Source organism: Salmo trutta, chromosome 8, assembly GCF_901001165.1.
Source record: "Salmo trutta chromosome 8, fSalTru1.1, whole genome shotgun sequence".
Classification (NCBI taxonomy): Eukaryota; Metazoa; Chordata; class Actinopteri; order Salmoniformes; family Salmonidae; genus Salmo; species Salmo trutta.
Window position 1 is genome coordinate 22,650,497 of NC_042964.1, and position 144,179 is coordinate 22,794,675.

At 41.6% G+C, this 144,179-nt stretch overlaps 5 protein-coding genes and 1 long non-coding RNA gene across 17 annotated transcripts; 5 read left to right on the forward strand and 1 right to left on the reverse strand.

Annotated features, from left to right (window-relative positions):
• Positions 1-17,394: 17,394 nt before the first annotated feature.
• On the forward strand, positions 17,395-53,474 carry LOC115198509 (protein NDRG2). Of its 4 annotated transcripts, none has more exons than XM_029760475.1 (16): positions 17,395-17,487; positions 44,917-45,010; positions 45,706-45,747; positions 45,982-46,087; positions 46,433-46,553; positions 47,233-47,295; positions 47,484-47,544; positions 47,828-47,914; positions 48,645-48,701; positions 48,909-49,012; positions 49,111-49,149; positions 49,276-49,327; positions 49,445-49,492; positions 49,610-49,645; positions 49,882-49,933; positions 50,076-53,474. In XM_029760475.1, the coding sequence occupies exons 2-16, from the start codon at positions 44,936-44,938 to the stop codon at positions 50,237-50,239; spliced, it is 1,107 nt and encodes a 368-aa protein (XP_029616335.1). In that variant the 5' UTR covers positions 17,395-17,487; positions 44,917-44,935; the 3' UTR covers positions 50,240-53,474. The 4 variants fall into 4 exon arrangements, with proteins under 4 accessions (XP_029616335.1, XP_029616332.1, XP_029616334.1 ...); XM_029760472.1 differs by lacking the exon at positions 17,395-17,487 and adding an exon at positions 17,494-17,927; XM_029760474.1 differs by lacking the exon at positions 17,395-17,487 and adding an exon at positions 19,229-19,310.
• A 3,701-nt stretch (positions 53,475-57,175) lies between these two features.
• On the forward strand, positions 57,176-67,809 carry si:cabz01007807.1 (uncharacterized). Of its 2 annotated transcripts, none has more exons than XM_029760476.1 (37): positions 57,176-57,548; positions 57,766-57,834; positions 58,509-58,574; positions 59,202-59,264; positions 59,367-59,420; positions 59,585-60,556; positions 60,660-60,725; positions 60,846-60,902; positions 61,079-61,132; positions 61,243-61,302; positions 61,478-61,513; positions 61,635-61,706; positions 61,810-61,860; positions 61,935-61,994; positions 62,083-62,139; positions 62,218-62,313; positions 62,401-62,451; positions 62,549-62,614; positions 62,709-62,810; positions 62,953-63,015; positions 63,119-63,184; positions 63,281-63,337; positions 63,456-63,515; positions 63,611-63,670; positions 63,809-63,910; positions 63,993-64,043; positions 64,167-64,229; positions 64,340-64,438; positions 64,528-64,587; positions 64,757-64,822; positions 64,920-65,024; positions 65,110-65,157; positions 65,277-65,357; positions 65,827-65,898; positions 66,022-66,061; positions 66,186-66,243; positions 66,388-67,809. In XM_029760476.1, exons 1-37 carry the CDS (start codon positions 57,546-57,548, stop codon positions 67,136-67,138), a joined length of 3,957 nt encoding a protein of 1,318 aa, XP_029616336.1. In that variant the 5' UTR covers positions 57,176-57,545; the 3' UTR covers positions 67,139-67,809. The 2 variants fall into 2 exon arrangements, with proteins under 2 accessions (XP_029616336.1, XP_029616338.1); XM_029760478.1 differs by having other exon boundaries at positions 63,812-63,910.
• Positions 58,946-75,752, reverse strand: LOC115198513 (uncharacterized). Its single transcript, XR_003879247.1, has 3 exons — positions 75,643-75,752; positions 65,790-65,871; positions 58,946-58,984 (listed from the first exon to the last, which is right to left on the reverse strand). It is a non-coding gene; the product is annotated as an uncharacterized LOC115198513 (long non-coding RNA).
• On the forward strand, positions 73,819-88,485 carry apold1b (apolipoprotein L domain containing 1b). Of its 4 annotated transcripts, none has more exons than XM_029760482.1 (25): positions 73,819-74,148; positions 74,419-74,584; positions 74,940-75,002; positions 76,502-76,558; positions 81,369-81,446; positions 81,582-81,641; positions 81,733-81,795; positions 81,910-81,984; positions 82,176-82,250; positions 82,357-82,428; positions 82,530-82,595; positions 82,734-82,799; positions 83,257-83,328; positions 83,432-83,503; positions 83,597-83,674; positions 83,797-83,862; positions 84,183-84,266; positions 84,372-84,455; positions 84,914-84,967; positions 85,112-85,219; positions 85,572-85,611; positions 85,709-85,760; positions 86,057-86,471; positions 87,103-87,300; positions 87,828-88,485. In XM_029760482.1, exons 3-25 carry the CDS (start codon positions 74,943-74,945, stop codon positions 88,101-88,103), a joined length of 2,271 nt encoding a protein of 756 aa, XP_029616342.1. In that variant the 5' UTR covers positions 73,819-74,148; positions 74,419-74,584; positions 74,940-74,942; the 3' UTR covers positions 88,104-88,485. The 4 variants fall into 4 exon arrangements, with proteins under 4 accessions (XP_029616342.1, XP_029616339.1, XP_029616340.1 ...); XM_029760479.1 differs by having other exon boundaries at positions 74,419-74,482; XM_029760480.1 differs by having other exon boundaries at positions 74,419-74,482; positions 83,435-83,503.
• A 25,901-nt stretch (positions 88,486-114,386) lies between these two features.
• On the forward strand, positions 114,387-121,284 carry LOC115198514 (mRNA decay activator protein ZFP36L3). Its single transcript, XM_029760483.1, has 7 exons — positions 114,387-114,522; positions 115,368-116,197; positions 116,631-116,822; positions 117,777-117,875; positions 118,225-118,351; positions 118,603-118,800; positions 119,143-121,284. Exons 2-7 carry the CDS (start codon positions 115,370-115,372, stop codon positions 119,184-119,186), a joined length of 1,488 nt encoding a protein of 495 aa, XP_029616343.1. The 5' UTR covers positions 114,387-114,522; positions 115,368-115,369; the 3' UTR covers positions 119,187-121,284.
• Positions 121,285-131,686: 10,402 nt separating this feature from the next.
• Positions 131,687-138,866, forward strand: LOC115198515 (serine/threonine-protein kinase PLK4). Of its 5 annotated transcripts, none has more exons than XM_029760484.1 (10): positions 131,687-132,756; positions 134,541-134,693; positions 134,907-135,009; positions 135,203-135,306; positions 135,386-135,469; positions 135,869-135,930; positions 136,062-136,136; positions 136,785-136,839; positions 137,233-137,421; positions 137,544-138,866. In XM_029760484.1, exons 2-10 carry the CDS (start codon positions 134,568-134,570, stop codon positions 138,417-138,419), a joined length of 1,674 nt encoding a protein of 557 aa, XP_029616344.1. In that variant the 5' UTR covers positions 131,687-132,756; positions 134,541-134,567; the 3' UTR covers positions 138,420-138,866. The 5 variants fall into 5 exon arrangements, with proteins under 5 accessions (XP_029616344.1, XP_029616345.1, XP_029616346.1 ...); XM_029760485.1 differs by having other exon boundaries at positions 134,545-134,693; XM_029760486.1 differs by having other exon boundaries at positions 134,549-134,693.
• Positions 138,867-144,179: the final 5,313 nt, after the last annotated feature.

The following is a 144,179-nucleotide window of genomic DNA, read 5'->3' on the forward strand; positions in this document are numbered from 1 at the left end:
ACATTTATCAGTTAGCTAGCTAGCTAGTCAGCTAACAAGCGATTAGTATTAGCGGCTAACCCAATTTATTTTAGCCAGACAAACTAGCTGTTTGCAGGCAGTAAGATAAACAAACTAATAGTTTATAATTATAGAACGTTTATGGATTTGTATTAAGAAGCTAAATGGAAAGCAGTATCGTTGTCATCAGCATATTGTTGCATCTGCTGAATTGACCATGCAGACTGAAGAAGGAATGGTCAAGCGACAACAAATGATCTCGTGGTCGACCAATGACAACTGTGCTCCTAGAGTGACAGGGGGCGGGCTTGGTGAGAGAGATGACTCAAGTAGCAGAGTAAACTATAAAAACTGAGTTGCGTATCACATTTAACAAACAAAACATTGAAATACAAATATATAAGGTGAAGTAAAAACACAAACTGGTCTGTGCATCAATACCGGCATATAGTAAAATACGGTAAACCGCCCAGCCCTTACACACAGACACTCTACTTCATGCAAACACAAACACACACATTGGGTGCTAAGCATGGTGCTGTATTGTATGGCTGCCGTCTTGAGAGCTCCAACACCAACTTTGCTATTTTGTGCTTCTTTTGGCGTTTATCTGAAAATAATTGGACTAAATGTAACCGGTATCATTGGTTATGATCAACAAAAATTGGCAGTACTAACCTCAATTTCGGCTTTGACTTTGACTCATCGCCCTGGGCTCTTTATGTACCTCCAATTCAATCTTCGGGCTACCTATTATGAAACGCAGATGAAGACGAGGCAAGAGATCAGGTGGCCTGTTGAGATTAAGGCGAAGGGAAAACCGGCCACCACTTCCCTCCATTCTATTGGCGAATGTACAGTCACTTGATAACACGATGGATGACCTCCGATCGCGGATTTGCTATCAACGGGACTCTTGTAACTGCAATATTCTAATATTCTGAAACATGGCTTTTGGACAAGATATCCCTCATAGCTATCCAGCTCTATGAATTTTCCATTTACCGAGCGGACAGGACTCGGATTCATGGAAATCCAGAGGGGGAGGGGTATGTCTCTTCATCAACAACAACAACAGAGGGTGTGCAAACTAGGAATACCTGATGGTCAAACGTAGACCCTTCTACCTCACGAGAGAGTGTTCATCTGTTATTGTGACTGTTGTATATATTCCACCTCAGGACAACAACAACAACAAACTGACACTTAACGAACTGTACAAGGTTATAAACAAGCAGGAAACCATGCACCCGGAGGCTGCTTTTCTTGTTGCCGGCGATTTGAATTCCACGTCACTAAGACACGATGGCCAACTTTTATCAAAGTCCGCCTTTGCCACAAGGGGCTAGGCTGTAACACAACAATATGTGGAAAAACTCAAGGGATGTGAATTTTGTACTGTGTATTCGGAAAGTATTCAGACCCCTTGACAATTTTTTCACATTTTGTTACGTTACAGCCTTATTCTGAAATGTATTAAATGAAAAACAATCCTTATCAATCTACACAAAATACCCCATAATGACAAGCGAAAACAGTTTTTTTTTACATTTTTGCTCATTTATAAAAAAACAACAGAAATAACTTACTTACATAAGTATTCAGACTCTGCTATCAGACTCGAAATTGAGCTCAGGAGCATCCTGTTTCCATTGATCATCCTTGAGATGTTTTTACAACTTGATTGTAGTCCATCTGTGGTCAATTTAATTGATTGGACATGATTTGGAAAGGCACACCTGTCTATATAAGGTCTCACAGTTGACAATGCATGTCAGAGCAAAAACCAAGCCATGAGGTCGAAGGAATTGTCCGGAGAGCTCCGAGACAGGATTTTGTCGAGGCACAGATCTGGGGAAGGATACCAAAAAATGTTGGCAGCATTGAAGGTTCCCAAGAACACAGTGGCCTCCATCATTCTTAAGTGGAAGAAGTTTGAACCCACCAAGACTCTTCCTAGAGTTGGCTGCCCGGTCAAACTGAGCAATCGAGGGAGAAGGGAGCCTTAGTCAGGGAGGTGACCAAGAACTCGATGGTCACTCTGACAGAGCTCCGGAGTTCCTCTGTGGAGATGGGAGAAACTTCCAGAAGGACAACCATCTCTGCAGCACTCCCCCAATCAGGCCTTTATGGTAGAGTGGCCAGACGGAAGCATCACTTCTGTAAAAGGCACATTACAGCCCTAAAGGCACCTAAAGGACTCTCAGACCATGAGAAACAAGATTCTCTGGTCTGATAAACCCAAGATTGAACTATTTGGACTGAATACCATAACTGGAGGACACCTGGCACCATCCCTACGGGGGAAACATGTGGTGGCAGCATCTTGCATCTTGCAGCATCTTGCTGTGGGGATGTTTTTCAGCGGCATTGACTAGGAGACTAGTCAGGATTGAGGAAAAGAGGAACAGATCAAAGTACAGAGAGATCCTTGATGAAAACCTGATCCAGAGCGCTCAGGAACTCAGACTAGGGTGACGGTTCACCTTCCAACAGGACAATGACTCTAAGCACACAGCCAAGACAATGCAGGAGTGGCTTTGGGACAAGTCTCTGGATGTCCTTGAGTGGCCCAGCCAGAGCCCGGACTTGAACCCGATCGAACATCTCTGGAGAGACCTGAAAAAGCTGTGCAGCGCCGCTTGTAGCGTCATACCCAAGAAGACTCAAGGCTGTAGTCACTGCCAAAGGTGCTTCATCAGAGTTCTGAGTAAATGGTCTGATATTTCCGTTTTTGTTTCTAATAAATTTCTAAAAAACAAATGTTTTTGCTTTGTCATCATGGTGTATTATGTGTAGATTGATGAGGGAAAATAATTATTTAATACATTTTAGAGTAAGGCTGTAACATAACAAAATGTGGAAAAAGTTAAGTTGTCTGAGTACTTTCCCGAATGCACTGTTTATAATATATTTATAATTATCACATAACTCTAATGGAATGTCAGCCCCTGCATCTCTGTGTATGTGTGGTTAGAGTGGTTACATTTCTTAGTTGCTGTTGTTGAAACAAATCTATGTCACACTTATAAAACAAACCTATTTTTTTATTAGTTTAGAGCAGTGGTTCCAAAACCTTTTTTAGTCCCGTACCCCTTCAAACATTCAACCTCCAGCTGCATACCCCCTCTAGCACCAGGGTCAGCGCACTCTCAAATGTTGTTTTTTGCCGTCATCGTAAGCCTGCCACACACACACTATACGATACATTTATTAAACATAAGAATGACTATGAGTTTTTGTCACAACCCGGCTCGTGGGAAGTGACAAAGAGCTCTTATTGGACCAGGGCACAAATAATAATATAATAATAATCGATCATTTTGCTCTTTATTTAACCATCTTACATATAAAACCTCATTTGTTCATCGAAAATTGTGAATAACTCAGCACAGGTTAATGAGAAGATGGTTCTTCAAAGGATGCACATAACTCTGCAATGTTGGGTTGTATTTTTTTTTTTACCTTTATTTATCTAGGCAAGTCGGTTAAGAACAAATTCTTATTTACAATGATGGCCTAGGAAATTAACTGCCATGTTCAGGGGCAGAACAACAGATTTTTTTTCTTGTGTCATGCCCTGATCTGGTTCACCTGTTCTTGTGATTGTCTCCACCCTCCAGGTGTCGCTTATTTTCCCAAGTGCATTTATCCCTGTGTTTCCTGTCTCTCTGTGCCAGTTTGTCTTGTCTGTTTCAAGTCAACCAGTGTGTTTTTCCTGTGCTCCTGCTCATGCTTTTGCTATTCTCTCTTTTGCTAGTCCTCGCTTGCCTGTTTTCTAAGACTCCGTACCTGTCTGCCTGCCTGCCATTCTGTACCTCCTGGACTCTGATCTGGTTTTGAACTTTTGCCTATCCACGACTATTCTCTTGCCTATCCCTTTTGGAACTAATAAATATCAAACACTCAAACCATCTGCCTCCCGTGTCTGCATCTGGGTCTGGCCCTGAGCCCTTATACCTTGTCAGTTCGGGGATTCGATATAGCAACTTTTCGGTTACTGGCCCAACACTCTAACCACTAGGCTACCTGCCACCCCGATTGGAGAGTGGTCTTAAATCATTTTCCGCACACACTCTGTGCCTGTATTTCGTTTTCAGGGCTGAGAATCCGCTCTCACATCGGTACGTGGTTGCAAAGGGCATCAGTGTATTAACAGCGCGATTTGCCAAGGCAGGCTACTCTGAGTGCGGACCAATCCGGAAATATGGCAGTGGCTTCTGATTATATAAAATTTGCACAGAACCGCTTGTTGCAATTTCGATGAGGCTCTCTTGTTTAGATATCGGTAAGTGGACTGGTGGCAGGGCATGAAAGGGATAATGAATCCCGTTGTTTGTGTCATCTGTTTCAGGAAAGTACCTAGGTAATTGCGCACCCAACTCACTCAGATGCTTCGCTATATCACATTTGACATTGTCCGTAAGCTTGAGTTCATTTGCACACAAAAAAATCATACAATAATGCAAAGACCTGTGTGTTGTCCTTGTTAATGCAGAGAGAGAAAAGCTCCAACTTCTTAATCATAGCCTCAATTTTGTCCCGCACATTGAATATAGTTGTGGAGAGTCCCTGTAATCCTAGATTCAGATCATTCAGGTGAGGAAAAACATCACCCAGCTAGGCCAGTCGTGTGAGAAACTCGTCATCATGCAAGCGGTCAGACAAGTGAAAATGATGATCAGTAAAGTGAACTTTAAGCTTGTCTCTCAATTCAAAATAACGTGTCAATACTTTGCCCCTTGATAACCGATAAGAGGTCATACAATATGTTTTTTAGTGATTCCTAAGTTGTTGATTTAAAGAATATTTTTGATTGCAAATATGCAGAGGGAGTTGAATAGTGAACACACAGAAGGCTGTATAAAACACCTGTCTCCGGATTACATCTTCAAACTAAGGGCAAAAATGGCATCCGTGACAGAGAGGGAGAAGTGTCTATCAATGTCTATCAATGTAAGATAGTCTAGCTAGCTACATTTTCAGATATTACACGTTTCTAATTTTGTCAGAAAGTTGTTTTCATTTCATTTCAAGTTAAAGCGTACAGTTAGGTAGCTCGCTAACGTTACGTGTATGATCTGTGTAGTACAATTATTATACAATTATTATCTCAGAGCAATTTGTATTGCTAGTTATAGCCTAATGTTAGCTAGCTAACATTGAACCTGGTTGGTTAGCCACCTGCAGATTCATGCAAGGTAGTAACGTTATAAGTTGGGAGTATGGTTCATTGTTTAGCTAGGTAGCTACATGTCTAAACAAAAGACTCCACTATGCAAGTAACCATTTCAATATAATGTTCATGATGTCACTGCAACAACTGTCGATAGACATAGCTGGTAAATTCGCTATAACTGACAAATTTACGAACGCTCAACCCTCATTGAATATGGCCGGTGTCAGTAAACGTCAACAAAAAAGCGTAATTAAATTGTTTCCAGCAGCCCAGTTACAGTTACCAACGCTCTGAATAACATAAAACAGCCTAACCAGCTCTGCTAGGGCGAGTAACATGGTCAGAATGAGCTGTTTTCTCATGTGTCTGTAAGTAGCTAGCAAGCTAGCCAACTTAGCCAGTTAGCTTGGGAGCTTGACTACCGTTATTAGGTAAGAACGCTCGGATCAACCCTACTCCTCGGCCAGAGCATCCAGTGTGCACTCTGAACACTCCAAGACCGAAACGCTCTAAATTTACGAACGGACAATCTATCAACACTCTCTGGCGCTCGAGATTGAATTTACGAATACACCCGTAGTATAAACCAGCCTTTAGTCTTGCAATCTTTGGTTGTTTAGTGCATGGCCTCACATGTGAATCGTTAAAGAGGGGCTAAGGCTTAAGAGGGTGTGAACGATGCTGAATAGGGTGTACACAAAGAAGAGCTCTCCAGTAGGTTTACCAAAACATTCAAGGGCCATTTCCTCAAAAGTGAGGTTACAAGTTTATCAACTTTCAAAGCAGAATTACTTTCCCATTGTTCCTCAACTGTAGTGTATGATATACCATTTTCTAGCTCTGAGTCTTTACTTATATCCAATGTAAAAAACACGATTGCAAATTTAGCTACATAAGACCGAATCGAGCCGGTCGATCATATTTGTTGGTCTGTGGTGTGTAATGAGGAGGAACCAGACTCTGCACTTGACACATTTATGAAATTACTTGTCCCAGTTACTAATAAGTATTCACCCATTAGGAAGTTGACTGTAAAAACTGTTAAATCCCTGTGGATTGATGAGGCAAAAGGAATGGCAAATAAGTTTGGCTGCACAACCGATTGGCAAACATGCTGCAAATTGAAAAATCATGTTACTATTCTGAATAAAAATGAGAATAAACTACACTAGGAAACAAAGATAAATTAAATAAAGAATGATAGTAAGAAGCTTAAATGAAATTTTGGGTAAAAAGGCAAACTCAGCTCCATTATTCATTGAATCAGATGGCTCATTTATCACAAAACTCACTGATATTGCCAACTACTTTAATTATTTTTTCATTGGCAAGATTAGCAAACTTAGGCATGACATGCCAGCAACAAATGCTGGCACGTCCAAGTATCGAAGTATAACATAGCATTGTAATTTTGAATTCTGTAAATTGAGTGTGGAAGAAGTGAAAAAATGATTGTTGTCTATCAACAATGACAAGCCACCAGGGTTTGACAACTTGGATGGAAAATTACTGAGGATAATAGCGGACGATATTGCCACATCTTCAATCTAACCCTACTAGAAAGTATGTGACCTCAGGCCTGGAAGGAAGCAAAAGTAATTTTGGTACCCAAGAATAGTAAGCCCCCTTTACTGGATCAAATAGCCAACCAATCAGCCTGTAAACCAACCTTTAGTAAAGTTTTAGAAAAAAATGTGTTTGACCAGATACAATGCTATTTTACTATAAAGAAATTGACAACAGATTTTCAGCATGCTTGTAGGGAAGGACATTCAAAAACCACAGCACTTACACACGACTGATGATTGGCTGCGAGAAATTGATGATAAATAGATTGTGGGACCTATTTTGTTAGATTTTAGTGAGGCTTTTGACATTATTGATCATAGTCTGCTGATGGAAAAACGTATGTGTTATGGCTTTACACCCCTTGCTATATTGTGCATAAAGAGTTACCTGTATAACAGAACACAGAGGGTGTTCTTTAATGGAAGCCTCTCCAACATAATCCAGTTAGAATCAGGAATTCCCCAGGGCAGCTGTCTAGGCCCCTTACTTTTTTCAATCTTTATTAATGACATGTCACTGGCCTTGAGTAAAGCCAGTGTGACTATGTATGCAGATGACTCAACACTATACATGTCAGCTACTACAGTGAGTGAAGTCACTGCAACACTTAACAAAGACCTGCAGTTAGTTTCAGATTGGGTGGCAAGGAATAAGTTAGTGCTAAATATTCCAAAACTAAAAGTATTGTATTTGAGACAAACCATTTACTAAAGTATGAACCGCAGCTAAATCTTGTAATAAAAAATGTGGAAATTGAGCAAGTTGAGTTGACTTAGAGTAACCCTGGATGGAGTAACCCTGGATTGTACACTGTTATGGTCAAAACATGTTGATACAACAGTAGCTAAGATAGGGGGGAAGTCTGTCCATAATAAAGCGCTACTCTGACTTTTTAACAACACTATCAACAAGGCAGGTCCTACAGACCCTAGTTTTGTCGCACCTGGACTACTGTTCAGTCATGTGGTCAGGTGCCACAAAGAGGGACCTCAGAAAATCACAATAGGCTCAGAACAGGGCAGCACGGCTGGCCCTTAAATGTACACAGAGAGCTAACATTGATAATATGCATGCAAATCTCTCATGCCTCAAAGTGGAGGAGAGATTGACATCATCATTACTTGTTTTTGTAAGAAGTGTTGACATGCTGAATGCGCCGAGATGTCTGTTTAAACTACTAGCACCAGCTTGGACAGCCATGCATACCCCACAAGACATGCCACCAAAGGTCTCTTCACAATCCCCAAGTCAAGAACAGACTATGGGAGGTGCACAGTACAACACAGAGCCATGGCTACATGGAACTATATTCCACATCAGGTAACTGATACAAGCAGTAGAATTTGATTTTTTTTTTTAAGATACAAAAACACTTTATGGAAAAGCGGCAACTGTGAAGAGACACACACAGGCACAGACACACATACTGTAAACATGACAACACACACACTCTAAACACAAGTGCACATGGATGTTGTATGGTAAATATGTGGTGGCCTGAGGGAACACACTGAATGTGTTGGGTAAGGTGTTATGAAATTTAATGTCATGTAGTATTTTAAACTGTATGTAACTGTCTTATGTTGCTGTACCCCAGGAAGAGTAGCTGCTGCCTGGCAGGCACTAATGGGGATCCATAATAAATACAAATACAAATGGGATGTTGAATGGTTTGAAAGATGTAGGCTGCATATACTGTAACTTCCCTTTTCCATGTGGTCTACACTTCACGGTTGATCATGTTAACTGCCTGCAAATTCTAATGCATGGACATGACTTATGGATATCAAATTGAACCCTTTCAACCAAATCATTGCTGCTTGAGGCTGATAAGACCAGTTACCGTTTTTTTACAATTGCTAGGACCCATTTTTCAGTACTTATGTAACTTTTTCAAAACTCTTCACACAGTGAGCACAACAGCAGTCTATGTGGGCTAAACTGTGGATCATTTTTCATTGCTTTGGCACAAAATGCATTCAATGACTACATCTTTCAAATTTCATGAATTCTTTTCTCACTCAGACACAACCACCACCAAACTCTATATACCTACAGGCCAATTTACACATGTTTACATACTCTTTTCAAAACTGTTAAACTTAAGTTCAAAACCTAACATAACACAACATTTAATAAGACAGCAATTTGCTACATTTCTACAGGCATACCGTATTGAAATATATTCCAAACCTAAAAAAGGAAACACTATCAAAACAATTAGACCAACCACAGCTGCTTCCCATTGTAGCTAAACATCTATCCAGGTGTTAGTCTTTCAATTTCATTACCATCTATACAAAAGGGGATATCTTAGGAATAATGCTGTACTGTAATGTAAACATGGACCCAGCCAGAGATAGAGAAGTGGCTGACAAAGGAAGAAGATTGCCAGGGATGAACCAGGCATGCCAAAAGATTATTTCCTAGATGTATTGCCCAAGATGACATAAGATGTCATATGGATAAGAACCTGTGGCCAAATGCAGAAGACAGGGTTGACTAGCAATGCTACGGTATCTGCTGCTCCAGTTTCAACTGTTCTGCCTGCGGCTATGGAACCCTGACCTGTTCACCGGACGTGCTACCTGTCCCAGACCTGCTGTTTTCAACTCTCTAGAGACAGCAGGAGCGGTAGAGATACTCTGAATGATCGGCTATGAAAAGCCAACTGACATTTACTCTTGAGGTGCTGACTTGTTGCACCCTCGACAACTGTGATTATTATTATTTGGCCATGCTGGTCATTTATGAACATCTTGGCCACGTTCTGTTATAATCTCCACCCGGCACAGCCAGAAGAGGACTGGCCACCCCTCATAGCCTGGTTCCTCTCTAGGTTTCTTCCTAGGTTTTGGCCTTTCTAGGGAGTTTTTCCTGGCCACCGTGCTTCTACACCTGCATTGCTTCCTGTTTGGGGTTTTAGGCTGGGTTTCTGTACAGCACTTTGAGATATCAGCTGATGTAAGAAGGGCTATATAAATACATTTGATTTTATTTAGATGGTGTATATAGAAATTCTTGTATTTTGGAATCACTCAAAGCCAAAAAATGACATAAAACATATTGAAGCATATTGCATCATCTCTGATTCATTCCTGTAACATACTGCAGTGAATTCTAAACAGTAGAGAGGTGTCATTCTTGTTTTTGTAAAGACATTGAAGTGTTTTGTGTCACGCCCTGACCGTAGAGATCCTTATTATTCTCTATGTTTGGTTAGGTCAGGGTGTGACTCGGGTGGGGAAGTCTATGTTTTCTGTTTCTTTGTTTTTGGGCCGAGTGTGGTTCCCAATCAGAGGCAGCTGTCTATCGTTGTCTCTGATTGGGAATCATACTTAGGCAGCCTGTTTTCCACCTGTGTTGTTGGGAGGTTATTTTCTGTTTAGTGTCTGTGCCTGACAGAACTGTTCGCTTTACTTTGTTGCTTTTGGTTATTCTTGTTTGAGTGTTTCTTGAATAAAGTATCATGAACACTTACCACGCTGCGCCTTGGTCCACTTCTCCTTCTAACGACGAGCATTACAGAACCTCCCACCTAAAACGGACCAAGCAGCATGGCCAGGAGGAGTGGACATGGAAGGAGATCCTGGACGGCAAAGGGCCCTGGACGCAGATTGGGGAGTATCGCCGTCCAAGGGAGGAGATAGAGGCAGTAAAGGAGGAACGGCGACGCTACGAGGAATTAGCACGGCAACAACGGAAGCCCGAGAGGCAGCTCCCCCCCAAAAATGTTTTTGGGGGGGGGGCACACGGGGAGATTGGCGGAGTCAGGGTTTAGACCTGAGCCAACTCCCCGTGCTTACCGTGGGGAGCGTGTGACCAGTCAGGCACCGTGTTATGCGGTGATGCGCACTGTATCTCCAGTGCGCATTCATAGCCCGGTGCGCTCTGTGCCTGCGCCCCGCATTTGCTGTGCTAGAGTGGGCATTCAGCCAGGACGGATTGTGCCGGCTCAGCACTCCTGGTCTCCGCTGCGTCTCTTCAGCCCAGGATATCCTGCGCCAGCTCTACGCACGGTATCCCCAGTTCAGCAGCACATCCCAGTGCGGCCTGTGCCAGCTCCCTGCACTTGCCGTGCGACAGGGGGTATTCAGCCAGGACGCGTTGTGCTGCTCGATGCTCCAGACCTCCAGTCCGCCTCCACGGCCCAGGGTATCCTGCGCCGGCTCTACGCACGGTATCCCCAGTTCAGCAGCACATCCCAGTGCGGCCTGTGCCAGCTCCCTGCACTTGCCGTGCGACAGGGGGTATTCAGCCAGGACGCGTTGTGCTGCTCGATGCTCCAGACCTCCAGTCCGCCTCCACGGCCCAGGGTATCCTGCGCCGGCTCTACGCACTATGCATCCAGTGCGCCTTCACAGCCTAGTGCGTCCTGTGCCAGCTCTCCACACTTACCGAGCTAAAGTGGGTATCCAACCAGGATGTGTTGTGCCTGCTCCACGCACCCAGCCTCCAGTGATGATCCATGGTCCGAAGCCTCCAGTGATGATCCATGGCCCGGAGCCTGTAGTGATGATCCATGGCACGAAGCCTCCAGTGATAATCCATGGCCCCGAGCCTCCAGTAATAATCCATGGCAAGAAGCCTCCAGTGATGATCCATGGCCCGGAGCCTGTAGGGATGATCCATGGCACAAAGCCTCCAGTGATAATCCATGGCCCGGAGCCTCCAGTGATAATCCATGGCCCGAAGCCTCCAGCGTTGATCCATGGCCCGGAGCCTCCAGCGACGATCCATGGCACGAAGCCTCCAGCGACGATCCATAGCACGGAGCCTGTAGCGATGATCCATGGCACGGAGCCTGCAGCGACAGCCCCCGGTCTGGAGCCTGCAGCGACGGCCCCCGGTCCGGAGCCTCCAGCGACGGCGACGATCTACGGTCCGGGTTCTCCGGCGACGATCCAGGGTCTGGAGCCTCCGGCGACGGTCCACGGTCCGGTTCCACGAAAGTGGGGGGAGCCCCAAGCGGAGGGGGATCTGCATCCCACACCAGAGCCTCCACCAAGAGGAGATGCCCACCCGGACCCTCCCCTATAGGTTCAGGTTTGTGGCCAGAGTCCGCACCTTTGGGGGGGGGGGGGGGGGGGGGTACTGTCACGCCCGGACCGTAGAGATCCTTATTATTCTCTGTTTGGTTAGGTCAGGGTGTGACTCGGGTGGGGAAGTCTATGTTTTCTATTTCTTTGTTTCTGGGCCAAGTGTGGTTCCCAGTCTCTGATTGGGAATCATACTTAGGCAGCCTGTTTTCCACCTGTGTTGTTGGGAGGTTCTTTTCTGTTAAGTGTCTGTGCCTGACGGAACTGTTCGCTTTCGTTTGTTGCTTTTGGTTATTCTTGTTTGAGTGTTTCTTGAATAAAGTATCATGAACACTTACCATGCGCCTTGGTCCACTTCTTATAATGACAAGCATTACAGTTTTGATAGTTTTAGTGCATTTTGGATGTGAAATTAACTGAGGGACGGAACCTACACGGTTACATTGATGCTGTTGACCCGGAGCATTGGTTGCTGCGGAAAAGGAGGAGGTCAAAAGGGGGGTGAGTGTAACCGATGTGAAGTGGCTAGTTAGTTAGCGGTGGTGCGCGCTAATAGCGTTTCAATCAGTGACGTCACTCGCTTTGAGACTTGAAGTAGGGTTTCCCCTTGAAGTAGGGTTTCCCCGCGGCTTTTGTGGCGCGATGGGTAACGATGCTTCGGTGGGTGTCAGTTGTTGATGTGTGCAAGGGTCCCTGGTTCGAGCCCAGGTTGGGGCGAAGAGAGGGACGGAACCTACACTGTTACATTGATGCTGTTGACCCGGATCATTGGTTGCTGTGGAAAAGGAGGAGGTCAAAGGGGGGGTGAGTGTAACCGATGTGAAATGGCTAGTTAGTTAGCGGTGGTGCGCGCTAATAGCATTTCAATCAGTGCTTTGGGATTGTTTGTCATATGTCCTTGTTTTCCCGTGTGCTGACGCTGTTCCTGTCTTGTTCTATGTCCGTTCCTGAATAAATGTTTGACTCCCCGTACCTGCTTCTCCTGTCCGGCGTCGGTCCATACAGAATCCCGAAGCCGTCCCACGAAGCATCGGGGAGTACTAGTGTTCCGGTTGGTGGTGACGTTGGTTCTGGGTCACCGCCGATGGAACCGGGGATGCCTAGCCAGCTCATCAGGCTTCCACACCCTAGCTGGCTCGAGAGGTTTCCATGCCCCGGTTGGCTCGGAAGGCGACCATCCCACATCAGGCCTCAGTCGGATCGTCAGGTCCTGTTCGCCCACCTGGCTCGTCAGACTGTCACGTCTCCGTTCGCTCATCGGGCTACCACGTCGCAGCGGGATCGACAGGCATTCATGCCTCAGCCTGGTCGTCAGGCTCTCATGCCTCAGCCGGCTCGCCAGGCTCCCACACCCCTGCCGGTTCGTCGGGAGTTTACCCCCAGCCGGCTTTCCCGGTGCCCATTTCTTGGCCGGCTCGCCAAGGTGGGACGCCGGGTGGCACACCTAGGGGGGGGGGGTACTGTCACGCTTGCCCCCGCTCTTTAGGGTGGCAATCTGTAATAGTGATGGGCCGTTCGCTCGAGGGCGCCAGACTCCCCAACATTACGTACTCAAGCCACCTTCAGTACGCACACCTGCCTTTCCCCGTCACTCGCGTCAGCGCTCATTGGACTCACGTCCAATGATAATTACCTTCCCTATATCTGTCTGTTTCCTAGCTCTGTTCCCTGCTTCGGGATTGTTTGTCATATGTTCTTGTTTTCCCGTGTGCTGATGCTGTGCCTGTCGTGTTCTATGTCCGCACCTGAATAAATGTTTGACTCCCCGTACCTGCTTCTCCTGTCCGGCGTTGGTCTTTACAGTCTTGCTTTCCAACCGGGTATCCCTTGACATCCTTCCCGAAATCCTTTGCCTTTCTTTCTCTGTTTTACTTAAGGTGTGTATCCTTTGGCACATCCCCAAATAGCACGCTGCTTTTCCCCTCAACATATCTGCATCTGTAATAGTGATGGGCCGTTCGCGAACGAGTCGGCTCTAAGACCCGGCTCTTGTAAGTGAACATTAGGAGCCGGCCCGCATATCAGAAGAGCCCGAATCTGACATGGTTGTCATAGGAAGAAGTGGACCAAAGTGCACCGTGTGTGTCGTTCCACATTTTATTTACTCTGTGAAACTATGCAATACATAAATAAACTGAATAGACAAAACAACAAACCGTGACGCAGAGGAGAAACAAACACTACTCAAAAAGAATCACCCACAAAACCCAGGAAGAAACTGCCCTACTTAAGTATGATCTCCAATTAGAGACAACGAGGACCAGCTGCCTCTAATTGGAGATCATCCCAAACAAACCAACATAGAAATACAAAAACTAGAACCTAAGAACATAGAAATAGAACACATAGAATAAACCCCCCTATCACGTCCTGACCTACTCTACCATAGAAAATAACAGCTTACCATGGTCAGGACGTGACCGAATCTATTTATAAAACTATTTAAAAAATTAAGATATGAATATTCAAAAGATTTAAATTAATAGAATTAACTAATTCAAAGAACAAAAAATAAATAAAATAATTTAGGCCTAAACGTTCAAGCGCACACACATTCGTTCTGACTGTCTGCTCAGACTAACAGCCTCACCTGTTGTTCCTGTCAATCAGACACGCAGTGTCAACCAATGAACCAAAGATGCATGAGGGAGTGTCACCTCCTGACCAGTAAAGGGGGTTATTTGTTATTGTAGTTTGGTCAGAACGTGACAGGGGGGTGTTTGTTTTATGTGGTTCGGGGTTTGTTGGGATGTGTGTTTATGTAGAGGGTTGTTTGTTTAGAGTATTCTGGGGTTGTTGGTTATGTTCTATGTATTTTAGTTCTATGCTCTGTCTATGTTGTGCATTTCTTTGTGTTGGCCTGGTATGGCTCTCAATCAGGAACAGCTGTACATCGTTGTTGCTGATTGGGAGTCATACTTAGGTAGCCCTGTTTTCACATGTCCCTTGTGGGAAGTTGTTTTTGCACGGCTAGGGTTAGCCTGCAAAACTGTTTAGCTGTCATTCGTTTTCTTGTTTTTGTTACGTGTTCAAATTTATTAAAATAAACGTTAAAATGAGCACTCAACCCGCTGCGCCTTGGTCTACTCCCTTTGACGGCTGTTACAGGGAGGGCTGAGCCAACTCACTCACAGTCACACACTTAGCAGCCGAGGAGAGAGAGGAAGGACAGCTGTGAAAACAACAACTGGAAAATGAGTCAGAAGCACAGTAGTATTTGGATGCATTTTAACAATGTAGACAATGTTAGAGCACAGTGTAGAATTTGCCAAAACAAAATCTCATATAAAACCAGTTCTACGCACAACCTACACCGGCATATGCGAACTGTGCACCCAACTGTGAAGCTAGCTGTAGCGGAGCTTTGAGAAACTAGCGGGCCTGCTAGTGATAGTGGTGGAGCCAGCACCTCCACACGTGGAGATGTATCCACTTAGTCAAGTAGGCCTACTCCGCGACCCACAGCAACGCAGTCTTCTATGGACCAGTTTATGCCAATGTCTGTAGCAAAACAAGGCCAAATTGATATTGCATTGGCTAAAATGATTGCCACCGATTTGCAGACATTTTTGATCGTGGAGGACAGAGGTTTTAGAAATGATAGCAATAGTTTAAATCCAACGTACACAATTCCAAGAAGGAAAACCCTTTCAAAATCACTTATTCCATAACTGTACGAGAGCACACAGTTTTCAGTGTGGAGTCCAAAAAGCTACTGCTGTTTGCCTTACCACTGACTGCTGGACATCAAGGTTAACCACTTCTTACATGTCAGTTACAGGTACTTCATTGAAGATTTTTCGATGTCTAGCTGTCTCCTGGACTGCTTTGAGTTCAGCGACAGACACACCTCAGAGAACTTGGCAGAGGAACTGTTGAGAGTGGCCAGAGAATGGCAAGTAGATGGAAAAGTGGTCTGTTGTGTTGGCGACAATGCAGCTAACATAACCAAAGCCATGAAAATGTTAAAATGAACCCATCATCCATGTCTTGCCCACACAATCAACCTGATTGTAAGAGATGCCCACTGTGGACAAAGTGAAAGCAGCTGTGGAATACTTCCACAGGAGCACAGTAGGTGCTGAAAAACTAAAGTCTACACAACGCCAGATGAGGATGACTGAGCTGAGGCCTAAACAAGACTGCACTGTGGAATTCAACATTTTATTTGTTGAAGCGGTTTCTTGAGTCAAAGGATGCCATCATCTCTACCCTGACCATTGTCAATGCACCTGTTGATGCTCTGACCCAAGAGGAATGGGAGGTGTGTGGAGGAGGTGTGCAGAGTCCTGGAACCCTTTGAGCAGGTCACTGTGGAGATCAGTGGAGAGAGGTACAGTAAGCAGTTATTACTACATCATTATTTAATCCAGTATTATATATGTATATGAGCAGTAGATGAGAATGTAGTATCAGTAGACAAAACATGAACCTGAACTAATAAGTTACTGTTCTGTCTTTTCAGCTATGTGAACAGCCTCAAAAATGATACTCATGGTTTAAGGGTCTGCTGCGAATCACAGCCAGCCGCCAGAGAGAAGCAAATGTAACCACAGGACATGTGACAGAGTTGATGGACACCCTATGTTCATCAATGGACAGAAAGTTCCACAGAATGGAATATAATCACGTGCTATCAGAAACCGCTGCACTTGACCCCAGGTTTAAGAAGTTAGCCTTCAGTGATGCCAGAGCAATTGATGAGGCTCTTCAAAGAATAACCTCAGCAGCAGGGAGGGACAGCCCCAGCAGTCAGCTAGCTCAGGCACCAGGGTAACAGGAAGACGAGGGATCAGATGGAGCAGAAGCACCAGCAGTAGTGCCACAAACATCTGCTGTTTGGATGCTGTTTGACGGCTCGTTCGAGAGGAGAGCAACTGGGGATGCAGAACAAAGGAATCCCTCAGCAGATGCCATAATGGAGGTCCGATCCTATTTGGAGGAGCCCCTCCTCTGAGCTGGTGGAAGAACAAGGCCTCTGTCTACCCACGGCTTACTAAAGTCATAACAGGGAGACTCTGCATTGTGGCCACATCCGTTCCCTCTGAGAGGGTCTTCTTGAAAACGGGACAAATAATTACTGAGAGAAGAAATTGCATCAGCCCCTCGAAAGTGAGGCAGCTTGCATTTCTGAATGCAAATCTCTCATAAAAGCAAAATATGGTCAGCATTGCTGTGTGCTGCTGGTTATAACATGGCAATAAAGAAGAGAGAGAAAAGAGGGACCAGTTTAATGTTTTAAGTGGGATGCTGCAGTTTTGCACATTGTTATTTATTTTTCTTTGATATGGTGCAATATTCTATTATTATGTTGTTCAGATTGTATTAATTTTGAATTGTTACATTTATGTGCACTTTGCTTATATACATTAAAAAAGTTATACTTTAAATACACATGTGTAATAGCATCCTTCTTTTTTACATTTATTTCAATTTGTGGGATGGTGCAGTTTTGGAAATTGTTATTTATTTTTCTTTGATATGGTGCAATATTCTATTATGCTGTTCAGATTGCATTAAAGAGCCGTTTGGGAGCCAAAAGAGCCGGCTCTGTTTGTTGAGCTAAGACGAACGAGCCGGCTCACTGAAAAGATCCGAAATGCCCATCACTAACCAGAACCTTGGAATGCGTTCGCGTTCCGTTCCACAAGTAATTTCAACGACGGGTGCCTACCATAACCGAGAGAGGGGGAGCCGAGGGTGAGACGAAGAGTTTTCGCCAATATCACATCGCCATTTAGTCGTTAGATAACCGTTGTAGTTATCAGTTTAGGATACAGTCTTGCAGTTTGAAGCTTTTATTTAAATATATTCTAAATATTGGCAGCCTAACTGATATGTCTGATAACAAACATAGCTGTCCTCCCCTAAAATCATAGTAAAGTAACTTGTCGCTTGATTGACGGGTCCATATTTTTTGTAGGATTTTAAGTCCTACTGGAGAAAGGACTGTAAAAAAAACACGATCAGCGAAAAATAAACGCGGATGAAAGTGAAATATCAAGAAAGACTGTCGGGAGCTTCCGACGAGGTGCAAGTGTGAAAAATAAGAAATAACTAAAGAAGAGACAGGAGTTGTGTCATTTGCATATATTTTTAAATAAGTCATTATTTTGTCTGAGCATTTTTGTTGACTTAGGGTAAGTAGCCTATTTTATTACATGTAATAGATGTTAATAACATTGTCTGTTGGTGTATTTTTTTCTCATGTTATTTTAGGCAAGTATTTTGTCTTAATGTTCAAATAACATATCAGCAATCGTGCAGCAATGCAAGTAAAAAACAACCCATTTAGGACAAGATTGGACAAAGCGAGAACGTCATGCAACTTATTCACCAAATTCAGATGTAGATGCATTTTTTCAATTCTGCAAAAGCGTACATGGTGAGAATGTTACAGTTTGTTATGATAATTTGAGTTGTGACCCCAATCTTTACCCAGCTGAGTCGAACCATGCACTTGTCTAGTCTACTAAACATTGCAGTGTCTGGTCAAATCAAAGTTAATTTGTCGTTTACACAGATTAGCAGATGTTAAAGTAAGTGCAGCGAAATGCTTATGTTTCAAGCTCCATCTGTGCAGTAAGTGTCTAACAGTGCAATACTAATACACAAATAATCCCCCCCAAAGCATAAGTAGTTTAAAAAACAAGAAAGAAATGGTTTAGCAGACGCTCTCTATCATCACTAACAATGGGAGAGGCATAAAAAAATCATATTTTCACGACGGTTAATAGGTTAAAGCCATTTTGTGGTGTGTGTAAGAGAGTGTGTTCCTGTGGTGCTGCAATTCATGGTCTTTGTTCATAGTTTTCACTCCCCAGACAGAACAGAAAACCCGATAAAACCAGACAGAAACCACGGGAAGCTTGTTTCCGAATACTGACATTGATTGAATTACACAAAATAAACATGAACTTGAACTCTGAAGGGACATTAGACTACTATATGCCCCCGCCCGCCTTAACCCCTTCCTCATATTCCAACCAGACGCTCTTGTTTTTTTAATTTCAAAATGTTGGCCAAAATGTAAATCTATAGGCTTGTAACGGTGTTCAAGTCATATTGATATAGCTTATGCGTTTGAATTGGTGTGTGTCTCGGGCTGGGGGATGGGGATCGACCCTAGGCTGCGAGGCTGTTGGTGCGTGCGCGCCACGGGGGAAATGTGTGTCAATGTCAAACGGAGGTGTGTCGCACAGCTCGCGCTGCATGTCGACTCATCGACGTTCATGTTGTTTTCGGTACATTTCAAACATCTCAGATATGTAGGCTACAGCAAATAGCTTACCGCACACACAACACACACACCTAGTTGTAAACATATTTATCATATAAATATTGAGTTATTGTCATTCCAAGCAGTTGGTGGGTGGGGTGCTGAAGGTCCATATTTTAAGTAGGTTGTGTAGGTCTACCCTGCTATTATTGGACGCTGAGGCATTGGGAATCTCTACCAAGCCCACAACTGATATCTCCAGTTACCACTAATGGGGAATGTGTCTATTCTTATGCTGATCATGGTATTTGGAATGGTGTTGTGTTGACTGTGTTATTGTATGTGTCTCCTTGAGTATCTTCACTATGTAAGGGTGCAGTGTGTCTCCTTTTGCTTTGCTGAATGTGGCAGTGAGTTGACCCGGTTGTCACTGAACAGTGTAGTATTCCGCAATGGTACCCTATTCGCTACATGGTCGAAAATAATGCACTGTCGCTTCTTTAGCTCTATTGTTGACTGTGTCAGTGAGTTGACTGTGTGTGTCAGTATACAGCCTGTCCCTCTTTTAGTTGTGTTGGCTGTGCTATTGAGTTGATTATGTTCTTTTAGCAGTGTGGACTGTGTCATCGAGTTGACTGTGTTGTCATTGTACAATATGCCCCTCCTTTAGCTGTTTCTTTTAGCTGTGTTGACTGTGATAGTGAGTTGATTGTGTTCTTATAGCTGTGTTGACTGTGTCAGTGAGTTGACTATAGCTGTGTTGACTGTGTTTGTGTGGTTGCTGTCAGTGAGCTGTCAGTATCCATGTACAATATGTCCCTCCTTTAGCTGTGTTGACTGTATCAATGCAGTTTTACAGTATGTTACTCCAGCTGTGTTGTTGACTGTATGAGTGCAGTTTTACAGTGTCTCTCCAGCTGTGTTGTTGACTATATAAATGCAGTTCTACAATATGTCTTTCTTGCTGTGTTGTTGACTGTATGAATGCAGTTCGACAGTATGTCTCTCTAGCTGTGTTGTTGACTGTATCAGTGAGTTGTCAGTCTCTATCCATGTACAGTACAGCATGTCTCTTTTAGCTGTGGCTCAGGGCCAGACACAGATAGGCCAGGCAAAACAATACTCTGTCTGTTCCCACACCGCCCTCACACACACACACACATCACTGCTCAGCACAACCATATTTATAACCATCAAAACCCTCTGTGCTTCCCTCCCTCATTCATGTTTCTATCGCTGGGTCTATTTAGCTATGGGTGGTAGGGTGGTAGCTTATGGTGTTTCGGTGGGGAGCCCTCAGATATGTGTGTGTGTGTGAGGGGCAGAGTGTGGGGGTGTGTGGAAGTGCTGTAAGATATGCATTGTTTTTTTAGTGTGTGGGTGGATCCATTTTAGATCCCCAAATGTATAAATCATCTCTTTCACAACTCATACTGACTCATGTTTTGCAACCCAGTCTCAACAAGCGATTTATTCCATTTTCAAATCAAAGGTTATTTGTCACATGCACAGGATACAGCAGGTGTAAAAAGTACAGTGAAATGCTTACTTGCAAGCTCTTTCCCAACAATGCAATATTCAATATCAAAGTTAAGAAAATAAGATAAAATACAAACACACAACAAATAAAAACACACGAGAATGTATGCTATATACAGGGTCACTACCAGTACCGTATTAATTTGCAGGGATACTTAGAAAATACCATCAAAATGTAACTATGATGATTTAATTTTTTAATATAATTTAATTATTATTAAAAAAATATATCCAATTGGTAGTTACAGTCTTGTCCCATTGCTGCAATATTCGGACTCGGGACAGGCAAAGGTCGAGAGCCATGTATCCTCCGAAACACAATCAGCCAAGCCGCACTGCTTTTTGACACAACGCCCGCTTAACCCAGAAGCCAGTCACACCAATCACTAGTGCGCGATAGTACAAGAACATCCCTGACGGCCAAACACTCCCCTAATCCAGACAACGACACTGGGCCAATTGTGTGCCGCCCCATGGGTCTCCTGGTCGCGGCCGGCTGCGCCTGGACTCGAACCAGGATCTCTAGTGGCACAGCTAGCACTGCAATGCAGTGCCTTAGACCACTGCACCACTCAGGAGGCCCAAATATGGTGATTTACAATACAGCATAGGCTACTGTAATAACATCCATCAGTTACTGTATCTGTTATGGCTATTCAGTCAGGCCACACAATATGTTGTTGTGTACATGCATATCTCCTTTTCATTTTCATTAGTTGTTAATTTAGAGGCTTTACTGGCAATTGGTGTCCATGACTACACACATACACACAGACACACATACACAAGCTGGCATGTGCACACACTGGCGCACACGTCTGCTTGAATTAACAACGTGAATGTAGATTTTTTCCATCCAGAACAACACAACAACAACTCAGTACTCCAACGCTTTGAACTAACGCATTTTCAAATATATCTGGAAGTAAAATGGGTTTTGTTGGTACATCTGCTAGTCAACAGACAGTAATGCAAAGTGACTTTGGGAAAGGGAGACTCCATCTTAATCAGAAAACAGTAATATGTTCCACATTTGGTCTTGGAAACAAGGTTAATGTCTTAGTACTCACTATTTGCTACTCTTTAATGCTATCTGGTTTAGATGTCCAGATTTACTCTCTTTTTATTGTCTCTGCATGTCACCTGTATGGTGGATGCCCTATACTCCTGTAACAAACAGGGAATTGAACCCAGGTCTTCTGCCCACCACAAGACTGTGTTAGCCCACTAAGCTAAAGCCCCATCCTCCCAAAGGGGATCAAAAGGATAAAGTCAAGTCTAATTTCTTTCCCATCAGCCCTGTCATAGGCTACTGTACTAGCAGTCCATAATCACAGCTCTCTGTAATTGAATGCTTTTCCTGTACAGTCAACAGTAGTGGTGCAACTTCAACATTTCAACATCTTCAAATCACCTACACTTAGTCTAATACAGTGACAACTGAAAGATACCAAAAGCGATTTAATCCAATCAACGTAAGCTACATATGATTTGACCATGGTTCTGATTTCTCTCTCTCTCTCTCTCTCTCTCTCTCTCTCTGTGTGTGTGTGTGTGTGTGTGTGTGTGTGTGTGTGTGTGTGTGTGTGTGTGTGTGTGTGTGTGTGTGTGCACTACCGGTCACATGGTTTTCTACTTACACGCGCACACACACTAGAGGTCGACCGATTAGGATTTTTCAATGCCGATACCGATTATTGGAGGACCAAAAAAAACGATACCGATTAATCAGACGATTTTTTAAATGTATTTATTTGTTTGTAATAATGACAATTACAACAATAGTGAATGAACACTTTTATTTTAACATAATATAATACATCAATAAAATCAATTTAGCCTCAAATAAATAAGGAAACATGTTTAATTTGGTTTAAATAGTGCAAAAACAAAGTGTTGTAGTAGAAAGTAAAAGTGCAATATGTGCCATGTAAAAATGCTAACGTTTAAGTTCCTTGCTCAGAAGATGAGAACATATGAAAGCTAGTGGTTCCTTTTAACATGAGTCTTCAATATTCCCAGGCAAGAAGTTTTAGGTTGTAGTTATTATAGGAATTATAGGACTATTTCTCTCTATACCATTTGTATTTCATATACCTTTGACTATTGGATGTTCTTATAGGCACTATAGTATTGCCAGTGTAAAACTATAGCTTCCGTCCCTCTCCTCGCCCCTACCTGGGCTCGAACCAGGAACACATTGAAAATAGCCACCCTCGAAGCATTGTTACCCATCGCTCCACAAAAGCCGTGGCCCTTGCAGAGCAAGGGGAACAACTACTTCAAGGTCTCAGAGCGAGTGACGTCACCGATTGAAACGCTATTAGCGCGCACCTCGCTAACTAGCTAGCCATTTCACATCGGTTACACCAGCCTAATCTCGGGAGTTGATAGGCTTGAAGTCATAAACAGCTCAATGCTCAAGAGCTGGTGGCAAACGCACAAAAGTGCTGTTTGAATGAATGCTTACGAGCCTGCTGCTGCCTACCACCGCTCAGTCAGACTGCTCTATCAAATATCAAATCATAGACTTAATACGAGCCTTAGGTCATTAATATGGTCAAATCCGGAAACTATCATTTCGAAAACAAAACGTTTATTCTTTCAGTGAAATACGGAACCGCTCCATATTTTGTCTAACGGGTGGCATCCCTAAGTCTAAATATTGCTGTTACATTGCACAACCTTCAATGTTATGTCATAATTATGTACAATTCTGGAAAATTAATTATGGTCTTTGTTAGGAATAAATGGTCTTCACACAGTTCGCAACGAGACATGCGGCCCAAACTGCTGCATATTCCCTGACTGCTTGCACGGAACGCAAGAGAAGTGACACAATTTCCCTAGTTAAATGAAATTCATGTTAGCAGGCAATATTAACTAAATATGCAGGTTTAAAAATATATACTTGTGTATTGATTTTAAGAAAGGCGTTGATGTTTATGGTTAGGTACACATTGGTGCAACGACAGTGCTTTTTTTTGCGAATGTGCTTTTGGTAAATCATCACCCATTTGGCGAAGTAGGCTGTGATTCGATGAGAAATTAACAGGCACCGCATTGATTATATGCAACGCAAGACAAGCTAGATACACTAGTAATATCATCAACCATGTGTAGTTAACTAGTGATTATGTTAAGATTGATTGTTTTTTATAAGATAAGTTTAATGTTAGCTTGCAACTTACCTTGGCTTCTTGCTGCACTCGCGTAACAGGTAGTCAGCCTGCCACGCAGTCTCCTCGTGGAATGCAATGTAATCGGCCACAATCGGTGTCCAAAAATGCCAATTACTGATTGTTATGAAAGCTTGAAATCGGCCCTAATTATTCAGCCATTCCGATTGATCGGTCGACCTCTAACACACACACACACACACACACACATACACTACCGGTCAAACATTTTCTTTATTTTTACCATTTTCTACATTGTAGAATAATAGTGAAGACATCAAAACTATGAAATAACACATATGGAATCATATTGGAATCATGTAGTAACCAAAAAAGTGTTGAACAAATCAAAATATATTTTATATTTGAGATTCTTCAAAAAGCCACCCTTTGCCTTGATGACAGTTTTGCAGACTCTTGTCATTCTCTCAACCAGCTTCACTTGGAATGCTTTTCCAACAGTCTTGAAGGAGTTCTCGCATATGCTGAGCACTTGTTGGATGCTTTTCCTTCACTCTGCGGTCTGACTCATCCCAAACCATCTCAATTTGGTTAATGTCGGGGGATTGTGGAGGCCAGGTCATATGATTCAGCACTCCATCACTCTCCTTCTTGGTTAAATAGCCCTTACACAGCATGGAGGTGTGTTGGGTCATTGTCCTGTTGAAAAACAAATGATAGTCCCACTAAGACCAAACCAGATGGGATGGCGTATCGCTGCAGAATGCTGTGGTTAAGTGTGCCTTGAATTCTAAATAAATCACAGACAGTGTCAACAGCAAAGCACCCCTACACCATAACACCTCCGCCTCCATGCTTCACGGTGGGAAATACACATGCGGAGATCATCCGTTCACCCACACCACGTCTCACAAAAACACAGCAGTTGGAATCAGACCAAAGGACACATTTCCACCGGTCTAATGTCCATTGCTCGTGTTTCTTGGCCCAAGCAAGTCTCTTCTTCTTATTGGTGTCCTTTAGTAGTTTCTTTGCAGCAATTCAACCATGAAGGCCTGATTCACACAGACTCCTCTGTACATTTGATGTTGAGATGTGTCTGTTACTTGAACTCTGTGAAGCATTTATTTGGACTGCAATTTCTGAGGCTGGTAACTCTAATGAACTTATCCTCTGCAGCAGAAGTAACTCTGGGTCTTCTATTCCTGTGGTGGTACTCATGAGAGCCAGTTTCATCACAGTGCCTGGTGGTTTTTGCAACTGCACCTTGAAGAAACTTTCAAAGTTCTTGAAATGTTCCGTATTGACTGAGCTTCATTTCTTAAAGTAATGATTGACTGTCATTTCTCTTTGCTTATTTGAGCTGTTCTTGCCATAATATGGACTTGGACTTATCAAACAAGGCTATGTTCTTTACACCCCCCCCCCCCCCCCCCCCCCCCCCCACACACACACACACACACACACACCTTGTTACAATACAACTGATTGGCTCAAACCCATTGAGAAGGAAAGAAATTCCACAAGTTAACTTTTAACAAGGCACACCTGTTAATTGAAATGCATTCCAGGTGACTACCTCATGAAGCTGGTTGAGAGAATGCCAAGAGTGTGCAAAGCTGTCATCAAGGCAAAGGGTGTCTATTTGAAGAATCTCAAATATGAAATATATTTTGTTTTGTGTAACACTTTTTTGGTAACTACATGATTCCATATGTGTTATTTCATAGTTGTGATGTCTTCACTATTATTCTACAATGTAGAATGCCTTCTACATCTAGCTACATATGGAACTTCCATCCTCTCAGGCCAGGGCCACAATGTAGGAATTTATGGTTGGATTAGAATCGCTGTTCTAATCATTGGCCAGTACAGAGAATTAAGTAAAACCACAAGTCCAAATCCCTATCTCCATCCATGGCTAATCTAGGCATGGGACAATTTTAGCTAGCTAGCCACCGGAGGACAACAACAGAACGAGATGCAACAATTCAAGTTGTTTCTGTCAATGACGTATTGTTCTCGATGTGATGTGATTGAAGCCAAATCCAAACTGGCTTCCCTTGACACTTTTTTTTGGTGTGCAAGGACCATTCACAGTTGAGCGCACTGACTCACTAGCTCAACGCTGACTGGCTATTATTTTATACATTTTTTATCAAGGTAGGCCAAATGCTTGCTGGCTTCCCTTGCATTCAGTGCTACGGGCAGCAGCAATGTCAAACTCTTTTTGATCAGACAGCATCAAATAGGTGGCCTACACATACGGAGACAGAAGGGTGCTGTTTCGCTCGCTCGGATGCTTTCTCCGGTGAGATTCATTCAGCCTCTTGCAAATTGAAGACAAATTATGAAATACAGAGAGACGAAAGATACATTATTTAATAGTTTTTTTTCTTTATTTCTTGGTACATTTTTGGGGGAAGCCTGGCTTCCCTTAGCATCCATGAATACACACCACTGCCAGTCAATAACTAACAAGACCTGGCAGTACTGTAGATAACAGATAACCCATTGCAGTTGAGCATTTCTGAAATGTTGTTGTGATGCCACTGTCTGATGTAAGATTCAGTTGATTGGTAGATAACTGATTGAAGTTGTGGTTTACACTACAGGTGCATGGTTGATATTGGACTTGGTGTCTTTGACTTCGTCACTAATAACCGAATAACATTATACAACTCTGATGTGCATTTGATTTGTAGAGATGTTTAAGGTATGATTCATATTGTTTTATTGTTTTAGATTCAAGTTTGCCATTCACACAGCAGGTAGGCGTTGGATTAATGTTGGCTTTGCTGACCTCCTCGTTGAAAACTGAATGCAGCCAAGACATCTTGTAGCTCCACGGTGGCCTCCTACAGTTACTGGTCATATCTTGATCAGCTCTTGCCTAGCGATATCCCCTAGCTTGAAGGCCAAATTTGTGTGTGTGCGTTGGGCGTAGGTGTGTGTGTGTGTGTGTGCAAGTGTTTGAGTGTGTATTATTGTAGCACAGTGGTTAGCCCTGATTTTAATCACTGTAAACTACTGAGTGATATTCATGAACAGGTGCACCATTATGGTCTCAGAAAAAAAACAGGAAAAAAACTGTGTAAAGAGTTAAGAGAAAAAGTTGGGAGTGAGAGGGGAGAGGAAAGAAAAACAACTAGGAGAGCTTTGGCACCTCTTGTTATCTCCATGGTGGCTCGAGTTGCTCATTATTTTCCTTTAGAAATGTTATCCTTTCTTTCTCTCGGTCTCTGCTTTTTCGCTCTCTGTTTGCCTTTTCTCAAAGGTATACTAGGGCCCTATAAAATCTGCGTTGAGGAAAACGTGGACGGACTCACGGAATCCAGACATTAAAACGGAGTTTAACAATATTAAAAAATGTGTACTAAATAGTAGGGAATCAATTAAATGTATTGAAAATGAATGATCTGTTCATGTCTTATGATAAACTTGGGCAAATGTATTAGTATGCATCAGTGATTCGTATTTCCTGCAACTTTCTGAAGAGCCAACAAGAATTCCCTCTCTGTGTATGTGCGGTGCGCTAACGGCTACCACTTTGTGTAGCTATTAGCGAAGATGCTAATGAAAAGAATTCTGTTAGATGGAAAGGCTTTTTTTTACCATCACATGTGTGCAAAAAACACGACCAAACAACAGCCTTGCTAGGTGTACACAGGAATTAAAGGTTAACTAAACCCCAAAAATGTCAATTAAAAAAAAAATCCCAGACCTCAAAAGTGGTCTCCTGATGTGGTTTAAGCATTGTTTTGGACTTAGAACATCCAATTGAGTTGTCTTTCTATTAAGAAAGTGTGATTCTGAGAGTGAGAAACCTGGAAAAAACCCAGGGGAAACCAAAACCTAGAAAACAAAACGGAGAAAAAGGAATTTGGGAAAAACTTAATCAGGCAAAAAAATATTTAAAAAAATGTTATAGGGCCCTAGGCATACTTGTTCAAAACCAAACCGATTTTTTACTGACACACATTCACACACAGAGATAAGCTTATTCATACACACACAGTATTGGGAACAACAACAACAACACATCAGTTGCTCATTTGACTAACTACTCAAAACATGAATAAGACACCAGATCTTCTACTTCTACTATACATCATAGTTACAACAGCAAAAACAACCACAAAACAACAACATATAGATGCAGTGCAGAGCCTCGTATTGCAGTGCTTCCATGTATCATGTTCAGTTTCCTTGTGCAATGTTGTTTTAAGCACAGCACATAGCTATTGTTATGAACCCAATAACTAGCCTATGGATGTTGTTGCACTCGCTTTGTCACATTCTGAATGAATGTATGCATTTATGTGAGAAATCAGTGTATGCGCCCACCAATTGTCATACTTGAGTAAAAGTAAAGATACCTTAATAGAAAATGACTCAATTTAAAGTGAAAGTCACCCAGAAAAATACTACTTCAGCAAAAGTCTGAAAGTATTTGGTTTAAAATATACTTACTGTAAGAATCAAAATATAATATAAATAAATATAATTGCTAATACACTATATATACAAAAGTATGTAGACACCCCTTCAAATTTGAGGATTCGGCTATTTCAGCCACACCCGTTGCTGACAGGTGTATAAAATCGAGCACACTGCCATGCAATCTCCATAGACAAACACTGGCAGTCGAATGGCCTTACTGAGAGCTCAGTAACTTTCAACGTGGCACCGTTATAGGATGCCACCTTTCTAAACAAGTCAATTTGTCAAATTTCTGCCCCGCTAGAGCTGGCCTGGTCAACTGTAAGTGCTGTTATTGTGAAGTGGAAACTTCTAGGATTACCATGTGCAATGCCAAGCACCGGCTGGAGTGGTGTAAAGCTCGCCGCCTTTGGACTCTGGAGCAGTGCAAACACGTTTTCTGGAGTGATGAATCACGCTTCACCATCTGGCATTCCGACGGACTCATCTGGGTTTGGTGGATGCCAGGATAACGCTACCTGCCCCAATGCATAGTGCCAACTGTAAAGTTTGGTAGAGGAGGGATAATTGTCTGGGGCTGTTTTTCATTGTTCAGGCTAGGCCCCTTAGTTCCATTGAAGGAAAATCTTAATGCTGCAGCATACGACATTCTAGACAATTCTGTGCTTCCAACTTTGTGGCAACAGTTTGGGGAAGGCCCTTTCCTGTTTCGGCATGACATGCCCCAGTGCACAAAGTGAGGTCCATGCAGAAATGGTTTGTTGCGATCGGTGTGAAAGAACTTGACTGGACTGCACGGAGCCCTAACCTCAACCCCATCGAACACCTTTTGGGATGATTTGGAACGCTGATTGCGAGCCAGGCCTAATCGCCCAACATCAGTGCCCGGCCTCACTAATGCTCTTGTGGCTGAATGGAAGCAAGTTCCCGCAGCAATGTTCCAACGTAGTGGAAAGCCTTACCAGAAGAGTGGAGGCTGTTATAGCAGCAAAGTGGGGACCAATTCCATATTAATGCCAATGATTTTGGAATGAGATGTGCGAAGAGCACATACTTTTGGTATGGCTTAAGAGTGTGAACGATGCTAAATGGGCATAAACAAAGTTCACTAAACTACCTAACCTATTCCATAACACCTCCCCCAACAAGAAAATAAAATAATAAACATCACAGTCACATATCTTTTTTTCTGAATTTCTATAAAACTTCCTTACCTGAAGAGACAATATGTCCAACATAAACACTAAAGCTGCAGTTACACAACCTGACTACAGAAACCCTCTACTCTGAGATAAGGTCATTCTCAAAACCGTAAACCAGTCAAAACCCCAAACCATCAAATTCACTGCTCTGCGCTCAGGTAATTTCTTCCTGCCAAAAGTATCTGACTTGATCAAACCAAGGGATAGCCTGTAATCCCTCTGGTTTAAAACTGAGAGAACAAGTCCATTCACTCGTCCTATGGTCACAAGCACTAAGCACCATCTGATGTAGCCAGCGATGTGAGACTTGGAACAATCATCACCTGCGACAAGTGAACATCGACCACGACTGCAGCAAACTCACTAGGGACACAATACACGTTCCCCAACGCCTTTTTCCTCCAGCCCTGTGCACTCAACAAAATCGCTGGATCTGGCTCAGGGATGGGCAACTCCAGTCCTCGGGGGGCCTGATTGGTGGCACAGTTTTGCCTCAACTCCAGCTAACACACCTGACTCCAATAATCAAGTGATAATGATCTTCAGTTTAGAATGGAATACGTTAAATCAACTCTGTTTGCTAGGGATTGAGGAAAAGTGTGACACCACTCCGGCTCCCGAAGACTGTAGTTTCCCAACCCTGGCAACCCTGATCTGGATTTTCCACCAAATTGACTTCTTCAAGCTCCCGATTCTCATCACAAGACACATCTGTGTCACCCGCAAAACCCAGACCGGGCATCTCCCAGGGAATCCTCACTAACCTCAACTCATGACTGGGAAGAATCTCCTCCCTTCTATAGCTCAATTAGAAATGTGTCAGCTAAATCAAAACTTGACACCCAAACAACAATGGCGCTGGAGTGGGTGGCTAACTTCTGGACATCAGAACAGCGATTACTCACCTCGAACTGGAAGAAACTTCGACGCAAAGGATATACTGCTTTACCGGGAACAGGCCCAAATCCCTGTCATTTGCATGAAGAAAAGATGGAGAAAAAGGGGGCAGAGGGCGGGCTGCCTTCTGAGTATTCGTAGGCGAGTGAGTAAACTCCCACTGTCATCTATTCTATTGGCCAACGTGCAATCATTGGAAAATAAAATCGATGACCTACGATCAAGATTATCCTACCAACGGGACATTAAAAACTGTAATATCTTATCTTTCACTGAGTCGTGGCTGAACGACGACATGGATAATATAGAGCTGGTGGGATTTTCCATGCACCGGCAGAACAGAGAAGCTATGTCTGGTAAGACAAGGGGTGGGGGCGAGTGTCTATTTGTCAATACCAGCTGGTGCGCGATGTCTAATATTAAAGAAGTCTCGAGGTATTGCTCACCTGAGGTAGAGTACCTTATGATAAGCTGTAGACCACACTATCTACAGTTGAAGTCGGAAGTTTACATATACTGAGGTTGGAGCCATTAAAACTCGTTTTTCAACCACTCCACAAATTTCTTGTAAACAAACTATAGTTTTGGCAAGTCGGTTAGGACATCTACTTTGTGCATGACACAAGCATTTTTCCAACAATTGTTTATAGACAGATTATTTCACTATAATTCACTGTAACACAATTCCAGTGGGTCAGAAGTTTACATACACTAAGTTGACTGTCCCTTTAAACAGCTTGGATAATTCCAGAAAAAGATGTCATGGTTTTAGGAGCTTCTGATAGGTTAATTGACATAATTTGAGTCAATTGGAGGTGTACCTGTGGATGTATTTCAAGGCCTACCTTCAAACTCAGTGCCTCTTTGCTTGACATCATGGGAAAATAAAAATAAATCAGCCAAGACCTCAGAAAAACAATTGTAGACCTCCACAAGTCTGGTTCATCCTTGGAGGCAATTTCGAAAAGCCTGAAGGTACCACGTTCATCTGTACAAACAATAGTACGCTAGTATAAACACCATGGGACCACGCAGTCATACCGCTCAGGAAGGAGACGCGTTCTGTCTCCTAGAGATTAATGTACTTTGGTGTGAAAAGTGCAAATCAATCCCAGAACACCATGTGAAGATGCTGGAGGAAACCTATACAAAGCCACTGTAGCCACTGTAAAACGAGTCCTATATCGACATAACCTGAAAGGCTGCTCAGCAAGGAAGAAGCCACTGCTCAAAAACCGCCATAAAAAGACAGACTACGGTTTGCAACTGCACATGGGGACAAAGATCATACTTTTTAGAGAAATGTCCTCTGGTCTGATAAAACAAGAATATAACTATTTACCCATAATGACCATTGTTATGTTAAGAAGAAAAAGGGGGATGCTTACAAGCCGAAGAACAGCATCCCAACCATGAAGCACAGGGGTGGCAGAATCATGTTGTGGGGGTGCTTTGCTGCAGAAGGGACTGGTGCACTTCACAAACTAGATGGCATCACGAGGAATGAAAATTACATGGATATATTGAAGCAACATCTCAAGACATCAGTCAGGAAGTTAAAGCTTGGTCGCAAATGGGTCTTCCAAGTGGACAATGACCCCAAGCATACTTCCAAAGTTGTGGCAAAATGGCTTAAGGACAACAAAGTCAAGGTATTGGAGTGGCCATCACAAAGCCCTGACCTCAATCCTATAGAAAATGTGTGGGCAGAACTGAAAATGCGTGTGCGAGCAAGGAGGCCTACAAATCTGACTCAGTTACACCAGCTCTGTCAGGAGGAATTGGCCAAAATTCACCCAACTTATTGTGGGAAGCTTGTGGAACACTAACTGAAACATTTGACCCAAATTAAACAATTTAAAGGCAATGCTACCAAATACTAATTGAGTGTATGTAAACTTCTGACCCACTGGGAATGTGATGAAAGAAATAAAAGCTGAAATAAATCATTCTCTCTACTATTATTCTGACATTTCACATTCTTAAAATAAAGTGGTGATCCTAACTGACCTAAAACAGGGAATTTTTACAAGGATTAAATGTCAGGAATTGTGAAAAACTGAGTTTAAATGTATTTGGCTAAGGTGTATGTAAACTTCTGACTTCAACTGTACCAAGAGAGTTTTCATCTATATTATTCGTTGCTGTCTGTTTACCACCACAAATCGATGCTGGCACTAAGACCGCATTCAACCAACTCTATAAGGCCATAAGCAAACAAGACAATGCTCATCCAGAAGCGGCGCTACTAGTGGCCGGGGACTTTAATGCAGGCGAACATAAATCCGTTTTACCTCATTTCTACCAGCATGTCACAAAAACTCTAGACCACCTTAACTCCACACATAGAGATGCATACAAAGCTCTCCCCTGCCCTCCATTTGGCAAATCTGATCATAATTATATTCTCCTGATTCCTGTTTACAAGCAAAAACTAAAGCAGGAAGTTCTTGCTCAAAACGGAAGTGACTTGCTCAATACGGAAGTAGTCAGATGACGCGGATGCTACGCTACAGGACTGTTTTGCTAGCACAGACTGGAATATGTTCCGGGATTCATCCAATGGCATTAAGTAGTATACCACCTCAGTCATCGGCTTCATCAATAAGTGCATCGACGACGTCGTCCCCAAAGTGACCGTATGTACATATCCCAAGCAGAAGCGATGGATTAGAGGCAACATCCACATCGAGCTAAAAGCTAGAGCTGCCTCTTTCAAGGAGCGGGACAGTAATCCGGACACTTCTAAGAAATCCCGCTATGCCCTCAGACGAACAATCAAACAAGCAAAGCGTCAATACAGGATTAAGATTGAATCCTACTACACCGGCTCTGACGCTCGTCGGATGTGGCAGGGCTTGAAAACTTTTACAGGATACAAAGGGAAACCCAGAAGCAAGAAGCCCAGCTACGCGAGCCTACCAGACAAGCAAAATGACTTTTATGCTCGCTTCGAGGCAAGCAACACTGAAGCATGAACAAAAGCACCAGCTGTTCTGGACGACTGTGTGATAATGCTCTTGGTAGCCGATGTGAGCAAGATCTTTAAATAGGTCAACATTCACAAAGCCGCGGGACCAGATGGATTACCAGGACGTATACTCAAAGCATGCTCGGACCAACTGGTAAGTGTTTTCATTGACATTTTCAACCTCTCCCTGACCGAGTCTGTAATACCTACATGTTTCAAGCAGACCACCATAGTTCCTGTGCCCAAGGAAGTGAAGGTAACCTGCCTAAATGATTACCGCCCCGTAGCACTCACGTCGGTAGACATGAAGTGCTTTGAAATGCTGGTCATGGCTCACATCAACAGCATCCTCCCGGATACCCTAGACCCACTCCAATTTGCATACCGCCCCAACAGATCCACAGATGATGCAATTTCAATCGCACTCCACACTGCCCTTTCCCACCTGGACAAAAGGAACACCAATGTGAGAAGGCTGTTCAGTGACTACAGGTCAGCTGTCAACACCATAGTGCCCACGTAGCTCATCACTAAGCTAAGGACCCTGGGACTAAACACTTCCCTCTTCAACTGGATCCTGGATTTCCTGACGTGCTGCCCGCAGTTGGTAAGGGTAGGCAACAACATGTCTGCCACAGTGATCCTCAACACTGGGGCCCCTCAGGGGTGTGTACTTAGTCCCCTCCTGTATATGTATTTGATACACGCCTGTGGGGCCAAACACAACTCCAACACCATCATTCAGTTTGCTAACGACACAACAGTGGTAAGCCTGATTACCAACAACATTGAGACAGACTATAAGGAGGAGGTCAGAGACCTGGAAGTGTGGTGCCAGGACAACAACCTCTCCCTCAATGTGAGCTAGACAAAGGAGCTGATGGTGGACTACAGCAAAAGGTGGGGCGAACAGGCCCCCATTAACATCTATGGGGCTGCAGTGGAGCGGGTCGATAGTTTCAAGTTCCTTAGTGTCCACATCACCAACAAACTATCATGGTCCAAACACACCAAGACAGTCGTGAAGAGGGCACAACAACACCTTTTCCCCCTCGGGAGACTGCAAAGATTTGGCATGGGTCCCCAGATCCTCCAGTCACCCAGGTCATAGACTGTTTTCTCTGCTACCGCACAGCAAGCGGTGCCGGAGCGCCAAGTCTAGGACCAAAAGGCTCCTTAACAGCTTCTACCCCCAAGAGATAAGACTGCTGAACATTTAATCAAATGGCCATCGGACTGTTTACATTGAACCCCCCCCCCCCCCCCCCTCCCCATTTGTTTTGTACACTGCTGCTACTCGCTGTTTATTGTTATCTGTGCATAGGCACTTCACTCCTACCTACATGTACAAATTACCTCGACTAACCTGTACGCCCTCACATTGACTCGGTACCAGTACCCCCTGTATATAGTCTCGTTATTGTTATTTTATTGTGTTACTTTTTATACTTTTTTAACTTTAGTTTATATGGTAACTCTTCTTGAACTGCACTGTTGGTTAAGTGCTTGTAAGTAAACATTTCACGGTAAGGTCTACACTTGTTATATTCGGCGCATGTGACAAATAAAGTTCGATTTGATCTGCTGAGAAACCACAACCTCCTCTACTTTGGCCAAGAATGTGTCAGTTAAAGAAACCAATGAAACACTGACAACCCCTGATTCTAACAGATCACTTGGGGGAACCAAATCCTTTATCAGACCACCAACTGCTGTGTCACTCAACCCAACAAAAAATGTCTCCCCTACATTGACACATGAATCATCCTCAACCTGCAGAGGGCACACTACATCACATATCTCTGCCCAGAATGTCTCAGCTAGAGACACACAAGAATCACCTCCCTCAATATGGAAAACCATTTCCTGGGAACCACTGTCTAGTTTGGCAAAGAATGTTTCCTTCCAAATTCCCACACAAATCGTCCTCCTCCATATCTGGTTTTCCATCAGAACTCTTCTGAACATCAGTAACTTCACAAACTGGGGAAACCTCAAAACTCTCCTTGAGAGACTGCCCCCTGACACACCTGACTTTTCACTGTGGTTACACAAATCTGATCTCTTGGGGAAACTAGCTCATCACTCCGATCACTGGAGGAACCTGGTTTAGTGACAAGACTGTCTAACTGACTGGAAACAAACTTTCTCCCCTCTATTCAGCGCTTCATTCCTCTGCTGTTTCAAGAGTGCTATTTCCTGTTCTAGCCTCACCATTTACAGCAAGCATTCTTCCTCCTGACTGCTATCCACCCGAACCGGCGGCAAGAACTCACTCCACTTCTCCAATAATAACACTGTAACATCTAACTTGTTCAACTCTTCTGCCATTTTAACCTCCAGCATTTCTGCCACCTGGCATAACTGCCACCTGGCATAACTGATCCATAACTGATCCTGTTAGCTTCAGAAAACTACAAACCATAGCCACAGTTAGCCACTAGCTCACCAACCAATACATAATCGTCCTCAAAGCCCCAGAGATAACCACTATCAACAGGCAACAGCATGCCATGCACAAATGCTACAAATGATAGCCACAGTTAGACAATAGCCTTGCGCTAACACAAACGCATGCACCAAAGCTATAAACCATAGCAACCGTTAGCCACTCGCCTAGCGTTAACACAAACACAGTCCTCCAGACTCCAAACTGGGAAATATAATCATGCACACAGCACTAACAAAAGCTACCAAAACCATAGTGTCACGGTTGTCGTCGGTAAAGGAGGACCAAAACGCAGCAGGTACGTGTAGGCTCATCTTGACTTTTATTAACTTTCAAAATGAACGTACAAAAATAACAAAACACGACCGATCAACAAAAAAACAGTCTGGTAAGGCACAAGGCGAAACACAGAACAATCACCCACGAATCACAAACACACCCCAATATATGGGACTCTCAATCAAAGGCAAAGAGAAAACACCTGCCTTCAATTGAGAGTCCCAACCCCAATTAATCACCCATAGACATACACTCACTAGACTCCACATAGACATACATAAACCTAGACCATAAACCAAAACCCCGGAAATACTAAATCAAACACCCTATAAACAAACACACCACCCTGAACCACATAAAACAAATACCCTCTGCCACGTCATGACCAAACTACAATACTAATTAACCCTTATACTGGCCAGGACGTGACACATAGCCAAAACCGTCAACAAAAATTGTTACAGCCCACGAGCAAATCACCTCATCAGCCCTACAATAGCTAACTACCAGCTGCAAACAATTGGCTACCTTCACGAGTGTGGTCAAACCAAACATTTCTGTTGGCCAAAGCCATCAGCTATCTTGCTAACTTGCACCTTGAAACTCACACTAGCGCTGCTGCAAATCTCACCTAACATACTAGCTCGACACAAACTCGTGCTACAAACTTTCTCAGCAAATGCACAACCACACTACCGAACCACACCACTTCACAACCATCTACAACCACAAATGCTAATATCTGTTAACATTTATGACGGACGAGCTCCTATACAGTATGTTACGAACCCAATAACTAGCCTACGTATTTTGTTGCCCTCGCATTGTCTAGGGGTCCTAGGCCTAGTTACAGAGTCTGTAACCTGAATGAATGTGTGCATGTATGTGAGAAATCAGATTCTGCGCCAAAGGTGTTGAATGTACTGTGCCCAGAGAGACTGCAACCTTACCTTGGTCCATGGCCAGCTCAGTCTCTCTTGACCTCTTGGTTGGCCAGTCTAAGTAAGTTATTATTTGTTCAGATTGTGACCAAACATAAATATGTACAAAAAGGAAACTACAAACAGGCAAGCCCAAACTAAAGATTTGAAACAAAACCAACCCATGAGGGCCACCAAACCAACTCTGCACCTGATGTGCTTATCAACCAGGCTCAGCACTTGGACAAGGTTGCTGATGCCACTTAGGGGAATGGAGTGTGGAACTAGTAGTGAGCTGTAGTGTGCTGCCTAAACTACCTAACCTATTCCATAAGACTATGTCTAAATAAATATGGTGCAGATCAGGTGTGGTACCACAAGAGTATTAGAGCATGATGCTGCTAGGCTCCAGGGTACTCTTGCAATTTAACCCCTCAGCACCTCATGTAATGACTTACAATGTCTCTACATAGAGCGTTCATAATGCATCTATAAGCATCTGAACGGACTTCATACACATGACATAACAGCTGCTTAAGCTACTCAACCCCTGAATACTTAGCCATTCGCCATGTCTCATGTTGAATACCCGTGAACACACACACACACACATGCACACACACCCACCACAACACATAGTTTAATATTTATCATCTCAACCTTTCAGCCTACATTCCAGATTTAGACTCCACTTAGTGTGTGTGTGTGTGTGTGTGTGTGTGTGTGTGTGTGTGTGTGTGTGTGTGTGTGTGTGTGTGTGTGTGTGTGTGTGTGTGTGTGTGTGTGTGTGTGTGTGTGTGTGTGTTTGTCTGGTGCTTGGGAAATAGAGAGAGAGGGGCCAAATGAGAGAGGGGAGCTCCGGCCAACATGGTTGTTTACCCTGTTTCCCTTTTCACTGGAAGCTTGCTGTTGGATGGAGAGAGATAGTCTGAGAGAGATGAAAAGGAAAAGAGAGGGAGTGAATGAGAGAGAAACGGAATAAAGATTGAACGAGATGTGAATAGTAGGGGCAGAGTAATAGAAAGAGATTGACAAGAGACAGAGAAAAGTGAAGAGAGAGCGTGAGAGAGAGAGAGACAGAGAGGAAAACCAACAAAGAAAAACAGACAAAGGTCGTGAAGAGAGGAGAGAGAAAGACAGAAGTAGAGGGCAAAAGAGAGACCTATACAGACAGAGATAAAACAGAGACAGAAGTAGAGAGACGAAACCGAGAGAGCTATAAAAGAAAGAGATAAATTATTGAGAGAAAGAGGGAAAACGAGAAATATATCAATGTGAACTGATAGTTATTCAGCTCATGTCTGACTGCAGGTGTGTTAGAGACGGATTGGCCTCTCAGAGGGGAACCGCAGGGTGAGTAGGCCACACACACACACACACAGTAGTGTCAGCACTCAGCACAGGAACACAGTAACACTGGACACACCTCAATGAGCAGCAGGATGTGAGCTATAGATCCTGAATATCCTGAAGCCACCCAGAAATAAGACATATGGAGAAAGTCATGTCCGACTCCGCATCCCACAGGGATTCACTTACTGTAACAGTGCTTTTTCATAGAAATAAGATTTATTTTCTATTTTATCGCTTTAGGCAGACAACCCTGTAAGGATAGTGCAAGCTTTTAGAGCAGGTGCCCTTAACTCAGGTCCTTGAGGGGCCTGTAGAGTCCAGAGGTTTTCATGATGCTCTGTTGACTATGGCCTATAGTTGGCGGTGTGTATGTTGCTGACTATAGACTAGGTGTCTAGAGTGGAGTGGAGTAGACTCTGGTCAGTCAGTCAATGATTGATCAATGAAGGGTGAACAGAGAACCAACAGAGACCAGAGAGGCACTAAGCATATATAAAAGGCACTGACCTGTATTAGCCTTGCATCAGAGAAGGATTTTTTCATCTGTGTCCTGAGAAAGATGCGTATCTGTGTAGAGAATAGCGGCCAGAAGGATGTTTCCTCAGATAACTTGCTAATCCTTTAGCTATGCTTCTGTGTTTGTTATCAAATCCACTCATGATCCTCTTCTATTCACCTAGCCAATAGAGAGAGCAGGGCTTGTGTTAAAAAAAAGCTAAAAAAAATATATATATATATATATATACACAAAAAGTGACCTATTCTATTCTGTGTGAGAAATAAATATTCCAAACATAGTCTGGGACAGTTGTGGTATGCGATAGATGCCAAATTAATACAACCACTTGCATCCCAAAAACTTTTTTAAGCAATGAGGCTCACGCAACAGATCAGAACATTTAGCTTAAAATGTGATAAACTATTTGGCTATTTTTTCACATTATAAGCGCAGCAATGCGCACACGGCAGTAGGCTATAAGCACGAATGTTCCATTAGAGGGAAAACACCATTTTTAAAAGTGACTGCAAATGCGATTATGAATGTAATGCTTTTATTATAAAGGTGCATTTTTATGGTGAAAATGATCTTCCCCAAAATTGTAACTCACGCGATGCTTATGCATGTTAGGCTTTGGGCTAGGCTACATGAGGTGTGCTACTATGATTCGAAAAAGTTGCAAAAAAAGGCATTGTTTCTTGCCTTACGCTGGGCATCATTCACAAGTGATAATATATAATTCACAAGTGATAGGCTAATATTGTTACCCATCAGACTATTCTTGATTTAATCTTGTCTTTTCATATACTAAATAGTATATGTGTGAAATTTGTTTTGATTTAGAATGAACCATTTTGATGCACCTGTCTCGAAACGGGCAGGGGGAAAAATACATGTTATCTATGCACTTAAATAGCAAATGGAGGACACTTTTCCCGTAGTTCATTTTCATGCAAGCCAGGAAGGCTATACTCCTGTTGTAAAGATAAGCAATGTGCTTATTATTAGGAAAGTTGAGAAATAAATATAGTAGGCCTAGCCTATAGAAAGCTGATGGGATCCTCCTCTTTTTAGCAGAGGTCATCACTCTGTTTTCTCGCGCAATTGCATAGCCTATAGAAATATTGCGCAACATGAGCTCATGGGCTCTCATGAAGTGTTTGATTAGATTTTCGATTACATTTGCATTGACATCAGAGTGATTAGAGGGACAATAGAGTGCTGAGTTCCAGGCAGTTAGCAAGTTTACTAATGACCAGCAGCAGCATCAGAGCTTGGAGAACCCTAATTACCGTGACTAAAACGGTCATGTGGAATTTGACTGCCTTCATGACTGATGACCGCCGGTGTGGCGGTCATACTGTCACTGCAACAGCGATAGTCAAGGGTGATATGGAAACATGACAGCGTACACCAAAATTGTATCTACAGTGTTCAGAATGTTGCACCCTCCTAAAAACAACCATACCTCCTACCTAAGCCTCATGATTTTCAACCAAACATATTAAATGACACATGGCAGCTATTCTGACTACTCCACCGAACAGTAAATGAAAAGCTTGTGTATACACAATTATCCAGTGAGAGTTAATTTCTGGTGCTTAAAAGCTGATTAGCGTGTCAGCCTGCCCATCGCTTCAGGAAATGATAACAGAAGCTAAGCAGCGGTTGAAAAACATCCAAGAAGGAGGGAGAGAGACTGTGTGTGTGTTGTTTTTCAACTGGCAACAGTCTCTTAGCCCTCCCCTCTCTCTCCCTCTCTCTCGATCTCCCCTCTCCCGCTCTCCCTCTCTGTAGTGACATATTCCCTGAGCAGTTTAACAGTTACTACATGCTCTAAAACACACTGACTCACTGAAAGAGAGAGAGAGAGAGAGACGGAAAAAGGGGGAGAGAGGTAGAGAGAATGTGTGTGTTTGAGAGAGGGAGAGAGAAAGGAAGAGAGTTTGTTTGAGAGAGAAGGATAGGGCAAAAGAGAGAGAGAGAATAGGAGATGGATGTATAGAGGGAGGGAGATAGGCAGGGAGGTAGGGAGGGACTTAGGGAGGATTCAAGTTCTATAGCAGGGACTGAGTCGACATGGAGATGATGTGTAATGGAGGGAAGTACAGTATGTGTGAAATATTGGTGTTAAGTGAATTATTTTCTCTGTCCAGTCGATACCTAACTAACAATCCTTAGCAGTAGATAAAACATTGTTGCTGATCATTTTATGAAATACTGTTGTGATGCAATGTCATTGTCTGAGTTGATTTGCAGAGAGCTGATATATAGTGCCTTCGGTAAGAATTTTGTTACGTTACAGCCTTATTCTAAAATTGATTAAATAAAAAGAAAATCCTCAGCAATCTACACACAATACCCCGTAATGACAAAGTGCAAATGCATTTCAATAAAATACTGAAATACCTTATTTACCTAAATATTCAGACATTTTGCTATGAGACAAGAAATTGAGCTCAGGTGCATCCTGTTTTCATTGATCATCCTTGAGATGTTTCTACAACTTGATTGGAGTCTACCTGTGGTAAATTCAATTGATTGGACATGATTTAGAAAGGCACACACCTGTCTACCGTAATTTCCGGACTATTAAGCACCTGAATATAAACCGCACCCACTGAATTTTAAAAAAAATATTATTTTGAACATAAATAAGCCGCACATGTCTATAAGCCGCAGGTGCCTACTGGTACATTGAAACAAATGAACTTTACACAGGCTTTAATCGAAACACGGCTTGTAACAAAAATAAATAGGCTTTAACGAAACACGTCTTGTAACAAAAAAAAAAAAATTAGCAGTAAGCTTTACCGGTAGTTGTCTTTTTGCACTGAGTCAATTCCTCACGCTGCTGTTTCCAACGTCTTATCATCGACTCATTAAGACCAAGCTCCCGTGCAGCAGCTCTATTTCCTTTTCCAACAGCCAGATCAATCGCCTTCAACTTGAAAGCTGCATCATATGCATTTCTCCGTGTCTTTGCCATGATGTGGGTGACAAAATGACTACCGTAATCAGAATAATGGGAAGTTTGAGAGCGCTCGATTTAATCTAAACAGTAAACAAAAAAGTTGTTTGACCTTAACCCGTTCGGCAATTTCATTGGTCTAATGAAAGCTTCATGCCGCCAAAAAAATGAGCACGTCACAGAATGTTTTTTTGGAGAAAAAAAATTGAAAGCGGGAAAAATCCATATATTAGCCGCGTCATTGTTTAAGCCGCGAGGTTCAAAGCCTGGGAAAAAAGTTGCGGCTTATAGTCCGGAATTTACGGTATATAAGGTCCCACAGTTGACAGTGCATGTCAGAGCGAAAACCATGTTTTTCAGGAGCAGGGACTAAGAGACTAGTCAGAATCAAGGCAAAGATGAACAGAGCAGAGAGATCCTTGATAAAAAACCTGCTCCAGAGCGCTCAGGACCTCAGACTGGGGGCGAAGGTTCACCTTCCAACAGGACAACAACCCTAAGCACACAACCAAGACAACATAGGAGTGACTTCGGGACAAGTCTTTGAATGTCCTTGAGTGGCCCTTGAACCCGATCGAACATCTCTGGAGAGACCTGAAAATAGCTGTGCAGCAACGCTCCCCATCCAACCTGACAGAGCTTGAGAGGATCTGCAGAGATGAATGGGAGAAACTTCCCAAATACAGGTGTGCCAAGCTTGTAGAGTCATATCCAAGAAGAATCGATGCTGTAATCGCTGCCAAAGGTGCTACAACAAAGTTCTGAGTAAAGGATCTGAATACTTAAGTAAATATGATATTTTTTTTAAAAACCTGTTTTTGCTTTGTCATCATGGGGTATTGTGTGTAGATTGATGAGGGAAAAAGGATGTGACGTAACAAAATGTTGAAAAAGTCAAGGGGTCTGAATACTTTCCAAAGGCACTGTACATTCACATTGTTATTTATCATTATGGTTTGTATTTTCTTGTGTATAACCAATTGGATTTAATTTTCTCTCTGATAGCCAAGTCCTTCCATGTAATGAGTTTGCTGTAATGTGGCCTTTGACATCCAGTCGCTTGCTAGCATGCTAATTTCAGGTTTTCATAATAATGTACATCTACATTACATTAGCTATGCTAATACTATAATGAAGGGAAAAAATGATTATAGTTTAGTTACAACCACTATCTCACAATAATAGAGTACAACACTGACAGTATGTTACAGTAAATATTGCAAGACGAAATGTAATTTTTTTTATGTAGCTGGCTGGTTCATTCTGATATGATGGATGAGTTTCTTATTCTTCTTTTTCTCTGCTTCTGAGGAATATCCTGTTTCTAAATGTCCACAGTCTGACAGAATAGGCAAGATAATTCTAGGGGATGGATTCTCCACTAGTTAGCCACAAGTTACAATTTCGGGCACGGACGATTTGATCAGACCAAATTAAAAGTATATGCCACAAGTTGATTATGTGGTATTTGTCAACCTGAAATATTGATTTTCTTTTTATATCTAGGATGCTTATATCTGAGATTTAGGAGTATTCAATTATTGTGGAAGGTGTATTTCTACTGTTTGTGTGTGTATACGTGTGACTGTGTGTCTTTGTCTGTGTGTTCCTGATAAATAATGAAGTCATTTTTTCCAAATTGTGGCACCAAACTCCTTGCCAAGACCACAGCACTCCAATGAGCCTGATAAGACCAAGTCGCTGTGAAGAGAGAAATATACAGGGGGGAAGAGAGAAGGAGACAAACAGAGAGAAGGGGGGGGGGGGGGAGAAAGAGTGAAGGAAAAAGAGCAAAGGACAGAGGGGACGAGAGAACAAAAGATGTGTGTCAGGGTGACGCTCTCTGATGACTAATCACAGGCCCCCTAGGGGCCACACACACACACACAAACATACACACACACACACACAGCTCTAGCTATGAACAGTCAAAGCCGAACACACACCCACACACAGGGAGGAGTCAGGCTATTGGTTTCTAGACAAGGTCCCCCAGTCAATGTTCAGGTCAGATGTAAACGTCTATAGGTGAAGCGAAAGAAGGTAAGGGTTTGGTTAAAACTTGGTTATGGTAAGGGTTACATTTTGGGATAAGGTTAAGACTTAAAAAATGTACTGGATGGTAATAGGTGCTCACGTTGCCCCTAGTCTGTCTGCCTGCCTGTCTGTTAGTCTGCCTGCCTGTCTGTCTGTCTGTCTGCCTGCCTGCCTGCCTGTCTGTCTGTCTGTCTGTCTGTCTGCCTGCCTGCCTGTCTGTTAGTCTGCCTGCCTGTCTGTCTGTCTGTCTGCCTGCCTGCCTGCCTGCCTGTCTGTCTGTCTGTCTGTCTGTCTGTCTGTCTGTCTGTCTCTACCACTTTATCTCTCATAATTTTTCTTCCTCTTGTCTTCCAAGTGAATTATTTTAATTGTAACTCTAATTATTAATTCACTTCTAGAGTCCCATAGAACTGTGACGGTCCCAGATTAGTAAAACAATATATTTAGGGTGTGTGTGTGTGGGGGGGGGTCTTCTATTGTGTTGACCTAAAATCTCAAAGTCCCCACAAGGATAAAGCAAGAAAAATTCTCCCTCCTGGGGACATTTGCCACATCCCCATGATGACAAAGGCTATTTTAAGCTTAGAGATTAGGGTTAGGGTTGCAATTAGGGTTAGAATTAGAGTAAGGGGTTAGGAGTTAGGTTTAAGGTTTGGGTTAGGGTTAGGGTTAGGGATGAGGGAAAATAGGATTTTGAATGGAAATCCATTTTAGGTCCCCACGAGGATAGAAGATCAAAATAGGTGTGTGGATGTGCACTGTGTGAATGAGCGTGCGTGTCTATGTTCATGTGTGTCTATGTTCATGTGTGTCTGTGTTCATGCGTGCCTATGTTCATGCGTGTGTTCATGTGTGTGTTCATGTGTGTTCATTTGTGTCTGTGTTCATGTGTGTGTTCATGTGTGTCTATGTTCATGTGTGTCTATGCTCATGTGTGTGTTCATGTGTGTCTATGTTCATGTGTGTCTATGTTCATGTGTGTCTATGCTCATGTGTGTCTATGCTCATGTGTGTGTTCATGTGTGTCTGTTCATGTGTGTGTTCATGTGTGTCTATGTTCATGTGTGTCTATTTTCATGTGTGTTCATGTGTGTCTATGTTCATGCGTGTGTGTGTGTGTGTTTGTGTGTGTGTGTGTGTGAGAGACAGAGAGAGAAAAAAATATAATATTAGAAAATATTTTCATGTATACATTCATTTATCTTTCTAGGACGTGAACAAGTGACGCCATGACGACCGAGATGCAGGACATCGCCATTACGGAGGAGAAGCCTTTACTTCCGGGTCAGCCCAATCCTGCAAAGGTCAGTGAGTGTACACACACCCACGTGTGTATATATACAGGACCTCCCACCCTCTGTCATACACACATGCTTGCAATATCAACTCTCACACATACACACATTACATACATAACCCCTCATCCTGCCTCATCATACATACATGCTGTCATACCCTATCTCCACACGCCACGTACATGCATATACTGTATTTTGTGTGTGTACGTGTATGTGTGTAGTTGCTAGGCTGGCTCAGATATGAGCGCTCGGTTGATGTTACCCTGAGGGTGTGAGAGATGAGAGGCTCCTCTCTCTCTGATGTTGTTATATACTGCAGAGCTGGAGAGTATGGTTGAGATATGTGCTCTCACTGCTGCCAACTGCAGGCGGTGGACAGTTAGGGGAACTGCAGACCCAAAGGCATATTCACAAAATGGCTCGGAGTAGGAGTGCTGATCTAGGATCAGGCCCCACCTGTCCATATAATCATAATGAATATAGTAACGGATCCTAAATCAGCACTCCCACTCTGAGACTCTTTGTGAATACGGGCTCATGTTAGTGGGTTGATTCTGGGTTGATTCTGTGAAATGTCTTTGCCAATGAACAGCTGCACAATTAGCTTCCCAGAGAGGTTCCAGATGTATTTCAAAATGGTCTTGTGTGGCCGGAAAGGTGTCTTGTTTTGACTGCTTCATGGTTTCTATCCATTTTGCTAGGATGCTGAGGCTGCAGCTCGAATACTGTTGGACCAGGGCCAGGTAAGATTGTTTATTTTCCTGTTACTGTACGTACGGTATGTGTGTGCGTGTGTCTCGTGTCACGTGAAAGTATGTTTTCTCAACATATATTTGTGGGTGTACGTGTTACATATGTGTATGTAAAAGTATGTTCACTGTGTGTATTAGTGCCTGCATGTTCATATGCGCACGTGTATGTAACTCTCGCTCTCTCTCGCTCTCTCTCGCTCTCTCTCTCTCTCTGTCATCCTCCAGGAACACAGTATTGAGACACCTCATGGTCTCCTCCACGTGACTCTCCATGGAACCTCCAACACACGCCGTCCCGCCATCCTCACCTTCCACGATGTGGGCCTGGACAGTGAGTCTCTCTCTCTTTCTCTTTACCTCTTAATATTTCTCTCTTTCTCTCTCTTTCTGGCTATTTCTCTCTCTCCCTCTCTCTCATTCTCTTACTCTGTCTTTCTCTTTCATCTCTCTTTTTTTGTATACCTTTCCCCGCTCATCCCCTCCGGCAATTTTCCCCCTTTCATTTTGAGTTTCCCCTTCAGTTCAGGGCCTGCCCTTTCTTCATTTATGCTTTTCAAGTTGTAATTCTCTGACTTTCTCTTTCTCACTCTTGCTTTCTCTCTCTCTAAATTTCTCTTTCACTCTCTCCCATTCTCTCTCCCTTTCTCACTTTCTCTCCTATCTCTCCCTCTCACAGGTAAAAGCTGCTTCTCTCCTCTGTTTAAATTTGAGGAGATGCAGGAGATAGTGAAAAACTTCACTCTGGTCCACATTGATGCTCCTGGCCAAGAGGAGGGGGCCGCCACCTATCCTATGGGGTATGCATATCATGTGTGTGCGTGCGTGCGTTTGTGTGTGTTAGGGTTGGGCTGTATACCGATTTTCATAACTTAATACCATTCCTGTACCATACTGCTAACAAATGCTAAGAAAGTACTAGGGAATTCCCATAGTGGACACTAGCTTAATGCTAACAAGCGCAAGCAAACATCAACTAAATGAAAGGATAGACAACCCAGCTCATAATGTTATACAACTGTCTCAAAAGGCTACTCACACTTGATCCAGGAGGGGATTGATTGTCTCTGCTGTTACCATTAAGCTTGATCTTGCAAGCTAGCCACCTATAGCTAGCAAGTTAGCAAACCAAATGCATAGCTGGAGCCCTGAGCTGGAGAACCTGTAGCACATCTTAGAGCCCTGAGCTGGAGAACCTGTAGCACATCTTAGATAGCTAGTTAACTTATAAGACGTTTAGCTGGCAAACATTAGTATTGAATTTCAAGTTTAAAATGAAACTTCCGTTTGCTCCATGTGCGCAAACATACCATGTGACTGGCTCAATTTATTTTGTCTATTTTTGTTGACGGTATTGAAAATCATAATGTCACTATTTCAACATACCCCGGTATGTACAGTATACCACCCAAGCCTAGTGTGTGTGCGTATTTGTATTTAAGTGTTAATAATAAACATGTTCCCGCTCATGTTTTTTAGATACCAGTATCCGTCCATGGAGCAAATTGCAGAGATGATCCCTGCAGTCCAGACATATTTCAAGTGAGTCAGACTTATTTAATCGTCATTACATAATACTCACTTGTTTACTAGCATGTCCACCATAAAGAAAAATAGTATTTTATAACGTTGTTTCAAAAACATCTACTGGCGTTCACAACACTGAAATACAGACATATTGGCACTAATAGAACATCTGTCACTAAGTTTGTTCTTTCTCACTGTTCTAGTTTCCGTACTGTCATCGGAGTTGGAGTGGGAGCTGGGGCTTACATTCTCTCCAGGTTCACAGTGAGTGTCTGATTTCTCCTTGTCATGTTACTGCCCCCTGTATCAGTTCATACAGCTGCCCTTGGAAAAATCACAGTATACCATTCTGTTAGCTTCTGTTAGGCAGTCTCTTGGTAGTCTGTGCATTGGACTAACATGGGTTAGCATATATTTGCTATATGGTGCTCTCCACAGTGTCTACCAATGCTCGCTTCTTTTTTCAATTTCTACAATTGAAGTCTCAACATACAATTTACCTCTTTTTTTCTATCTCTCTTTCATTCTCTCTCCTCCGTCCTCTCAGATGGCCCACCCAGACTCAGTTGAAGGTCTCGTTCTCATCAACATTGACCCTCAGGCTAGAGGGTGGATGGACTGGGCTGCCCAGAAGGTTACTGTCTCTTCAATATGCTCACAAATGTAGGATCTTAATTTGAGCTATGTGCTTACAGATGTAGGATCTTAATTTCAGCCACTTTGCTATAGCAGGAAAATAATCATGCCGCAACAGGAAATGTCAAACTGGAAATTACAAACTTTAGCCTTTTTAAAACGCAAATGTACTACAAGTTTGCATTAAAATTCTCAGCAAAAACAAAGTTATCAAATTAAGATCCTACATCTGTATAATACTGGCAACATTAGTATGAAATATTATCATTATCATCACTCAGAAGCCCAGAGGATTTTTGACTATATTCATGAGTACTAGTAGCATTTCCATCAATTTGACAATATCAATCCCATATCCTATTCAATATCACCATTACTCTTCTGTGTTGTTGTGTTGACATCTACATTACAATTCAAGTAGATACTCAATTACCAGTACATATATCCATTACTCTTGATCTAGCAGTTAATAAACAGTCATTACTGTCTCAGACAATGGGATATTGTGATTATGTTGGCAATTTCATAAAGTAACATGTAGATGAGGAAAATAGATAGTGGAATTGTATTCATGGTGGTTTTACTGTATACATGATATTGACTAAGCTGTTATTGATTTGTCCTAACTATACCCTTCTCTCTCTCTCTCTCTCGCTATTTCTCTATCTATCTCTCTCTGTCTCTCTTTATTTCTCAATCTCTCTCTCTTTCTTTCTTTCTGTTTCCAGATCACTACCCTGACATCCTCCCTCACAGAGCAGATCTTGAGTCATCTCTTCAGTCAGGTGTGTGTGTGTGTGTGTGCGTACTTGCGCCCGTGCATGCATATGTGTGCGTGTGTGTCTGTGTGTGTGTGCGTGGGTGGGTGGTATCAAATTATGTGTGTGTTATCATAGACTGGAACCCGATGTGGGTTTTTCATCTATTTAACTATTTGTCTTTATCTTATAAAACTCACATTGTTATTGTTTCATTTCTGTCTTGGTTTGTAGGAAGAGATGTCAGCTAACGCAGACCTGGTGAAATCACACAGAGATCGCATCTCTAAAGCCCCCAACCTCATCAACATCGAGCTTTTCTGGAGGGGCTACAACAGGTGCACACAGGCGAACACACACAGGCGCACATGCACACGTGCACACATACACACTAACAAACCTACAATAGTGTAACCTTTCCTTTCCTCTTTTCCAGCCGTAGGGATCTGATCATTGACCGTACCAGCAACTTCAAGTAAGCATTTCACCATGAGACCACTTACATCAGCTGTGACAATAGTCTGGAATAGGTCTCTCACTCTTTCCATTGAATATACCTAAGAGTCTCTCTCAATCTATCTCTCTCTCTTCTCTTTCTCAGGTGTCCTGTGATGCTGGTGGTCGGGGATCAGGCACCTTATGAGGAGGCTGCTGTACGTTTTCGACTTTATATCTTAATGTAGGCTTACCATGTAGGCATCGAACACACCCAGGTGAAGTGAATATAGTGATGTTGATTAATTCCAAGTTTTTCCCTCCATGTCCACCAGGTGGAGTGCAACAGCAAACTGGACCCAACAACAACCTCATTCCTCAAGGTACTCAAGCTTTCTTCATCACCCCCTCATTCATCAAAACAAACCACACACACAAGCCATTTTCCTCAGACATTCAGTTGCTACTAAACACAAAATTGTCCTCATCTTCTTCTTCAGATGGCAGATGCTGGCGGTCTTCCCCAGCTTACCCAGGTAAGACACATTAAACATGCCAAGTTGTTAAATACATATATTTTTAGTTCACACAAGTTGTGAATTTAACATGTGTTGTGGTGCTAATACAGAAATACAGCACTTATCATGATGAATACAACTAACCATCCAGTAACTATTGCAATTCCTGCATGTCCATGTTATTGTACAAATATAGATTTTATATGACGTATTTTATGGATAAAATCGAATGTTCCTTCTGTGTTTACTTACAGCCCAGCAAATTGACCGAGGCTTTCAAGTACTTCATTCAGGGGATGGGCTACAGTAAGTTTGCCTCAGTTTGTAACATGTGGCTATGACGACCTACTGTGACCTTTTGTGCTACTGTCTCTCTGTATCAATCTAATTATCCTCCTTCTCTCGCTCTTTTCCACCCTCCCTCTTGCTCCCTCTCCCTCTCCCACAGTGGCATCATCCGTCATGACCCGTCTGTCTCGTTCGCGCACCACCTCGCTGTCTTCCTCTTACTCCATGGAGGGGGAGCGCGAACGTTCTCGTACCCTGTCTCAGAGCTCTCAGGGTGGGCAGATGCCCCCCAGCCCCTCCCATACTATGGAGGTGTCCTGCTGAAGAGAGATGAAGAGAGCTAGAGAGACAGAGAATGAGAGTGTGTGTGTGAGAGAGAGAGAGAGAGAGAGGGGGGGGTGGCGAATGGAATGGAGAAAGAGGGGATGAAGAAAGGAATGGAGAGAGAGAGGGATGAGTATAGGACAGAGGACCAGCTGAGAGAGGGAGAGGTTTTATGGGAACGTGGATGTAAAGGAGAGGTAGAGGGACAGAGGGAGAATGAAACACAGTTACTTAAACACTGTCATCTATTAATCTCCTCACCCAGACAGCGAAAGATAGAGGGAATGGATAAATGAAAAAAAGCGAATGGAAGAAAGGAAGTATTTAGGAACAAGGGAAGGAATATAAGGAAAAGGGTAGCAAGGAAAGGGCGTTTTAGGGGCGTCGGGAGTCCTCTCTCTCCCCCTCTATCGGAACATCTGTCAGCCAATAGAGCCTATTAACCTAGAGAGTGGAAGTGACCTGTAGTGATCTCACCTTAGTGTTCACCAGTAGTAATAATTATGATAATGAGAAAGATTATGATGATATTAACACTATTAATAATGACAATGACAATAATGTCATAGTAATATTATTTAAAAAATGATCTTTATTTTTAAAGTATGAAATACAAGGGAAAAAAGACAAAAGCAGAAATACTTATAACGAAAATGTGTGTCTGTCAACTCCTTTAATAAAAGATGTTTGGTCTTTTTAATTTTTGTGACCTGCCTCAGTGAAGGGTTGAAGTTTCTCATTGGTCACTTGATCCTTAACCATAGCAACGGCCAGTGAGAATCTACTTCCTCCTCGCTGTTCCAAGGTAGATCATTTCTTCCTTTGGCCCTGTTTAAAAGTGTGTCTGATTTCAGCTCATGTGAAAATAGATGTTTCCTTTTTCTTTTATATGTGAAGATGAGTTTGTTGGTACGTGTGTGTTTGTTATGTAGCTGATGAGGAATAGCAGAGGATGATAATGAAGATGGGGATGGATGATGAAGAGTGACATTGTAAGAGTGAGTGAACTCCAATGCCAGTATATCAGTAACTGTAAATCAGACTGTAAATCAGTGCTTCCAATGCTGATGGCAGTTTCAGACTTGACCATCGACAAGGTGAAAAATCTGTCGATGTGCCCTTGAGGAAGGCACTTAACCCTAATTTGCTCCAGGGGCGCTGTACTACTATGGCTGTCCCTGTAAAAAATAACATATTCGGGGGTCACTGTGCTATGGGGTTTATAATGACTTACTTTTACCTGCATACATAGACTACTAACATACTTGAGTCTTTATCAAAGAGAGAAGCTAGATAATACCTTCTTGGACATGTTTTGTGATCGCTAGATGTAGGCATTGAATAGCCCTAGAGTGATGCACTGATCATGACTGACAGCTGAAAGCACCAATAGCATGTCTGTGTGTCAGATTGACAGCCGAGAGAACCAATAGCATGTCTGAAGTTGGAGCTATGTAGGAGATAATGTTCCAGAAGATGTGAGCTGGAATTAATGCTATCTGTAATTCTGTCATGCAGTGGAAGGTACAGGATAGTGTCTGTGAACAAGGCATTATTAAGGTTGTGTGTGTGTGTGTGTGTGTGTGTGTGTGTTTGTTTATGTGCAAGTGTGTGTGTATTTGAAAGCTCTCATACCTTCTAAGCACAATTTAAGAGGAGAGGTGAGGAAAGGAGAGTCCACCCCCTATCCCATTGGACCTTCTTATGATCTGACAATGAACCAGCCTCTACACTGCCAACAGGGAAGAGCCAACTACTACACCCTAAACCTAGAAGCCTGACTGTCCACACTGATTTTACATTTTAGTCATTTAGCAGACGCTCTTATCCAGAGCAATTAGGGTTAAGTGCCTTGCTTAAGGGCACAATAACAGATTTTCAGCTAGCCAGCTACAGGGTTCAAACCAGCAACCTTTCGGTTGGCCCAACGCTGGCCCAACGCTCGTAACCACTAGGCTACCTGCCGTCCAGCAGTTATACTATAGGAACTGTTCCCTGTGTGTACGAATTTGGGGTGGCAGGTAGCCTAGTGGTTAGAGCGTTGGGCCAGTAACCGAAAGGTTGCTAGATTTAATCCCTGAGTTGACAAGGTATAAATCTGTCTTTCTAACCCTGAGAAAGACAGTTAACCCACTGTTCCTAGGCCATCATTGTAAATAAGAATTTGTTCTTAACTGACTAGCCAAGTTAAATAAAGGTTAAATAAATAAATCACAGTTGGAACTGAAGTGTTATAGACTCAAAATCTAAGCTCATAACTGTTTTCCAGGAATGTAATAATTCCTATAACATTCAGCAAAACGGAACTTTAAATTGCCAGTAGGATTTATTTATAGTAACACCTAAAAGACTAAAAGTATCGCGACAGCAGCACATCCATGTGGAGCTCAACACTGCCCTGAACCGAATCAATGAACACACTGTTAAAGGACCCGATTAAAACAGAACACACTTGGAGAGCTGTGTGTATATTTTTTAATATGTGTGTGAGTGTGTGTATTTTTGGTTTCTGTAGTTGCGTGCAATCATTCATAATGGCGTATGTGGCATTTTATCACTTTGAACTTTACAAACCTGTTTGGGGTTTGCTTGTTTCTTTCCTATTCTCTTTAGAGCTTCTCCCCATACATCACTTTGTTGTAGTAGAGCGGGTTGGATGGTTGATGATATTGAAGAATCTGATGTTAAGTCGGTTGAGAAGGTGTATTTTGATGATGGTGGTGGTGATATTTCTAGATAATAACAGGAATGTTATATTGATAATGAGAAGGGTGATGAAGACTGAAGAACAGAAGGAATGATAAGGCTCCTCCCAGTCTTGCATGGGAGCCTCTACCAAAAAAATGAAAACGGATGAAGCTTAATAGTTTACCAAGAAAAGGGGGCGGAACTAGGCTAGGGCTGTGTAAATGTACACCTGACCATTTCTTGTGTGTTTATTCTTGTTTTACCTTCGATTATATTCTTTTTCCACCTTTATTCTGGGCAATTTTGATTTACTACGTGAAGTGTTAGTTTACTGTCCCAGTTAGCTCAAAGGTTAGACAATAGTGTGTTAGTTCCTGTGTAACTTTTTTAGCATTAGCACAAAAAAGGAAGAATAATACCAATAATTAACATAAAAAAGTTAAAGAATAACAAAATACAATCAAATGTACTTGTGTGGCTAATTTGTCTGTATAATACAATGAACAACTTAAAAAATGCAATAATATTAAAAGAAGAAAAAATAATACATCTTGACTATGTTTTTTTTCCATTATTAGTGAAATGGGTGGTATTCAAAATGGCATTGGAGTGAGTTTAAGTAAGAGAGAAGATTGGGAATTGCTTGTAAATATATATATATATATACTGAACAAAAATATAAAAGCAACATGCAACAATTTCAAAGATTTTACTGTTACAGTTCATATAAGAAAATCAGTCAATAGAAATAAATTCATTAGGCCCTAATCTATGGATTTCACATGACTGGGCAGGGGTGCTGCCATGGGTGGGCCGCCATGGGTGGGCCTGGGAGGGCATTGGCCTACCCACTGTGGAGTCAGGCCTAGCCAATCAGAATGAGTTTTTCCCCACAAAATGGCTTTATTACAGACAGATATTTGAGAGAAACACGTTTTTGTGTGTATGTCAAATTCCTGGGATCTTTTATTTCAGCTCATGAAACATGGGACCAACACTTTACATGTTGCATTTATATTTTTGCTCAGTGTATATGAGTGAATGTCTATTGTGTGCATGTTTATGTTCGAGAACAGCTATGACACAGTTTAGCCTTCTTCCGCTGTACTTATCCATATACAGTACCTTTCTGTTGCTGTTACTCACTTCATTTGGGCTCCCGAGTGGCGCAGCAGTCACTACAGACCCTGGTTCGATCCTGGGCTGTATCACAACCGGCCGTGATCAGGAGTCCCATAGTGTGGCGCACAATTGGCCCAGCATCGTCCGGGTTAGGGGAGGGTTTGGCCGGGGTAGGCCGTCATTGTAAATAAGAATTTGTTCTTAACTGACTTGCCTAGTTAGTCGATGAGAATGGGGGTGTGCTCGGCCCTCTTTTTTTCCTGTCGGCCACGATAATCTCCTTTGTCTTGATCACATTGAGGGAGAGGTTGTAATCGGCACCACTGCCAGGTCTCTGACCTCCTCCCTACAGCTAGGTCCATAATTATTGGCACCCTTGATAAAGATTAGCAAAAAAGACTGTATAAAATAAATAATACAAATGCTGAGCTTCAGTATATTGTATCATCAGTATATTGTATATTATTTTATACTAATACTATTGCTCAGAAATATATTTAATATACAAGTTAAAAGAAACGTTTAAAAAAGATAGGGGGAAAAATTATTGGCAGCCCTGTTTTCAATACTCTAGCACCCTCCCCTTGCGAGGATAACGACAGCCTTTTTCTCAAATGTTTTATGAGATTTCAGAACACGTTGGGAGGGATCTTAGACCATTCTGCCATGCAGAATCTTTCCAGATCCTTGATTTGGCTAAAATGTCCTGGTACTTGGTAAAGTTCATGCCGTTGACCTTAATATTTTAACAAGGGCCCCAGGACCAGTGGAAGCAAAATAGCCCCATAACATTAAAGTTCCATCACCATATTTTACTGTAGTTATGAGGTACTTTTCTGCGTACAGTATGCTTATTTTTTTCAACACCAAACCCACCACTGGTGTGCGTGGCCAAAGAGCTCTATTTTCATGTCATCTGACCATGGCACCAGTTCCAATCCAAGTGCCAATGTCATTTATCAAAGTCCAGGCAGTGCTATGGTATTGAATCGTATTGTATATGACAGACACCTACAATTTACAAGTACATTTCATTTAACACATTAAATACATTTAATCAATGTTCATAATTCTCATATGAATTTAATATAATGATCTTAGATTGGTCTTACCTTCAAAGAAGCCCAAAATGATGAGACCTTGGGAAAACAATCTTGATTAATTCAATGGATATACTTGTTACATTAACAGATTGGGCTGTAATTCAAGCCTTTCATTTTGGTTTCATTATATATTTTATACACTGAGTATACAAACATTAAGAACACCTGCTCTTTCCATGACAAACTGACCAGGTGAATCCAGGTGAAAGCTATGATCCCTTATTGATGTTGCTTGTTAAATCCAAGTCAATCAGTGTAGATGAACGGGAGGAGACAGGTTAACGAAGGGTTTTTAAGCCTTGAGACAATTGAGACATGGATTGTGTACTGTATGTGTGCCATTCAGCGGGCGAATGGACAAGACAACAGATTTAAGAGCCTTTGAACGGGGTATGGTATTACGTGCCAGGCGCACCGGTTTGTGTAAAGAAACGCAACACTGCTGGGATTTTTCATGCTCCACAGTTGCTCAGACAATTTTCATTTTTATCGAAGAGGTTCTTGAATGATTTGGCACTTTGATAGAGTTGAATTTTCAGGTCAGAGGAAGACACAAGACACTGACTCTACTGTTATCCTTAAAGAACACAAAGTACTTGTTATATCGCATTTGGATTAGGATGCCCCAAATGTATTGGCATAGCAAAATCAAATAAAGCATAATATTGTAGCACCTCCCTATTAAAATGACAAAAACAAAAACAGTTTAGCTTGGGCATACTGCATACTGCATACCACAAACCATGCACAACCTTAAATCACACAGATTTATAACATAAACAAGACATTTCAAATGTCCAGTTTTGGTTATGAAAAACACTAATATTGTTCTCTTCTCCAAGTTTTGTGACACTGACATGAATTAACAACATAAATATTTTGAGACAATTTAAACTAAATCTGTCTCGATTAAAGTTCCAATGCAGCCATTATTATTATCTCATTACTGGGTAACAATTAAGTACCTTATTGGGATTTTCAACAACAAAAAAATCTAAAATAAACAACATTTTTAGCAAAGAACAATTTCTCAAGCAAGGATTTTGCTTGGACTGTCTGGCAGTGGTCTGAGTGGGGAGGGGAAAACTGAAAACTAGCTGTTATTGACAGAGGTTTGGAACTCACATTCTCATTGGTTTATTAACTAATGTACTGCTCCATCCCACCAAAACAGGCAGACATTTCAGACAATCTTTTCAAAGAGCTCTTACACTAAAATGGCATTATCATAATTTTCAAATTATTATTCTAACCTCATAGTGTGGAAATATATATTTAAAAAAACAGGAAACCACGTTTTTCACTGCACTGTGCCGTTTTTGAACGCACCGTTTTTTGACTGTACACTGTACAGTATTATGATGCTTCTCCAATAGAAATCCCCAGTCACACTTGTAGGAGATGTCATGGTGACGTTGGCTAGCTAAGCTCATGCGTAGAAAATGTCATCTGGGCTAACATACTGTAATATAAAAGTGGTACTTTATGTAGAGAACCAAATGATGTGACTTCACATTGTAATGCAAATTACATTTTACTTCACCCAAGTTATTTGCAATACATAAAGATAATTGCATATTTGCAGAGATAGAGCTAGAATTCAATGATGTAATGACATTATGAATACTGCCCTAAACAGGTTTCATTGAGAAATGATACAGGCACGCACGCACACACACACACACACACACACACACACACACACACACACACACACACACACACACACACACACACACTCTCTCTCTCTCTCTGAGAAATGATACAGGCACGCACGCACGCGCGCGCACACACACATACACTCTCTCTCTCTGAGAAATGATACAGGCACGCACGCACGCGCGCGCACACACACACACACAGAGAGAACAACATTTATCTACAAATCCATCCAACATCAACTTAAATCACTGACTCCATTTCAAATGAACATACTTTTGACCCCCCCCCCCCCCCCCCTCCTAGACATAGGGACCATTAGAGACAGGTGGAGAGACGGACAGACGGATGCACACACACATTTACAAGCCACCTGTAGTTTTAGGCCTACTAGCTAACAGGTATATAAATAGGAACAAATGTTTCTTTCACCTATGTTTCTTTTTACCTATGTAACACACCCGTGCGAGTCATTGACTGCACATTCTCCTTATGGCGAGGACAACTGGTCGGGTCGCATTTTATCGCTTGGATGAAAAGAGGAAGGGGAGGGAAATCAAACACGCCTACGTATTCTGTCCATCAATCATCCAATCACCAGTACATGCAGCGCGGACCGCTTGCCAAGTCGCGCGGTTGGAAATACTAGTTTGGCAACTAGCGAGTTCATTTCAGTACAAACTTTCGTTTAGTGCAGACAATAGCTTGCTGGGTCGGATATCAACGCAACAACCATGGTGAGATCAAACTAATTTAAATGTTTCCATGATAAGTGATAGGCCTACCATTGAATTATTACGGACACGTGCGTTTGCGTTAAATCACAACTCTTTAAACTCTTGAATAATTCTAAAATATGATTTCAGTTCAATAAGAGTAGAACGTCCAACACTTTACTTTTCTTACAAGAAGATCAAACTCCATTGTTTTGATGTGTACTTCTTTCTCTGTCAGGATAAGGAGGAGGAGAGGGAAGAGGCACAGAGTGAGCCGGTGGAGGGGTTTTTGGGGGAGAGAAGACCGGTGAGTAAGAATCTGGGCCAGGTTTCCCAAAAGCATAATGAAGCGAAGTTTATCGGTAGAACCATATCATGGTTCTAAAGATGAACTTAGCCTTGAGATGCGTTTGTTCAATACCTCAGTTGAACTCCTCTCACCTCTTGTGCCCTAAAATAAAGCTTCTTGACTAGGCATATTTTAAACGTTAAATTTACTGTACAAAGTATGTTGTCAGGTTGTTAGCCACACGGTACAGTAGTAGGCTCTACAGTATGTGAATACTTATTATATAGAGAGCGCTTTTTAATCTCATTAGCTGTAGCTCAGGAACTGTGTTGGCGTGGCATTGTCTGACTTTCTTTCAGGGCAGTTGATTGGGAAATGATGTTGCTTGTGATGTCAGGTATTCTTGATACCTATGAACTCCATCACCCTTTAAGAATATTGCGAAACAGCCTGAGAAATCAACCCACCTCCTGATACTATCAGGATGTACAATTTGGACAGCTTCTTCTTAGGTTGTCTGGTGTAGTTTTGCTGACCATTTTTGTACACAACACAGGGTTAATTATCCACTATAGACACACGGTAGACAAGCAAGCACTGTATACACTTAGAGTATAGACAAGCAAGAAAGCATTACCTAAAGGAATTCATTCATGGAGTTATATTTAATATTTGTTTTTAAATTCTTTCAGAGCATCATGAGACTACAGGGGATGCTGAGGAGAGTCTCCCAAAGTCCCTTCCGCAAACAATACAGGGTAAACAACACTGACACACAATCTCAAATCAAAATCAAATGTATTTATAAAGCACTGTGCTTATACAGAAACCCAGTCTAAAATCCCAGCAAACAGCAAGCAATGCAGAAGCACGGTGGCTAAGAAAAACTCCCTGGAAAGGCAGGAAACTAGGAATAAATCTAGAGAGGAACCAGGCTCTGAGGGCTGGCCAGTCCTTCTGGCTGTGTCGGGTGGAGATGAGAGAGAAAAAAACACACAGTACAACAGCAGGTCCGGGACAGGGTAGCACATCCGGTGAACAGGTCAGGGTTCCATAGCCGCAGGCAGAACAGTTGAAACTGGAACAGCAGCACGACCAGGTGGACTGGGGACAGCCAGGAGTCATCAGGCCAGGTAGTCCTGAGGCATGTTCCTAGGGCTCAGGTCCTCTGGGAGGGAGAGAGAGAGAATTAGAGGGAGCATAGTTAAATTCACACAGGACACTAGATAGGAGAGGAGAATTGCACCAGATATAACAGACTGACCCTAGCCCTCCAGCACATGGTCTATTGCAGCATAGATACTGGAGGCTGAGATGGGGGGCTTGGGGGACACAAGCTCATAGAAGGGATATCATAACACTCTTTTTGAAACATTCTCTTTCAGACTCCTATCCCCTCCACTTCAGAATCCAGAGATTCCTCCCCTAATGGCACTCACCTGAAGCAGGTTAGACTGAATTATGGGGCAACTGTTAATGGTAAATGTTTAATCAATTTCCATTTATTTGTTACCCAATTTTACACTTTAATCTCGCTCTCGCTCTCTCAGAATGGAATCAATCGTAGCTTGTCAAAAGAGAATCCATTCTACTCTTATATGAAAGTAAGTCTTTATCAGTGACATTGCATTTTCACCAGATCTCTACCTACCATTTGTATGGTGGTATGGCACATATGTGCAATACTATTGATAATGACTGTTTTGTTTGACTTATGTGTTCATTTGCTTACATGATGAGTTCTGGTGTTGGTCTTTTTAACCCACAGGAATCGAGCAGTGTGACTATTGACGGGGACACTAAGAATCAGGATTCAGAGGTTCTACGTCAGCAGAGTTTAGCCACCATCTTTGCTCCTCCGCCTGAGGTTCAGAGCACACCAGAGGACATCAAACCTGACAAACAGACAGACAACAACCTTCAGACCACACCATCTGACCAGCAGACATATATTTTCAAAACCATGTCTGAAAGACGGTCACCGGATCTCTTCAAAACAACGGCCCTAACTCAAAACCCACCAAATCTGATCCCTAGTCCTTTATTTGTCACAACTTCTGAAAGACTGGAGCTTTGGACAACTCCTTCGAACCAACAGGACCTATTCAAAACTCCGCCTTCAAAAACACCAGACCCATTCCAAGCTCCTCCAACCAAGGGAGATTACCTATTCAATGCTCCTCCCACCAAGGGAGAGGACCTATTCCAAACTCTACCCACCAAGGGAGATGACCTTTTCCGAGCCCCATTGTCCATTCAAAAAGACCCCTTCCAATCCACTCCTTCTGACACTCCCAATCTCATTCAAGCCACGCCTACTAGGTCAAATGACCCTTTCCAAATTCCCCCCTCCAATGTGACACCAGACATCTTTCAGCCCCTGCCTTCCAGGACATGGGACATTTTCCATTCCTCGCCCAATGACATCTTTCAGAGTGCTTCTTTCAGTACTGACTCTACAGTCAAACAGTCCACACCTTTATTCCAGACTTCATCAGGGCAGAAAACAGACATCTTCTCAGGGTCAGATTTTGAGAAGACTGCTGAGCTCTTCAATGCATCACTCTCCAACACGCAGGATTTCAACCTTGCAACACCCTCTGATGAACAGTATGATATCTTCCTGATGACCCCTCACGGAACCAAACATGTTCTCCAACCCACCCCTACTGCCTTGAAACATGGTACCCTCCATTCCAGATCCCTGTCCCCAACGCAGGCTTTCAATGGTTCCCCCCAGGTAACTTACAAGTCTTTTTTCCCTCACGTCTTCGTACAGTCTTTGATATCCGTGTGACCTCTCTTTCCATCATTGCAAAGAATGACATGTTGTGACCTCTCAGGTGAAGACCTCCAACAGCCCTTCCAAACCAGCTCCTCGAAAAAGACAGCCCGAGTTAGCAAGTCGTGTAAGGACACCACCACCATTTTTATTTGTCCCTCTTTCTCCATGTATGTAAGCATACCAATTATTGTAATGTCTGTCTGTGATTCACTTGTATCTCATTGGGTTTCTGCTATGTCTTTAGACCGAAGCTGAGCGACCAGATCCTAAACCAGCTCCTCAAACGAAGAACACAGCTCAGGTAAGTTTCTGTGCCAAGTAAGTCTATACATACTCTAAGTCTATTCCTACCACAATCAGTTGAACAGCCTATAAATGACAGAACTTTTCTACAACTTTCAGTAGACAAGACGGTGTCGTATATGAACATGTTATCTCTCTCTCTGTTGATCTGAGAATAACATTCTGGTTTTACAGGACAACAAATTAGAGGAAGTGGAGGTATTTGAGAACATTCTTTTGACTGGCCAGGTATGTACTAGAGGGGCACCACTTGGACAGAATGAATGTTGAACTTTTATCTTTGACTGTCTTATTGCTGTATGTACTGAACTGGGTTTACTTTGTTAAACCCAAAACAGGAGAGATGTGTGGAGGATTGGCCTGAAAACAGTCCTGAGCTCAATCCTGACTGGAAACCTGTAAGAAACATACTAATTTAATGGCTTTTTCTAGATTTTCATTGTTTGCATTAAATTATCAACTCCTTGCCACACTCCTACCTATATTACTGTATTTTATTTAACATTAATCTATTTTACATTGACTAGCCTAAAAGATAATTAACTGTTTGATTATCTTTTTTCCCCTCATCAGTCTGGCAAGCTGAGGCTTAGGAGGGAGTCAATGAAGGTAAAGTCATCACATCAGTTTTTCTAAAATGTGTGCTTAGTGATGGTCAATTGATACTGAAGGAGTGACACTGGATGCTATTTCTGTTCCTCGCACATCTGCTCTCTCTCTCCTATCTCAGGTGGCAGCAGACTCTGATGGGGGGAGTGTAGAAGAACTGGAAGAGAATGACGCCGGAAAACATGCCAAAACTGTATGTCTTACACTCTATTTATTTTTTCTGTATTTAAGTTTCTGTTTCTACATTTATATCCTTTTGTTTTAAACTTTTTACACATTTTCCTTTTTTATTTCAGAAAAGGGGGAGGACGTTCAAGGTATCCTTTCTTTCCAGAAGAGGGTCAAAGGTAAGTCACACTTTTGATGAATTATGTAGATATGTTCTGCTGCTGTAGTCAATTAACATGTTTTTATTCTATAGGATAAATATTCTGAAGACCTGAAGGATCGTGACAGCGGCACACTACGTCGAGGATCAAAGGTGAGGACTGTGTTATCTTTGATTAATTGTATGTGTGATTGTGTAGGTAATGCTTATTGTTAATGTTTAATGTCATTTTTTGGTTTAGGAGAGATTTTCTGAATCCAAGGATGGAGAGAGCAATAGTCTCCGCTGGCGGTCAAAGGTGAGTGTGTTCCTGTGTAACGATTGTAATGAATTAAGATCTTTAATACAGTATTAATTACTTTAACGTGTTGTCCAGGAGGGCTTTTTGGATGAAGACTTCGCAAAGAAAGGGGTAGATGTCTTCTCTGCAGATTACGAAGATAAGGAGAATTACATGGAGCACGGCAAGCCGGTATTTCTTTTTAACCAGTTTTGAAAGTCTGTTTGTAACTTTCATTCATTTAGTATTGTACATTTTTTAACTTCTTTCCCTTAACAGAAGAAATCATTCAAATTCAAGATGCCCCTTGTGCATCGCAGAGGATCTAAGGTATAATTGAATGTATAATTTAGGGAAGGGGTGTTTAAAATAATTTAATATTTGTTGGAATAACTTTATTTTTTTCTATTTTTTTTTTTTTTTTTAGGATCGATTTTCAGCTGACCATCTTGAGAAAGCTTCAGGCCTACATTTGCCTCAACATAGAGCGAATGTATAATTTTCTTATCTGTGTGTTTGTAAACAAAAAGAGCCATATATTGGTGTACAAAATCTGTGTTGACATATTCCTGTGGTGTGTTTTCCAGGAGGGCTTGCTAGATGATGACTTTCCTCAGAAGGAAGTAGGATTCATATCTCCAGGGGAGAATGAAGATGAAGAACATAATGGGATGGAATACTCCAAACAGGTATCTATCTCTAGTGTTTTTTTTATGAAAAACTACTCATCAAAACCAAAGCAGATTTTATTGTATAAATGTTGTGCTGACAAAAGTTGCAGTCTTTACACTGATCCCTGTGGAACACCACATATGGTTTGTCGTTTAACAGGCCATGGGTTTGGATGAGAACTCTGAAGAGGAGGCAGAGGAACGTGATGGGATGGGTGGATTTGTATGTTTTGTCTCATGCTTAACACTTTTAGGAAGTTGACAACTATTTCGTATGAAAAATGTATAAAAACATCTATCAAACTTTTATCTGTTTTTCTGAACAGAAAAAAAGTCAACGTGTCAAAATTAAGTTTGTGCCTCACAGAGGGTTCGCAATCTGCCTCGAAAAGGTAAGGAGGGAAACGTGTACAGTAGGCTAAATGCACATGCTTTTGTGTTCATGCAAAAACTGATATAATGCCAAGAATGTTTTGTTGAATTCCCAGGATGAACCAACAGGCGCTCATGGATACACACCTCGTAGAGGTTCAAAGATGATTCATGTATGTATATACTGTGTGTAGAAATACTTGACAAACACAATATATTAGTTTCTATACACTTTTTCATTTGCCCATATGCAGTAATGATGAGTGTTTGTAGTAATTATGTGTTTCTTAGGAGAAACCTCTTGATGAATTTAAAGGTGCCCATGGTTATACACCCCGCAAGGAGTCCAAGGTACTGTGAGTTTCTATGCGTGTACTCTGTATACACAGTACTACTGTATGTACAGTCATATTTTAGTGTTTCAACATTTGTTTATTCTTTTGTAGGTTAATATTTTTGAGGAAACCGACGAAGTGAAAGGCTACACCCCGCACTCACACCCCAAGGTTGGATGTGTGTCTGTGTCGTAATTGTCTGTGTAGTTTGTATTTGTGCCAACTCTAATTAGTCTATGCTGTTCAATGTACAAAAAAAATGTAACATGACAGTATAAATGTTTAAATAAATCAATGTTTTTCTTTCAGCAGAGCTTTTTGGATGATTACTTACCTCAGAAGGGGGCAGGTTTCTCCTCAGCAGGAGAGGTAGAAGAATATCAACAGAATGTGATGGAAGACTGCAAAGCGGTACTTCTCTCTTTCATATCCCTCACTTCCTCTGTCTGCATTTTATTTAACCTAATAACATGATAAACATTGTCTTCTACAGAAGAAACCGTTCAAATTAAAAGTCCTACATATGAATCGTCGGAAATCTGGGGTAAGGTTTTTGTTAGTTTCTGTGTGGTTGTGCTTTGTTTATGTTTTTGGATAAGACTGTTTTTCTTTATCAAACAAGATGATCAAGTTGTGAATGTTAGTGCATTATTTTTCATTCTTACAGAGTGCTGAGGAGAATTCTCAGACTAGTGGTACACAACAGTACTCCCCACAAAGGAGATCAGAGGTTCTCAAATTATTATGTTTTCCATGTGAGCAAATTTGGATGCACTGTCCATTTACAAGTTAGATACTTTAGAAGTTGGGACTCAACACATGTCTCTTGTTTTTGTCCAGGAGGGCTTTCTGGACAGTGATGTGCCTCAGAAGGGAGCAGATCTCTTCTATGCTGGACAGATAGAAGATGAACAGAATGAGATGGAAGACTGGAAACCGGTACTTTTCTTTTCCTTTATACAGTAGAACTTTCTCCTCTTAACTTTGGATGGATCCCACTCATACTCTAAATGTCCTCTCTTTAACAGAAGAAACCATCGAAATTTAAGAACCAACTTGCAAGTCGGCGCAAGTCAAACCAAATCCAGGTAATTATTATGTTTGTGTAGGCCCTCTTGAGTGTATTGTCTGTTTTATTAGAGAATGTGGCAATTTTATATTTCTCTTTTAACAGATTTACATTGCCATTATTGGCCTATAAAGAACATCTGTATTAGTTTTTAAACAAGTCTGTGTACTTTCATTCCTTTATTCTAGGAAACATTTCTATATGAAAAGTCACAGATTGGTTCAGAGCGCTACACACCTCGACGAGCATCCCATGTGAGGGCATTTCTATTGGTCCGAAGCTATGTCTTTTGTGCGTACTTTACATTTTGTCAGCGGAAGAGTGTTGACATTCCTGTGGTATGTTTTCCAGGAGGGCTTTCTGGACAATGACACTTCTCAGAGGAGGTCAGATCTCTTCTCAGCAGGAGGGAACGGAGATGATTATGGACAGGATGATATAGAAGACTGCAAACCAGTACTTCTACTACTTTATAAACATCCTTCATTTACTGTGTGATTTTTAACCTGCTGTTAATCTATATCCCAACTTTCCTCTACAGAAATCATTCAAATTTAAAGCCCCTCATAAGCATCGCAAAGAAACTAAGGTGTGTGTGTGTGTGTGTGTGTGTGTGTGTGTGTGTGTGTGTGTGTGTGTGTGTGTGTGTGTGGTGTTACTGCCATATGTTTACTGATGTTAGTGTTGGTTTCTCACTCACTCACTCAGACTAAAGCGAGAGATGGAAGGATGACCGAGTACCCACCAGGAGCTACATCTAGTGACTACTACTTTTCAGAGGCTGCAGAGGTACACACACATCCAACATGTACATTTGTGCTGACTCATTGTCCTATATTGGAGACAGACCTGAAACGACTGAAAACCATGGGTAGTTGTCTTGATCGGTTTTGTATGACTGACATAATAATGTTAAAAAAGCCACACACCCACGTTGTTGTTGACAACTATGGTATGGGCCTGGCTGGGTTCTATCATTTCACTGCTTAGGACAAATTGAGTGGCACATTCCCTTCAGTCATGTAACTGAACCGGATCTGCTGCATACTGTAAGAGGGATTTTAACTCCTCGAGAGAAATATGCCTCAGAGGGAGGGAAAGCTGGCAAAGGCCATGGTTCTTAGAAAAGGCAGTGCAGACTATCCCTTTATAAGGATAGTAAGGTATGCACAGCAAATAGATTCAAACTTAACCAACAATCTCTCCTACTCCCTCTCTCACTTCTTTCTCACATTGTCCCCTCTTCTCTCTCTCGCAGGCTGAGTGGCGTTCTGCTCAGATTGACGAACAGCTTGCAGAAGGTCTGGAGGATGAGGAGGAGGAAGAGGGGGTCAGTATTTGAAGAGTGAAATGTCGCTCACAAATCACCTTCTGCCCTATTTCAATGGTAACAGTTTAAAAATGTGACTGTGTGAAAGCAATGTCCAAAGATATGTGTTCCTCTGTCTCACAGGACACTGACAGCTTGATGGAGTGGTGGAACACTGTGGAACGTGAGTCATACACACGTGCGTACACATACACATGTGCATGTGCATGCACTCACAAGCACGTATGCATGCACAAGCATGTGTTCACACACCCAATTTGTAATCTGGGAATTGTCTTGTGTCTCAGAATGGGATGAGCTGCCTTCAGATGATGAAGACAAGACGGTGAAGGACGATGAGACTAGGTATGTCGTCTGTGTGCTGATAACAAAGTAATCAGTAGTCATTCTCGTGAAACATTGCTGTTTGAATACTTGTTCTCTCTGCCTCCCTCTCGCTCCTCTCCCTCTTGCCATGTCCTTGTCTCTCTCTCCCCCCTCCCCCTTAAGGTCATTCACCCTACTGGCGGAGAAGGTGCACCGCGGTCTGAGTGTCTTCAACAAGGTGTTCACGGAGCGTGCCGAGGTCCTCTGGCAGTACGTCATCAAGCTCTATGCCCTCGCCGACGACATCACCTCCTTCCATAAGAAGGCCAAGATCGGCAACATCACCGGCGGCACCACCGCCGCCGTCGGGGGAGGTGCGGCCATCGTCGGCCTGGCCCTCGCCCCCTTCACCTTCGGCGCCTCGCTCATCATCACGGCTGTGGGCGTCGGAGTGGCGGCGGCCGGCGGGATCACGTCGGCCTCGGCAACCATCTCGGACAACGTGAACAACATGCAGGACAGGAAGAAAGTGGAGGTGGTTCTGGAGGATTATGAGGCGAGGATGGAGGAGTTGGTGAAGATCTTGAGGTTCGTGTGCCAAGGGCTGTATAGACTCAGGGGGCATCCTCTCCTCCGGAGAGGAACCCAGCACTACTCTGGAGACTGGGAGGTCCGCAGGGCCGTTCAAATGGTCAGCCTAGTGGATAGACCTGTGTTGAGGGCCACAGAGGTAACAGAAGGAGCTGCTGTGGCCCTCAGGGGCCTCTTCAAAGGAATGGATAAATATTTCACCAAGGACTCTCGTGAGCTAAAGAAAGGGTTTAAGAAAGAGGTGGTGTTTAAGATTAGGCAGGTAGCTCAGGTGCTGCACGAGAGCCTGGTGGAGCTGAATGCTATCAGGGAGGAGCTGCAGGATGCTAATGGAAATATATGAAACAGTTCAACTCCCACAATGCAACGTGTCTTATGCAACTCACGCCCCCCCTCTACCGTCCAAACTAAGGATTTGTTTTCAAGATCTTTAGATTTTTTTATTTTTTTTACATAAACCTAAAGGATTTTCCCAACTTTCCTGTTCCTCTTTAAACAAAAAGGAGAAACTGAACATTTGCCTGGTAATAAATGAAGTTACAAACTCTGATTGCATTCTGCAATTTGGACAACTATGCAGCATAATAAGCTTTTACTTACAAATAACTTTTATGTATGACTTTACTGGATTGTGAAGTAGTAGGCCTAAGATCTTGGATACGTGTTTCTAACTAGCTTAGGCTACACATTCAGCGCTGTTTTTTAGGCACACAGAAAATCACCTGACAACTCATGACACTGGATTTAGAGATTTTGCTTTTCGCCACTTGTGTGTGCACTGATTGTTTGCTTTGTAAAGCATATTTTCAAGTTATTTCCTTTATTGTTCATGTGATATATCATGTAGCCATGGATCTACTCTAGCAATTCTTTTAAAACGGAGTATATATTTCAACATTTAATAAATAGGTTATTTATCCTGTAACCAAATGAAATGTGCAATGTTGATGATAACTAATAGCGTAATGAGGCTGCTATTGGAATTGTGTTAATAAAGATAATTATACATTTGAACTGGTTGTAAACTTTTCACTTTGAACATTTCAACCTTGATTGTTACTGATGTAAATGTCAGTATTTTATCCTCGTGTCTTTTTCATCAAATTGGAAATACCCAACTCGGAGTGTAACTAATGAGGGTTCGATTAATCTCGCCCAGGCGTCCGTGTAGGCGTGTTTTGCACCGGCTGAAAGTTGCTGCATTTCATTTGGAACCGGCTGACTCATGGGAGGGAACCGGGTGCACTGAGGTATAATAAGAACTAGACAAAATATGTGTATAACTAACCGACAGACGTTTCCAATGGGAACAAATTAATCATAGTGGGCAGAACAAGGAGGGTGGCAAAGCCAAGCATGAGCTAGCGAGGTCCTACTGGCATGTATTTGCATATTTCCGTTGGGGAACGCATACTCTGTGAAGTGTGCGTGTGCAATATATCAATTTGCCCTTGCATTCCAAAACAACGCTTTTTTAATTTTCTTTGACAAAGGGTCAAATCTACAGAACTTAGTCCACTCTGTAACACATTCTAGTTTTGGAAACGGAACTGTATTGAGAGCAAATGTTTAATCGATGAGGACATTTGCATAATGTCGCCCAAAATCCATCTCGCTCCATCTACTCTCACCACCGCCCACTGGGCTTCCTCTCGTTACCATATTTGGAAATGAGTGGAAACGCCAACCGAATGCTTCACAAATATCTGGTTTATTGTAATATCTCTGACTAGACTGCCTCCAGAGATAGCCAACCTTTGTTTCAATTTTATCTGCTCACGTTAGTATACACCATTTTTCTGACTGGGTTTATTCCACCTGCGCATTAGCGCTCATTGCGCACTGGACAAACTGCAGTATCGAGCAAACATGCTCCTGGAACTCTGAGCATGTGGACAGCTAAACAAGCCAACCAGCACTTGCCCTGGCTACCTGGGGTCATGACCTCAGAGCAGGAATATAAAATGTTAATATCTTCAGTTGTGAGTGATGGAAAACAAATCTGCCTCGGTGACAATTTGAATGATTTAATGGATGTTTTGTGGACAAAGTTGATGATTAAAGTGTCTTATTAGGAGTTTTCAGATTTGAATTATATTTTGGGGCTGTCAATGGGAATTGTCTTTCTTGGCTGTGAGTCAGTTAAACTGCAGTACCGAAGCAATACTCTAGGTGCAGTCAAAAGCGTGCTTCCAGACCGGAACCCTGGCCCTTGGTCAGGTCATGCCCTCAGGGTTTCAGTTGGGAAGCAGGCCATCTCATGTACACAGAGGAGACTGGCAGTACTGCAGTTTAACTAATGCTGAGCCCAGAAAGACAATTCCCATAGATGTCCCCATAGTAAGTCCATTTTCAAAAATACACTTTCGTTATCACATTTGTGCCAAAAATATCCATTTCATTTTTCCATGAATTGTCTTTGAGGCAGCTTTTTTTTTCCTTCACTCAGCCGAAGTTATTAACGTTTTATATTCATGCTATTACATGGACGAGCCTGTTTTTAAGAAGAGAAATTGTGGAAATAGACAGGGTTTATGACTTTGTAGCTGTGGTAACAAACGTTAGTGATGTTTATCTTAGTTAACTAGCTAAACGCTACTGTAACGTTAATGTACCAGTAGACTTGCTACTTGCTATCCAGCCAATGCTAGTAAGGGTTTGTGTGTCATCAGTAGGGTAACGTTAAAGTAGCGTTACCTAGCTAGTTAATAAGGACTGCTACTTGCTATTGTGTGTCTCTGTGAAAAAGATAGCTAGCTAACCATTTATACACAGCCTATTTCCTTGTAGGCTACTAGCTAGTCATGTGATGGTGTGTTTGTTGAATAGCTACTTGAATTGAGTGTGTGTGTGCTCTGAGTAGGGACTGTGGAGGTGCAGCACTGCAGTGTGTGTTTGAAGACTTTCTGTGTCTGAGAGGAGTGGAGTGCTGGGAGAGTTCAAGGTGACTGTGGAGAGGACCAGTTGCGGGGAGCATACTGCTGTACGCACACAGCCATGGAGCTATCAACAGCACTTCCTGTGGTATAGTCATCACTAGTAAGACAGGAGGGAGGAAGTCGAGAGACAGGTGGTGGAGGAAGATTGAGATGAGGGAGAGTCTGAGTGTTGGACTTTCTAAGTCTGTGTTCACTGTTTTCTCTTTCTCTTTCCAAATAGCCTACATGTCAATGGAATCTGGAGACACTGCGGATGTTTGGTGTGGAGAGGAAGGTGGACTCAGTGGAGAACATTGCAGCCACTTGGCAGTGAGGGGATTCGATTAATCTCGCCCGGTGCCTGTGTAGGCGTGTTTTGCACCGGCTAAAAATGTATTGCATTCTATTTGGAACCGGGCTGCCTCCCGGGTGTGGTGCCTCCAGGGTGTAAGCCAGGCGCCACACTCTGGCTGACTGCGAAGTCGGCTCATAACAAAAGTGACGTAGGTTAAGCACACGGAGTAATGACTAGGATTCTTTGTTTTCACATGCAAAAGTGATTGTTTTTGATAAAAACACTTTCTGCTTTCCCAATGAAAACTAGTTAGAAAATTCGAACATACAGTATCAGTCAAAAGTTTGGACACACCTACTCATTCAAGGGTTTTTCTCTATTTTTACTATTTTTTTAAATTGTAGAATAATAGTTTTGATGTCTTCACTATGAAATAACCCAAATGGAATCATGTAGTAACCAAAAAAGTGTTAAACATATCAAAATATATTTTATATTTGAGATTCTATTAACAGGTGTGCCTTCTTAAAAGTACATTTGTGGAATTTCTTTCCTTAATGCATTTGAGCCAATCAGTTGTGTTGTGACAAGTTAGGGGGGGGGGGGGGTATACAGAAGGTAGCCCTATTATGGCAAGAACAGCTTAAATAAGCAAAGAGAAATGACAGTCCATCATTACTTTAAGGCATGAAGGTCAGTCATGCCTTAAAGTAATGATGAAAAAAAGTGATTGCTTTATTTGAAGAATCTCAAATATATATTTTTGGGTTACTACATGACTCTATATGTGTTATTTCATAGTTTTGATGTCTTCACTATTATTCTGCAATAAAGAAAAACCCTTGAATGAGTAGGTGTGTCCAAACTTTTGACTAGTACCATATGCTTTTATTGAAAATAGATGTATCTTTCCGAATGATGCACCATGCTACCTTATTGACAACATGACCGAGCAGCGCAGATTACTGTTCGTTTTGAAAAGCTCCTCCCTCACCGCTTTTGCCCGTTAATGTCAAGGGCCATAGATGGGTGCACCGCGGCTCAGGTTAATCAACCTCCCTCAGTGTTGGCACTACTGCTACATTACACTATTAGGAGTGTTCCAATATTTACATGTTTTGGTGTATGTGTGTCAAAGGTGAGGGATGATAAGCCGGGGTTTGAGAAGATGCGTCTGGTGTGTTGAGGATATGGAGATGCACTCCAATTTCCTGGCCAGAAAGGTGACATATTAAGTCTATCCCTACACCTTACCCATTACCCCCTACTCTAACCCTGGCCTAGCCCCTTACTCTCAAACCACTAACCCCTAAGTTTCCAACATGACCTGACTTGTGTGTTTGTGTGTTACACATGGTGTTGCAGGAGGTGTTTAAGGCGGAGTATGCCTCATACCTGCAGCAGCACTCGGATCTCCGCGCCATGATGGCTGACTTCTTGCAGTTCCTGTTACTATAAAAACTGAGTGACATTTATCATGTTCACCTGCAAGGATCTCGCGGGGGTCGCCTCCCGCCGATTCAACACCTTTTCACCTTGAGGACACACACTATGGCTGTGTCTCAATAGTCTAATAGCTTCCTCTCACAGGCACTTTAGTGAGGACAATACTATTCTGGTTGGCAGTCACTAGTATGTACAGTGGTGGCCCTCGAGATCTAGAGTACTGATCAAGTATGAATGCTTTTATGGATGTTTAGTTTTTTATTTTGTGATACAGTTTTTACTGTCTACTGATTTTGTTTTGATTCTGTATTGAAACAAATTCCGATCAACTCTGTTGATATGGCAATCGCAAGTTACGCTTATGTCAGTTGGTGTGCATAAATACAATTTATTATTTAATGTCTTGTATGTCTCCCATGCTTAATATCGGTTAATCACTTTATCCTTTGGTGAGAATTACAGTAACTGCTACTTTGCTATGGCTCTGATGTGATCAACCCATACATTTCTAAGGAAGTTATACATGAAATTATGCTCGTCTGACTCAACAAGTAATGCTATTGTTTGTATAACTTTGCTGCCCAGATTTCCTAGGAATGGGACAGCCTTTGAATAACACAATTATGTGTGTGTATTAATGCTGCAGACCATCTTGTACTATAGACTGAGGCAGCATTGTCTTTCTATACCAAACTGTCTCTACTAGGTAGAGGAAACATCTCAAACCATTTGAGTGCAAATGAAAAGCAACATTTCATCCACACACCAGATACAGCATCGTTACACTCTTGCTCTATCTATACATTTTCTAAGTGCTTTAGTTTCAGTTTAAGGAAATGTATTGTGACCTAAAAACATAATGTAGCTTGTACCAAAGTCTGATGAACTGTTGTCTTTTTTTATTTGATGTGATCAGTCTTCATTAACAAAAAAACTTAACTAAATCAAAAAACACCTTTGTGTTTTGCTGTAATAAGAAGACTACAGTTCACCTGATGTTACCAAGCTACATCTGTACCAAGCCGTGGTTGCTGTTGTGATTGTGTTGCGTTAAATAGCAAATATCATCCAACTGTCTCCCGAGGTGCACATATAGAGCAAGCTAGAGCACAGTCGTCTTAGTCCTGAGTAATGTACTTGCAGACAACATTTCTTTCATGTTTCCAGTGGTTGTGCTTTGTGCCTGCAGATTTCCCCTCCCCTATAATCAAGATCCACAATCCGGTGGTGGAATGCAGGTCCCCACTCCAGCATGTCTGGGCTCAAGCCTCATGTCCAATTTGTAAGTCGCTCTGGATAAGAGCGTCTGCTAAATGACTTAAATGTTAAATGTTATGTCCACCAGATGCATCAAACTCTTTGCATCCTGGAGAAGTAATTCATTGTCAATGGAGCAGTCCGGAACGTTACGGTGTGCTCTGTGAACCACATGCATTCAATATTTCCAATTTGTGCGTTGTTTTACCATGCGGTGGTACAAACAGAAGAACACACACAGACTCCACCTAGCTGGCTTTAACTAGTTGAAAAGCAGGTTAGACAACATATGCATCTGGTGGACATCAGGCGTCAGGCTGGGCTCCAGTACTAGTGCGCATGTACTAATGGACTCCTGAATCCGGAACTAGCAAGATGTCAGCCCCCACGAAACATTGTATGCGACAGAGAGTAGATTATGTTGAAAACAATGGTTGGACATGTTGGAGGCAGTTTCTAGTTCTTATTATAGCTCAGTGGGACAGGTGCTTCACTCTATCAGAAGGCAAAGTCGGTTCGATTTAAAACAAAAGTTATGTAATTAAGCGCATGTATTAATGAGTAGGATTCTTTTCTTTACAAATTCTTTATCTGCCTTCCCAATGAAAACTAGTTTGAAAATTCAAACGTTTATTTTATGGAAGAGATGTTCCTGGATGACGCAACCTTGTTGACAACATGACCGAGCGGTGCAAATTACTGTTTGATTTGAGATGGGCGCTCCTCCCTCCCAGCCTTCGCCCGATGATGTGACGGGCCATATCCCGGTATCTCCCGGGCCAAATTAATCGAACCTCCTCAATAACTCTGACGGCAAAAAAAAAATCAATACTAGTGGGCGGGTCTTCTCAGTTCTTACATCTCAAACTTTTCACACAGCGCAGAAACAGGGCATTTGGCTTTTAGAGTTGGGTTTCGACTCAAGTGTCTGGTGTATTGTGATAAAAATTAGCTTATCATAAACCGGAACAGAAAGAACAACGTTGAATGCAGTCATGTTTGTGTTGAGCTCCCGTGTGGCGCAGCGGTCTAAGGCACTGCATCTCAGTGCAAGAGGTCGAACCTCTGATTCGAATCCAGGCTGAATGATTAGGAGGCCCATAGGGTGGCGCACAATTGGCCGTCATTGTAAATTATAATTTGTTCTTAACTGACTTGCCTTGTTAAATAAATAAAACAATAGTAGGCTATCGCTGCAAAACTACTTTGACAAGTCATAAGGGCAGTGACGGAATTTCGGATGAAATGAGCTTATCATAAACCGGAGCAGAAAGAACAATGTTCACCATATTCCGCGTCAGTAGGCTAGTTCCCATCGCTGCAAAACCAGTTTGACAAGTCATAAGGGAAGTGACGGATTTTCAGAAGTGTTTTCCTTCGCGTGTTCTACAGCTCTACTGTAACACCTCAAGTATAACTTATATGTGCCATATAAAGGTAGGCTTTAATGCTTCATATTATCGTATTGCATAATGTTGTGATTGTTGATAACAACCAACGCTATTGTAGTAGGCTAAATATATCCCAGTCGTGTTGTGTATTGACATTGATTAGCCAAGTCAAAGTCAACTCAAGGTAGTTATGTATCTGACCCGGTATCAGTGGTTATAGGGACACATATAACACAAGGGTGCTATACTACCTGATTGTGTGTGTCCTATTCGAGTCATGTGTTTCTCATGTGTCACTTTTGTGTATGTAACACAGTATGAATAGTCCGCGAAGGGACAACAAGTCTTCTCCAGTGGTTCCTCCCAGACCCAGCAGTGAGGTAGGACACTGAATACACACACTAGAGCTGGAAGGATAAACCGAAAAGTATCGAACATACCGATCACTTATCGCAGGCATTTTGCTGATCTCGTTCATTACGGTAAGTAGCCTTATACTCGAGAAATGTGAAGTTTGAAAATGAAATGTTTGTTAATATGGTTAATTGGGACAATGATTTCTTACAACAATCAAAATGAGTAGTAGTAGTTTAAATACTAATTTGTAAAAACTGTTATGCACAGTAATGTTATAAATGTATCATTGTTTTTACCCCCCCCCCCCAATGTCCCATTGAATCCAGTGATCTCATGTTATGTGTGTATGTGGTAGTGTGAATCCTGATACAAAGTGTCCTATTGAATGGACAATAGTGTTTCTTTCATCGTTCTTTTTGTTTTTCATTCATTCATTCATTCATTTGGTCCATGATATTGATGTCTTCTGTCTTCACACAGGAGATGAGCAACCCAACCCCACACGGCTTGAACAAAGAGAGTGATCCGAGCAGTAACTCACAGGTATAAAATCAAATCGTATTTGTCACATGAGCCGAATACAACAGGTGTAGACTGTAGAGTGAAATGCTTACTTACAAGCCCTTAACCAACAATGCCGTTTTAAGAAAATACCTAAAAAAGTAAGTGATAAGAACAACAAATAATTCAAGAGCAGCAGTAACAATAGCGGGACTATATACAGAGGGTACCGGTACAGAGTCAATGTGCGGGGGCACCGGAGTCGAGGTAATTGAGGTATGTACATGTAGGTAGAGTTATTAAATTGACTATGCATAGATAATAACAGAGAGTAGCAGCAGCGTGGGGGGGGGGGGCAATGCAAATAGTCTGGGTAGCCATTTGATTAGAAGAGAGACTTAAAATGCTGACACACACACAGCTCTGTCTTACTATACTTGTGAGGTCTTTTTGGGGAGCAACTATTGATTCCCATTCAAAATCTTATTTTCCCTAAACCTAACCACTGACCCTTAACCCTAACACTAATTCTAACCCTAAACCTAACCCCTAAGCCTAAAATAGCCCGCTTTTAGCAGCGCGGGTGTATTTACATTCACTAGCAATGCTTTCAATTGTATTGGGTTGCACAAAAACAGTCCACAGGAAAACAGAAGTTAAATACAAATCCATTTCAACTTACTGTGCCGGTGGGTAGGATATTTGGTCATTATGACAGGGGTAATTTGAGACAAAATATCTTAAGGATCGTATTATCAAACAGAATTTCCAAACGTGGGTGTGTTGTAGACCCACTTCCTCTCTGCTTACCTCATGTCAAAATATAAGTCCTGCACATGCGCCATAAGTGGACAAAAAAGGAATAACTTGTGTTGGACGTTTATTTTGAGATAAGCAGAGAGGAAGTGGGTCTACGACATACCCACGTTTGGAAAGTCTGTTTAATAATACAATCCTTTAGATATTTTGTCTCAAATTCCCTCGTCATAATGACCAACCTTCCTGTCCACTAGCAGAGTAAGTTGAAATGGAATTGTATTTAACTTCTGGCTTTGTCACGGTTGTTGGGATAGACGGACCAAGGCGCAGCATGATTCGAGTTCCACATCTTTTATTAGTGAAACTTAAAACAATAAACAAACAATGACCGGGAAGTAACAAAGCGCACATCAGCACTCAACAAAACAATATCCCACAACCCAGGTAGCAGACTGTTTCTGTGCAACCCAGTACAACTGAAAGCAACGCCAGTGTATGTACATATGCTCACTTTGCTAAGAGCAGCTAATACATCCCCATTGTATCGTCTGTGAACACAACACTAACGAAAGGTTTGTGTTGTTTTTACAGACGATACAACGATGCGGTTGATGCAATTGACTGTTAACCATTATCAAAGGATTGTTTTCAGTAGAATAACAATGAGAGTGAGGTGCTCCCCAAAACCAAGGTTATAAAAGGCTACAACTGAGCATGCTCTCGCTGCCCATTGTACGTAGATATTGTGATGAGTTGTGTTTTTGTTTGTTTCTTTCCAACAGAGGACTGGGATGATGGGAGTCATGCAGAAAGTCAACCCGTTCAAAACCACAACACAGGTTACTACATCAGTAATGTTAAATAGATTACTATTTTCATAGTCTAGTCCCAGATCAGTTAGTTCTGCTCAAATCAAATCACATTTTATTGGTCACATACACGTTTAGCAGATCTTATTCCGGGTGTAGCGAAATGCTTGTGTTTCTAGCTGTAACAGTACAGTAATATCTAACAATTCACAACAATACACACAAGTCTAAAAGTAAAATAATGAAATGAAGAAATATATAAATATTAGGATGAGCAATGTCGGAGTGGCATTGACTAAAATACAGTAGGGTAGAATACAGTATATACATATGAGATGAGTAAAGCAAAAATATGTAAACATTATTAAAGTGACTAGTGTTCCGTTATTAAAGTGGCCAGTGATTTCAAGTCTATGTACAGCACCAGACAAAAGTTTGGACACACCTACTCATTCAAGGGTTTTTCTTAATTTGTACTATTTTCTACATTGTAAAATAACATCAAAACTATCAAATAACAAATATGGAATCATGTCGTAACCAAAAAAGTGTTAAACATATCAAAATATATTTTATATTTGAGATTCTTCAAAGTAGCCACCCTTTGCCTTGATGACAGCTTTGCACACTCTTGGCATTCTCTCAACCAGCTTCATGAGGTAGTCCCCTGGAATGCATTTCAATTAAAAGGTGTGCCTTGTTAAAAATGTATTTCTGGAATTTCTTCTTTCCTTCTTAATATGTTTTTGCCAATCAGTTGTGTTGTGACAAGGTAGGGGTGGTATACAGAAGATAGCCCTATTTAGTAAAAGACCAAGTCCATATTATGGCAAGAACATCTCAAATAAGCAAAGCGAAACGACAGTCCGTCATTACTTTAAGACATGAATGTCAGTCAATCCAGAAAATGTGTACGTTTCTTCAAGTGCAGTCGCAAAAATGATCAAGCGCTATGATGAAACTGGCTCTCATGAGGACCGCCACAGGAAAGGAAGACCCAGAGTTTCTGCAGTTTCTGCATTAACTGCACCTCAGATTGCAGCACCTCAGATTGCAGCCCAAATAAAGGCTTCACAGAGTTCAAGTAACAGACACATCTCAACATCAACTGTTCAGAGGAGACTGCGTGAATCAGTCCTTCATGGTCGAATTGCTGCAAAGAAACCTCTACTAAAGGATACCAATAAGAAGAAGAGACTTACTTGGGCCAAGAAACATGAGCAATGGACATTAGACTAGTGGAAATCTGTCCTTTGGTCTGATAAATCCACCGTTTAATATTTTTGGATCCAACCACCGTGTCTTTGCGAGATGCAGAGTAGGTGAACAGATGATCTCTGCATGTGTGGTTCCCACTGTGAAGCATGGAGGAAGAGGTGTGATGTGTGGTGGTGCTTTGCTGACTGTCTGTGATTTATTTAGAATTCAAGGCACACTTAACCAACATGGCTACCACAGCATTCTGCAGCGATGTGCCATCCCATCTGGTTTGCGCTTAGTGGGACTATCATTTGTTTTTCAACAGGACAATGACCCAAAACACACCTCCAGGTGTGTAAGGGCTATTTGACCAAGGAGAGTTGATGGAGTGCTGCATCAGATGACCTATCCTCCACAATCACTTGACCTCAAACCAATTGAGATGGTTTGGGATGAGTTCAACCGCAGAGTGAAGGAAAAGCAGACAACAAGTGCTCAGCATATGTATGAACTCCTTCAAGACTGTTGGAAAAGCATCCCTCATGAAGCTGGTTGAGAGAATGCCAAGAGTGTGCAAAGCTGTCATCAAGGCAAAGGGTGGCTACTTTGAAGAATCTAATATATAAAGTATATTTTGATTTGTTTAACACTTTTTTGGGTTACTGCATGATTCCATAGGTGTTATTTTATGGTTTTGATGTCTTCACTATTATTGTAGATGTAGAAAATAGTACAAATAAAGAAAAACCCTTGAATGAGTAGGTGTGTTCACACTTTTGACTGTATCACGTTTCAGGTAAGACCCAAATGCAGACTGTGTTGAAGAAGCAATGTTTATTACAGCAACAGGGGGAGGCAAACGACAGGTCAAGGCAGGCAGGGGTCGATAATCCAGAGTAGTGACAGAGGACGGCAGGCAAGTTTAGGGTCAGGTCAGGCAGAGGTCGGTAATCCAGAGTAGGGGCAAATGCACAGGACGGCTGGCAGGCTCAGGGTCAGGGGTAGGCAGAGTGGTCAGGCAGGCAGGCTCAGAGTCAGGACAGGCAAAGGTCATAACCAGGAGAGCAAGAAAAAGAGAGACTGGGGAAAAGCAGGAGCTGTGAAAAACCGCTGGTTGACTTGATAAACAAGACGAACTGGCAAGAGACAAACAGAGAACACAGGTATAAGTGCCTAGGGGATAATGGGGAAGGTGGGCGACACCTGGAGGGGGTGGAGATGAGCACAAAGACAGGTGAAACAGATCAGATAATTTCCATTTGAACATCTTGGCCATGTTCTGTTATAATCTCCACCCCTCATAGCCTGGTTCCTCTCTAGGTTTCTTCCTAGGTTCTGGCCTTTCTATGGAGTTTTTCCTAGCCACCTTGCTTCTACACCTGCATTGCTTGCTGTTTGGGGATTTAGGCTGGGTTTCTGTACAGCACTTTGTGACATCAGCTGATGTAAGAATGGCTTTAGAAATACATTTGAATGATTGATTGATTGATTGAATAGGGCGTGACAGACTGGTACTGTATCTAGGGCAGCAGCCTCTAAGTTTCAGGATTACATAACCGAGTGGAAGCCGCCTAGTGATGGTTATTTAACAATCTGATGGCCTTGAGATAGAAGCTGTTATTCAGTCTCTCAGTCCCAGCTTTGATGCACCTGTACTGACCTCGCCTTCTGGATGATAGTGGGGTGAACAGGCAATGGCTCGGGTGGTTGTTGTCCTTGATCTTTTTGGCCTTCCTGTGACATCGGGTGCTGTAGGGGTCCTGGAGAGCAGGTAGTTTGCCCACGGTGATGTGTTGGGCAGACCGCACCACCCTCTGGAGAGCCCTGCGGTTGTGGGTGTTGCAGTTGCCGTACCAGGCGGTGATACAGCCTGACAGGATGCTCTCAATTGTGCATCTGTAAAGGTTTGTGAGGGTTTTAGGCGCCCAGACAAATTTCCTCAGCCTCCTGAGGTTGAAGAGGCGCTGTTGCGCCACCTTCACCACACTTTGGGTGGACCATTTCAGATCGTCAGTGATGTGTACACCGAGGAACTTGAAGCTTTCCACCTTCTCAACTGCAGTCCCATCGAAGTGGATAGGGGCTTGCTCCCTCTGCTGTTTCCTGAAGTCCATGATCATCTCCTTTATTTTGTTGACGTTGAGTGAGAGGTTATTTTCCTGGTACCACACTCCCAGGGCCCTCACCTCCTCCCTGTTGGCTGTCTCGTTATTGTTGTTAATCAGGCCTTCTACTGTTGTGTCATCTGTAAACGTGATGATTGAGTTGGAGGCGTGCGTGGCCACGCAGTCATGTGTGATCAGGGAGTACAGGAGGGGGCTGAGCACGCACTCTTGTTGGGCCCCTGTGTTGAGGATCAGCGAAGTGGAGGTGTTGTTTCCTACCTTCACCAACTGGGGGCGGCCCATCAGGAAGTCCAGGACCCAGTTGCACAGGGCGTGGTTCAGACCCAGGGCCCTGAGCTTAATGATGAGCTTGGAGGGTACTATGGTGTTGAATGCTGAGCTATAGTCCATTAACCGCATTCTTACATAGTGTAACGACCCTGGGATTATAAGCGTCAGAAATCGACTCGCTCGAGCATGCTTTTGCGGCACAGTTGATAGCGTGCTGGATTTCAGGCTAGACGGTCGAGGGTTCGAGACCTGCTCCCTCCCTGTTTCATTACATTGGTGTCAGAAGTGTTTCATTACAATAGGTATTCCTCTTGTCCAGATGGAATAGGGCAGTGTGCAGTGCGATGGCGATTGCATCATCTGTGGATCTATTGGGGCGGTAAGCAAACTGAAGTGGGTCTAGGGTGTCAGGTAAGATAGAGATGATATGATCCTTAATAAACAAATTTGGCACATTTGGGCAGTCTTGATACAACATTTTGAACAGAAATGCAATGGTTCATTGGATCAGTCTAAAAATGTGCACATACACTGCTGCCATCTAGTGGCCAAAATCTAAATAGCACCTGGGCTGGAATAATACATTATGGCCTTTCTCTTGCATTTCAAAGTTGATGGTACAAAAAAATACAAAAGAACGGTTGTTATTTTCTTTGTATTATCTTTTACCAGATATATTGTGTTATATTCTCCTACATTCCTTTCACATTTCCACAAATTTAAAAGTGTTTCCTTTCAAATGGTACCAAGAATATGCATATCCTTGCTTCAGGGCCTGAGCTACAGGCAGTTAGATTTGGGAATGTCATTTTAGGCGAACATTTAAAAAAAGTGGCGGATCCTTAAGAGGTTTTAACTAACCTCTCAAAGCACTTCATGATGACAGAAGTGAGTGCTATGGGCGATAGTCATTTAGTTCAGTTACCTTTGCTTTGCAAACTCCTAAGATCATTGTCACACCAACTACCATAGGAGTTGGCAAGGCATATAAATATAATATTTTTCTCTTTGGCAAGGCAGGATAAACTGATCTGGGACCAGGGACTGTATTCAAAAAGTGCCTCACTGTAGGAGTGCTGATCTAGGATCAGTTTTGCCTTTCAGATCATAATGAATAAGATGGGGAGAACGTCATCCTAGATCAGCACTCCTTCTCTGAGACGCTTTATAAATACAGGCACAGGCTACTATTTTTAGTGGAAACAAACACCAAAGATCCTCATTGATCCTTATCTTCCACCCAGGCCTCCTCTACAACCAGTACAGCTACAGATCCAGTGTCAGAGAAGACTGTGGATGGAAATGTCCCTGAAGCGAAACAGGTAGATGTCTGCTCTGCATACTCTGTATCTAAACTAATCCGACTTGTCAGACTTCTGGTCCTTTTCGTTAATAATTTAAAAAAAATAATCTGTGTGATATAATTGAGGGAACCATGATGCTTGTATGTGTTGCAGACCCTGGGTATGTTTAAAGGAGTGACACAGAAAATCAACCCATTCAGGTCCTCTACACAGGTATTAGCCATAATCCAGTTGATCCTACTATGTTGTTCAACACTATGTTTTTTACATTTAGTACCCATTTGTGTGTGTGTGTGTGTTTTAGGTGAGAAAAGAGGACCCTCCAAAAGACACTGTGGATCAGGAAAAGCTACCAGAAGGCAAACAGGTAAACCTGTCTGTTCATCCTTGAATCTAAAGGACTATGTTAGGGAGTAGAGTAAAATTGTATTGTTGCTGCTGTACTGAAAAGTGTTTTGTGTGTCTCTTGTGTACATTTCAGGTCTTCCAGAACCCTGGAATGTTCACAGGAATGATGCAAAAAGTCAATCCTTTCAAATCTACAGCACGGGCACAGGTAGTGAAGATGAGTTCACTTGGTCACATTACAGTAGTCTCCTGAAATACATTTGGTCACCCTGTATCTTATTGCAAATTAATAGTAATATTTTGGACTGATAATTAGAATGACGTTACTAATGCAAATCGGTAAATATTAAAATTCCCTCTTTTCTCTCTCTCCCTTTCCTTTCTCTCCTCATGTTTGAGGACACTCAGTCGATACACAGTGATCTGTCCTCCAGTGCTGGCAGTCTGGCTGAAAACACCACAACAGAAAGACAAGTACAGCACATGTCAAAATAATGTCCTACCTGTAATCTACCAAGTTACACACAAGGCCTATTGAAGACTATTCTGCACATTTGTTATCTATTTGCGTGTGTTTCAGGTGAGAAAGGAGGACCCTTCAACAGACACAGTAGATCACCAAGTGACAGCGAAGCTACCTGAAGCCAAGCAGGTAAAGATGTTTATCCATGTGCAGTCTAATAATGAGTTGAAGAACTTTAAGAGCTGATCATCCTGAAAGGGATTTGTATGTCATGTGGTTTGCTTTTGCAGAACCCTGGAATGTTCACGGGAATGATGCAGAAAGTCAACCCATTCAAATCTACAGCCCAGAATCAGGTACTTATGGTGATGATGATAATGCTATATCATATTGCAATAAAACATTTTTGGACTGATGCTTTTGGTTATGTAAAATGCCAAGTTGTGCTAAATACTCTAACTCCCTGTTTTCCTAATTTCTCTCCTCTTTTTCAGGATACTCAGGCCATACACAGCAATCTGTCTTCCAGTGCTGACAGTCTGGCTTCTACAGGAAGACAGGTACAATACAGCATCTATACAAAATAAAATATATATGTATGTCACGTGCTTCATAAACAACAGGTGTTGACTAACAGTGTAATGCTTACTTAGGGGCCCTTCCCAACAATGCAGAGACAAAGAAAATGGAGACATAATAGAAAAGTAAAACACCAAATAATAGATACACAATGAGTAACGATAACTTGGCTATATGCACGGGGTACCAGTACCGAGTCAATGTACAGGGGAATGAGATAATGGAGGTAGATATGTACATATAACTAGGAACAAAGTGACAGATGTCAAATAGTAGCACCAGCATATGTGATGAGTCAAAAAAGTTAGCATATACCATCTACACCTATCCATGAAATGTCCCACCTGTAAACTGCACAGGTATAGGGTTATCAGAACACAAGGCCTTTCCTATTCACGACTATGTTTTACATTTGGTATCCATATGTGTGTATTTTAGGTGATAAAGGAAGACCCTCCAACCGACAGTGTGGATCACCATGTCACAGAAAAGATACCAGAAAGCAAATCGGTAAACCTGTTCATGAGGCATAAATAAGATATACTCCTGAAGACGTTTTTTTTCTGTCATACAGAAGATTTGTGTGTCATGTGTTCAACCTTGTGTTTCGCAGCAGCAGAATCCTGGAATGTTTATGGGAGTGATGCAAAAAGTCAACCCTTTCAAATCTACAACACCGATTCAGGTAGTCATGATGATTATGATCGACCTGTATCATGTTGCAAAGTTATGCTAAATATTCAAATGGACTATTTTTCTCTCTCTGCCTTCTGTTCAGGACACCCAGTCCATACACAGTGATCTTTCCTCCAGTGCTGGCAGTCTGGCTGAGAGTAACAGTTCTGCAGGCAAACAGGTAAACCCGTTTATCCCAGGTGCTGAGGCATACATCGTCTTAGTATAGAAATACAACTGTGCTAGTCGAGGAACATTTTATTATCACTACTAAGTGATTTCTGTGTTCACCTGGTTTTTCAGAACCCTGGGATGTTCAAGGGAATGATGCAGAAAGTCAACCCATTCAAATCTACAGCACTGACCCAGGTAGCCTGCGCACCCTTGTCATACTGCAAAGGAAGTTCCGATAGTTTAGACCAGAGTTTCCCAAACCGGTTCTGGAGTAACCCCAGCCAGTCCAGTTATTTAATGTATTCCAGAACTAGCACTGCTGATTCAACAAATGAAGGGCTTGATGATTAGGAGATCATTTGAATCAGCTGTTCTGGAATTCATCAAAGACGTGGACTGGCTGGGGGTACTCGAGGAGAGGTTTGTGAAACCTGGTAGAATGTCACTATATGCAAAATGGCAAACATTTAATTACTCCCCCTCTCTTCCTCACACTCCCTTCCTCTCCATTTCAGGAGACTCAGCCGTCACACAGCGATTCATCCTCCAGTTCTGACAGTCTGAGTGACACCAACGTCTTCAGTCCTACAGAGAATCAGGTACAACAACACGTCTATGATGTCCCACCTGCAAAATAAAATGCAATTGTATATTTCCCGCACAGGGTTAGCTAAAATAACAACTTACTCCATCACTTGTTACAGACCGTGTGGTACACAGACAGTGACGCAACTTCTTCAGTGAAAAGTGGTCCTCCACCACCACAAGAAAATAAGAAAAGGACTGGGGTATGTCACTTTTTTGTTGTTTAATCATACTATTATATTATACAATCAATCAAATGTATTTTAAAATTAAGCAATAAGGCCAGAGGGATTGTGGTATATGGCCAATATACCTTGGCTAAGGGCTAAGTGCCTCGATACAGGCTTTAGCCGTGGTATATTGGCCATATACCACAAACCCCAGAGGTACCTTATTGCTATTATAAACTGGTTACCAACATAATTAGAGCAGTAAAAATAAATGTTTTGTCATACCCGTGGTATGCGGTCTGATATACCATGGCTGTCAGCCAATCAACATTCAGGGCGCGAACAACCCAGTTAATAAACCATTTTTACATCAGCAGTTGTCACAAAGTACTACACTATAATACTATCATCCTATTTAAGTACATCACCTACATAGGGCCTCTTCATAGGGCATGTGTTCTTATGTTTCTGTCTGTTTGTTTCTCTGGCAGACATTCCGAATCCGAAGGATTCTCCCTGGTGCCCTGTTTGGCTATGAAGCTATAGTAACCATATTTTCACTCTCTTCCTTTTGGTCTTAGTTATGCCTGTCTTTTTTTACACTAGGTGTTTTCTTTTCTTAATTTTCATGTGAATAATATTACCATTTAATAATATCTTCAATTATATTCATCATCATTTTCCTACAGAATACTGATGCTCAGCCCACAGCCCAGGCGGACCTAGTGGAGATCCAGACACTGGAGATGGCTGCAGTGCCAGTACCTAGTGAAGGAAACCCACTGGACAGTGAGGATGTATGTATCACATGTACTATGTTGCATTATGATACTTCCGAACTCACTATGACATTCCTTATATTGCATTATAACACTATGACATTGGAGATGGCTGCAGTGCCAGTACCTAGTGCAGGAAACTCACTGGACAGCAAGGATGTATGTATGTATATTACATGCCCTGTGTTGCATTATAACACTTCATAATTTACTATGACACTGGATGGTAGTTATTGTACATGTATGCTTTACATCGCAATATAACCTTAAAACATATGACTCACTGTGACACTGGTGAACATAAAAATATACCTTGTTTGTGTATTCATACTGCATTATGTGTATGTGACTAATAGTATTTTATTCTTAGAATGAGGACGGTCTTATGGATTGGTGGCAAACAGTAGAGGGTATGTTTGGCACAGAGCACTATTTTTTTTTTATGTATATGTGTGTTCTCTTGTCGTTGTTTACAGTAACTACAGCTTATATCTCTGCTCCCCCTAGGTTGGGAAACGTGGAATGAGTCCAACACCTTTGAAGCGGATGAAGGCGAGATGTAAGCATTTTCATGTATTTACCCATTGGTTATGACGTTTTAAGAGAAATTGTCAATGTGAGATTTCATACAATGTGTATTAAACGTCTTTAGGGAACCCAACTGAACTGCAAATAATATTTATAGAGCAAGATCAGACTTATTTCTCCAGGATTCCCAAGGTGTTATTGTTTGAAAAAGGATACAAGTTCTTACAAACCCCTCCCTCTCTTTTCTTTCTCAATTATTCTCCACTTTTTCTTATTTGTCCTTCCCTTTTCCATCACTCTCTTTCTCCTCCTTCCTCTCTCTCTCAGGGCAGTGGAGGCGGTGGCGGACCGTGTCTTCATGGCGGCCCGTCTCTTTGTGAGTCTCTTCAACCAGCGCGGTGCCTCCTTACAGCAACGCATCCTGGAGCTCCTATCATTGGCCGATGCCGCCGACAGCTTCCACAAGAAGACTGTGAAGGCCAGCGTGGGGGGTGGAGTCGCCAGCGTTGCTGGGAGCATCACCACTATCACTGGCCTCATCTTGGCGCCGTTCACCATGGGAACGTCGCTCATCGTCACGGCAGTGGGCATCGGCGTTGCGACGGCGGGCGGGGTAGCGTCAGCCTCTGCAAATATTACCGATACAGTGCACTCCAAAACAGACAGGAAGAAGGTGGAGAAGATGATTCAGGATTACCAGGAGGAGATGAAGGATATCAAGGAGTGTCTGGACTTTTTGCAGGTGGGTGAAGGGTGGAGTTGTCCCTAGATCAGGGGTCGGCAACATGCGGCCCACGTGCTAAGAATGGTCAGCGAGTTATTTTTCTTTGGCCCCACAAATTTTTGTTTTAAGTAAAAAATAAATAAAAAAATTAAATCACCAGGAATTCAGCAAAAAGTGAGTTTGGTTTAGGAAATCTGTTCCCATTTATTCCCACAAATAAAAAAAGAAACGTAATCATGTCTCAATGTAATCAAGGTATGAAATAATTTTTATTTTCAAATGCAATGTCTTTTTGGGCTTAGCTGTGGTCAATTTGCAGTGTAAATTATCATAATTATGTTCCGGCCCCCCGACCATCCACTCTGACAAATCGACCCGCAGCTGAATCTTAGTTGCCTATCCCTGCCCTAGATGCTGATCTTAGGTAAGTTTAGCATTTTCACCACTAATGGTGAGGGTTCAATTTGGAAGCTGATCCTAGACCTGCGCCTAGGGGAAACTTCACACAGCAGTGTGCAGCTGAGGTGAGGAGGGGGAATTTGGGTGTCTTGACCTCTGACTTTATATCATGTTGTTGCTTCTTTTCTTACTCTCCCTTTTATTTCTCCCTTGCGCTTTCTCTTTCTCCATCTCTCTCCATCCACCTCAGGTCGGTATGGAGACCCTGGAGGAGTGGGACTTTGATCAGTACGTGGACAGCATCTCTAAGAAATATCTCAACCAGAATGTCAAACACGTGATGAAGGAGGGTGGCCGGGCCGGCAAGGCATTACTAATCAACACAGACAGTCTGATCAACACCGTGCAGGTTCTCAACGTGGCAGGAGGAGCGGCCAAGGCAGCCCAGGTACATGATGATGATGATACATTATCTGTTTGGTACAGATTAGGGGTGTGAACGTTTAAAGGTTCAAATATTTCAACTAAATTGGGATACTTGCTTTTCAAACGCACAAAATTATGATCACAGTGCAGTTATCACAAAACATTTTTTTTCTGTGTTATAGCCTGACTAGACGATAGGCTATAAAGGCCTGGGGAAAGTTGTTTAATTGAAATATAACCAGAGAGGAAGAGGCGAACTGTAGGCTACTTTGGTGAATTTGCGAGGCATGCAAGACAAGACATTGCTAGATACAGATTACCTTGCCATGAGATACTGACTCTACCGTTACGCTTGTTTACACTGATCTGCACAATCATGTTGGCGCTAATATGCAGCATCCGTCCCTAGATTGGGTTTCAAATAGGGAAAAGGAAAAGACAAGAAAACAAACACTGATCAAAACAAACAATATAGAATAGATCACAAATGGTTAAATTCTTGATGTTCTCCATGTGCTGATTTGCTTGTCCTAATTTAATTTTGTTTAGGTGATGAGTGTCACCACAGGAGTAATGTCGGGTCTCTTCCTGGCCCTGGATGTGTTCTTCCTGGCAAAAGACTCCATCGAGCTCAACAAAGGAGCCAAGACGGAGTTCGCTGGGAAGATCAGGGAAGTGTGTAAGGATCTTCAGAATGGACTGTTGGAGCTCAACCGCATCAAAGAGCAACTGCAGAAAACTATGGATGGGATCGAGGTGGTGGAGGAAGAGGAGGAGGAGGTGTACGAGTCTGATCCAGAGAAACTGGCCCAGCTGGAAGAATGAGTGAAGGAAGAGAGGGAGGGAAGGAAGTTTGGGGTTGTGAAACCGAACGCGTTTGACCAGAAATGTTGACCAATTTGTTTTGTTACTTATTCCGTTACATGCAGTAGACCTATAATCTGTGCTATGTTTCAGCCAAAAAGGTGCCTAGAATGTTTTGGCATGGCCAAACTTCGCCAAATTGCCACTTTATTTTTCAGTTGAGAATGTAGTGCCTTATTTAATATAACACTGATGCTGCCACTAGTCTTCTTATTTCTATATTTTGCTGATTTTTATGGCTGGTTAGTAGGGGTGAGTTGGGAATGTTGACCCATTTTTTACATTCAGCATCACTATGTAAAGCTAAATATAGTATTCTTTCTAACAAAGATATTTACATATATTTCAGGATGTCATGTATCTCTGGAAATAATCAGAATTCATGTAAACATAACACCTTTGAAAACACAGCTTGTCCAAAAAAAGTGGTCACTTGGTTTTGGGGTAAATTGAGCATAGGGACACATTTCTAACACTTTGCACTTTTAAAAAATACTTTTAACATAGGCTCAGGCCCTGGTTCAACCTCATATCCCAGTGATAGTGCCTTGCATTATGCCTGGGAAGTAAACACTTCATTTGTGGCCTAGAGGGGGATGAGGAAGGCATTTTTCATCATTTGAATAATTATGACTAATCATACGGATGCGAGGTGTCTTCAAAAAACTATGCTTGTCATGCATAAAACTGACAATGTAATAATATTTTTTTTATGGGGTATTTTGATAGCCAATGGCTCAATTTGCCCCTGGCAACAATTTTGACTATATTAGCCCACACAAGGATGCACTTACATGCTACTGTTGGTATAAGACTTAATATTGTAGCTTATAAAGACCCCAAATGATGTATAAAACAATCTACTTTAGTTTAGATACAAGCAGTGGTGTAAAGTACTTAAGTAAAAATACTTTAAAGTCCTACTTAAGTAGTTTTTTGGGGTATCTGTACTTTACTATTCATATTTTTGACAACTTTTACTTCACTACTACACTCCTAAAGAAACGTATGTACTTTGTACTCCATACAGTTTACCTGACACCCAAAAGTACTTGTTACATTTTGAATGCTTAACAGGACAGGAAAATTGTCTAATTCACACTTTTTACCAACAGAACATCACTGGTCATCCCTACTGCCTCTGATCTGGGGGACTGACTAAATACATGCTTCGTTTGTAAATTATGTCTGAGTTGGAGCATGCCCCTGGCTATCCGTAAATAAAATATAAACTAGAACATGTGGCCATCTGCTTTGCTTAATATAAATAAGTTGAAATGATTTATACTTGTACTTTTACTTTTGATGCTTAAGTACCTTTTAGCAATTACATTTACTTTTGATACTTAAGTATATTTAAAACCAAATACTTTTAGACTTACTCAAGTAGTATTTTACTGGGTGACTTGCTTTTACTTGAGTAATTTTTCTATTATACTCAAGTATGAAAATTGGATAATCTTTCCACAACTGGATACAAGCATGATGAAACCTATAACGCAAATTAATTTGACTTTGTGAAAAAATGTTTTTTGGACCTAACTTGTTTAACACTTTTTCCATGTGGGTTCTTACCTCTTCCTAAGTACAGTACCAGTCAAGAGTTTGGACACACCTACTCATTCAAGGGTTTTTCTTTATTTGGACTATTTTCTACATTGTAGAATAATAGTGAATACATAAACTATGAAATAACACATATGGAATCATGTAGTAACCAAAAAAGTGTTAAACAAATCAAAATAGATTTGAGATTCTTCAAAGTAGCCACCCTTTGCCTTGATGACAACTTTGCACACTCTTGGCATTCTCTCAACCAGCTTCATGAGGCAGTCAACTGGAAGGCATTTCAGTTAACAGGTGTGCCTTGTTAAAAGTTAATTTGTGGAATTTCGTTCCTTAATGCTGAGCCAATCAGTTGTGTTGTGTCAAGTTAGGGGCGGTATACAGAAGATAGCCCTATTTGGTAAAAGACCAAGTCCATATTATGGCAAGAACAGCTCAAATAAGCAAAGGAAAACGACAGTCCATAATTACTTTAAGACATGAAGGTCAGTCAATTCGGAAAATTTCAAGAACTTTGAAAGTTTCTTGAAGTGCAGTCGCAAAAACCATCAAGTGCTATGATGAAGCTGGCTCTCCTGAGGACCGTCACAGGAAAGGACGACCCAGAGTTACCTCTGCTGCAGAGGATAAGTTCATTAGAGTTACCAGCCTCAGAAATTGCAGCCCAAATAAATGTTTCACAGAGTTCAAGTAACAGACACATCTCAACATCAACTGTTCAGAGGAGACTGCGTGAAACAGGCCTTTCTGGTCGAAACCACAACTAAAGTAGACCTATAATAAGAAGAGACTTGCTTGGGCCAAAAAACACAAGCAATGGTCATTAGACCGGTGGAAATATGTCCTTTGGTCTGATGAGTCCAATGTGAGATTTTTGGTACCAACCGCCGTGTCTTTGTGAGAGACAGAGTAGGTGAACGGATGATCACTGCATCTGTGGTTCCCACCGTGAAGCATGGAGGAGGAGGTGTGATGGTGTGGGTGTGCTTTGCTGGTCACACTGTCAGTGAATTATTTAGAATTCAAGGCACACTTAACCAGCATGGCTACCACAGCATTCTGCAGCGATATGCCATCCCATCTGGTTTGCGCTTAGTGGGACTATCATTTGTTTTTCGACAGGACAATGACCCAAAACACCTCCAGGCTGTGTAAGGGCTATTTGTCCAAGAAGGAGAATGATGGAGTGTTGCATCAGATGACCTGGCGTCCACAATCACCCAACCTCAACCCAATTGAGATGGTTTGGGATGAGTTGGACCGCAGACTGAAGGAAAAGCAGCTAACAAGTGCTCAGCATATGTGGGAACTCCTTCAAGACTGTTGGAAAAGCTCTCCAGGTGAAGCTGGTTGAGAGAACGCCAACAGTGTGCAAAGCTGTCATCAAGGCAAAGGGTGGCTACTTTGAAGAATCTAAAAATCTAAAATAGATTTTGATTTGTTTAACACTTTTTTGATTACTACCTGATTCCATGTGTTATTTTATGGTTTTGATGTCTTCACTATTATTCTACAATGTAAAATAAAGAAAAATCCTTGAATGAGTAGGTGTGTCCATACTTTGACTGGTACTGTATTTGTCACATGATTTATTTTGTGTATGGTTTCCTAGAAACAAGGGGTGGCAGAGCTAACCCTTTGGAACAACTTACCCCACTTTCCCCTACTGTGAAAAATATCTTTTTTTTGTTTTAGTTGAATAGTAATATATTTTTTATTATTTATTTGTATTGTAATATTGAAGATTAAATGTGATATTTTTATTTATACATGTAGTAGGACCAATAGATATGATTGGGATTAATTAAGTCTTTTTCCAAACTTGGTAATAAAGCATTTCTCACTTCATTTGAATTTTTGTTTTGTTTCCTGTCAGACCAGAATATTGAGTGATTATTTTAAATTGTGATCCTTTCCAAGGAATATTAACGCTGCAGTGTGTTCAGTTGAATTTGCAGAGGATAAAAGGATGTGTTATCATTTAAAACCACTAGAGGGTCACTTGTAGATTTGAGTCAATGGAATCTGAGCAGCAAAGGAACCTACCGACTAGCCTACAGTATTATGACCATGTGTTTCTCTCTGTCACAGGAAGAGGCCGCTGCCTCTACAGGTATGGGGTTTGATTGAGCTTGATTGATGAAAATGTCAGACATAGATGTTGCACATTCAAGATGACAACTAAATCGATTTAAAATGAATATATACACAGAGTGTACAATACATTAAACACTAGCGCTTTCCAAGACTGTATGAGTGGTCCCAGGAATCAAACCCACTACCCTGGTGTTACAACTGAGCTACCAAGGACCACTATTATCTTTGTCAACCCTTGAGCAATTAAAAAAAAAAAGATTCAACATATTCTTTGTAAACAACAGGTGTGGACTAACAGTGAAATGCTTACTTACGGGCCCTTCCCAACAATGCTGAGAGAAAGAAAATAGAGAAATAATAGAAAAATATAATACAACACATAATAATGAAAGTAATAATAGATACACAATGAGTAACGATAACTTGGCTATATACAAGGGGTACCAGTACCGAGTCAATGTGCAGGGGTACGAGGTGATTGAGGTAGCTATGTACATACAGTATAAGAGAGATAGTAAACAGTAGCAGCAGCATATGTGATGAGTCAAACATTTTGTGCAAAAAGTTTCCATGTGGGGCCTCCCAAGTGGCGCAGCAGTCTAAGGCACTGCATCGCAGTGCTAGCTGCATCACTACAGATCCTGGTTTGATCCCAGGCTGTCGCAGCCAACCGGAAGCCCCATGAAGCGGCGCACAATTGGCCCAGCGTTGTCCTAGCGACTCCTGTGGCGGGCCGGGCACAATGCATGCTGACGTGGTCATCAGGTGTACAGTGTTTCCTCCGACACATTGGTGTGGCTGGCTTCCAGGTTAAGCGAGCAGTGTGTCAAGAAGCAGTGTGGCTTGGCTGGGTCGTGTTTCGGAGGATGCATGGCTCTTGACCTTCGCCTCTCTCTGTACGGGAGTTGCAGCGATGAGACAAGACTGTAACTACCAATTGGATATCACGAAAAAGGGGTAAAAAAAACTAACTCAGGGTAGCTGTTTGAACTATTTAACCAACTATTTAGTAGTCATATGACTTCGGGGTAGAAGCTGTTCAGGGTCCTGTTGGTTCCAGACTTGGTGCATCGGTGCCGCTTGCCGTGTGTTAGCAGAGAGAACAGTCTATGACTTGGGTGGCTTTTTAGGGCCTTCCTCTGACACCGCATAGTATAGAGGTCCTGGATGGCATGGAGTTCAGCCCCAGTGATGTACTGGGCCGTACACACTACCCTCTGTAGCGGCCTGCACTTGGATGCAAAGCAGTTGCCATACCAAGCGGTGATGCAGCCAGTCAAGATGCTCTCAATTGTGCAGCTGTTGAAGTTTTTGCGGCTCTGAGGACACATGCCAAATCTTTTTAGCCTCCTGAGGAGGAAGAGGCATTGTCGTGCCCTCTTCCTGACTGTGTTGGTGTGTTTGGACCTTGATAGATCCTTAGTGATGTGGACAGCGAGGAACTTGAAGGTCTCGAACCGCTCCACTACAGCCTTGTCGATGTGAATGGGGGTCTGCTCGGCCCCATTCAGCTCCTTTGTTTTGTTGACGTTGAGGAAGAGATTTTTATGGTCTTTGACCTCCTCCCTATAGGCTGTCTCATTGTCGTTGGTGATCAGGGCTACCAACTTCGTGTCGTCAGTAAACTTAATGATGGTGGTGGAGTCGTGTGCGGCCACTCAGTAGTGGGTGAACAGGGAGTACAGGAGGGGACTAAGCACACACCCCTAAAGGAGCCCCCGTGTTGAGGGTCAGAGTGGCTGATGTGGTGTTGCCTACCCTCATCACCTGGGGGCGTCATGTCACGAAGTCCAGGATCCAGTTGCAGAGGGAGGTGTTCAGTCCCAGGGTCCTTAGCTTAGTGATAAGCTTGGAGGGCACTATGGTGTTAAATGCTGAGCTGTAGTCAATGAACAGCATTCTCACGTAGGTGTTCCTTTTTTCCAAGTGGGAAAGGGCAGTGTGGAATGCAATAGAGACTGCGTCATATGTGGATCTGTTGGGGCAGTATGCGAATTGCAAAACCGAGTCCGAGTATATACCGAGTATATTGCAGTCTGTGCTAGCGAAACAGTCCTGTAGATTAGCATCCGCTTCATCGGCCCACTTCCATATTGAGCACATCACTGGTACTTCCTGTTTGAGTTTTTTGCTTGTCAGCAGTAATCAGAAGTATAGAGTTATGGTCATATTTGCTAAATGGCGGGTGAGAGAGAGCATTGTATGCACCTCTGTGTGTTGAGTAAAGGTGAGCTAGAGTTTTCTCGACTCTATTTGCACGGGTGACATGCTGGTAGAAATTAGGTATGATTAGGTAAGACAGATTTCAGTTTTCCAGCATTACAATCACCTGCCACTAGGAGCACAACCTCTGGATGAGAATTTTCTTGTTTACTTATGGCCCTATACAGCTCACTGAGTGCTCTCTTTGTGCCAGCATCAGTTTGTGGTGTTAAATAGACAGGTACAAAAAATATAAATGTAAACCCTTGGTAAATAGTATGGTCTACAGCTTATCATGAGGTATTCTAACTCAGGCGAGCAGAACCTTGAGACTTTCTTAAAGGAAAACTCTACCCAAAAACTATATTTTGATATTTGTTTCATTAGGCCATTGTTGACATAGTCCCCAAAATGTTTGCTTGTCAGCAATCAAGTTTTCAAGATATGTAACTTTCAAAATACAACATTATCTCTATATTTTGAAAGGCACATATCTTGAAAACTTGATTGCTGAAAAGCAAAAAAAGTTTGGGACAATGTCAATAACGGACAAATTAAAGAAATATCAAAAGATAGTTTTGGGGTGTAATTTTCCTTTAATATTAAGGATTGTGTGCCAGCTGTTGTTAACAAAGAGACACACCACCCCCTTGAGCTTACCTGACAATGCTGTTCTGTCCTGCCGATGCATTGAAAAACCAGCTGGATGTTTATTATCCTTGTCCTTGTTAAGCCATGTTTCTGAGAAATATAGGATATTTCCGGTCATAGAAACCGATGGAGGAAACATTATGTACAAAGAAAGTTAAAGACTGACTGCCTTTGAAAAGCAACAAATCCCTTTGAAAACGGACTCTGTTGCATTGATATGAGTCATAAACAATTGTTATAGTTTCAAAATTGACTACAAAGTGTGAATAGTATAATTTTGGTCATAAAGTCAGTCTCATCTAAAACGGAGTTTGGAACATCCATGCGTCACACCGGGTAGTTGAAGGTTGCGTTTTAATTTGATGATGTCCATTTGTCCACTAAGATGGGGTGAACAGCTGTGGTGATTACTCTCTATTCAATAGCATAGAAAGTGATTCAGACCTGCCCAGCAGCTCCGTCGTTTTTCATAAGACAGCACTTCACAATTGAAAAAAAACACAACTGCTAATTGCCGTGTTCAGTGGCTTTTTAAGATCAGCTTCAGTGTCTCATGGGATAAAAACATCATTAACCAAACGTGGAATTGGTCAGTAAACACACCTCCAAGACTGAAATCTTTTTTTCTTCTAATGAGCAACAGAAAAACACATCTGCCAATTGGCATGTTCAGTGGCTCTTGATCAGTGAAAAATAATAATAAACATTTGCAGAATTCCCACAAATTTGAAAGTGGTTACATTTCTCCAGCCCCATCCCACAGCTTTTCCGGGCAGGTAGACCACTTTGTTGTTGTTTCTACCGCTGATTGCCGCTTTAGGGTTGCCCTATTGCCTGGGGCAAGTGAACTGAGCAATAGCGCAAGGTTGAGCCTGCTCTGCGGTTACCCCATCAGGCCGGTGATTTTTTTAATGAAAACAACCCATCTGCAAAGAATTTAAGTAGTCTAACACTGATCTTTCTGGTTCCTACCATTGTTTAAGTGAAAGTTTGAAGTTTGTGGAAAGGGTTCTACAAAGGGTTCTCCTATGGGGATGGCCGAAGAACTCTTTTAGGTTTTAGATAGCACCTCTTTTTCTAAGAGTGTATGTGTAGGTGAAAGGCAGGCAATATGTGGCAGTTCTCCATATAAATAGCTCATTTCCATTTTTGGGCAAGTGATCACAATCTTCGGGCAACCAAACAATACTCCTGACTTCAAGTGCCTTTCAGACTTTAATGTCAATATAAAAATGTAATCAGCAAACTTACTTTGGGAACTTCCTGAGCTGGGGTGTGGACATGAAGCTAGGGTTAGGGTTTAGGGTTAGGGTTGAGGCTATAGGGTTAGGGTTGAACTGGCATGTGGACATGAAGCTAGGGTAAGGGCAATGGCTAGGGTTAGGGTTGAGTCGGCTTGTGGATAATAAGCAAAGTTAGGGTTAGGTTCAGGGACTTAGTAATAGATGGGTTAGATGACATCACGAAAACGATGAGCTCGATTCAATGGGTGTGGTGGCTAATTTCTGCATTACCAAATGAGGAGAGTTACAAACACACCAATCTGAGTTAAACTACATCTTTAATACTTAAGATACTTTTGCAAAAGCACTTGACCTTCAATGATGCACTCTCTCGAATGAACCAGGAAGGTTCCAACACAATGGCTACTGAGATATTTTATACCCAAATATCCACCCCCTTTTGACATGACAAACCACAGATAGTTAGGAACAGTTCACAAAGAAAGACTGTTTACTTTAGAGAGGAGTATCTACAGCCAGATAGCATTCACTATAAATTATCGTTCAGTTTGATCCCTAATGACGAGGTTCTAATCTCGTCCCTGGTACTTCATAGAACAAAAACAACATTTCATCCAATGGCATATATCAATTGTCAACTCTAGATACTCCCATCTCAAGCAAACCCCCTCTTGACCCCACTCCTGGACAAGCTCACTGAGGGGAGTGACCCTCTAGGCCATATACTATCACAGGATAAGTGCGAGATCTAAGAGAGGACATACAATGGTCCCAGACACTACTATAAACCTCCCCACAATAAAGAAAAGGAGGGAGTGACTTGCTCACAGACATTGTGGAGACAAGTAATTGGTTCCCCATTAATCATGCCATCCCTTCACATGGTTTAAGAATAGGTAAAGACACATTCACATGAAGACAATATTTCATTCTGTCCTCCTCTCTTGCTGATATTCTGCATAGCAACAGAGACATGTAAAAAACAAGTCTGACCTCTCCCCTCTCTGGGCCCCAAGTGTCTGAGCCCCAGCTAAGGGAAACGTGCAACTGAAAGACACCAGAGTCCAAAGGACACTTTCTAATGACAAGTATCTCACATAAGCATATTATACTAATAAAACATCTTAATTATCTATGTTACCCAACTAATTCTGATTCATCCACCACATGGGGCAGAAGTCCCATGTGTGTTATTGTGATTCTGAATGGCCAAATAGCTAGAAGCTATGGCAAAAAGCTACCGGGGGAATCGTAGGTGGACCATTTCAGCTAGTTTTATCTTGTTCTTGATACCATGTCTTGTGTTGAGGTGTTTTGACTGATGTCAACCCTGTCTGTTTTGTCCCATAGTTGTGCACATGTCTACAACCAACCCATCTATAAACCTCAGAATACATTTTATATAGAATCAGAACACATAGAATGGCAGTACATTTTTTTTTAAAGAAAGAAAGCTTGGTGCACAGGCATACCCACGCATAGATCTCCAGTGTAGACTATTACATAGGCTATATGGAAGTCAGACAGACAGACATACATAGGAATTAAATGGTTGTAGGACTACATGGAATGATCAGAAAGACACAAACAAACACAAATGGTCCCCTTGTCAACAAGCGTACAGTCAACAGAATCTCAGACTGATTACCATTGTCAATGACATGTTAGAGGCAAAACGTTTTGCTTTTACGAGAAACCATGGCCTTGGGTGAGGGCCAATGGCAGCAGGGCACCTGTCTGATGAAAGATGAAACTGACAGTTAGAGGAAGAGACGGGTGGATAGAATGACAGATTTGCTTTTGTAATAGTTATCCTATTACAGTAAAATAAAGGATTCTGGGGTGATAGATGAGTGCGTTGTGAGGATGGTGAGATTTAATACTGTATAGGTGAGTCGGGGACAGGTCTTGGTGAATAGAGTGCATAACTGACTGAAACAACAGTAAAAAAAGACAAAGAAAGCGATTTACTCCCCATAGCCAGAAAGCCACACATTAATTGGCACTCTTTAAATTATCTTCATTACATTCTTCAGAATTTCTTGGACAATCTGTATATAAGTCCTTATATGTTCTAAAGTATGAGGTCTAAAGTACCCCTGTTTTTCTGTCCCTCAGAACACCCACAAAATCTCAAGCATCAATTTGTCTAGGTTAACTACTCTATGAGCCATGATGACATAGCCTACTGCACCCACTCCAAACAGCTAGACAAGGTTGAAATACATCAGGCTGCCATTCTGTTTGAACAAAAAAATGAAGAGACAACACATTCCTCTTCTGTGACACTAACCATGTTTCTATCCACAGTTTTTATGCGAGTAAAGTCAGTACAGCTGTAATGGAAACAGGTAGTTACGGTACAATTTTATAAATGCCGACAGATAATTTGTTTGTTCGACATGGTGCGATCTTTTTGTGTTGGTCAAATTAATGAGACGAGAAATGGTGGTGGAAACGCCTTTATGCGCAAATATTGATATAATAACCATCATATCGAAGTACAGTTGGAGTCACGCGATGATATGGTGTGTGTACCTGCCATTATGACTCGGGAAACCATGCGGTTTATTAGGCTACAGCCTGAATAGAGTTGAAGTTGGAAGTTTGCGTACACCTTAGCCAAATACATTTAAACTCAGTTTTTCACAATTCCTGACATTTAATCCTTGTAAAAATTCCCTGTCATAGGTCAGTTAGGATCACCACTTTATTTTTAGAATGTAAAATGTAAGAATAATAGTAGAGAGTGATTTATTTCAGCTTTAATTTCTTTCATCACATTACCAGTGGGTCAGAAGTTTACATACACTCAATTAGTATTTGGTAGCATTGCCTTTAAATTGTTTAACTTGGGCCAAACGTTTTGGGTAGCCTTCCACAAGGTTCCCACAATAAGTTGGGTGAATTTTGGCCCATTCCTCCTGACAGAGCTGGTGTAACTGAGTCAGGTTTGTAGGCCTCCTTGCTTGCACACACTTTTTCAGTTCTGCCCACACATTTTCTATAGGATTGAGGTTAGGTCTTTGTGATGGCCACTCCAATACCTTTACTTTGTTGTCCTTAAAACCTCTCTAGGGTAGGGGGCAGTATTTTCACGGCCAGATGAAAAACGTGCCCAAATTAAATGGCCTACTACTCGGGCCCAGGAACTAGAATATGCATAGTATTAGTAGATTTGGATAGAAAACACTCTGATGTTTCTAAAACTGTTTCAATGATGTCTGTGAGTATAACATAACTCATATGGCAGGCAAAAACGTGACAGAAATCTAACCAGGAAGTGAGAATTCTGGTGCTTGTCGTCCTTTCAAGTCATTACCTATCGAACACACAGTGACTAAGGGTTCATTTTGCACTTCCTAAGGCTTCCACTAGATGTCAACAGTCTTTAGAAAGTTGTTTGAGGCGTCTATGATGAACAGAGAGCGAACAGAGGAAGTTGGAAGTTGTTGACTCAGGAAGGTACTGGCGTTCATTGGCGCGCGTTCACGTGAGAGTTAGCTGTGTTCCAAAATGTTTTTCAAGACATTGCAATCGTCCGGTTGGAATATTATTGATGTTCTAAGTGATAAAGGCCCTAAAGATTGATGTTATACAACGTTTGACATGTTTGAACGAACGTAAATATAACCTTTTTTAACTTTTCGACGTGACATTTGCCGAGGGCTTCCTACACTTGGAGTAGCTAACTGAACGCGCTAACAACAAGGAGCTAATTGAACATAAATTATTGACTTTATCGAACAAAGCAACATTTATTGTGGACCTGGGATTCCTGGAAGTGCCTTCTGATGAAGATCATCAAAGGTATGTGAATATTTCTAATGCTATTTATGATTTTAGATGACTCCAAAATGGCGGGTAACTGTATTGCCTGGTGTATTTTTCTGAGCGCAGTACTCAGATTATTGCAAAGTGTGCTTTCCTCGTGAAGCTTTTTTTAAATCTGTCACAGCGTTTGCATAAAGATGTTCATCTATAATTCTTTGAATAACAGTTGAATATTTTATCAACGTTTATGGTGAGTATTTTTGTAAATTGTTGTGCTGATTCACCGGCAGTATTGGAGGCAAAATATTTTCTGAACATCACGCGCCAATGTAAAATGGGGTTTATGGATATAAATATGAACTTTATCGAACACAAAATGCATGTATTGTGTAACATGATGTCCTAGGAGTGTCATCTGATGAAGATCGTAAAAATTTAGTGCTTCATTTAGCTGTGTTTTGGGTATTTGTGATGCATCTAGTTGCTTGGAAAATGGCTGTGTGGTTATTTGTGTCTATGTACTTTCTTAACATAATCTAATGTTTTGCTTTCGCTGTAAAGCCTTTTTGAAATCGGACAACGTGTTTCGATTCAGGAGAAGTGTATCTATAAAATGGTGTAAAATAGTCCTATGTTTGAGAACTTTGAATTATGACATTTTGTGGTTTTGAATTTGGCGCTCTGATTTTTCACTGGCTGTTGAATAGTGTGAACCGTGGGTGGGGCGATAGCGTCCCACCTCCCCGAGAGAGGTTTTAATATAACACACATACATTAAGCATTCTTTTCGGTTGCCTATCCTGATGTGAAGTTTTTTCTATGGAAAGTATTTGACTCTGATGTGTGCCACAGAAAGTATTTGACTCTAGCCACAAAATTAAGGAAATTAGGAGGCAAGGGGAGCTTTTCTGGCAGGGGGGAGCGTTTCGGCACAACACCGGTCAAAAAGGACCGGTCATTAGATTTGAGTGGGTGAGACTACAATTTGTGTATAAAATTCAGATCAGGCACATGCCTATTCATCAAATGGACACACTTCCTCTCCCAGACCCCCACATGCATGTGTGTTTGAGCACACACACACACACACCTCACTCCCCTTCTTGGCTTCCATGGCATCCCCCATGGGAACCTTTCCCCAATAGAATCTTTCCCCCACAGGAACCACACCTGTTAGCATTCTCACAAACAATTGCAACATTGTTTCAACAATATATATAACTTTTCTCGCAGCTCTGGTATATAAAGCTTTTTTGAGGCCTTGCTTACAATTAATTCTGTGCCGGCACAATGACCAAACTATATACTGTGTGTGAGACTCTTGATCATCTTTGATCATGACACTGGTGAGGAGGAGAGAGTCCTTGTTACATTTTGACACAAGGTAGTCTGTGATAAATTGCACAATATGTTTCATCTGAGTATTTGTTATTGTCAAAATAATGCATACATTATGCTTTTTTACTCATAACGAGTTGTATGAGCTCATGTCAATGAGGCCTACAGGCCATAAATAGCAAATAGAAGTTAAAAACGTATAATGTTCACACAAATTTAAGTTGATAAATAGATCTAACACAACATTAGGTGATAATATATGTATTATTATGGATTTATAATCAGCTATAATGGGGCGGCCATTTTGGACCAGGAACACAAAATGAATTCACAAGAAACTAACACAACAGGAGGATTAAAGGCACAATACATTTTTGGACTTATAAATGGAATATATTTACCAATTGATTCATGAAGAATATAACTTATAAATGCCTCATGAGCTCAGTTCAACTGTTGTGCCCCATCAGAACCCAAAATATAAGCTTATTTTACTCCAATGTTTCTAAACAAAGTGTTAGAATAATTTGTATGGGTTAGGATAATGACTTAAGTGTTCCATCCTGAAATTATAGGATAGGGTGATATGTTTGAGATTCATGGGAAGATAAAACCAGGATATGGGTAGATCGGTTAGGATTGTAATACTTTGATGTTATATCCTTTAGTAGGGATGTAAACAGAGTGAAGTTGTAGAGTAGGTAATAGAAAACCATTAGAGGGTTTCAAACCAAGAGGGTCCCAACGGGGGAGGGGAGGTGAAACTTTTATGGTTCTTTGTGGTTAGTGGAAAAGTACTGGTTGTTTGAGAAGGGAGTGGTCTAAAGATAGGAATGTAGGTGTGTATTATAAAAGGACTGAGTCCTAATTTTTGACTTTAGAACGTTCTCTGAATAAACAGTACAGACCTTTGGAAGAAAGCTGAGTCCTTGCCATGTTATTATTCTTAACCCAGAGTCTTACAAACCTTGGGGATTAGTCAAAGCTTATTGATTGTTAATTATTGTCATTGGGATTCAAAATTCCCTTAACACAAAGAAAATCTAAACAAAGCTTCAAAACATGCTTCAAAATATAATTTTGATATCACGGATGGTCAGACCTTGCATCCATAGCTCTGTTTATGAATTTGAGAGTGGTTACATTTCTCCAGCCCCATCCCTCTGCTTTTTATGGAACCAGGGGCTGGAGTGGGCTTTGTTATTCTTTCTACTGCTGATTACGGTTAAAATTCTTCAGAATGCCTTGGGTAACCTATTTTTAACAGTGCTCTTAAGTTTCCTGTTTTTCTGTCCATCAGAATTTCCACTAGTTGAACCACTTATTGGCTCAAATACTCACAATCTCAAACTCCAATTTAGGACTGTCTAGGAAAGCTACTCTATATTAGTTATTCTGGATAAGAATGACACTGTACCCACTCAAAGCAGATAGACAGGTTTGAACAACCTCATGCTGTCCTTCTGTTTGGTGACATCTGAAAGGAAAACACTCCTCCTTAGTCACACGGATGTGGGGAAATGGTCTGTTTTCTCAAAAGAGATGGACAATAAATATGATTTGACTTTACATACTGTTATCAAGCTTAAGTTATGTGTTGTCAGAGTGTGTGTGTGTGTGTGTGCATGTGTTAGTGCGTGCGGAGTTGGTTTTACCCTTGCAAATAAGATCATGAGACTTGAGGTGTGTGTGTGTGTGTGTGTGTGTGTGTGTGTGTGTGTGTGTGTGTGTGTGTGTGTGTGTGTGTGTGTGTGTGTGTGAGAGAAATCTGTCATGCCCTGCATCTTAAATATGTATGCCACCTTTACTGCTACTGTATAAATGTTCCACTTTGTTCAAGTTCATTGTGGCCCTAAATTAATTCTTCCTTCCCAACTTCCATCGCTGGTATATAATTGGATACGTGAGAGCACGGCTCCCTCCATATTGTTTGTACAAACCCAACCCTTTCAGGTCGGTATTTTAACTAGGCTTGGGGTTCCTACTGTATGGACGGCTTTTGTGCAGTGGTTCCCTCCCTATTTGACCTTACCTTCCCATGTAGATCTCCTTACCTCATAGACATTACATCACAGCTCTGTCATACCATCACACTATGTCAGTCATACTAACACACACAGTAATACCATCACGTCTAATATACATACACCTTAGCCAAATACATTTAAACTCAATTTTTCACAATTCCTAACATTTAATCCTAGTAAAAATTTGCTGTCTTAGGTCAGTTAGGATCACCACTTTATTTTAAGAATGTGAAATGTCAGAATAATAGTAGAGAGCATGATTTATTTCAGATTTTATTTATTTCATTACATTCTCAGTGGGTCAGAAGTTTACATACACTCAATTAGTATTTGGTAGCATTGCCTTTAAATTGTTTAACTTGGGTCAAACATTTTGGGTAGCCTTCCACAAGCTTCCCACAATAAGTTGGGTGAATTTAGGCCCATTCCTCCTGACAGAGCTGGTGTAACTGAGTCAGGTTTGTAGGCCTCCTTGCTAGCACACACTTTTTCAGTTCTGCCCACAAATGTTCTATAGGATTGAGGTCAGAGCTTTGTGATGGCCACTCCAATACCTTTACTTTGTTGTCCTTAAGCCATTTTGCCACAACTTTGGAAGTATGCTTGGGGTCATTGTCCATTTGGAAGACCTATTTGCAACCAAGCTTTAACTTCCTGACTGATGTCTTGAGATGTTGCTTCAATATATCCACATAATTTTCCTGCCTCATGATGCCATCTATTTTGTGAAGTGCACTAGTCCCTCCTGCAGCAGGGCACCCCGACAACATGATGCTGCCGCCCCCGTGCTTCACGGTTGGGATGGTGTTCTTCGGCTTGCAAGCCTCCCCCTTTTTCCTCCAAACATAACGAAGGTCATTATGACCAAACAGTTCTATTTTTGTTTCATCTGACCAGAGGACATTTCTCCAAAAAGTACAATCTTTGTCCCCAGACTACGGTGCAGTTGCAAACCGTAGTCTGGCTTTTTAAATGGCGGTTTCGGAGCAGTGGCTTCTTCCTTGCTGAGCGGCCCTTCAGGTTATGATGATATAGGACTTGTTTTACTGTGGATATAGATACTTTTGTACTTGTTTCCTCCAGCATCTTCACAAGGTCCTTTGCTGTTGTTCTGGGATTGACTTGCACTTTTCACACCAAAGTACGTTCATCTCCAGGAGACAGAACGCGTCTCCTTCCTGAGCGGTATGACGGCTGCGTGGTCCCATGGTGTTTATACTTGCATACTATTGTTTGTACAGATGAACGTGGTACCTTCAGGCGTTTGGAAATTGCTCCCAAGGATGAACCAGACTTGTGGAGGTCTACAATTTATTTTCTGAGGTCTTGGCTGATTTATTTTGATTTTCCCATGATGTCAAGCAAAGAGGCACTGAGTTTGAAGGTAGGCCTTGAAATACATCCACAGGTACACCTCCAATTGACTCAAATGATATAAATTAGCCTATCAGAAGCATCTAAAGCCATGACATGATTTTCTGGAATTTTCCAAGCTGTTAAAAGGCACAGTCAACTTAGTGTATGTAAACTTCTGACCAACTGGAATTGTGATACAGTGAATTATAAGTGAAATAATCTGTCTGTAAACAATTGTTGGAAAAATGGCTTGTGTCATGCACAAAGTAGATGTCCTAACCGACTTCCGAAAACTATAGTTTGTTAACAAGAAATGTGTGGAGTGGTTGAAAAACGAGTTTTAATGACTCCAACCTAACTGTATGTAAACCTCCGACTTTAACTGTACTTGGTCAGAGCATGCCATGGTATGGAAATGGAAGTGGGCATGCGATGGTGTTGGTGTTTGCCTGCATATACACTGAGTGTACAATACATTAGGATCACCTTCTTAATGTTGAGTTGCACCACCTTTTGCCCTCAGACTCTACAAGGTGTCAAAAGTATTCCACATGTTGACTCCAATGCTTCCCACAGTTGTGTCAAGTTGGCTGGATGTCCTTTAGGTGGCGGACCATTCTTGATACACACAGGAAACTGTTGAGAGTGAAAACCCTAGCCTTGCAGTTCTTGACACACTCAAACCGGTGTGCCTAGCACCTACTACCATACCCTGTTTAAAGGCACTTAAATCTATAGCCTTGCCTATTCACCCTCTGAATAGCACACATTGTCTCAAGGCTTAAAAATCCTTCTTTAACCTGTCTCCTCTCCTTCATCTACACTGATTGAAGTGGATTTAACAAGCGACATCAATAAGGAATCATAGCTTTAACCTGGATTGACCAGGTCAGTCTACGTCAAGGAAAGAGCAGGTGTTCATAATGTTTTGTCCACTTAGTTTTTGTGCGTGGTCTCTGTTAAGTGTGTTTACACTATGATAATGTGTATGTACGTATCAGTGAGTTTGTGCGCCTGTACACATAAATCAACTTATGGTGCAATAGCAGATTAAAAGTCCACATTTTTGTGTGCACATAGTTTGTTTGTAAGCATGTACATACTGTGTCACATGTGAGTGTACGTGACTACTGTTCAGTTTGTGGATGTCACAATAGCAGAATAAAAGTCACCACAGTACCATTTTGCCATGCTAGCTGCAATAGAACTGGAGTAGTACAGTATGGGTGTGGGAAGATTTCTTAACGCTACTTACGGCGAATTACTGACACTTCCTGTGATTGCCTCTGTTGTCTGTATCAGTGTCCTTTCGTTCTTAATAGCGTTGAAATAACTTCACTTTCTTTATATTACAACACTGGCACAACTACTCACATCTGATTGTCAAGTGAGTGAATCAACACCTGTTTATAGGAAATGACAAATGAGAGACACAGTGCATATCTTAGGTAGGTGTGAACGCTACTGATGTGACATTCCAGTTCACTTTAGATAAGATGTTGATATGAGACGTTTTGGAGAATGAAGTGATATTGAGCAATGAGTCATGTTTGATGATGTAATAATATAAGAAACCATATAATTTCAACAACAAAAAAAGTTGAATTCAAGTTCTCTAAACTTATAGTATGCCCTCTCTGTCTGTCTGGTCTGTGGAATCTAAGGTCTCTGTCTATTGGTAGCAACAAGGACACTCAATTTACCATGTCTATTCTTCTACTCTAATGACAGTTAACTACAGGAACTATAGCTTAGTTGGGGGGTTGTGAGGAGGATCTACCAAATAACACAACAGTGAAGTTCAGACAATGCAGCTAGGAGATCGACTGGGCGTTTTCCAGTGGATGGACCAGTTAGTGTGTGTGTGTGCGTGTGTCTCACATGACATTTGTCTTGTCAAACACACAAAGTGACACCAGAATGGTTGGGCAAAATTATCCACGGCAGTGTCAACAACTAATACAAAATACAGTGCATTTGGAAAGTATTCAGACCCCTTGACTTTTTCCACATTTTGTTATATTACAGCCTTATTCTGAAAGGGGATTAAGTTGTTTTTTCCCCCTCATCAATCTACACATCATACCCCATGATGACAAAGCAAAAACAGGCTTTTAGACATTTTTGAAAATGTATAAAAAATATCTATAAAAAATATATCACATTTACATAAGTATTCAGACCCTTTACTCAGTACTTTTTTGAAGCATGTTTGGCAGCGATTACAGAATCAAGTCTTCTTGGGTATGATGCCACAAGCTTGGCACACATGTATTTGAGGAGTTTCTCCCATTCTTCTTTGCAGATCCTCTCAAGCTCTGTCGGGTTGAATGGGGAGCGTTGCTGCACAGCTATTTTCATGTTTCACTAGAGATGTTCGATCCGGGCTCTGGCTTGGCCACTCAAGGATATTCACTTGTCCCAAAGCCAATCCTGCGTTATCTTGGCTGTTTGCTTCAAATCAAATCAAAGTTTATTTGTCACGTGCGCCAAATACAACAGGTGTAGACCTGACAGTAAAATGCTTACTTACAGGCTCTAACCAATAGCGCAATAAAGGTATTTGGTGAACAATAGGTAAGTAAAGAAATAAACAACAGTAAAAAGACAGGCTATATACAGTAGCGAGGTTATAAAAGTAGCGAGGCTACATACAGACACCGGTTAGTCAGGCTGATTGAGGTAGTATGTACATGTAGATATAGTTAAAGTGACTATGCATATATGATGAACAGAGAGTAGCAGTAGCGTAAAAGAGGGGTTGGCGGGTGGTGGGGGGTGGGACACAATGCAGATAGCCCGGTTAGCCAATGTGCGGGAGCACTGGTTGGTTGGCCCAATTGAGGTAGTATGTCCATGAATGTATAGTTAAAGTGACTATGCATATATGATAAACAGAGAGTAGCAGTAGCATGAAAGAGGGGTTGGCGGGTGGTGGGTGGTGGGACACAATGCAGATAGCCTGGTTAGCCAATGTGGGGGGGGGGGGGGGGGGGGGCACACAATGCAAATAGTCCGGGTAGCCTTTTGATTACCTGTTCAGGAGTCTAATGGCTTGGGGGTAAAAACTGTTGAGAAGCCTTTTTGTCCTAGACTTCTCCATTTTTTTCTTTCACTCTTTGAATGAATACAACGTTGTCCGGTTGGAATATTATTGCTATTTTACGAGAAAAATAGCATAAAAATTGATTTTAAACAGCGTTTGACATGCTTCTAAGTATGGTAATGGAATATTTAGAATTTTTTTGTCACAAAATGCGCTCGCGCGTTACCCTTCAGATAGTGACCTGAACGCACAAACAAAACGGAGGTATTTGGATATAACTATGGATTATTTGGAACCAAAACAACATTTGTTGTTGAAGTAGAAGTCCTGGGAGTGCATTCTGACGAAGAACAGCAAAGGTAATCCAATTTTTCTAATAGTAATTCTGAGTTGCTGACATAATCTAATGCTTTGCTTTCATTGTAAAGCCTTTTTGAAATCGGACAGTGTGGTTAGATAAAGGAGAGTCGTGTCTTTAAAATGGTGTAAAATAGTCATATGTTTGAAAAATGGAAGTTTTGGGATTTTTGAGGAATTTGTAATTCGCGCCACGCCTGTCATTGGATATTGGAGCAGGTGTTCCGCTAGCGGAACGTCTAGATGTAAGAGGTTAAAGCCTTTTTGAAATCGGACAATGTGGTTGGATTAACGAGAGTCTTATCTTTCAAATGGTGTAAAATAGTCATATGTTTGAGAAATTGAAGTTATAGCATTTTTGAGGTATTTGTATTTTGCGGCACGCGATTCCACTTGCTGTTGAATAGAGTGGGACGCTAACGTCCCACCTAGCCCAGAGAGGTTATGAGAACACATTTTCTTGTTGAAAGATGACAAGAGGGAGGCTCAGGAGAGGAGACGGGTAGACCTTCCGATGCCAAGTCGGAGGACAGGGCAGAGGAAGGGGTTGCTCATATCCCATTTACATTTCTCCGATTCGACCCTTTATCTTCTGCTTCGGGTCGTTCAGACGGGACCGCAAGGCTAAAGGTGAGGCTGGCCCGTTTGGAAATGGAGCAAAAAGATAAAGAGAGATAGACAGGTGAAGTTTGATTTAGAAATTAGGAAAATGGAAATCGACAAGGAGGAGAGGATCTGACAACTGGAGCTAGACGCTGGCTTCAGTGCGATTCCACAACCTGCCCATCATCAAGCCCACTTAGATGTGAGTAAAAATATTGCGTTAGTCCCTCCATTCTGGGAGTTGGAAGTTGATTCCTATTTCTCTGCGTTTGAGCGTGTGGCCGCTGCGCTGCATTGGCCACTCGAGGTTTAGCCACTCCTGTTGCAATGTAAATTGTCTGGGAAAACCCAGGAAGTAGTAGCTGCAATCTCCCTGGAAGACAGTTTACAGTACGATATTGTTAAAACAACCATGTTGTGGACTTATAAGTTGGTGCCTGAAGCTTATAGGCAACGCTTCAGGAACCACAAAAAACCCTCTCACTATACTTTTGCTGAGTTTGCTAGGGAAAAGAGTCTCTGTTTAAGTGATTTTGTTCAGCCAGCAAAGCTAACACCTTTGCTGATATTCAGGAGTTGATGCTGTTGGAGGATTTTAAAAGCAACCTCCTTGACAGAATTGTAGTTCATTTAAATGAACAGAAAGTGGCGATATTGGCCCAGGCAGCAGTGTTGGCAGATGAGTACGCTTTGACACACAAGACTGTTTGGTGTACCTCGTTTTGAAGGCCGAACGATTACGTCATCAGTGCCTCGTTCGGGTCGCTTTTCCTCCAACGACCCTGAGCCTTCGCACAAAATCCGTGAATGTTTTTATTGTCACCAACAGGATCACGTGATTGCGGATTGCCCGGTTTTGAAAAATAAACCGAAACAATCCCTGTCACTATCCCCTAAATTGAAAAGCGTGGTTTAGTCCGGTCTTTTGCTCGTCCGTTGGACTGAGTTATTGATTCAGCATTTGGGAAACCGGATCCTATCTATGCTCCGTTTATCTCTGCCGGTTAGTGGAGAACAAGCGGATCAAAAGCCCATACAAATGTTATGAGACACCGGGGCGGCGCAGTCAGTAATCGTTACTGATGCTTTACCCTGGTCTCCTGAAACGTATTGTGGCTCGCATGTCATATTACAGGGTATAGAGACAAAAACCGCACCTGTACCATGACACTGAGTCCACTTAGTGTCAGACTTGGTATCAGGACGTTTCCGTGTTGGTGTAGCGTCTACACTGCCAGTAAAAGGAGTCACATTGCTACTAGGGAACGATATCGCTGGTTGTAACCTGACTCTTGTGTTAGAAGTAGTAGACAATCCAGAAATCAAAACTACAGATGATAAATTGGTTCAAGCATTTCCCCATGTTTTTCCTGCTTGTGTGTTAACGAGGGCACAATCTCTCAAGCTAGGAGATGTGGTGGATTTGGCTAGTTCCATTTTTGAGAATGTTGAGGTACAAGACAATGGCCAATGGTTTTTACCCCTGTAGAAACTAAGGCCGGGGAAAGCAAAATCGCGCCCCAATTACATGACATTCTTTTGTCTGTCACCCAAGAGAAGGTGATTGAATGTCAAAAGGGAGACGCCAGTCTTCGCAAGTGTTTTGCTTTGGTAATTTCCACTCAGGAAGCTAAAACAAGGGAGACCGCCTACTTTATGGAAGCAGGAGTTTTGATGCGTAAATGGGCAGCTCATGACACCATTATTGACTGGAGTGAAGTGTGTCAAGTGGTTGTTCCAACACCCTTCTGACAGCAGGTGCTGTCACTCGCCCATGACCAGGCGTGGTCCGGACATTTGGGGATCACGAAGACTTATAACCGAGTCCTTCAATATTTTTTCTGGCCAGGTTTGAAGTCTGACGTGGTCCAAGTTTGTAAAACTTGTCATGTATGTCAACTCACTGGGAAAGCGAATCAAACAGTTCCTCGTGCGCCGCTCTGCCCGACTCCTGTGGTGGGGGAACCGTTTGAACGAGTGATAATCGATTGTGTAGGTCTGTTACCGAAAATCAGGTCAGGTAACCAGTACTTACTAACAATAATGTGCAGTGCTACTTGATACCCAGAGGCTATTCCTCTCCGTACTATAACGGCTAAGACTGTGGGGAAGGCACTAGTGAAGTTCTTCTCTATGTTTGGACTCCCTAAAGTAATCCAAACTGATCAAGGAACCAACTTTATGTCAAAACTGTTTTCAAATGTGTTAAAGACGCTGTGTATTTCCCATCGGGTCTCCAGTCCGTATCATCCAGAGGGTCAAATGGCCCTCGAACGCTGGCATCAGATGCTAAAAGCGATGCTACGCAAGTACTGCATGGATACCTGTACCGATTGGAATGAGGGGGTGCCTTTTGTCCTATTTGCTCTCAGGGAAACAATACAAGAGTCCTTAGGTTTCAGCACTGCTGACCTTGTGTTTGGACACACCCCACGGGGTCCGCTAAAAGTTTTGAAGGAGCATATCCCATCTCCTACACCCAGTGGCGCCCCTAAAAATGTGTTGGATTATGTCAGTAAGATGCGGGAGAAGCTGCACGCCGCATTTGCGTTAGCCCAAAAGTCTCTCCTCGTCTTAAAAACACATGAAGTTACATTATGACAAAGAGGCTGTTGGCCGTTCTTTTGCACCAGGGGCTCAAGTTTTAGTTTTGTTGCCAATCCCTGGCTCATCTCTGTCGGCACGTTTTTCTGGGCTGTATCTTGTGGAAAAGAAACTCAGTGACACCATTTATGTGATAAAGACCCCAGATCGTAGGCATTCTTCCCGTTTGTGTCATGTTAACATGCTGAAAGCATATTATGTGCGTGATTCTCCAGACAGCTCCTCAGGTAAGCTGGTCCAGCCTGCCGTCTCCAGTGTGGCTGCAGTGGTGGATAAGGAGGACGGTTTGGCGTTACGCCATAAGTTACAGCAGTGTGAATGCTTATATAATTCGGATATACTGAAAAAGTTACCCTCTAAAATTGAACATTTGGATAACGATCAAACTAATGATCTCATCCTATTGATAAATAGTTTTCTCAATGTGTTTCAGGACGTTCCAAGTCGGACGTCCGTCTTGGAACATGACTTTGATGTGGGGAACTCTGTTCCTATATGTCAGCATCCGTACTGGGTTAATGCTAAGAAAAGATAGGTAATGAAAAGTGAGGTAGCTTATTTATTACAGAATGACATGGCAAAACCCAGTAACAGCTCCTGGAGTTCCCCGTGTATTCTCGTTCCTAAGCCTGACGGTACGTCCCGCTTATGTGCGGACTATCGTTGCGTAAATGCAGTTACAAAGTCTGATTATTTTCCTTTACCTCGTTTAGATGACTGCATTGATAGAATTGGCTCTGCTGCTTACATAAGTAAGTTAGATTTGCTAAAATGTTATTGGCAGGTACCTCTGACCTCTCAAGCTTCTGACATCCCGGCTTTCGTTACGCCTGATAACTTCGTACAATACACTGTGATGCCCTTTGGAATGTGTAATGCACTTGCTACTTTTCAGTCCCTAGTTAACATTGTGTTCGGGATGTGCCAAATAGTACTGCTTACCTTGACGATGTGGTGATTCATTCGTCTACTTGGTCTGATCATCTCGCCACCTTGAAAAGTGTGTTTCAGCGGTTGGAGAATGCTTCTTTAATACAGCCAGCGGACATTATGAGTACCAGGCCATGCCGTTTGGACTCACCAACACCCCGGCTATTTTTCAAGCTCTGGTAAACGATGTGCTCCGGGACATGCTAAACCGTTTTGTGTTTGTTTACCTGGACGACATCCTGTTTTTTTCCCGGTCTGCCCAAGAACATGTTCTTCATGTCAGACAAGTCCTTCAGCGTCTCCTGGAGAACCAATTGTTTGTGAAGGCCAAGAAATGTGAGTTTCACCAACAATCTCCTTTCTGGGATATGTCATCGCTGATGGAAATGTCCAAATGGATCAGGAAATTTTTTTGATTTGAACAAAACATGCATGTATTGTATAACATAATTGTATAACAAAACTTCAATTTTTCAAACATATGACTATTTTACACCATTTTAAAGACAAGACTCTCCTTTATCTAACCACATTGTCCAATTTCAAAAAGGCTTTACAACGAAAGCAAAACATTAGATTATGTCAGGAGAGTACCCAGCCAGAAATAATCACACACCCATTTTTCAAGCTAGCATATAATGTCACAAAAACCAAAACCACAGCTAAATGCAGCACTAACCTTTGATGATCTTCATCAGATGACACTCCTAGGACATTATGTTATACAATACATGCATGTTTTGTTCAATCAAATTCATATTTATATCAAAAAATAGCTTTTTACATTAGCATGTGATGTTCAGAACTAGCATACCCACCGCAAACTTCCGGTGAATTTACTAAATTACTCATGATTAACGTTCACAAAATACATAACTATTATTTTAAGAATTATAGATACAGAACTCCTTTATGCAATCGCAGTGTCAGATTTTAAAATAGCTTTTCGGCGAAAGCACATTTTGCAATATTCTGAGTACATAGCCCGGCCATCACTGCTAGCTAATTTGACACCCACCAAGTTTGGCCCTCACCAAACTCAGATTTACTATAAGAAAAATTGGATTACCTTTGCTGTTCTTCGTCAGAATGCACTCCCAGGACTTCTACTTAAACAACAAATGTTGTTTTGGTTCCAAATAATCCACAGTTATAACCAAATAGCTCCGTTTTGTTCGTGCGTTCAAGTCACTATCCGAAGGGTGACGCACGAGCGCATTTCGTGACCAAAAAATTCAAAATATTCCATTATCGTACCTCGAAGCATGTCAAACGCTGTTTAAAATAAATTTTTATGCTATTTTTCTCGTAAAATAGCGATAATATTCCAACCGGGCAACGTTGTATTCATTCAAAGGCTGAAAGAAAAAAATGGGGAATTCTCATGAACGCGCATCTCCAGTGTCACTGTTCCCAGCCTGACCACTCACAAAATCTCCTGCTGTTTTTCGCCCAGAGACAGGAGACACGTCATTCCACTTTCTGGCGCCTTCTGAGAGCCAATGGAAGCCTTAGAAAGTGTCACGTTACAGCAGAGATGCTGTATTTTCGATAGAGATGCAACAGAAGGATAACAAATTGTCAGACAGGGCACTTCCTGTATGGAATCTTCTCAGGTTTTGGCCTGCCATATGAGTTCTGTTATACTCACAGACACCATTCAAACAGTTTTTTAAACTTTATAGTGTTTTCTATCCAAATCTACAAATAATATGCACATATTTGACTCTGGGCCCAAGTATTAGGCAGTTTTCTCTGGGCACGCTTTTCATCCGAAAATGAAAATACTGCCCCCTTTACCTAAAAAAGTTTAAATAAAGTAAAAGATGCGCATTCAACACACTGCGTCTTGGTCTCATCAATACGACGCCTGTGACACATACATAAACTTGTGTCATCTTCAGACAAATTAAATGTATTAATTTGGGCCATTGAAACTAAAGCCAGCGTATATTTTTTTTCCTTCACAAAAACTGGTGTCTAACCCTTTTGGCCACTTGACACAATCAAGACTGTACTCAAAAGACTACCCTCCACTGTGTGAGGTTGAATGCTCAATCAAACTGAGCCAGATCTGAATGACACAGTTATTTACCTGGAATTAATCATAGAATCAGTAAAAATACAATTAAAATGTTATTTGGAGTTAGCAGTGGATTTTATTTAGGCCTAAATTGTATCTATTGTATCTAACTTCATTGTATTATTATTTTTAATTTTTCTTTGCAATATAATTTCCCAGCATATTTAATACGCAAGGGAATAGAAGAAATCGGATCCATGAAAAGGGTGCAGTGACTCGACACAATCTATTGTCTGAGTATCAGGCGTATGTCCAACAATTGTTTCCACTCAGTACACCCTCCCCGAAAGGCAGCACCTGAGGAGAGTAGCAGGTTTCTCCATCCTTTGTCCCTCCTCCCCTCGCAAATGCTGTTTAAATAGCGGGTGATTGAGAGTATCTCTTTCTCGATGCCACTGTTTAAATAGTATAGCTGGATTTACAGTAGCTGTGAGCACAACTTGTTCAAGGTGTGGTGTGACGCTTTTTACCTCACGGAATCTTGCAAGTCTCAAAATCACAGGTAACGTTTCCAACACTTTTATCTAATCATGTGGATGTTTAAACACAACAACTCATTCATTGTTTTAAAATCAAATTCTATTACGTTTCTTAATTTATTTGGAGCTGGTTAGTTTTATAAACACTATCAGATTATAACTTATTAACCTTTCCTCCCTGGAATAGCCTACGGACGTTTTTCGTTGTTTTTGTCACATTATTTAATTTCATTAGTGGATCTAGGCTACTAATTAATAATGTAAAAACAATAAGAGTCTAGTCTTAATTCAACAAGCTTACCCATTCACTATGCAGTGTTTTGTTGTTGTCGAATTCACCACCCATGATATTAACAATTAATTACCAATCACCACAATAACGGCAGGCCTATGTTTATTCACTGGTATTTTCTTTTCTTTTTATTTAACCCTTATTTTAGCAGTTGAGTTGACTGAGAACACATTCTCATTTACAGCAACGACCTCGGGAATAGTTACAGGGGGGGTGAATGAGCCTATTGGAAGCTGGGAATGGTTAGGTTGCCATGATTGTATGTGGGCAAGAACATTTGCCACTGGGGTTGACACCCCTACCCTTACGATAAGTGCCATGGGATCTTTAATGACCAATGTATGTTAATGTCTTTATTCAAACTGGTATGATCATTTTATATTCCCATTAATACATCTCAAAGCTTTTGAAATAGGTTTAGTATCATGATCAACATGATGGTGCAATGCATCTGACTGTTGATGATAACACTTGTAAATGTTTAATTGTAGCTGTCCTTGTTATTCATTATTGTTATTGTTAATATTATATTATTATTACATATCCTAATCGCCTGGATCTCTGTTACTGTATCAGGAATGGACAATAGCAGCAGACTAATGATCGCAGTCATCATGGTAATGGCGTGCATGGCAATGGGAACCGAGGCACAGAACGCCACTATGGCACCCAACGCCACTATGGCACCCAACGCCACAATGGCACCCACCGCCACAATGGCACCCAACGCCACAATGGCACCCACCGCCACAATGGCACCCACCGCCACAATGGCACCCAACGCCACAATGGCACCCAACGCCACAATGGCACCCACCACCACAATGGCACCTACCGTCACAATGGCACCCACCGCTACAATGGCACCCACCGCCACAATGGCACCCACCGCCACAATGGCACCCACCGCCACAATGGCACCCAACGCCACAATGGCACCCACCGCCACAATGGCACCCACCGCTACAATGGCACCCAACGCTACAATGGCACCCACCGCTACAATGGCACCCACCGCCACAATGGCACCTACCGTCACAATGGCACCCACCGCCACAATGGCACCCACCGCTACAATGGCACCCAACGCTACAATGGCACCCACCGCTACAATGGCACCCACCGCTACAATGGCACCCACCGCTACAATGGCACCCAATGCCACAATGGCACCCACCACTACAATGGCACCCAAACCGACAATGACACCCAATGCTACAATGGTACCCACCACTACAATGGCACCCAATGCCACAATGGCACCCACCGCTACAATGGCACCCAACGCCACAATGACACCCAATGCTACAATGGCACCCACCACTACAATGGCACCCAAACCGACAATGACACCCAACACGGCAATAGCCCCCACTGTTGTCAACACCACCGTCTCAGCTCTCACGGTGAGTTGCCTAGGCTACATGTCTCACAGTCTCAGACTACAAAAAAAAACAATTTTCTCTCACTCTTTCTGTTTTTCCTCTCAACTATCACTATTTCCCTCTCTAATCTTATCTCTTTCTTTCCTCAACAATAAACCTCACAGACTGACATGGAAACAGGAAGTAGATCAAGCAATAGAGTGCCTGTTTGGGAGTTTCAATTACACTATCTCACATAGCATTCATGTAGGGCTTTTTGAAAGCCCCAAAAAAACGCATTTTATAGCAATGAGGCAAACAATGGAGTAAAACAAGCTTTATTCTTGATATTTGTCAAGAATCAATATCATTGATTTAAAAATAAAAAAATGTGTCTACCAATTGCATATTGACCCTTTAAGCTAAAATGAATGACAAACACAACAGCAACTAATGAGGGACTCTTCATACACAGCAAAGCATCTCAAGGGCGGATTGTGGAAAGACTCAGTTCTGTGCTGCTGAGCCATCAGACTGTGACCCGGCCATAGCTGGTTCATGTTTCTTCGTCTCCATGCAGCAGTCCTCGGGACAGACTTTCTCCCTCCAGCTACAAGGAGAGTCCAGAGGCTACATCGCTGTAGGCTTGTCCAAAAACACCACACAGGTATGGAAAACTGCCTTGAAATTAGCATACATTTTACAATAACCAGGAAAAGTGAGTTGGGATTTGTGATTGGAGGAAAGTAATTTTAACATCTAAAAGTCTACTAAGCTAACATATGACATTGTTTTAATAAGATGGTCATACCATGTCTCATTTAGTTATTTCATTTTAAATGTTATGACCCCAGTAGGCAAATTAAAAAAAAGGCACAACAGTCAAAAAATAAATCATAAGGTTTCTATCTTGGAGATATAAGAAAGCTAATGAAATATTTGTGTTTTTTGGACACATGTTTAACCCTTTTTTTTGTTGGCACAAAACTACCTCCATACTTCCATTCGTTTCTTTTTACAGGTACCATTACCTTCAGACAAGACCCATGACACTTGTAGAGCAAAACGGAGAATACCATTGTGTTCGTGAGAATCTTCCCTTTCCATAGTGGGGTTATATTAGTTTGTAGCCCAAACGGTTCGGACGCTATAGACATAAATTGGCACATCGGCGGTACCAATTTCAGACGAGTCCCGTGGGGGTCGTAGAGCAAAACCGAGAACACTATTGTGTTCGTGAGAGTCTCATCTTTCCATAGAGCGGCCATATTAGTTTGCACGCTACAGATGTTTTCGTGAATAGACCGATTTTTGGGATGTCTCATGGTCTGACAACGTTGTAATGTAGCTCGGCCACCTTCCACCGCAGATGTGGAAGGCCGACATAGGCGGATGCGGTGGATAGAGAAGCAGTTCATGCAAAAACGGACAGATTTTGATGCTACTTTTTTTATTCTGTTACTTAGATTGACACACAGGTCAATAGACTCTTAATTAACTTCAGGAAATTCTGGATTTTGTAAATTTGGGGTGTTGAGATTGATATTTAGTTAATGACTTTAAAAAATATATATTATTTATTTATAGTTATTTGAATTCATCCTCTCCCTCTCCTCTGTAGGGCGTTAATGACACCACCTACGTGTGTGCCAACAACAACGGCACTATGAAGTTCTTCACCACTCTCCTCCTAAATAAAGTTCTGACTGTCACTGGCACGGTGAGTTGAACCAATCAGAAACAATTGTTTCACTTCTGCCTTCCTGGAATGCCTTTCAGGAGCTAGGTTTGATTTCAGGCAAATTCCAGCAGTTAACTGATATTCACCCAATGAAGTTTTGAGTTGAACAAGATTTAGAGCCAAGAGTAAGAGTAATTCATGAACTTGAATTAAAACATTTTCTGAGTTGTTATTTAAGTTCAATTTGATCCCAATGCTGCATATACACTTGGGTGCCATTTGGGACAAGGCCATGGAGAATAACAATGTAGCTGACTAATTCTAGGCCTACTGACATTTGGTTAATGTCCATTTTGACTAATAACGTTGTTACTCTTGTGTTGTGTAGCTGCCTGTTGACTCTGTGAAGGGCTCAGTCAAAGGTCAGATCATCCAGTGCACCTTCTCTGCTACTCTCCCCAGGAGCACTGGCACCAGCTTCGTCCTCTCCATTTCCAACGGGACCGTAATTAACGGTGAGGCACTCATCCAAACATGCTCCAGGGTGAAGCTTCCTCTAGATACAGACCTAGGATCAGCTTCCTCTTCCCCAATCCCAACCTTAACGGTTAGTGGGGGGGAAATGCTCAACTGACTCCAGATCAGCGTATACGGGCAACTTCACCCTACACCTCCAAACACCCTGTGGACTTTGTATCCCCTCTTTCTGGGCCATCTCTAACTCTTTCTGTCTCTCTCTCTTGCTCATCTTTTTCTCCTCCCCCAGGAACCCTGGGTACTCCTCAGGTTGTCCTGGTCAGCAATGCAGCCGTGGACCTGGCTAACCCCAACAGTACTGCGATCAACTCTTTGAACGCCACTCCCACTAATTCTCCTTCCACCACTACTGCTACTTCCAGCACTACTGCTACTCCCACCACTGCCTCCAGCCACGCCTTGGGCCTGCAGCACACCCTGTCTCAAGGTAACAACCCCATTGGAAAAAGCTACTGCTAACACTTTATAATAATAACTGATAACATGATTGATTAAATGTTAGTATTTCAATATTTGTAAAAATGTCTAACCATTTCTAAGGATTAAAAGCACTACAAGTCATGAGCACTTGTGTCATTTCTAAACAATTAATATCATTTATCAATAAATGATTTATATTAATTGATAAAGCATTTATAAACATGTATGTCCAGTTATAACGGTATATTCATGGAAGTTATTATAAAGTGTTACCGTAGTACCTTATCTCATAAAATCCCATATAATCTTGAGTAGACAACCAATCTTCCTCTCTCTCTCTCCTTCGCAGCTCTGCTGATCCTGCTTGGTGTGCTAGGTATGATGATGCTGTAATGATGATCTGAAGGTGACACACCATGAACTCAGAAATCCTGCATCCATACCTTTACTGCCTCTGACACTGGCCAGGTTGCATCCCCAAATGACACCCTATTCCCTACATAGTGCACTACTTTCACTAGGTTTTGAATACCGTAGGGTGCCTTTTCAGACGCACTGGTACTGGGTTAAAAGGCCATGTAAGATCTGAAGTTATATGCTTAGAAATGCATGTTATTCAACATACATAGTGAAACACTTTCTAGTTGGGGGTAGCAAGACGATAGCGTACAGAATGGATCCGGTGATACAAGGCCCAATGCTAACATTTTCACAATTTCAACCTCATGTTCATCATCTCCAGCACCACTCCTAACATCAACATCAACACGTCTTCTTCTATTTTGTTGACCACAAAACGTTGAAACCGCCGTTTTCACATATATTTATGTCTCAGGAGGTTGGTGGCACCTTAATTGGGGAAGACGGGCTCATGGTAACGGCTGGAGCGGCATGAGTGGAATGGTATCAAATACATGGTTTCCAGGTGTTTGATGTTGGTTCGGGTGTTGCTTCAGATGATGAATATGAGGTTGGTATTTCCCATGTCATCCCCTATACATTTAGAATCTATTTATTTTCTATTTGCTGATGTGGTTTTATGTTGGTGTGAGTGTGTGTTTAAATATTTGTCTTGAGTGTTGACACACATTCTCATAGATGACACCACATGTTGGCAGAAATGTGTGTGTGCGTGCGAGCTTGTGTGTCTGTCCAATAATGAAGCCACTGGATGGTGAACTGTTCTTCCTGATTACCCTTTTAAATGAAATATGTTTTAATGTGCAATTATGGAAATATTTGTATACATTTTTTTTTTAAACAACAACGTTTTTACCCTTTCATGGGTATATTTGCTTAATCAGTTGACACTCAAACTGACAACTTTTAATGTACTGTACACTCAAAAGCTGACACAGAATCACTCAGGGTTAGTTCGGATTGCATACTGTTGTATGAGTCATGTCTTTTGTAGGGTGTTTCATCAGACAGTTGGTAAAGGTGGCCATGTTTGGAACCAAAAGCATAACATTTAAAAAGCATAAACAACGAACTTACAACAAAAGATATAAATACACATAGACTGTAGCACTTTCAACACAATATATGAAAAGTGCTTTACAAATAATATTAGTATAGTATCATGAATGAATGAATGAATGAATGAAGAGCTGCCTACCGGTAAGTGCCAAAATAAAGGAAACACCAACATAAAGTGTCTTAACAGGTCATTAGGTCACCACAAGCCAGAACAGCTTCAATTAAACTTTGCATATATTCTACAAATTTCTGGAGCTCTATTGGAGGGATTCGACACCATTCTTCCATGAGAAATTCCATAATTTGGTGGTTTGTTGATGTTAGTGGAAATCGCCGCTCCAGATTATCCTATAAGGGTTCAATTGGGTTGAGATCTCGTGACTGAAATGGCCATGGCATATGGTTTACATCGTTTTCATGCTCATCAAACCATTCAGTGACCACTCGTGCCCAGTGGATGGGGCATTGTCACCCCATGGGTGCATAGCCATGTTTGCCAAAATAATGGTTTGCCCAGCATTTTTATACATGACCCTAAGCATGATGGGACGTTAACTGTTTAATTAACTCAGGAACGACACCTGTGTGGAAGCACCTGCTTTCCATGCACTTTCTATTCCTCATTTACTCAAACATTTCCATTATTTTGGCAGTTAAATATACATCTCTATCATGAATAAAATACCCCAAAATATAATTTTTACACCTTTTCACTTCATTGGCTCAGCATTGGAGGCAACCAAAACCAAAACACTGTTTTATGTCAGGTACTTGACTTAACGTATTCCTTTCAGCTCCAAGTAGAGCAAGGGCCTCAAACATTAGATAAAGAGCATGTGTTAAACATCCTTATAAATTATATTTTCAGAACACAAAAACATATATTACAGTTTTAACATTAGCATTGAGAAGGATACTCTGGTATTGGAATGGTATATTATTGGTATAGTTTATGATGTTTGTTTTGTGTTATATGTACATTTCAACAAATAAAAGCAATTCTTCAAAAAAATACTCTTTGACAGGAGAAAAGATACACATACATTTGAATAAACAGCCCAGAATACTGTATATAAAAAAAAAACACTTTGCTCACGATACAGAGAATATGAAGCTGGTTCAATGTTTAACTTGGCTGTAGAGCACTCCTTTGGTAGCACACCAGGTTTCAGGTTGGTAGAAGAGGTTTGAGCAGATCAACAGTATCAACAGGCCTGGAAAAACACACAAGTAAAAAATATCAAGTGATTTTTCAACATGACTGTTCGACACTGCCACCTACTGGTTGATTCAAGTAATAATCAACGGGCTCAACGGCATTAGATCAGTGGATCCCAAATTATTTATAGTCCAAACATTCAACCTCCATCTGTGTACCCCCTCTAGCACCAGGGTCAGCTCACTCTCAAATGTTGTTTTTTTGCCATCATTGTAAACCTGCCACACACACACACACACTATACAATACATTTATTAAACATAAGAATGAGTGTGAGTTTTTGTCACAACCCGGCTCGTGGGAAGTGACAAAGAGCTCTTATAGGACCAGGGCACAAATAATAATATTATAATATTCAATAATTTTGCTCTTTATTTAACCATCTTACATATAAAACCTTATTTGTTCATTGAAAATTGTGACTAACTCACCACAGGTTAATGAGAAGGGTGTGCTTGAAAGGATGTACATAACTCTGCCATGTTGGGTTGTATTGGAGAGAGTCTCAGTCTTAAATCATTTTCCACACACACTCTGTGCCTGTTTTCATGCTAGTAAGGGCCGAGAATCCACTCTCAAATAGGTAAGTGGTTGCAAAGGACATCAGTGTCTTAACAGCGCGATTTGACAAGGCCGAATACTCTGAGCGCAGCCCAATCCAGAAATCTGGCAGTGGCTTCTGATTAAATTCAATTTTCACAGAAACTCTTGTTGCAATCTCTCTTGCCAAGAATATCGGTAAGTGGACTGGAGGCAGGGCATTAAAGGGATGATGAATCCAGTTGTTTGTGTCATCCGTTTTGGGCAAGTACCTGCATAATTGCGCACCCAACTCAATCAGGTGCTTCACTATATCACATTTGACATTGTCCGTAAGCTTGAGTTCATTTGCACACAAAAAAATCATACAATGATGGAAAGACCTGTGTGTTGTCCTTGTTAATGCAGACAGAGAAGAGCTCTAACTTCTTAATCATAGCCTCAATTTTGTCCCGCACATTGAATATAGTTGTGGAGAGTCCCTGTAATTCTAGATTCAGATCATTCAGGCGAGAAAAAACATCACCCAGATAGGCCAGTCGTGTGAGAAACTCATCATCATGCAAGTGGTCAGACAAGTGAAAATTATGGTCAGTAAAGAAAACTTTAAGCTCGTCTCTCAACTAAAAAAAGTGTTACATGGTTGCTGAGCCACATCATTGCGTGGTGCAGAAAATACACAAGAGTTCAGGGGCCATGCTTTAACAAAGTTAATTGTTTTCACTGTAGTGTCCAAAACGTCTTTCAAGTTGTCAGGCATTCCCTTGGCAGCAAAAGCCTCTCGGTGGATGCTGCAGTGTACCCAACTGCTTGCACGCGCGTTACCACTCCACTATGTCTCCCTGTCATGGCTTTTGCACCATCAGCACAGATACCAACAAGAGCCGCAGCTACTTTTGGCTACATACGAACCGTTAGTGGAATTCCTGCGAGAGAGTAACGGTTAATGTGATTGGATGTTAATTATTTGACTAGGCTACCTGTATTTGACATTGTGTTGTTACTTCGCTGAATGCTAGATGGTTTAATTTTATTTTTGGCAGTGAAACGAGGCTACTCAAAAAAAACCTCACCCAAAAGTATAGCCCCGTTGGAAAATATAAATGGACTGTTTTAAAATGTGAAGAAGAAAAAAGTTAAAATGTAAACATTTTTAAGTGCATTTTTTAAGTGTGAATCACATTTTTATTTGGCGTACCCCTGACAGCATCGTACCCCAGTTTGGGAATACCTGCTGTAGAGGACCACAGTCAACAATGACCACAGTGCATGATAAATGACAAAATGTTGACATTACTCACCGCGAATCAATGGCTTCACAGGGCTTGAGGGAAGTTGAATTGAGAAATCTGTCTAACGTGTGGTGGAGGTACAGACAAATTCACCAGCAGGAGAAGAATAAGGCAAAATAAAAAAAATGTAAAAAAAAAACAATCCTTTAGAACACATCCTCGTTCCTGTTTGTGTGTTTGTGTGTCTGTATGTGTGTGCTCGTGTGTGTGTGTGTGTGTGTGTGTGTGTGTGTGTGTGTGTGTGTGTGTGTGTGTGTGTGTGCGTGTGAGCATGCTAGTATACGTGCAACAATTGGTGTCAGCATAGTCAAAACATTTACATTTCAAATACGGTTTTCTGAAGCTTACCATCATCCTCAACGGAACCCCGGAAATAGAAAACTTTTTGAAGGCCAATGTCTGGACTTCAGGGTCAAGTTAAGTAAAAGTACAGACAAGTGCAATTGGATTATTTTTATATGAGGATCATAGGCAATTTAATTTTCCATCACCTTCACCTGAAATAAATAATCAAAATATTAAATAATGGAAGTTTACACAGGACGGTATACACCTGAGGAGGATGAATCCACTGTACCAATTTTGGTAATACCACTTACTGGTGTTTTGTTTATCAATTCCATTGTTGTTCCATTGTACAAGGTGATTTTTTTAAAAACAATGTCTCATTTTCATATAACACAATCATTGACTCATTGGCAAGAAAAAGGTTTAATACAAAGTTGAGATTCATTACATATTAGGATTTTCTTTTTTTACAATTTTAACATCAGCATGTTAATCTGTTTGTTATGAATGAATTAAGTATGTTTTAATAATTGGTGTTGAATTGAGAGGTTCTGGTAATGTCTAAGCATCTGATTCATAAAAATGTCCAAGTGGGTTGCCATACACAAGGTCACTGGTTTGAATCCCATCCTAAACTTAACCAATTGGAATTACTTGCCCAAACGTAAACAATATCTAAACTTACTTGCCTAAACTTTACCACTTCATTGCATTAGTTTCTGCCCTCGAGGCAAAGCCGCCCTTAGAACAAGATGAAAGAAAACACAATCTGCTGGATACTTTGCATTACCGTGCTTTGATTAGTTTTGTATTTCCCTGATGATCCCCTGGGGTTGCATTAACCTGTTGGGGTGTAGGGGGCAGTATTTTCACGGCCGGATGAAAAACGTACCCAATTTAAACAGGTTACTACTCTGGCCCAGAAACTAGAATATGCATATTATTAGTAGATGTGGATAGAAAACCCTCTGAAGTTTCTAAAACTGTTTGAATGGTGTCTGTGAGTATAACAGAACTCATATGGCAGGCAAAAACCTGAGAAAAAGTCAACCAGGAAGTGGAGGATCTGCGAATTGTAGTTCTTTCTAGTTCCTTTTGAAACTACAGTATCTGTGGGTTTACTTTGCACTTCCTAAGGCTTCCATTGGCTGTCAAAAGCCTTCAGAAAGTTGTTTCAGCATTCTCCCGTCACTGGGCAGATAATAGGAGCTCAGTTACTGAGTGGACTGCCTGGCAACAAAGGGATTGGATATGCGCGGTCCCGCGAGCATGCTGTTTTCTCCTTGAATGAATACGCTATTGTCCGGTTGGAATATTATCGCAATTTTACGTTAAAAATACCATAAAGATTGATTTTAAACAGCGTTTGACATGCTTTTAAGTACGCTAATGGAACATTTTGACTTTCGTCTTTGGTACCGTGCTCGTGCGTTATGCCTTTGGATAGTGCTCTGAACTGAATGCACAAACAAAACTGAGGTATTTGGACATAAATATGGATTATTTCGAAGAAAAACAAAATTTCTTGTGGATGTAGCAGTCCTGGGAGTGCATTCTGACGAAGATCAGCAAAGGTAAGATAATACTTCTAATACTAATTCTGAGTTTAGGTGGCCCTGAACTTGGCGGGTGTCTGTATAGCTCGCTGTGATGGCGAGCTATGTACTCAGAATATTGAAAAATGTGCTTTCTCCGTAAAGCTATTTTAAAATCTGACACAGCGGTTGCATCCAGGAGTAGTCTATCTATAATTCTTTAAAAAATTGTTATATATTTTGTCAACGTTTATGATGAGTATTTATGTAAATTGATGTGCACATTCACCGGACATTTTGGTGGGAATACATTTTCTGAACATCACGCGCCAATGTAAAATGCTGTTTTTGGATATAAATATGAACTTTATCGAACAAAACATACATGTATTGTGTAACATAATGTCCTAGGAGTGTAATCTGATGAAGATCGTCAAAGGTTAGTGCTTCATTTAGCTGTGTTTTGGGTTTTATGACACGTGTCCTTGCTTGGAAAATGGCTGTGTGATTATTTTTGTCTATGTACTCTCCTAACATAATCTAATGTTTTGCTTTCGCTGTAAAGCCTTTTTGAAATCGGACAATGTCGTTACATCAAGGAGAAGTGTATCTTTAAAATGTTGTAAAATAGTTGTATGTTTGAGAAAGTTGAATTATGACATTTTGTTGTTTTTGAATTTGCCGCTCTGATATTTCACTGGCTGTGTACCGCAGGTGGGACGCTAGCGTCCCACGTAGCCCTGAGACGTTGCATTAATTAATCTTCACTATGTAAGGCGGGCTGGTTGTGACAGAGATGTAAGTGCAATTCCTGGGGTCATTCCTGTGATTGCAGTCCTCAGGTGCTTTCTTTGTCTCAAACTCTGTGGTTAAAAAAAACAACAAAAAGTCCCTTTTACTTTTTTCTTCCATACTTTGGGCCTTGACTCCTAGCTGTGCAGCTTGACCAGGAGCATATCAGAACTCTTATAGGCCAACAGGAATTTATTCCTGGTCATGGCTAACGATGTGTGCTGAAAGTCGGGAAGCAAGTTCAGGGAGTGAGTGTTTTAATAAATAAACGCAACATAATACAAAACAAGAAACACTAACAATGCACAGACATGAAACTGAAACAGAAACAATAACGCCTGGGGAAGGAACCAAAGGGAGTGACATATATAGGGAAGGTAATCAGGGAAGTGATGGAGTCCAGGTGAGTCTGATGATGCGCATGTGCGCTTAACGATGGTGACAGGTGTGCGCCATAATGAGCAGCCTGGTGACCTAGAGGCCGGAGAGGGAGCACACTTGACAATGTCACATGGTCAGGATGTAATCAGTGCCCTACTTTATGGTCTCACTGTGAGAAAAATATTCAGGGAGTTAATAAATCATAGATAAAAATACAGTTATTTTGACATAACATTCAATTGAATTCATTCAATGTACAATAACCTAAATAAGTATGTGTGTGTACACACAACTACAAGGGAAATACAAAATGTTACTAAAGTTACTAAAGTTACTAAAGTCACTGAAAAGTTGCCATGTGACTTTAGAGGATTGTGGGTAATTCAAAGTTCTAGATGTAATGTTACCGTATGCAATGTTGTAGAGATGTCTGTAGCAGTGCCGATTTTAGCGTGTAAATCTTGGTGGGGCAAAACAAAAATGTGGGATGCATGCCAGCAAAGCCACAACACAACACTAAACAATACATGAATTGCACTATAACATTGACAAACAGTGCCCACAAACTGTTAGGGCCTACATAAAGCCAACAGCAGAGTCCCAACACCTTACCACTGCTACACCTAGCTTTCAGCGGAGCCTTGTCTGGCAGCAAAACAGTTCATTCAGCCTCATTTACTGCCTTTTAAAAAAACATAGCTGATATGGCTGACTTGCTCAAACAAATGTGGTTTCTACTGACAATTGAGATGTACAAACTATGGCATAAAGGGACGACAAGCGGATAAGAGGCAATCCATAATTTTGACTGAGACAGAACTTTTGAAATGTACAGTGACAGAATTCAGAACATGGGCTGTTCTTACAGTGTACTCCCTGTACAACAAGTCAGAACCGTAGGATAAATAAAAGGGGGCATATAAACAGACAATGAAAGCTCTTATAATATTCAATGATTACATTTCTCTTAAACAGGTTATAGGCAACATGTGCACCACCAAGTTAGAACAGTAGGCGAAATTAAGAGGTGAAAATAGACCAAATTATTAGGATGAGGCACATTGAATGCCGTTTGGGTCTTTGCGTGTCAAAAAAGATATGTCATATAGGACTATTTGACCCGTTAAATAAGCTTTAATTTGACACGTCAAATAACCCAATTCTATTATAGAATGTTGTGTGTGTTGAATTTGCACGTGCAAGCCAAGCTCCACCACTACTATCAGTAGCACTGTCAAACCTGTACAAAAAAAGTTGGCAAACAAGCACAGACCGGGTCACAAACGATGTGTTTACAATACCGCGTTGGTGAAAATAGACCAAATTGTTAGGGTGAGGCACATGGGCTACTAACAGCTTACTACACAACATACACTTAGTATTACTTTCTTAAAACCTGTTGAGGCCACGGGTTAGCAATGAACCCTGAGATGGGATTGCTAGCAAGGCTGGAAATTCAAAACATCAAAAATCTAATAATTTCAATTTCTCAAACAATCAACTATTTTACACCATTTAAAAGATAAACATCTCCTTAATCTAACCACATTGTTCGATTTTCAAAGAGGCTTTACGGCAAAAGCATAAAGTTAGATTATGTTAGGACAGTACATAGCCACAAAAGTACAAACATCCATTTTCAATTCAAGGTCAGGCGTCACCAAAAGCAGAAACCAGCTAAAATTATGCACCAACCTTTGACAATCTCCATCAGATGACACTCCTAGGACATTATGTTATACAATACATGCATTTTTTGTTCCATCAAGTTCATATTTATATCCAAAAACCGCATTTTACAGTAGCGGTGAAATTCAGATTTTTTTCTTCTCTGAAATGCTTCCGGTGAACAACGTTACAATTTTCAAAATTACTATTCGAAAACATTGGTAAATTATAACATTGTCATTCAAATAATTATAGTTTAACATTTCGTAAATGATACTGTCTTGCCAGATTTCAAAATAACTTTACTGGGAAATCACAAGTTGCAATAAACCGGGTGCTGTGCTAAGAACAATAAGCTAGCCTAATTAGCTTAGCATCATCTTGTAACCATGTAATATCAATAATACTATTGTCAATAATCCATTACCTTTGATTATCTTCATCCATTGGCAGTTCCAGGAATTCCAGGTCCACAACAAATGTGGTTTCTTTTGACAAAGTTCATAATTGATGTCCAAATAACTCCAAGTTGTTCCATGTTGTTAGCGCTTCGGTGGCTACTAAAAAGTAGCGCGGGGGGGTGTGTGAAGTCACGGCAAAAAGTTAAAAAAGTTACAAAAATAATCTATTTACGTTTGTTCAAACATGTCAAACGTTGTTTAGCATCAATCTTTAGAGCCATTTTTAACGTGAAACATCAGTAATGTTTCAACCCGACTTCACCTGTGTCTAGAAAAACGTTTTTTAAAAATGTCTCGTGTCTCATGATTGCGCAGGTGCAGGCCATAATGGAAGTGACGACATCCCACGGACGTCAACTTCAATGCATTCTAATTTGCTCCCTGTTAATCATAGAAGCTTCAAACAACTTTATAAAGATCGCTGACATCTAGTGGAAGCCGTAGGAGTTGCGAACTGAATCCTTTCTCACTATGGTATCTAATAAACAATGACACTAAATAGTACAGCCACAAAATTCTCATTTTTTTTAATCTGTTTTTCTCAGGTTTTTGCCTGCAATATGAGTTTTGTTATACTTACAGACACCATTCAAACTGTTTTAGAAAATTCAGAATGTTTTCTATCCGAATGTGTTAATAATATGCATATCCTAGCTTCTGAGTTGGTGTAGGAGGCAGTTAAAAATGGGCACATATTTTTTTCAAAATTCTCAATACTGCCACCGTGGCCCGTAGAGTATACATATCTCCCTTGCATATTACATCATTTATGCAGCAGCATACAAGACATTTTTGGACTCACCTTGTGAAGGTGACGCAGCGGTCCTTTGTGGCCAGATTTGGCCAGAAGTCTGGCATTATCTGGATTTATGGTGGGAATTCGGGGAAAAAAACACACAGCCACTCCATTGGATAGCAGGCTAAAGTTAGTAGTTGCTTTGCAATGCTTGCTGATAGCCACTGATTCCTTCCAAACGACTCATTGTTGAATTTGCGATTTCCAACTTGTTGTATAATCTTTATGTCCAACGGCAGATGAGCACCGATACATTTTATCTATAATTTCTCTTCATTATTTATCTTCATATGACAAGGATTAAAAAGGATTTGCCAGTAGATTGTCGACTTGATTCATGATGATGACTGCTAGCTAAGACTTTGAAAGTAAGATGTTGACTGTGTATAATGTAATTTGACGTCATTTTATCTGTAGCCAATGACCTTGAACTTTCTTGGAAGTGCACTTGTAATATAACTCTATGGCAGGACCCAAAGGGCTGAAATTTTGGATGTCTACCCTTACTAAGCACTTAAACTTGGCGATGACGTACTGTCCCCATGAGTGACAGAATACTGAGCCAGTCACGGCGCAACGCTCCTATTTTCTGCTGGCTCACCCCACCACCACAGAAAGCAGCTAGGCTGAAACACCTGCATTTTGGAGCTGCCTTACTCAACAAAACAAAAAAGAGACCCTGTGTGTACGCAGCTTTATTAAGTGAATGCTATATATTTGTTTTAATATTGTTTGCAAACTGATATGTGACACGTATTAATGCCAAAACAACATGCAAAACAGGCAAGCCCCTCCCATTTAAAAAATATATAATATAATATATGACGGGTCGCCACTGGTCTGTACAAAGAAAAGTAGGTAACACTTTATTTGAAGGTACAAATATTAGCTTCTCATTTGTAGTTTATAAGTGTTCATAAGTATCTTATAAGGCCTTTATTACGTCTCATTAGCCATATATTAGGCCTTAGTTGTAAGTAATGTATTACTGGCCAATCCTTAATAACCCCTTTGGCATATTCATATTTAATAAAGAGCAAGTTACACAAGAAACAAACTCTTAGCAAGCTGTCTCAAGGAGGGGACTAATAAGGGTGTAGTACCTCAATATGTGTTTCCTAGGTTACACTTCAGAATAGGGAACACATATTGAGGTACTGTTATTATACAGCTTACTAAGAGTCTGTTTGTTGTGTAACATGCTATTTTTAAAGGTCCAACGCAGCCGTTTTTATCTCAATCTCAAATCACTTCTGGGTAACAAGTCTGTTTGTTGTGTAACATGCTATTTTTAAAGGTCCAACGCAGCCGTTGGACTGTGACTGTTTTCAATTAAAATGGTCAAAATAAACAATAATTGCTTCTTCGCAAAGGGAAATAGCTCAAGCAAGACATTTGCTAGGACTGTCTGCGAGTGGTCTGAGTGGGAAGGGGATTTTTTTGTTGCTGTTATTGACAGAGAGGTTTCGAACACTCACTACTGAGTTCCAAACTGCCTCTGGAAGCAACATCAGCACATGAACTGTTCGTCTGGAGCGTCATGAAATAGGTTTCCATGAACAACCAGCCGCACACAAGCCTAAGATCACCATGCTCAATGCCATATGTCGGCTGGAGTGGTGTAAATCTCGCCAGCATTGGACTCTGGAGCAATGGAAATGCGTTCTCTGGAGTGATAAATCGAGAATGCTACCTGCCCGAATGCATAGTGCCAACTGTAAAGTTTGGTGGAGGATAAAATTACGATCTGGGGCTGCTTTTCATGGTTCGGGCTAGGCCCCTTTGTTCCAGTGAAGGGAAATCTTAATGCTACAGCATACAATTACATTCTAGATGATTCTGTTTTTCCAACTTTGTGGCAACTGTTTGGGGAAGGCCGTTTCCTGTTTCAGCATGACAATGCCTCCGTGCACAAAGCGAGGTCCATACAGAAACGGTTTGTCGAGATCGATGTGGAAGAACTTGACTTACCTGCACAGAGACCTGACCTCAACCCCATCGAACACCTTTGGGATGAATTGGAACGCCGACTGCGAGCCAGGCCTAATCGCCCAACATCAGTGCCTGAACTCACTAATGCTCTTGTGGCTGAAGGGAACTCCATAGTAATGCCCATGATTTTGGAATGAATTGTCCGATGAGCAGGTGTCCACATAGATGCATGTCGCTACCTCTGTGTCCGAAGGGGGGGAGGAGAAAAGTAGTTGAGTGTCATCCACATAGGACCCAAGGTCTGTCTTGAAAAATGTATTTGTTGTCAATGGGTTAATTCATTGTAGTGGCTTCAGTTGCATGTTACTTCAAGAATAAACTAGTAGTAACTTCTCTAACACACTGCTCTCGGCACTTAACCTGATTGAATAGAGCTTTAACCAATAAACAACCAATAAAGAACCTGAGAGTGTTTGTAGGAGACTGTAGAGTAGACAACAGTACCTCCACATGGCAGTGTAGTGTGTGATACAACTGTGATATGACTTTATATGCCGCCTTTTACAGACTGTCCCAGATTGGTGAGAGCTATCATGTTTGTCGTGTTTTTAGGAAGAAAAGGGTCACAAGGACCACCTGGTGATGTGGGACCAGCCGGACCTAAAGGCGAGATAGGGGAGACTGGAGGTAAGCAGCAGTCCATCTGAGAAACATTATTGGAATATAAATTATCATGTTATTTCAGTTACCAAGGTTGAAGAAACAAATGAGTCTAGTGTCATGTTCTTTCACATACAAGACTCCAGTTTGATTAGCCATTCGCTCTCTTAGAACCATTAACTCAAAGCTAGGTTGATATTACTTGTGATGCAAATATTGTTACAGTATGTGAAATTTAAACAAGACTATGATATTTTTCCCCACATAATCACTCAGAGGTAGAGCTGGATAGCCTACCTTTGAATTCCTATTAATCTTTAACCAAAGACAATTCCCAAAGCAATACTACTCTACCACATCTGCCAGCAAGTAAGCAGAGCCAAGCAGCTAGCAAACTGTTTTAATGAAACACAAGATAAAAAAAATAGCAAACTGATGCATGTACAGTATGTTAAACCGTTTTCTCAAATCTGTTGACTTTTTGATAAAATTTGTAATTTCTTTTTAGCAGTGTGCCAAAAAGGAAAACACAGAATTATTTCACCCTGTTAAACTGTTCAACTGATAAAACGCATGTGTTTCAGGTACAGAGGACGATAAAAAGCATGTCAAAATAAACAAGTTGACGACAGTATACAGCTCTTGTTTCGACACACGAACATGTGAATGCTTTCACTTCAGCCTTAAGGCATTTATGAGTTCTTGTAAATCACATGATCTGAATGCTTCTCTATAGTCCCTCCCAGCGGACACAATGGCTGATAGTTGATCCAGCATTGCATGTCATGCGGATATGGGTGTGGGTGAGTTAGTTTGATCATGCCACGGAAGCAGAGGAGCCCTGCATATAAGACTGGAACTCCTTATCAAATCATAGATTAGGTAAACCAAGAGCACAACAAGCAGACAGACAAGCAAAGGTAAGCCTGTGTAAATAACATATACACCTTACTGGTTTGTATTACCGCAAACAAATGTGTTTATACACTGAGTGGCTCAGTGACTCGTGTTTGCATCTCAATGTGAAAAAAACTGTTTGCATGTTCTTCACAAAGAGGGCAACAGATGCTACTGAGCCAGATGTCTATGTGTCAGGGGAGAAGCTCCAGGTGGTATCTGATTTTAAGTACCTTGGAATCATACTTGATTCCAACCTCTCTTTTAAAAAGCATGTGAAAAAGGTAATTCAAATAACCAAATTCAACCTAGTTAATTTCCGATTTATACGAAATTGTTTGACCACAGAGGTAGCAAGACTGTACTTCAAATCGATGATACTCCCCCACTTAACATACTGCTTGACTAGTTGGACCCAAGCTTGCCATACAACATTAAAACCTATTCAGTCTGTCTACAAACAGGCTCTCAAAGTGCTCGATAGGAAGCCCAATAGCCATCATCACTGTTACATCCTCAGAAAGCATGAGCTCCTGAGTTGGGAAAATCTGGTGCAATACACCGACGCATGTCTTGTATTCAAGATCCTAAATGGCCTAGCTCCCCCTCCACTCAGTACTTTTGTTAAACAGAAAATCCAAACATATGGCAGCAGATCCACAAGGTCTGCCATGAGAGGTGACTGTATAGTTCCCTTAAGGAAAAGCACCTTTAGTAAATCCGCTTTCTCTGTGAGAGCGTCCCATGTCTGGAATACACTGCCATCAGACACACATAACTGCACCACATATCACACTTTCACAAAATGCATGAAGACATGGCTAAAGGTCAATCAGATTTGTGAACATAATCCCTAGCTGTGTATTGCCGCTTTCCATGTTGTCTGTTGTCTGTAGCTTGTGAGGTGCGGAAACACTTTGTTTTTATGGATTTTGTCTTGTTGCTTTTTGTTCTATGTTGCTCTGTCTGTATGCTACATCTTGCTTGTCCTATGTTGCTCTGTCTTTATGCTATGTCTTGCTTGTCCTATGTTACTCTGCGTGTGCTCACTGTTCTATGATTGTCTATATTGTAATTGTTTTTAATAACCTGCCCAGGGACTGCGGTTGAAAATTAGCCAGCTGGCTAAAACCGGCACTTTTACTGAAACGTTGATTAATGTGCACTGTCCCTGTAAAAATAAAATAAACTCAAACTCAAACTCAGTGTACAAAATCTTAGGAACACCTGATCTTTCCATGACATAGACTGACCAGGTGAATCCAGGTGAAAGCTATGATCCCTTGCTGATGTCACTTCTTTAAACCACTTCAGTCAGTGTAGATGAAGGGAAAGAGACAGCTTAAAGAAGGATTTTAAGCCTTGAAACAATTGAGACATGGATTGTGTATGTGTGCCATTCAGGGGGTGAATGGGAAAGACCAAAGATTTACAGTAAGTGCCTTTGAACGGGATATGGTAGTAGGTGCCAGGTGCATCGGTTTGAGTGTGTCAAGAACTGCAACGCTGCTGGGTTTTTCACGCTCAACAGCTTCCCCTGTGTATCAAGAATGGTCCACCACCCAAAAGACATCCAGCCATCTTGACACAACTGTGGGAAGCATTGGTGACAACATAGGCCAGCATCCATGTGAATCACTTTCAACACCTTGTAGAGTCCATGCCCAGACAAATTGAGGCTGTTCTGATGGCAAAAGGGGGTGCAACTCAATATTAGGAAGGTGTTCCTAATGTTTTGTACACTTAGTTTATATTGCAATTTATTTTATTGCTTTTCAAATAATATTGCATTGCTAATTGACATGAGTGAGACAAATTCCAGTGAAATCTAAAGATGGGGAAAACACAGAGTGTCCTAGAGATGAAAGGATACACTACCCAGAAGGAGGTAGAGAATGGTGTCATCGCTACTGACAAACATGGTGACCAGTTTGTCATTAAAGAGATCAAATTGAATGAGGTAAGTGAGAACTATTTGTTATTTCTGAATTGATTACATCTTAGAGTTTTTTGGAATGATCACAGAGGGATAGGATACATCATTGGTTTTCAATTATAAGCAACTCTGCAGGTACGAAAATAATGATTGATAATGACATGTATTCATAAAGATAAACTAAAAAATTAACATGCCTATATCTTTCAATAAGTCACATATCATTTGTTTTGACAGACATCTGTCCTGAACTCCAGTGCTGGAGAAATTGTCTCAGAGGTTGAAAGCCTCAGACAGATTAGTCACCCCCACATTGTAAGCTACAAAAACTCATTTCTAGGTAACTACATCATTATCGTTGTCGTTACATTTGTATTTAAATGTATTTTATTTGTTTCAGAGACAATGTATTAGAATTGCAAGGTAATACAGTATCAGCAACTTCAACAAGTGAACTACTACAGTATTAATATGTTTCACAATTAGTATTCTCAAGTAGTATTCACACACAAACTACTAATACATTTTCACAGAGGATAACTGCTACTATATAGTGACAGACCATTGTGCAAAGGGAAATCTCTCTCAGAAGATACAAGAGCAGATGACTAACCCTACAGAAGAGTACTCTGAGAAGGTAGCTGAAGTAATAACTAGAAAATTCCACACCGCAACTGTTTTTATTTTAGGCTAAATATACTTTGATACCTTCACAGATTATGGACTGGTTTGTCAAGATCTGCATGGCCCTGAAGCATGTGCATGACCAGGGCCTTCTTCACAGAGAACTGAGACCCCAGGTAATGCTCATAAAACATCATGCCAAGGCAATTAGTTTAAAGATAGCCTGGAATTTTTTTTAAGAAAAAGGAGGGTTGATAAAATGTCAGGTTTTATGTAAAGCCTTGTTATTATTTTTTTATTTTATTAAAATGTAACCTTTATTTAACTAGGCAAGTCAGTTAAGAACAATTTTGTATTTACAATGACTGCCTACACATGTAAAGCCTTCTTAAACAATCAACTGCACGTTATGATTTTGGGTGGGATTTTTTACTTGGAATTCACAGCAATACAAATAGAGATGATTGCAAAAACTTATGATATGATTCATGTCAGTGAAAAAATGAAATAATGGAATGTCATAAACTGTTGCTTAATGCCTCAACTGTACAATTATATTTTATTATCTATACTAGAGCATACTCCTCACAGAATTTGAAACACTTCGTTTGGGTGCGTTTGGAAGTGTCAATGAAAAGTATGTTACTTGGCTCATGATGAATTTACACAACATATATTAATAGTTAAATACATTAATAGTTTATTTTTGATTACATAAATGAGCATTTTAGTATTTTTTTGTGTTAATGTTCCAATTTTTTTTATTAGGACTACCAACGAGGATGGAATGGTGGGTTATTTAGGCCCAGAGATTCTGACTGGTGAAATGTATGACACCAAAAGGTAGAAAATATTTAAGATGTATATTTAAATATATATTCCTGATTTTTTTTTTTAAGATATTGATTAAATAGTTAGTAATTACCCAAAATGTTGAAGGTATAGTGAGGTGAGAATTAAATCACTAAAGCTAACAAAACATTTCAGGGTGGATAATCAATCATTTACTATAACTTGAACCTTCTGTCACAAGGCCTATGATATGGTATCATAAAATGACATAAAATGTGACAAAGTGATGTCACAAGCCATACTGTATGTTAGGTAAGCCAGGCCAATAAGATGACCAAGACAATAAGGAAACTGTAAAATAAGTTGACATTTGCATTTGCAGAGATCAGCTGTCATGGCTGTTACTACCCACCCACCCACACACCCACACAACCACACACCCACACAACCACACACACACACACACACACACACACACACACACACACACACACACACACACACACACACACACACACACACACACACACACACACACACACACACACACACACACGCATACACAGGATATGTTTATGACATATCTATGAAGGCTTTATAATGGGGTTATAAGTGTTAAAATATAAGTGTGAGGGTTATGCAGTGTAAAGTAATGAGAATTACATGAGAATTAATGTATTTATTTTCCATCATTTGCAGTGATATTTGGTCCTTGGGATGTGTGCTGTATGAGTTGTGTATGCTTCAGGGTGCAGTAAGTAATCCTCAAATGCCCATTGTAATTTCGCATTTTCCAGTTGGTGAAGTTGAGTGTAGTCAAATGGTTTTAAAGTAGGAATAATTCTTCAACGAATGGAATAATAGCATCTACCCAGCTTTCTTAAGCTAGCTAACATTGACAAAGTTAAACTAACTACCTGTATTTTATCAAAATTATTAAGATTGTAAGATTGCTCTGTATAGTCACTTTTCAGCTGAAAAGTTAAAAGATCATATACCAAAAGTTGTAAACTCGGGTTGCAAAATTCTGACTTGAAGGGTGAATCAACATCCAATTATTCCGACACATATTGAATGCATTCTATGTTGCCTGTCCACCACCTAGCTAAAGGATATTGGTTGATCATAGACAGTTCTTTCTTCACAGTTCACTGCGGAGAACACAATCAAGCTCATCCCCCAAATATTGGGAGGTTCTTACCCATCTCTCCCAGAGTGCTTCTCATCTGAGCTCCGCGACCTCCTGTGTGACATCTTCCAACAAAACCCGACCATTAGGCCTTCAGCTGGTGACATCATGGCAAAGCCCTTCATTATCAGTTTCATCACAAAAAAGGTTTGCTATACAATTGCAATCAATCAATCAATCAATCAATTGTTCAATATGTATGTTTATCCATCCAACCATCTACATTTCCATTCATTCATTAATCTAAATGTATTCATGCATTTCTATAGAGTGAGAAAACTGTGGCGGAACTCCAGACCACCTTGGAAAAGTTGAGAACTCTGGCAGATGGCTTGGAGAGTATGCACAAAGGCACCACCATAGGCAGTCTGACGGGAGGTGTTATTGGGGCAGCTGGAGGAATCACCTCTATAGTGGGGCTCATCCTGGCTCCCTTCACTCTGGGCGCCTCCCTGATCGTCACTGGGGTAGGTATTGGGGTGGCTGTCGCTGGTGGAGCCACAGCCGGAGTATCGAACATCACCAACATGGTCAATCAGTCCACCGACCGCCTAGCCATCAAGAACATCATCAAAGAGTTCCAGGAGAAGATGAACTCTGTGGTGACATCTCTACAAGACATCGCTGAGGGTTTGGAGACACTCATGCAAAGTAGCTCTTCTCAGATAAAACGTGCCGGTTTCAATGTAGAGGCCGCTGCTAGTGCTGGGGTGAGGGCTGGGAAAGGCCTTGCGGGCACAATAGAGCTCTTCAGACTACTCCGGGTGGCCAATATTGGCAAGGTGGCAGCCCAAACTGCCAGGGCAGTGCGTGTGGCAGAGGTGGCCACAGGAATATTTTCAGCTTTTTTTGTAGCTGTTGATATCTTCTTCATCGCCATGGATGCCAGAGAGATCCACAACATCCGACAGGCGAAGGCGAATGAACAGCCAGGTGATACCAGTATGTTAGAAGTAATGGACACAGACTCCACCACTGAGCTGAAGCCTGCATGTGAAGAACCAAAGGCTGAGGTCAAGTCAGAGACCATGAAGTTCATCCAGACGATCAGACAGACAGCTGAACAGCTACAGCAGAGCCTGGACGAACTGAGTGACGTCATCTCATTCATTCCTAAGATAGAGGACTGTTACTTAGACGACTGACCTACTCAGTGATTGTACGAGATGCATAAACAACACATCCAATCATACTTTAATATTGAACTTCTCTGTAATAGACCGGTATGGGCAGATGTCCTTTTTGATAGCCAGAAACTCACTTTCATCCTTAAGACATGGCTTGTACAACTCAGTTATGATAACTAAGTGGTACAGATCAACATCTATATCACAGACACCTCTACTTCTGAAATGATTCATTTTATATCATAACTGTCGGGATTGATTTGATCTGTATATTATTTTCATGAAACAAATTGTATTAAAATAGTAAGTAACTGCAAAATGATCAGTTTCAATCTATTAATACATGAAGGTGCATGATGATTGTATGGAATTATGTTAATAAAACATTGACTGAAATGTTTCTGAAACATTATGCATGAACGTTTCTTCATGGTAAAATAATAAAGATCAGTACAATGCACCAAATCTGTCTTTTGGCCTGATGGTAGCATTTTTCATGGCAAAATACACACTGGTAAACCCTGTTGAAGTACAAACAACAGATATATTTCAAAAACGTTCATATTTAGCAGCCTGTTAGTATCCGGTACTTGTTTGTGTTGCACCTGTATCCTGGAAAATGGACATGTCTGTGAATGGCCATCTGTAAACAAACACAAGGACAGACTTGACCTCAGGTGAACCCAAAGAATCACATTAACCGTGTACACATTCTCCATGTGGTCCTGTGTGACTCAGTCGGTAAGACTTCAGAGTCGTGAGTTCAATTCCCATTGGAGTCACAAATTGTTCTGTAAGACGCTGCATAAAAGCATCAAGCTAAATGACAATATCCATGCTGCCTAAGAATACTCTGTTTGAATAGTTCTATTTTATACATTTTTCATTGAGTCCTTGAACATGTCTCTTTTTTTCCCTGCGTCCTAACGACACTGTAACATTGCGTAATGTTTCACATGGAAAGGTATATAAAGGAAAGAGACAGCACAACGAGCTACCCAGGTAGCCGAGAGGTTTTGTGTGAATTTTGATACTATTTGCGTACAAGTTGTAGAATGAAGGACCGACTCAGACCCTGGTGCTGCCGTGCCTGTGTGGGACTCAAACGCCCAGTGAAGATGCTGGAGAAGTCAACCTGAATGACATCACGGTACAGATTCGGCCTGAACAGGCACAGGGCGTAGAGTGAAGTTCTTCTCAGATCCAAGCACCAGCCCTAGCCAAGACAATCAGCGGCTGTAACCTACTGATGGAACTAGGAGCCATGAAGGCCCGACTGACAGCTACAGAGAACAGTTGGAGGAACTGAAAAACATTGAGGCTGTTGTTGACTCCAACAGGGGTAATGAAAGTAATCCAAATAAAATGTTTAAACAGATATATTATCTATATCATGTATTCAAGGGTTCAGAATGAGAATGTGTATTTGAGCCACATGCCTGTAAGCTGAAGATAAAGTTTTGAACTTAAAGGGGAAGTTCGGCCATTTTTATATGCGGCCTAATTTTCACTCTTTCTGTGTTTGTAGTTGTTCCCCCAAACTGTTTTTAAAATTATTTGTATATTTGGTTTAGTTACAGAGTCATCACTTGCCATAGGTTACAATACATTATTAAAATGTGTCTAAAACATGTTATAAAACATTCCAACCCAACTAATATTACATCAGAATCTCTGTCTGGATAAATATGAACAAAAACTTTTGGGGGGGATTAACTAGAAGCACAGAAAGAGTGAAAAAAAGGTCACATGTAAAAATGTGTTAACTTCCCCTTGAAACTTGGGAATCAGCTGCTAACAAAGAAAATGTCACATGATACTGTTGTTTGATCAAGCAGCACAGCTCACAATCATGGAGACCAGACTGTCAGCTGCAGAGAGCCAAGTGGAAAGACTGAGGAACATGGAGGTGAATGTTGCTCTCCTACACAGAGAGAACAAATGTAATCAAAATCTTTTGAACAATCACTTATTTTTGTGAATATACACTGCTCAAAAAATAAAGGGAACACTAAAATAACACATCCTAGATCTGAATGAATGAAATAATCTTATTAAATACTTTTTTCTTTACATAGTTGAATGTGCTGACAACAAAATCACACAAAAATAATCAATGGAAATCCAATTTATCAACCCATGGAGGTCTGGATTTGGAGTCACACTCAAAATTAAAGTGGAAAACCACACTACAGGCTGATCCAACTTTGATGTAATGTCCTTAAAACAAGTCAAAATGAGGCTCAGTAGTGTGTGTGGCCTCCACGTGTCTGTATGACCTCCCTACAACGCCTGGGCATGCTCCTGATGAGGTGGCGGCTGGTCTCCTGAGGGATCTCCTCCCAGACCTGGACTAAAGCATCCGCCAACTCCTGGACAGTCTGTGGTGCAACGTGGCGTTGGTGGATGGAGTGAGACAAGATGTCCCAGATGTGTTCAATTGGATTCAGGTCTGGGGAACGGGCGGGCCAGTCCATAGCATCAATGCCTTCCTCTTGCAGGAACTGCTGACACACTCCAGCCACATGAGGTCTAGCATTGTCTTACATTAGGAGGAACCCAGGGCCAACCGCACCAGCATATGGTCTCACAAGGGGTCTGAGGATCTCATCTCGGTACCTAATGGCAGTCAGGCTACCTCTGGCAAGCACATGGAGGGCTGTGCGGCCCCCCAAAGAAATGCCACCCCACACCATGACTGACCCACCGCCAAACCGGTCATGCTGGAGGATGTTGCAGGCAGCAGAACGTTCTCCACGGCATCTCCAGACTCTGTCACGTCTGTCACATGTGCTCAGTGTGAACCTGCTTTCATCTGTGAAGAGCACAGGGCGCCAGTGGCGAATTTGCCAATCTTGGTGTTCTCTAGCAAATGCCAAAGGTCCTGCAAGGTGTTGGGCTGTAAGCACAACCCCCACCTGTGGACGTCGGGCCCTCATACCACCCTCATGGAGTCTGTTTCTGACCGTTTGAGCAGACACATGCACATTTGTGGCCTGCTGGAGGTCATTTTGCAGGGCTCTGGCAGTGCTCCTCCTGCTCCTCCTTGCACAAAGGCGGAGGTAGCGGTCCTGCTGCTGGGTTGTTGCCCTCCTACGGCCTCCTCTACATCTCCTGATGTACTGGCCTGTCTCCTGGTAGCGCCTCCATGCTCTGGACACTACGCTGACAGACACAGCAAACCTTCTTACCACAGCTCGCATTGATGTGCCATCCTGGATGAGCTGCACTACCTGAGACACTTGTGTGGGTTGTAGACTCTGTCTCATGCTACCACTAGAGTGAAAGCACCGCCAGCATTCAAAAGTGACCAAAACATTAGCCAGGAAGCATAGGAACTGAGAAGTGGTCTGTGGTCCCCACCTGCAGAACCACTCCTTTATTGGAGGTGTCTTGCTAATTGCCTATAATTTCCACCTGTTGTCTATTCCATTTGCACAACAGCATGTGACATTTATTGTCAATCAGTGTTGCTTCCTAAGTGGACAGTTTGATTTCACAGAAGTGTGATTGACTTGGAGTTACATTGTGTTGTTAAAGTGTTCCCTTTATTTTTTTGAGCAGTATATTAAAATGTTCAGAATGATAATCAATAGCTGCTAAAATACAGAATGTCATATGTATTGTCATAGCTCAAGTAGCACAGCTGACAGCCATGGAGAGCAGACTGAGCACCAGTGAGAGCCTGATGGAGAGGATGGAGAGTGGAGACTGAGCATAAAGGTGAAATGTGCATTGTATTTTCACCTGTCTACATGTTAAAGTGCCATCATCATTGACCAGTAGGTCAAACAATTAAGTACCTTACTGTAATAGATGTCCAATAAAGTGGTCAGAAAATTGCTTTTTTAGTGGTCTGAGTTGGGAGAGGAAAACTGAAAACTAGCTGTTATTGGTTGATAGGTTTGAAACTGTCTTTGTTATTTGACATTTACATGTTTAGTCATTTAGCAGAAACTCTTATCCAGAGCGACTTATAGGAGTAATTAGGGTAAAGGGCACATTTCACCTTGTTGGCTCAGGGATTCGAACCAACAACTTTTGTATTGGTCTATTAACAAATTTACTGTATGGTGATTTCACAATGGAAAACCAAAACTCTTGCCCATGCAAATCTGCTGATTAGAAGGTCCTGTGTAGACAGGAAAAAACACGGATCCAATTTTTTGTTTCATCAGCTGTTGTGCAATATGAAATATGGTCTGCCTAAAAAAATGTTATTACATATTTGTTGAAATTCCTTTTTTTACGTTTCAGGAGAGGAAGCTTCACGATTTGACATTGAGGATCAACACCACAGAGTTCAGAGAGGAACAACAGCAAATCCTGCTGGATGAACTGAGAAGACAAATTGAGGGTAAGGGACAAGGGATACTGAATAAGAAAGAGTTTACAGAAATAGCTGTATACAGAACATCTCAGGAGACACTTTTATGGAGTAAAATAGTTTAAGTCTGTGCAAAAATGCAGTACAACTCATTGTAATCTGTCAGTGTGATTTAATTCATAAATTTAGTAAACTGATTATAATGCAGGTTGTTTAAGCAAAGTTTCAAATTGATTCAACTTGCAATATTATTTACATTGTTTTACCTATATCTGTATATAATCTGAGTGTACCAAACATTTCTAACACTTGCTCTTTCCATGACATCAACTGACCAGGTGAATCCAGGTGAAAGCTATGATCCCTTATTGATGTCACTTGTTAAAGTCACATCAATCAGTGTAGATGAAGGGGAGGAGACAGGTTAAAAAATGTTATTTTAAACCTTGAGACAATTGAGACATGGATTGTGTATGTGTGCCATTCGGAGGGTGAATGGGTAAGACAAAATATTTAAATTACTTTGAATGGGGTATGGTAGTAGGTGCCAGGCGCACCAGTTTGAGTGTGTCAAGAACTGCATCGCTGATTACAATCTGTTTTCCATGCTCAACAGTTTCCCGTGTGTAACAAGAATGGTCCATCACCAAAGGACATCCAGCCAACATGACAAAACTGTGGCAAGCATTGGAGTCAACATAGGCCAGCATCCCTGTGGAACTCCTTTGACACCTTGTAGAGTCCATGCCCAGATGAATTGAGGCTGTTCTGAGGGCAAAAGGGGGTGCAACTCAATATTAGGAAGGCGTTCCTAATGTTTTGTGCACTCAGTGTATATGACTGTTTAATGTTTTAAACACTCACAAAGTATATTAAGTTTAAATCTCCTTTATTATGTTTGTTAGCAGGCATTTCTAGGCCAAACTTTTATTGAATACACTTTGTTTTCCCTGAATCATTTCAATAAAATTCTTCAAAACGTTTTATTGCAACAATGTCAATTTTATACAATCACTACTTAATGTAAACTAGTATTAGATTGAATCAATGGACAATGTTGTAGTTGTGTAATATACCTGATATAATTTGTTGTGAGAAAATAATATTCAGATCAAATCATGTTGACTGTAACTACCTAGGAACAAGCTCAGTAGCAGAGCCGTCTGGGACAAATACTTACGTCTCTACTACCTACTATAGGTGATTTGTGCACGCATTTCAGAATGGATAAAGGAATTTGCTCATGATTACAATCTGTAGGCCTATCAGGGTGTCAGAGTCAGACTGCCAATACCTGTGTTTCTGTTCTATTTCTTGTTTCTGCATTCTGCTAAAAACAGACCTCCCTCCCATCTCCCACCAGCTTGCTACCTATGGCCCGGCTAGCTGTCTGAATCTCACTGGACCCTCTGATCACTCGGCTAAGCATGCCTCTCCTTAATGTCAATATG

What these genes read in the sequence shown, in the direction of transcription:
- si:cabz01007807.1 (XM_029760476.1), top strand. An exon ending in ATGGCACTCACCTGAAGCAG is followed by an intron (nt 59,265 to 59,366) that starts GTTAGACTGAAT and finishes TCGCTCTCTCAG; the next exon opens with AATGGAATCAATCGTAGCTT. An exon ending in TCGCAATCTGCCTCGAAAAG is followed by an intron (nt 63,185 to 63,280) that starts GTAAGGAGGGAA and finishes TTGAATTCCCAG; the next exon opens with GATGAACCAACAGGCGCTCA.
- LOC115198515 (XM_029760484.1), top strand. Translation starts at nt 134,568, where the DNA reads ATGGGGAAAACACAGAGTGTCCTAGAGATGAAAGGATACACTACCCAG. An exon ending in CTACAAAAACTCATTTCTAG is followed by an intron (nt 135,010 to 135,202) that starts GTAACTACATCA and finishes ACATTTTCACAG; the next exon opens with AGGATAACTGCTACTATATA. An exon ending in GAAATGTATGACACCAAAAG is followed by an intron (nt 136,137 to 136,784) that starts GTAGAAAATATT and finishes CATCATTTGCAG; the next exon opens with TGATATTTGGTCCTTGGGAT.
- LOC115198514 (XM_029760483.1), top strand. Translation starts at nt 115,370, where the DNA reads ATGGACAATAGCAGCAGACTAATGATCGCAGTCATCATGGTAATGGCG. An exon ending in CAACGGGACCGTAATTAACG is followed by an intron (nt 118,352 to 118,602) that starts GTGAGGCACTCA and finishes CTCCTCCCCCAG; the next exon opens with GAACCCTGGGTACTCCTCAG. An exon ending in GCAGCACACCCTGTCTCAAG is followed by an intron (nt 118,801 to 119,142) that starts GTAACAACCCCA and finishes TCTCCTTCGCAG; the next exon opens with CTCTGCTGATCCTGCTTGGT.
- apold1b (XM_029760479.1), top strand. Translation starts at nt 74,420, where the DNA reads ATGAATAGTCCGCGAAGGGACAACAAGTCTTCTCCAGTGGTTCCTCCC. An exon ending in AATCTACAGCCCAGAATCAG is followed by an intron (nt 82,596 to 82,733) that starts GTACTTATGGTG and finishes CCTCTTTTTCAG; the next exon opens with GATACTCAGGCCATACACAG. An exon ending in TCAGTCCTACAGAGAATCAG is followed by an intron (nt 84,267 to 84,371) that starts GTACAACAACAC and finishes CACTTGTTACAG; the next exon opens with ACCGTGTGGTACACAGACAG.
- LOC115198509 (XM_029760475.1), top strand. Translation starts at nt 44,936, where the DNA reads ATGACGACCGAGATGCAGGACATCGCCATTACGGAGGAGAAGCCTTTA. An exon ending in TACTGTTGGACCAGGGCCAG is followed by an intron (nt 45,748 to 45,981) that starts GTAAGATTGTTT and finishes GTCATCCTCCAG; the next exon opens with GAACACAGTATTGAGACACC. An exon ending in CCACGATGTGGGCCTGGACA is followed by an intron (nt 46,088 to 46,432) that starts GTGAGTCTCTCT and finishes TCCCTCTCACAG; the next exon opens with GTAAAAGCTGCTTCTCTCCT.